Source organism: Furipterus horrens, unplaced genomic scaffold, assembly GCF_987537825.1.
Source record: "Furipterus horrens unplaced genomic scaffold, mFurHor1.1.pri manual_scaffold_10, whole genome shotgun sequence".
In the NCBI taxonomy this organism is placed as follows: domain Eukaryota; kingdom Metazoa; phylum Chordata; class Mammalia; order Chiroptera; family Furipteridae; genus Furipterus; species Furipterus horrens.
In genome coordinates, this window is record NW_028327180.1 from 81,736,674 (window position 1) to 81,880,852 (window position 144,179).

At 46.0% G+C, this 144,179-nt stretch overlaps 1 protein-coding gene, 1 long non-coding RNA gene, 1 other non-coding gene and 1 pseudogene across 3 annotated transcripts; 2 read left to right on the top strand and 2 right to left on the bottom strand.

Annotated features, from left to right (window-relative positions):
* Window positions 1-1,995: 1,995 nt before the first annotated feature.
* LOC150000838 (uncharacterized) lies at window positions 1,996-2,757 on the bottom strand. Its single transcript, XR_016513603.1, has 2 exons — window positions 2,661-2,757; window positions 1,996-2,284 (listed from the first exon to the last, which is right to left on the bottom strand). It is a non-coding gene; the product is annotated as an uncharacterized LOC150000838 (long non-coding RNA).
* A 54,929-nt stretch (window positions 2,758-57,686) lies between these two features.
* Window positions 57,687-60,296, top strand: LOC150000839 (ras-related protein Rab-2A-like; annotated as a pseudogene).
* A 13,235-nt stretch (window positions 60,297-73,531) lies between these two features.
* SH3TC2 (SH3 domain and tetratricopeptide repeats 2) lies at window positions 73,532-120,592 on the bottom strand. Its single transcript, XM_090288365.1, has 17 exons — window positions 120,385-120,592; window positions 111,519-111,617; window positions 105,868-105,995; window positions 102,726-102,831; window positions 101,004-101,147; window positions 99,745-99,952; window positions 98,882-98,955; window positions 96,697-96,892; window positions 91,729-91,862; window positions 89,375-89,416; window positions 87,553-89,250; window positions 87,266-87,446; window positions 81,372-81,522; window positions 80,647-80,769; window positions 78,432-78,582; window positions 76,497-76,693; window positions 73,532-74,376 (listed from the first exon to the last, which is right to left on the bottom strand). The coding sequence occupies exons 1-17, from the start codon at window positions 120,434-120,436 to the stop codon at window positions 74,185-74,187; spliced, it is 3,876 nt and encodes a 1,291-aa protein (XP_090144491.1). The 5' UTR covers window positions 120,437-120,592; the 3' UTR covers window positions 73,532-74,184.
* LOC150000841 (U6 spliceosomal RNA) lies at window positions 104,570-104,675 on the top strand. The gene has a single exon (XR_016513772.1). It is a non-coding gene; the product is annotated as a U6 spliceosomal RNA (small nuclear RNA).
* Window positions 120,593-144,179: the final 23,587 nt, after the last annotated feature.

Consider the following 144,179-nt stretch of genomic DNA (forward strand, 5'->3'; position numbering starts at 1 on the left):
CGGGCCCAGCACGGATGCCACCCCAGCAGAATAAATGACGCTCCTGTATGCTGCCCTCCACTCAAAGGGGTCACAGAGCACAAGCACCTCTCAGGACAGCGGCTCTATGCTGGTCTGCCCACCACACTGTAGCGTCGCCTTCGGGTCGTAGCTCATTTTGTTTTCACCACCCTTCGGCACTGAGCCTGACGGAGCCAGGCGTCACGTGACACATGCCCTCTGATACACGTGTGGTAACCATTATTCAAAACTTCCAGCTTCCTCAACCCCAAATACTGTAAGGGCTCCTCTCCAAATGAAAAAACAACTGGCCGCCCAGCCATGCCCAGAGCCCTCTCGCCTTGAAAGGCTGTGCGTTAGAAGCTGGAGTAAGCCTGATCTGACCCATGGACTGGGAAGTCACCACCTTTTGTGTGACAACAAGAATTGAAAGAGAAGCTGGGTCATTAATCCTTCAGATCTGCAGGTTCTGAAGTCACCAGCGCGACTATGGAGTGAGGAGGAATGATCACAGACCTGGAGACAGAAGCTCGGCTTCGGTGTAGGGTCGCCCACCCCTGGGGGCGGGGGCCATGGGCCGGGACAGCCTGCAGGTCCTGACCCGGCTAGTCTGCTGCCCGGTTGCCTTGCCATCGAGGACGTTAATGTGTTTTGAGTTTCATGTCTGCCCACGTGCTTTTAGGAGAAGGATTTACCCCAGTGATCTTCTAATCCAGAGAAGAGGTTTCCACAGCTCAGAGGGGAGTTACAAGAGTGATCAAGACGCAGACATTTTGGTTGGAAGCTGGGACTCCTGGACACGGAATGTTCAGTAGTACAGCCAGGACAGGTCTGTGCAAACTGGGATGGGTGGTCAGCCTAATTGGAAGGGACCTCAGAAATTATTTGCCTAAACTTTTTTCATAAAAGGGTCCCAGAGAGGGCTCTCTGGTCTCCCACTTGCTCTGCAGGCCTTTCCCTCCATGGCGATCTCTGTCAGCATCATCTGGCTGGTCGCCTTCTGCACTTCCATGACTTGGGCTACTTACCTGTGCCGCCCTCAGCAGGGGATCATCCAACAGCCGTGTAACTGCTCATGGTAGACCTCGGGGATGTTGCCGGCTCCACACTCCTGTTCCCAGGATGGGAGAGGAGTCAAAGCGGGGAGGCCTGCGAGAGCCCTACAGGAGGCAACAGTGTCTCCAGAACCCCTTTGACTTCCCCTGGGAGCCCCTGTGCTCTAAGTAAATTAATGTTCTTGTCCCAAGCCTGGACCGTGTACCTGCCTCTCTTTCCTCCTTGGATGCCCACCTATACACGAAATCTCAAAAGGAATAAAATCCTCCCTCAGGGCCACCCTGAGCACACAACTGGGTAAAAGGAGAAAGATTAATGCACAAACAGAAAAACTCAGTGACAAAGGGGCAGAGGTCCTCCGTCCACCTGCAGGTGGCACCTTCAGGTGTCATCTCCTTTCAGTCCTTGGAGGGCTGAGTGGTTAAGGGGGCAAGTGATTCCCCTGCCCAGCCTGCTGGAATCAGTGGTCTGGAGTGCGAGGTCCTGAGGTGCAGGGTCCTGCAACCAGATGACAGTGCATGCTCCCCCAGGGACCATAAGACCTGGTGATGGACAAGTAGCCACACCTCCACAGACTTCCCAAACAAGCGCACCTCTCCTAAGCCCCAGGCTGTCGGTTTACAAATGTTGTGTCTTCTCCTTTCTTCTCATGCCTGAATCTGTTCAGGAATGCCACATTCCAGCCTTTCTGGGTCGACCACATGTCACAGTGCCAGCCGTTGGAACACCACACATCCCAGAATGTGGCATTTCTGAATGAGTCAGGCAGGAAGGAGTGTGAGGCATTTGAGAGCAAAACCCGCCTTCTACGGCTTCATCGTGGGACCCTAAGCTTCATACCATTAGCTGGTGCATCTCAAGATTCTTGAAGGCAACGTGCAACTTATGGTCCAGTTTGGTGAGTGATGCAGAGAAGTAAAACCATGATAATGATGAGGCTACTTTCATCACCTTTTAATTTATAAAGCCCTGCTGTAGCCACACTCTCAACTGATTCTTGCAATATCCTTGCAAGGAATGCAAGGCTGGCAAGGTTCAGAGTGAATCAGGGGTGCTGATGAGGGGCAGAAAGTTCTAGAAGCTGAGTTTTTGGAGTCAGATACATTGCAGGGCTTTTCCCACCACACTGGCCAGTGTCAGTCAGCTCCATCCTCCTTCAGAAGTGGACATGCTTGTTAATCCACGGAGTAGCCCTGCCAGGGGCTTTTCTGAAGCACTGAAGTGAAAGCTTTGAAAAAAAGCAAACAAGGATTTAAATGAAGAATAAATAAAATAAGGCTGAAAAGACAGCAGAGTGTAGGGGCTGAGAGCCAGAGCTTTGCAGTCAGCAGACTGGGAGCCAAGCGCCAAGTTTGCCCCTTGCTGGCTGTGCGACCTTGGGTAAGTCCCATCAGTTTTCTCATCTGCAAAGGAGGGATAAAGTTAGTCCCTGTTTTATAGAGTCATGAGGATTAAAAGCAAAACTGTATGCAAAATAGCTTAGTTTAGCACAGTGCCTGGCACAATATAGGCACTTTTAAAAATTCACTGAATAATGAACAGAAACAGTTGTCACCATTGGGGTATGAAAGAAGACAGGTGAAGACTGAAGCCAGGGCTCTTACCTTTATGAAATGCTGGTGCTCAAACATGCCGCGCACCTCCCACCAGACAACTGGAGTAAGAGACATTCTAGCAACAGCTGGGGGTGCTCCTCGAAGTCACTACCACACCTGAAATACCTGTGTTGCTCGCTTGCTTTCCTGGATACCTTCAAAGAGGAGGAGCTTGGGGAGGGAATTAAACCTCCAACCAAAGAGACGTGTCCACATGAGGGAAAAAATGGGCTAGAAAGAAACTCGGGTGGACCTGGCCCCATTCTACACCCAAGACGGAACATTTCTGTCTTTGGGGCTGAGAGTCGTCATGTGCCACGGCAGGAAGAGACCGTGGAGAGATGCTTCACAAGAACACAGAGGCCCAGACAGATGGAGCAACTTGCTCAAGACTACACAGTGAGGTAGTGGCAAAGCCAGGGCTGGGACCCAGGCCTCCTGACCTCCCAGTCCCAGGCTCCAGCCACCGAGTCCCTAATTATGCAGCTGGCTTTCAAAGTCATTAGGGCCCAGAACTAACTCAGCACTAAGCTTTCAAAATTCCCATTGGCCCTCCCACACGGTTCTTCTGGAGGACAAAATCACTCAGGGAGAAAAATGTATTAAAAAGTCTTTTGAAATGGCGGAGGAGGATGTGCTCTCCGCCAGGAGCTCCTAAGAGAAAGGGCTGAAATATGATTCGATCACTCATCACCTGGGCTCCACCTCTTGTGCAATTTTCATCTTTTCTGGTGCTTGGGTGGTGTTGGATGGTGAAATGTCAGGTTTACGAGCCTGATGCTCTCTGATAAGCACTTTTCATATGTCCCTGCAGCAACACCAAAGGAGTGGCAGGCCTCATTCAGCCATGCCAGAGGTGTGGACAAACAGACTGTTCCAATCCTCAGTCAATTCATTTTCAGGAGGCGCCCAACCACCCCACCCATTAATTCCAAATGACGGCTCTATTCTCACTGCCCTTCACAACTAGGCCATGGGCCTGGCTGGGCAACGGACTCTGAAATGGCAGCTCAGCAGTGCTCAGAAGAAATTCTTTACGTCTCAGTTGGGGAGACTGAGGCCTAGAGAGAAGTGACTTGTCCAAGGTCACACTGTGGGCTCAAGGTGAGAGTTTTGGCTATTTTGTCCATAGCCTTCTTTGACCTGAACACAGTGGCCTGAGCAGTTCAGATGATAGAGCACTTGACAAAGGATCCAGGGCACCAAGGCAGCACGGAGCAAGGAGAAGCACCCAGCAGACCCCGAGTGAATAAGCTTCTAGGAGCACTGGCAGTGCGGAAGGCCTATCCTCTGGCAGCTGGGTGTCTGCAGGCACAATGCCAGGTGTTTGCATAACGTGAAGCCACACCTACTACAGACACTCACCGGAGAAGTGATTCTTTGCCCCTTCACGTCTGTCTCCCTGCATCCCTGAAGTTAGATTTCCTGAACAGGTGTGTCACCTGGAGAAGGGACCCCTTAGTTTGCAATAGGAAACATGTAAGATAGATGCAAGGAAAGACCATCCCAAGTTTCAGAGCCGAGTGGCATTCCAAAGGAATTTCCTCCTCTTTAGTTAACATAACGAAACAGTAGGCCTGGTTCTCTGAATACATATATTTCCGGAACTGAATAATCTACAGATTAAGTCTAGAAAGCGTATACTGAGTCACTTGCTGTTGCTGGGATTTGAGTTTGGGGTTGGGAAACTTTCCTCTTCATTTGTTTTGGTTTGGGTTGTCAGGGGTAAGGGTCCTTCCCAAACAGAGTACTTGGAAAGACAAAATAAAACATAAACAAAGCAATGAACCTCCTAAAAAATTAATGCAAATGGTGGTTCCTAAAGTCACCTTCAGGAGCTGCTGGTATAGGAAAACCTTCTTGTCTCAAAGAGCAAAGACAACACAGGCACCTCTGAATCAGAGTCTAGAAACTACCTTGACACATCAAGGTACAAAACTTTGAGATTTTCATGAGAAAATGGTTTGAAAAGAAAAACAGGTGTATTTTCCAGAGAATCGAGTAATGTTCTCAAGTGGAAAAAGCAGGCATGTTTGACCCTGCCCTGGGCTGCTAGCCTGGGCAATGCTTACCTACTCAGCACAGACTCCCTAACAGGGGAGGGATCCACCAGGAAGAAGTCTGGTAAACACAAGGTACTCAATAAATGTCTCTTTCACGAGTAAGGTCAAGAAAGAGAATTTTGGGGGAAATTCAAAGTTTAAAAAAAAAAAAAGCGTCATCCTATTCAAAGTTTTGGGGAACGGTCAGGGAAATGAATGCTTAATCTATTTCACTTTGGGGGACTAACACTGGTTCTAATGACCACAGTGCAACTGACATTTATTGAGTGCCTTCTGTAGCAGGCACTGTGCTAAGCATTTCATATTAACCTCCTCACTTAATCCTCATGGTAACCCAATTAGCAAGTAACTGTCATTTGCTCCATTTTACTGGTGGGTAACTGAGGATTATGGAAGTTGAAGAACTAGCCTAATATGTGGCAGAGATGGAATCAGAGCAGAGACCATCCTACTTCAGAGCCTATTACTTAAATCATTACATTCTACTGCCTGCCAATCCAAAGAGCTTTTTATAATTTAGCTAATTAGGGCCCTGGGAAGAGGGTATTTTCTTTTCATAAATTAGCAGGACATAAACTTCAAGCTCAGTATGTGTTATCAAGTGATGAAGTTTGGCTCCTGACCTGGTTCAGGGAGGGCTGGGATTCTTCATTTAGGAAACACAGGTTCATTCATTCAAATCCATGTCAGCACCTGTGACGTGACAGGTTCTGTACTCGACATGGGAAATGCAGAAAGCAGAGACCCAGGGTCTGCCCCGAGTGTAGCGGAAGGACACAGACCTATGACAAATGTCACAATTCAGGCTGGTAGGTGCCATAGCAGGTACACGAGTGAGGTGCTGTGAGCACCAGCGCCCAAGGTGCAGTAACGTGGTAGGTAGTTGTGTAAATCCAAGGATTATACCTAGGAGAGGCCTGAGACCGGATCCTGGCTACTCCTCCATTTAACGACTTGGGTGCCCTGGACAAGTTCCTTAACTTTCTAAAATTCCGTTTTTATCACTTTTAAATTGCTGACAGCAATAGCGTCCATACCTTCCCCCACTACTACATGCTGGAAAGACACATGTTTGCCCCAGCACACGGCCTCGCACATTGTGAGCTGCAGAGTAGAAGCCATTAGAAAAGACTGCTCTAGGGCATCAGGGATGGTCCTGCTTGAGTCTTGGGCAGGAAGGAAAGTAGGAAGTGTTTTTTTCAGGAGAGACTTTGGACAGAAGCAAGAAGAGGTGAACGTGCGTTGAGTACTCAGGGGAAGGAGAGGTCTCCTATGGCAAAGAGAACCAAGAAGCTAGAGGTGCGCACAGTGTCAAGAAAGAGTGCTGAGCCATGACCGGTAAGTACACTGAGCATAAGTTTGCAAAGACAGGCACACGAGGCCTTCATTGCAGCGTTGTTTGTAATGGGAATGAATGCTTGCGTGAATGAATACGCCAATAAATTAATGAACAAAGAGATAAGTAGAAACCACCTCAGTGTCCATAAAAAGAAAATGGGCTAAATAAATCCTGCTATAGCCATATATTTTTGAAATGATATATATCTATATAATACTTACATGGAAAGACATCTGTAACATAGTGTTAAATGAAAATGTTAATTGCAGAAGGGTGTGTTTAAATGATCCTAAATTTGTAAATTCATGAGCTACAGTACAGGGGAAGTTTTAACAAATTATTTACAGCGGTTGCCTCTGGGGAATGGCATGGGGGTGGAGTTGGTGATGTTTCACTTTCTACTTTAGAATATTATTTGGGGGTATCATTTTTACAATAACAGTTTTATTGAAGTTTAATGCCCCAAAGGAGCTGAACAGGATAAAAAAGGAAAGGAGGCTATCGGGAGGTTATCCATAAAAAACTAGGTTTGGTGGTAGAGTGGTGGCCTGAAGGAGACGAACAAAGGAGTGGGGTGAAAAGTGGGACCAGCAAGTGACTGCATTTTTTTGCCTGTGTGTCAGATGAAGGAGAAGGAGCCAGAGAAAAGAAGAAACTGGGGGTGTTGCAGAAGCCCTGAAAGAAGATTCACGGGGGGACAAAGGAGGGATAAGATCAGTCCAGTGAAAGGGATACATTTAGTGGGGAAGGAAAGTGGGGGAGGGGAGGGGAGGAGAAAGGAAGGAAGGAAGGAAGGAAGGGAGGAAGGAAGAAAAGAAGGGAAGGAGGCAGGGAGGGAGATGGCAATTGACACTCTTAAAAGTTCTGAGCAAATGTCAAAATGTCGGACCCAGTGAATGGCCTTGGACTTACCAGTGAAGTGGGAGAGGTGGGGTGGAGTAGGGCAGCATGAGCTCAGGTTGGAGGCTGGAGGAGATTAGAGGACCTGACTTCTGAGGATCCTCAGAGGGGAAGTCAAGGAGTTCCTTCTCCTCATTACCCCCTGCTAAGGCGCTCCCATTTGTGAACTCCCCATTCCAGGTTTCCCAGCCTGCTGGTGCCAGCCCACCCTAGGCTCTCTGGGCCCCCACTCTTTGTTTGCTCTAGCCTCCCTGGGGATGTGAAGGTGAGGAAGGGCAGAGGGTGGGTGGCCTGTGGCTACAGCTACTAACAATGCTGCTTCCGGGTATTTTGTCCCTGGTGGAATAGGGTGTTTTTTTTTTTTGCTAAGGGGGGGGGAGAATGGTGAAGGCTTTCTAGAGTATTCTAGTAGTGCCTGAAGACTCTCAGAGCCAAAGGTTTCCCTCACACCCAGGGTCAGCTGGGGATTAGCAGACCATGTGTTCTGATTTCTCTGTCAGACTGTAATCAGCAACTCATTAGTATTAATAATTGCACTATGTCCGACATCGTCCTCAGCAAATGGTCCTTGGACTGTGGAAGGGGAAGGAAAAGAGGAAGAGGAGAGAAATAAGACCAGGGAAGGAGACAGTGAATCCCTAAATCTCAGGAGGTAAAAAGGGGCTAGTGCCAAAGCAGAGTGTGTGGCCTCCCTGCAGCCAGCCTGAGGGCTTGGGAGACTGGGTGAGGAATTTCAGTCACTGCCTCTAGAATCCTGAGGTTTCCCTGCAGGGACCAGTCCTTGTTCTCTCATACTTGGAGGCTGAGTGACAGGCTTACAGTGTCTACTCCATGTCTAAGGTAGACTTGTGGTCAGGAGGGGTAGGATGGGAGAGCCCTGCTGGGCTGGGCTAAGGCAAAATCTGTATCAGATCACGTTTAGTCATAAAGAGAGCAGCCAACAGTCATTTGGAGAAACAGAAGTCTCTGGGCCAACTAGAACAAGAAGAAAAGACCCTGAAAGCACAAATATGTAAGAATACCAGTGCTGGAAGGAATCTTAAAGATCATCCAGACAGAATTCATTCCTTCCTCTTCCCTGTCTCTGGGGCACTTCTGGCAGATAGCACGCCGTATTATAATTTATTGACATACATCTATCAAAAAACAAAAAAACAAAAAAACCCCAAACCACCGTATGTTGCATTGCGAAAGCATGACATCTAGCTCAAGATAGATTTACTGACTGATTGTCAGTGTTTGTTTCACCTAGTCTTACCCCCTCATTTCCTGATGAGAAAAAATGAGTCCAAAAAGCTGGAGAGACATTCCAAGCTTGCTCAGGCTAATGACATGCTGGCCAAAGGTTTAGCTGCAAGCTGTAGTGTTCAGGCCAAAACATGAAGGCTCTGCACAGTGTACTGTGAGCTGGAGAGGAATTAGTTTCAACACACTGTGTGTCCTGTGCAGGGCAGGCTGGCGGCTACATTTTGGAAACGGCCTTATAAGCAAAAGAAATTTACAAGAGTATCTAGCTAAGGAGGCAAGTCCCCAAAAGATTCTCTAAACCTAAGGGAGAGTAGATGCGGTACCAGCTTTCCTTTTTGCATTAAGAAGTGGCTCCATCTCCTCTCCAAGGTGAGTGAGTGGCCCTTTGTATCTTCTCAAATATGTTCAGAAAGTACCTTAAGTAGAGTCAGGTGTCCAGGTGAGTGTCTGAGTTAGGTATCAGGAATGATGAAGGGTCAATCTTTGACTCAACCCTTTGTATAAACACCCTTTCAACTTTGCTCAGACAGGGAGAAGGCGAAGTCCTCCTGGAATATTACCCACCAAAGTGTTTCCTCGGAACACCAGCCCCCACATATGTTCTTGAGAAGATTTTTCTCCGTGACCAAGAAAGATGAAACCTGCTCTGGGGAAGTCACCATGTTCACTAGCATGTAAAAGGCACTGAGAAATCCTGAAGTGAGGAGACAGGTTGAACATTGTTCAGCTCAGTATTGTACATAATTATGTCACCAGGGAACACTTTGTTCCATGTCACCCTTAGGACAATGGCTCTCAGGCTTTTTTGTTCACAGTACAGTTTCAAATTCCGGAATTTGGGGCAGCCCGCTTGAAATCAGTAATATGGGCAATGTGCATGGGCGGGTCTAGTTTTAACAAGGTATCTCCATGGGACTGTCAGAACTGTATGGCTCACTCAGTGACCCTCAGACCTGAGCTGAAGGTCGATTTGAACTTGGCTCTGCCCTGGTCATGCTTTCTTATATATTCCCCAAACCAAGTCTCCACCTATTCCAGAAAAGTCTTCCTTGAAATGCCTTGGCTTGACCCCACACCTCTTTGCAGCCAGTTGACCCCAATCTACAAGACATCACCTAGCTCAAAGTTCTCCCCACCAGGCATCACTACAAAGTGTGCTACGCAGCTGAAGCAAAGAGAAATTTTACATGCCCTGAAATAAGTTTGGTAGCACATCCATAAATGTTTTCAACCGCACAGGCTGAGAGCACCGGCTCTGGAACTGCTGTTCCAAGAAGTAATCTAGGAGGACTGTTCAGAAAAGACACTCCCGTGAGATTATCTCAGGCTGGCCCGTGCTTCTCAGAGGCGTGGGGGTGCTGTGGGGGGCTGTGCAGGGCTGCTGGACCCCTGAAGCTGGTGTCTGACACCCTCTGAACACAGAAACGGAAAGTAGCTTAGAAATCCTATCAATGTAAGAAACATCCAAATCTGCAGAGAATTTTTATGAGTTTATTTGAGCCAAATTGGTGAGTTCCTGGGAAGCAAAATCTCAACAAATGGATAACATGCTCCAGAAAATGGCAGTTTTCACACTTATTTTATGCATTAGAATCAAAGGAGGAGACACAGGGAGGTTTACCTGAAATTCATTGGTGGTAGACTAAAGGGGCGGGCGAAAGCTAAGCAGGGACATTCTGGGATTGGATGAAAAGGCCAAATTGAGTCACATGGCTTCTCTTACATTAGTGGTACAGGACAGTAAACATTCACAGCGCAGACTGATGGTTCCGTGGGCAACAAAATACAACAAGGGGCTTTGTGGTCTGTGCTCTGGTGTCTGTGGCTGTGCCCAGGAGATCTGGAAAAGATGACTCCGACATTCCAAAGGTATGTTATCTTAGATGCAAAAAGACAAGAAGCCAGACTCACTTTAGGTGAAGATTGCTTTTGTCAAGGGAGCCACAAGCATAGGATGTGACTAACCTGCTATAAGCCACTTTTCATGAGGAATTTTTATGTTCAGACAGACTGTCCTACGTGGTTACTTTCAGCCTCTGAGTCTGTAGAACCTGCCAGGCTGGCCTCCTCTGAGCTTGTCAGGTTTAGCATGTGGCCCTTTTTTGGTACACAATCCCCCTTTCCTCTTTCCAATGATTTAAATAGCAAATTTTATGGAAAGGGTTTTGATGTTTGTATATATTTTATTGATTATGTTGTTACAGTAGTCCCAATTTTTTCCCCTTTGCTCCCTTCTGCCCAGTACCCCTCTTCCCTCCAGCAATCCCACCCCACCTTAATTCATGTCCTTGGGTTGTACATATAAGTTCTTTGGATCCACCCTTTTCTACATTACCCTTAACTTCCCCCCATCTATTTTGTACCAGCGAATTATGCTTCTTAATCCCTGCACCATTTCCCCATTTCTCTCCCTTCCCCCTCCCAGCTGATAACCTTCCAAATGATCCCCATACCTATGATTCTGTTCCTATTCTGGTTTGCCTAGTTGGATTTTGTTTTTATTTTTTAGATTCAGTTGTTGTCATTTTAATGTTCATGATTTTGATCTTCTTTTTCTTAAGTAAGTCCATTTGACATTTCATATAATAATGGCTTGGTGATGATGAACTCCTTTAGCGTTACCTTGTCTGGGAAGCACTTCATCTGCCCTTCCATTCTAAATGATAGCTTTGCTGGATAGAGTAATTTTGGTTGTAGGTTCTTGCTTTTCATCACATTGAATACTTCTTGCCAGTCCCTTCTTGCCTGCCAAGTTTCTCTTGAGAAATCAGCTGAGACTCTTATAGGCATCATTTTGTAGGTAACTCTCTGCTTTTCTCTTACTGCTTTTAAGATTCTCTCTTTATCTTGAACATCTGGCATTTTAATTATGCTGTGTCTTGGTGTGGTCCTCCTTGGGTCTAGCTTGTTTGGGGCTCTCTCTGCTTCCTGGACTTGTATGTCCATTTCCTTCGCCAAATTTGGGAAGTTTTCTTTCATTATTTTTTCACATAGGCTTTCAATTTCTTGCTCATCCTTTTCTCCTTCTGGCACCCCTATGATTCAGATGTTGGTATGTTTAAAGTTGTCCCAGAAGTTCTTATGCCTCTCCTCATTTTTTTCAATTCTTGTTTTCTCATTCTGTACTGGTTGACTGTTTTTTTCTTCCTTATGTTCCAAATCACTGATTTGAACCCCGGTTTCCTTCCCTTCACCATTGGTTTTGCATGGATTTTTCTTTGTTTCATTTGGGATAGCCTTCACTTCTTCCCTTATGCCTTTGCCATACTTAAGGATATCTGTCAAGCCTGTGAGCATCTTTATCACTAGTGTTTTGAACTCTGTGTCTGTTAGGTTGGCTATCTCCTTATCGCTTAGTTCTCCCACTGCAACCTTGATCCTTTCTCTTTTTTGGGCCAGACTTCTGTCTCGTCCTGTGTTTGTTTGCATCTGTGTCTTAGGTATAGCTGTCACACCTGTTATGTTGTAAGGGGTGGAGCCTTAGGTATTCGTCAGTAACGGGTGATGTGTTTCACCACGTTGTGGCACTGTATGTGGGGGAGTGGTCAGTGCTCGCCCCTTTTCCAGGCATTTCTCCCACTTCCATATGGGACTGCTGCCTCTCTAGCTATTGTCTTGGCTGTTGTTCCCAGGGTGGATGGGTCTGCGGATGATCCAGGACCGTGGGGACCCTTTAAACAAGCGGACTCTACTGAGAGACCAGCAGTTTCTTCCTGATTTATTATTTTTTAAAGCAACGTACCAGAAAATTATGGTAACCCTTAATTAATTCTCATTAGAAAAATTATGATGCATAAAAGGGCATCAGTCAAGAGCGAAGATGCCCTTGTATCCTCTTCCAGGCTCTGTTAGTAGATAAGCAAGTAGCTTTACCCCTCTGAGGCCCAATTTCCTTAGCAGCAAAAAGCTGCATTGGATTAGGGAATTTCTAGAACCTTGCAATGCCAATGTGATTCTGATTTCTAAAGTGTGCAAGAAATAGTTCTAAAATTAATGCATAAGAAGTAAATGAACAATTATGAACTGCTTTAAAAAGAAAAGAGAAGAAAAGAAAGAAACAACAGGCCAAAGTGGAGTCACTTTGGCTAAGCCAGGTCATCAAACCAAAACTTAATAATTAACCTAATTAACTACGTTAATCACAAATTCAGCCTTTCCTGGGAGTGGCATTTTAAATCTGTCAGTGTGGAATCTTCTGATCAATACTGGTGAGATAATGTACATAATAAAACCCCTGCCATCTGCTTCCCCCTAAAAGAAGATGAACTGGCCTAAAAACAATCCCCTCTTTTATTGTTTTGCTAATAGCTCCCCTCCCCCACCCTCCTGCCTATAAAAACTGTTCATTTTGGACAGCCCCTTGGAGTGCCCTTCTAGTTGCTAGATGAGATGCTCCCATATTCATCAATTGCTTAATAAAGCCATTAGACCTTTAAATTTACCTGGTTGATTTTGTTCTAAGTTCTTTGCACATTATTGTCTATTTAGTCTTACAGCATTCCTGTGAGCTAGATGTTATTATTACCTTGTTTTACAGATATTAAGATGTGAATCTCTGGCAGAGATTAAGGGGCTGACCAGGACAACTTTAGAGTAATTAGCAGCGCTGGGATTTGAATCCTGACTCTACAACTGGTGGGTTTTTCTAAACACTAAGCTTAAGAGTATAGTAACAGATGCTGATGATGTGAAATGCATGTGAAATAGGAATCTAAGAAAGAAAACACAAATACCTAACAAGGGAAGATTTCTAAAAGGAGCTGATGCAATAACAAAACTAAATTTCCCAGTGAGAGCAGAGACTGGAAACTGTATTGCGCATGGCCTGGTGGTCTGACATGTTGGGCCCAGGGATGGTAAGTTGCCAAGAACGTGGGGAGGTTTCGGAGCTGGGTTCAGGAAGGAATGAAGCAAGCTGCAGGGTGACTCCCCAGAGGGAGGAAGCTGGCAAGTGTTTAAAGGAAGATGCTCCAAGCCCGACCATGAAAACTTAGATGCCTTGCACCTCCCGGCTCCTCAGAAGCCTAGAGGTCATCCCATCAAACCTCCCACCCAAAGCAGGAATTCCCTTACAACCGCCGGTGGGTGTTTACATGGCCTTGGCTGAGCATTGCCAGAGCCAGACCTGGCTCTGCTCATCAGACAGCCTTGTCTATTGCTGGACACCAGGAGATCACAGAAAGCTCCATTCCTCTTAATGAGACCAAATATGCCTGACGGTAATTTCTACCATGGGCTCTGGTTCTGCCTCTTAGGGACCCCAAAATGACCTGTGACCCCTTTTCTTTAGTAGGCTTCAGAAATTAGGAGAATCACTGGGCCTTCTACCACCAAACTAGAGACTGGCTCCTGCAGACATTCCTCTTGGGGCAGGTCTTGTCCCTTCACCATCTCAGTCACCATCCTGTCAGCCTTATCAGACTGGCCGAGGCCCACAGCTTACCATGGTGTCTGGTGTAGAACCTGGCTCAGGTCCTGCCACGTGAAAGTAGGCATAATGTGATCGATTATTTGAATGGAACTGAACAAGGAAATGGAAAGAGGAAAGAAAATATGGCAAAAAAGAAAAATGAGCGCCTGCATCCTTCACCGTGTTGCTTAAACAGCATCTAAATCCATCTCTAGATCTGGGGCCATTTTCCAGACCCTTCCTGGGAGGAGCCATTTTTCCCACATGGTGCACTTGGGACACAGGGACATGGATCCCTGCTTGAGACTTGAAAGGGATGTTTTAGAGACCAACATTATGGCCCCAGTGCCAAGTCCAGGGCCTGGCCCACAGAAGCTACTAGATAAACACTGAACAAATGAATGAGCTTCTTGTGCACCTACTGTGTGCCAAGGACTTATGTGTATTTCACATATTGCCTGATCCAAACTTACAACTCCATGATTAACATACTAATGCACCCACTTTACAGACGAGAAAACTGAGAATCCAAGAGATGAGGAAACTTGCCCAAAGTAACTCAACTGGTAAGTGGAAAAGCCACAATTCAAACCTAGATTTTCTTATTTCTAAAGCCCATGCCCCTAACTTCATCATCCTGCCTTCAAAGGCAATAAAGGAAAGACAGACAGGGACGAGGATAGAAAGACAAAGAGGCTAGAAAAAGAAAGAGCATGTGAAACAGCCTCGTGAACTGTATAATTCTCTGTAAAAGGAAGCATTGGGACCAGTGTGAGAAATTAGGGCTGGAAAATTCCAGATTCTGTTGTTCCTGCTTGGCATGCAGAAACCGTCTGGGGCAGAGCTTTCGCTGGAGCTCCCTGCATTCAGACACTTGAAGACACTCACCTCTTTCTCTAGCTGCAGGTTGGCAAGCACAGTTTTGCCCCCGTCCAAGTCAAGAGACTTCGGCCAGGCCAGCCACCAAAGTCCACTACGTTGTACCTGACCCCTTGGCATCCCCTCCTCCATCCAGGCACTTCCTCCAGGCCTTGCCTGTTCTACTCTGTCCCTTGAACACCAGCAAGTTTTTTGTCCTAATTTAGGCCACCAGGGTTTTCCAGAGCGTGTGCCCTGTGCCCAGCTTTGTGCTTAACACCTGCCCTAAAAGAAATCACAGCTGGAATCCCCTATTCCAGCTGTGCATAGACTGATGGAGGATGCTGAGGTACGGAGGCCACTTTGCACAGGGTAAGGAGCCAGGCTCTGTATCAAGTGCTCCCCAGTTCATTCCCTCCAATGCAGCAGAGAGATCTGACTTCCAAAGCAATCCAAACCTCGCCCCTTCCCTGCTCCTCTGCTTGAAACTCATGGCCCTGTGCTGGGTTTAGAATACGCATGAAACTCCCATGGGGCCCGCCAGATCTCCCGCCCCACTCCCCAGCCACATCTCCTGCCCCACCAGCTCCCTCACTGGCCAGTGTCCAGAGCCTCAAACCTGTTCCCTCACCTGTCTCGAGTACATGCTGGTCCCTCTGCCCAGACAAGCTGTTTCCTGCTGCTCCATGGACCAACTCTCGTCCTCCCTCGGAACCTCAGGCCTTCGAGGCTGCCATCACTTAACCCTAGGCTAGGTTGCACCTGTTGTTATAAGCCCTGAAAGCACCTCTAATCCTTCACTGCACACTTTTAATTATTCATTTAAAATCGATCTCCCCTGATAAGCTCCATGAAGCCACAGACTGTATCTGCTGTGCTCACAATCTCTCCCGAGAGGTATAGAAATCATGGAAGAACCATTTGAGGGATGGAGGCATTCTAGCCCAGGGAATGGGCGTGGCTGATTGTATGCCTCAGACCATTGGGTCCCAGTCTCTGGGCCTCAGTTTCGCCACCTATAAAATGAGGCAGATGGGCTGGGTCACCTCTGAGGCCTCCCACCCTGCTCATGTTCTAGATTCAACAACTTCAGAGCTCTTACAGTGTCGTACCAGCAAGATAATTTTAGAGCAAGCCCACCCATGAAGGAAGACCCTGGGAATGGCACGCCCTCCCTGGTTTGGGCTGCGTCTACCAAACAAACCCAAATCATAATAAATCATTGCAAGTGGAGCTGCCTGGGTTGAAGCAACAAGACAAAAATACCTCTGGGCACGGCTCCTCCGGGCCCCCACCCAGCCCAGGAGAAGCAGGGCCAGCCAGCACTGTGCCCTCTGCAGAGCCGGCAGCCTGGTTTTCCTTTGCACTCTGGGCCCCTCTGTGGAGCTTCTCTCCTACCCTTCGGACTTCTAATCCTTTTTAGCATCTTCAGTGTTCAAGTACCTTGCAAAGAGGAAGTTAACGTAGAAGACAAGGGGTTGAATCCAAGGTCAGCCACTTCTGAGATATGTGTAACCTTCCACGAATGTTTTTTTTGTTCTGATCAGAGCTTTCATCTTCATCAGATAGGGGTTCTAACCTCTGCTCTAGTGACCTTGCAAACACACAGAGGGGAAGTACTTTGAAAACCTCAAAGGGCTATACAAATGCACGGATTACTTTTGACCATTGTTTCCTGCTTGGTCACGACTAAATCGTGGCCCAGCCCAGAGAGTCAGCATTTTATCTCTAACAGGGGAGCAGGAGGCTGGGTCCCCAGGTCAAAGAATCTCCAGCATTCGAGTAACAGGTGGTTGAGTCACCCTAGACCAGTTCAGCTGGCTGTAAAGGCCCATCTAATGCAAGCTTTCCCCAGTGTCCCTGCATTGGGGTCAGGAGCCCTAGTGGAAAGCCAAACCGAGTCCCAGGAGCTGCTGCTGGAAGGTTGTCTGTGTCCCCGTGATTCTGGGGCTTTGAAGTCCCAGCATAGCTGAAGGGTTCAGAGCGTGTACTTTGATGCCCCACAGGCCCTGGTGGCGTTTCTCTCAGCTGCTTACCAGCTCTGTGAGCTTCTCTTTCCTCTTCAAGGCAACGGAGAGAGTTGATTGGCCTCAATAATAAAGGGGATGAATACAAAGCATTTAGCTTTGTGAGCATGTCCCACATTAGGCATTCAAAAAAATAATGTTACTGTTATTGCCGTTGTCATTTTTACTCCAGGGCCAGTAGCCTGCCTGTGTTGGCAGACCCTCACCTCCGCCCGCCTCCACACACACGCCCTGGTCTTTGCCCCATTCCCTGAATTTTCTTTCCACTTCCTGCCTTGTCTCGCTTGGCCGTGTCCTTCCTGTTTTCCCCTCTAACAACCCTGCGAGACAAATATTTCTCAACTTACCTTATAATTTACCCTGGTTTACTCAGTATTGCTCAGGACATACCTCTGGAAACAAAAATTCTGGACAAAGAAGTCTTAGTCGATGAGTATGCCAAGTGTAAGTGTCATTATGGAGACGCTTGGGAGTTGGATGGCAGGGTAGGGAACGGATTCCGGGACTGTTTGAAGTTGAGATTTTTTGCCCTGGCTTGGCCACTAATGACGATTGCAATTTCATATCCCTGAAATCTTGGTCTTCTTATCCATGACGCTAAAACATGTATTTTTTAAAAAATTTATAAGCCTTTTTCTAGCTAGAAAAAACCCCATTCCTCTTAAGAAATCTTTTGCAGAAGCCCAATATATAAAATATTTAACAGAATAATTGCTCTTTCTTGCCTAAGAGTCTTCTGGACAAGACACAGTCTTACTTACCGCTTCCCCTCACCCCCAGGGCAGCTGAGAAGCCCTAGCACACACCCATAGGAACCATAAAGCCCTGTTTACTTGACTGTTTGTGCCTCAGTTTCCTTCTCATAGGGTTGGTGGTAGGAATTAAATGAATTAAGACAGTCTTTGGCACGGTGTCTGGACTAAAGTGCTCAATAATGGTCAGGCATCAGTATTATTACTACTGCCCCTTGACTGTTACAGTGTCTGTCAGCCAGAAGCCATAGGAATCTGTGGTCATGAGATATACCTACAGACGTGCCCATGTATAGGGAGTGTAAATGATTCCCCCACCCACCACCTCACCACCACGACCTTTGAAGACATGAAAAGAGATATGATGTTACTTCACAAGATGGAAAAATTCTGTGTCTATTGGAAGCTGCGTATTATAAGACAGTATTTCAATATTTCTTTCACTCCTTGATTCCTTTGACAAGATCTACAGAGCTCCCATTCTGTGTGCCGGGGTTGGTGCTAGGAGTATAAATAGAAGAGACAAGTAATGGGAAGAAAGAACTCACATTAATGATGCCAGCCAGTCTGGGTTTAGCGACTGGTGACTCAGGCAGACATTCATCCAACAAATATTTATTGTGCAACTACTATGAACCAGGCAGCCTGCTGAGGAGCAGCAGCAATGAAGAAAGACTAGCCTCTACCCCTGTGGAGCTTGCTTTCTAAGGGGTACCGATAGGAAGGGCTACAGGAATTTCATAGAAAGAAAGGAACTCAGGACCCGAGGGTGTGGGTGGTGGTGTGGGGGAAGGGGAGGCAACCAGAGAGGGGAGAACAAGATAAGACTTCAGCAAGTTCCATTCAAGAGAGGGACAAGGGTGCAGCCCCAGGTGAGGTGGAGCAAAAGGGAACAGCATGTACAAAAGTATTTGTCCAAGGGTTTTCCAAGAACATTCCTCTTTGCTTCTACCCACTTGCTCCTAGGAGGACAGGGACCTGTTCTACGTTTTGGGGAACCTTTCTTTGTTTGTTTGTTTTTTTGTTTGTTTGTTTTACATAAGCTCTTCTATAAACAATTATTGAGGGAACATAGGACAGAGGCAATATGATTTTAAACTGATCCTAGCATTCATCTCTTCATGAGTAATCAATAGGTCAGGTCTTATTCCATAGAACTTTCCATTCTGGGAAGTTCATTTGAAAAAAATTAATTGCATTTAAGGGAATCTGAGCATGACTTTGAATATGGTCCACAGGAAAGAGCTGAAGATCTAGAAAAGACCCGAGTTTGGATCCTACATTCTTACTAATTGAACTTCCTCCCTCTGAATGCTTTTTATCACAAAACGGGACTAGCACATAATATAGATGTGAAAGTGACCTGTAGATGTTGACCATAGAGAAGCCATTTGTATTTATGTCAATAACTTCCTTTCTTTGTTTTTATGTTTTCCTTGTCCCTGAGCACATATGCCATAAGATTATTTTTGTGGCTCCTATTTGGCATTGCATCTCTCTTGGGCTCACGCGTGGCCCAGGAATCTCTAGTACAACCCGGCAGGCAAGTCCATCCAGGCAGAGAGCCTCCGTGGGCTGATGCTAAGATCCCAGGTGAGCAGGCGGGGCCCTCGCTGCTGCTTACAGACAACCATTATGAGCCAGATTCCAGCTCCCAACTTCCAGGACCCTCCTGTCTGTCCCCTACACCCTGGAAGGACCTCATTTCTGTCCTTCCCACTATCCTCGCCTCCTTCCTCCCAACCACCCTACCAGTTTTTTCCCCTCTTGGCACATCTGAATCCACTACTTCTTACCTATTTGCTCTTAGATAGGTTAAGATCTCCATCTTGGTATTTTATTCTTTATCCATAAAAAGAAGCTAATAGAAGAACCTACCCCATAGGGCTGTTTTCAGGATTAAAGGTGATGGTACCTTTTAAGAACTTCATACAATTGCAGATTATTGCCAGTGCTTGGGAAGTATTTATTACTGCTGCCATTCCCCATGTTTTCCTCCTCCCTCTCCTTCTCTCTTGCTTTTTTCTTCCCTATTCTAACCCTTTTCCCTCTTCCCTTCCATCCAAACTTCCCTTCTGTTTGCCACCTTTCCCTTAGCCTGACTTCATGTGCCCCCGCCTCCCTTCCCCCTGACAGCTTCCCTAGCCATGAGTCACGGGAGTTCGCTCCCACACCGGCTCCCGAAAGGCTCAGGCTGGCAGAGGCGGACACAGGCCTGACGTGGGAGGCGGCAGTGGTCTGGCCAGAATTTACCAGAAGGAGTGGCCTGGTACTTGACTTTAGGGCACTTCTAGGACTTGCATATGCATTCGTGGGGCCCTCAGCCCTTATTTTGGGGGAACTGTAAGAGGCCTAAAGTCCCCAAGGATTGGGAGGGAGTAAACATAATATTGCCCATCTTTGCTAAAAGGGGAGAGAGATTGATTCTGGTCATTTTAAGCCATTCTTTTAATATCTGGGAAACTCCCTGAAGTCCTCTCCCAACCTGTGAGTGCCAGGACTCTTGGCTGAGCCCTGACCTTCTTCCTGTCTTTTTCTTCTGTCTCTCATTTCTTTCCCAGTTTGAAATCGGCATCGGTCCCTGACACTCACTGACTTTTTCTCTCTTTCCTGCTGGACTCAGACTCTGTCCCATTGTACGGAATTGTCTTAGCCCCATGTATGACCCCTTGGGGACAAGAACTGGCTCATAATCTTGTCTGTGTTACCAGCCCACAGCACAGACGCCAGGATGCCTTACTAACCTGGGGAACCTCTGTAGCATCTAAAGTCCAACACACAGAGACAGAACAGATTCATCAATGTCATGGCCATGAGTGTGGCTTTGATTTGACCACAGGTCATCCCAGTTCTCACTGATTATAACTAGGTTTTTTACTGAAGAACAAGGCCTGACTGTGAAAAGCTCACTCCCTCACAGGGAGTGGCTGATGAAAGCTAATATTGCCCTTGGTCTTCCTCTTCCCCCCAAACAATTGAAGGGGCCTTTCCCTTCCTCATATGGCTGATCCGAAGCCTCTGATTCCACTTGTGTGCATCAGATCTCACCTCCACACAGGCTTTGAGGCTTGGTCAGCAGACTGAGGGGCAGTTGCTTTCAGATTTCCATGCCAGTCTGGGGTGGGCAGGTTGGCATCTTGCTGAGTGTCTCATTCTTCTTAAAAGTGGAAAAGAGAGGTGAGGAGGTCAGAGTGATGCCACATGAGAAGGACTCAACCTGCGTTGCTGGCTTGGAAGATGGAAAAGGGGGCCAAGGGCCAAGGAATGCAGACCAGCCTCTGGAGGGCAATGCAGCCCTGCTGGCATCTTGATTTTAGTCCAACGAGGCCCTTGTTGGACTTCTAAGCTATGGAGCTGTAAGATGATAAATTTGTGTTGTTTAACAAGCCGCTAGGTTTGTGCTCCTGCGTTATAGCAGCAGCAAGAGTGGCAAATATGCCATGCACCTGTTTGCGGAGGGGTTGGGCTGCAAGTGATTTCTGAGGCTTTTCTGCCTCTGACACCCTCTGAGTTGGGGCTCTGTACTCATAAACAATTTTTAATGAAGCAGGGGAAGGAGCACAGGAATAAGTGGCAGAAGTTAACTTGTCACTGGAACATAACACGGAACAAGCCCAGGGCCAGAGTCTCAGCTCACACCTGTCTACCCCCATCCATTGTCCTCCTGGACCCCCCCAACCCCCAGCAAGAAGAGCTTCTCTTCCTCCAGCAGCCCCTCCTTGGGCTGATGACAGCTCAATGGGTCTGGAGACAACAGAGGAGTAGAACAGCCATACATTGATCCTCACACCTTCAGTTCCTGCAAAGCTGCTTTGTTTGGGCCGTTTGAGAGATATGGGTCCAAAGTGACCGTTTATTTTAACATAAGAGGAATGAGAAGCAATATGGAGTATTGTGAGGGAGAGGCAGGGATGGCCCTCCTCTCCTCTCCTCCTCTCTCTCCCCTCCCCCCACAGTTGCTCCAGATTCTGGCTGAATTTCCAAACTTCTTGAAACAGAGCCCTACCAAAACAACACATGAGAATGGTTTCATATCATGTCTTCAGGAGCCGTGGGAGACTTGGGGGGGAAGGAGTCAGCCAGGTATAGAGGCTGCTGGAGACTAGCAAGAGGCCATTACCTGGGGCCAACCAAGGTCTCCAGGCATTTTTTTTTCGGGGGTGGGGGGCGGTCTTAATGTGGACAACTGCCTGAGGGCAGGGGGTGGTTGGTGGGGGGGGGGCTTCAGGAACAGGGGTGGGTAGCTGAGGCTTCTGAGCAGAGAGGGAAGGGGACATGAGGCCAGCATCCCTCTAGGTGGGACCTCCTAGAAAACTTCTATGGAGCACGTGGTAGCAGTGGACCTGGAGATCTGCAGGAAGATGCTATCTAGCCTTTGTCACCAAATCTGACAGTTCCATTGGAGCACAGGGTGACAGAGCTTTCAGGCCGGAAGGTCCACTCTCATACCACCTTCTCTATTTTTGCCAAAAGCATATGTTGTCTACACCATTCTCTGCATCAACTTTTTCTTTAAATGATTCCACTTTTTCCTTCAAGAAATTTATTTTTTTAAGGACACTTTATATCACTCTCTGTGGTCGGAACCTGTAGGGCTCACCCTTTTTAGTCTTTGTCTCTTCCCAGGCACATGGGAAGATGATAGCCCAGCACCCCCATCCCTGCCACGCATACTCCCTTCAGTAGGGAAGAGCCTCATGAGGTTTCTGGCCAGTAGACAGTGGAGGAAGTGATGTGTGATCATTTTTATTTCTATTCAATGTTTTATATATTTTTATTATATGTTTAAGGTATATAGCATTATAATTTGGTATCTGCAGACACTACAGAGTGATCACCACCACAGTCTACTTGGCATCCTTTACCACACAGTTGACTCCCTTCACCCATTTGGCCCAGCCCCAACCCTCTTCTCCTCTGATAACCTAATATGTGGTTTCTCAAATAAATACAAAATGGTTCTATCTATTTCCTATAGTTTTATATATATTCTTCAGAGGTATCCATAAATCATAGGTTCTGGAGATGTATGGAAGGATTCATAGCAAACTGACTCTAGGATCACCTCCAGGGAAGCACCCAAGATTGATGGGGAAAGGGGTACAGTGATTAAAAAAAAAAAGACTTTAAATTTACCTGTATTAAATTTTCACAAGGGAAAAATATTTATATATTATGTACATAAATAAAAACTACTTTCGAGGGGAACAGCAAATTGAAAAAAGGAAATAAAACTGGAAACTTGTGTTGGAACTCTAATCTGGAAGCATCTCAAATGTCAAGCTAAAAGGTTGTGCTTCATGCGATGGCAGCAAGAAGATAAGGGAGGTATGTGAACAATCATGACCAGGCCAATCTGGGCAGGGATAGCACATCCGCCAAGAGGAGGCATGAGGCCTGGATGAGCAGATAGGCATCAAGTGCCCAGAAGAGCGTCTGACGTTAAATGAGTGCTTTGTAAAGGTTGTCTGTCTGCTACTACTCCCTTCTTTCCACCTGGCGCTTCTCATGGAAAGGCCAAGGTCTTTCTGCCTCAAGGTTTTCCTATGCACGCTTCCTTATTCTTTTCCTTCCTTCCTTTCTTCCTTCCTTCTTTCCTTCCTTCCTTCCCTCCCTTCCCTCCCTCCCTCCCTCCCTCCCTTCTTTCCTTCCCCTTCTCATCCTCCAGAGATCAGCCTAAATATTAGCAGATCGGTGACACCTTTTGTGTCCTGCACCCCAGTGTCCAGCAGTCATTGGAATAATGTAGAGGATGAAGTAGCAGTAGTAATGACCATAATAGTAATAGCTATTACTTTTTGAGCACTTACTAGGTACCAGGCATATTTTGACATGCTTTACATAGATTAACTCATTCAAAGGTCATAATAAGCCTTTTGAGTAGATTTTAATTTCATCCTCATTTTACAGATGAAGAAACAGAGGCACAGAGAGCTTATGAAACTTGGCCAAGGTCACACAGCTGGTATCAGAGCTAGGATTCCATCCTTTAGTACATGACAATATCTTATTAAAAAGTGAATTAACACTATGCTGGCTTGTGGTAATCCTGAAGTATAAATAGTGTGATTTGCTTTAGAATAAATGAGAATGATTAGTCTACGCCATGGAGTGCAGGGAGGGCCTAGCCCTCAGGAGGAGGAGGCAGCCATTGTCCATCATGAGGTAGTTAGCTGAGCTCTGTGTGACAGAAGTGACTGCAGGGCTACAAACGAGGATCAGCGTATGGCTGGCAGAGACATGGGGAACTCCCCCAGCTCCAGACCACGTTACCTGGTTCCTTAGAGAATGCTCCCTGCCAAGGCCCATCATGGCCAGAGCTTTGAGAAAGGAGTTCTGGGACCTGCAGAGGACTGGTTGCCCAAGGATGAGGCCCAGCAAGGTAGAGAAACCAGCCTCTGGGTCAGATAAGACATTTCTGTCTTGCATTACATCTTATCAGGTCTTGTTAGATGGATCCCAACAGCTGCCAGCCATGACTCTGTGTGTGCAGATGTCAAGAGAAAAAAATAATCACAGGATAAGGCAGTTAAATCCACCATGTTCTTGCCATGTGCCAGGGACTGTGTGAGGGGCCTCAGGTAAATTATCTCCTTTAATTTTCATAACAATCCCGGAGGTTCCTGCAACAATCATTTTGTCAGTAGTTATGAAGCTCCTGCTACGTTGATGAGGTAAGCACTGTTTTTAATTCTGTTTTACAGATGAGGAAAGAGGCTTGGAAAGATTAAGTAATTTGCCCAAGTTAGATACTGGCAGCATTAGAACTTGAACTCAGGTCTGCCTGATGCCAAAACTCTCCTTTATTACCTCTACTCTAAATTGTCTTCTAAACTTGAAACTATCGCATATTTCTATCTATGTGTCAGGTACTGCACTATAATCAGTGTTAGGATTAACTCAAAGAGATTATGTTGCCTGGCCCCTAATAAATGGTCAGTAAATATGAGTTGTGTTATTCGATATACTGTATGTTTATATATTGTGATAGTTAATTTTTTGTGCCAACTTGGCTAGGCCACAGTACCCAGATATCTGGTTAGATACATCTGGATGTGGCTGTGAGGCTATGTTTTAGATTAGGTTAACATGTGTTTCAGCAGACGAAGGAAAGCAGATTTCCCTCCAGAGTGGGTGGGCCTCATGCAGTCAGTCGCAGGCCTGCATAGAACAAGCCCGACCTCCCCTAAGGGAGAGGGAGTTCTGCCTCCAGATGGCCTTGGGACGCAAGCTGCAACATCAACTCTGACCTGGATCTTCATTCTGCTGGCCTGCCCTGCACTTTCTGGAATTGGCAACCAGCACAGTCACATGGGCCAATTTCTTAAAATAACTCTCTCTCTTTTTCTCTATACACACTCTCTCTATATATATATCACATCCTATTGGTTCTGTTTCTCTGGAGAAGTCTGACTACTACAAAGACAGAATAATGACAATACTTGGATAAGCAGATAAAAGCTGGCAAGGTCTATATTAGAGGAAAAGAAAGAAAACTGCTTGAATTCTTTTAGAAATTCAGCTCCTAGTGAAGAAGTCAGCCTGTAACTGCCACAAACATCTCTACTTGTATGAAATGAGCTGATTTTCCTAATTTGGTTAGAAATTAATTAGTGACTAACCCTAGTTCTGCTGGTTCTCTTCTCCTAGGCCTGTTTCCCATCCATAAAATGAGGGCCTTGAGACACCTTCATGCTAAATATAGGAATGAATGGAGAAAACCCCTGATGGTCAGGGTCCTCCCTTTGCCACTTCCGAAGCTCAGGGCAGGTGGTGACAGCAGAGGTGGCCCTGTCTAGGAGCCAGAAATCCTGGGGGCTGGTGCCAAGGCACTACTCACCCACCAGCCGGTGGGGGCAGATCTCTTTCATGGGTCCCAGCTTTAGCTCCCTCCTTACCAAAACAGTAACGATAATAATTACTGAGGATTGTTGCAAAAATCAACATAAAATCTGGTATGTGACATTACTTTATGGGTGGCAGTTTTTCATTCTCAGAGAGAGCCATCGTCTGTTGAGCAAACACACGTGAGCAGGGTCTGGGCTCTGTGTCAGAATGGGGTCAGCCCTGGGTACGTTCGCGTTGGCCAGCATGGTTCACAGTCACCACTCACGTGCCTCGTAGCTTCTGACAGGTCATAACAGCCCGTGCCGTGGCAAGTCATCTCAGCTCTGAATGCCTGGTCTCCTTTTCTCTACCTAACAGCCGCATGAGGTCAGAAGCCCAGGAGGAAGGGGTTAAACTCATGACCACACACCAAAGTAGAGGCAAGCTCCAACCCCACTGGACTTGAAACCCAGGGTCTGTTCCTCCCCATGACCAGGTAACCCCAGCTCACGGCCAGCACTTAACCTAAGGACTCAGGCACAAGGAGAGCCAAGTGGCTCAGTCACAAATCCTTGTTCTAAAGCCAAGGCCTTCTCACCACGGCAGAGGTTCTGCGAGACAGAGGAAGACTAGAAAGAGAAATTAATTGAAAAAAACCAGGGGAAACATCAGCAAGATTCTAATCAGAGAAGCTGGCTGCCAGCAGAACTGAGAATCATTTGTCAATGTCACCTAGAACTCAAACTTGATGTATCACTTTTCCTGTTATCTTAGGATTTATGGAAAATGCAATACATTTTCATATGACTAAACTTGGTTACCAACTCGTTCTGTGACACAGAGCAAGTCATTTAGCATTTCCGAGTCTCAGTTTTCTCTTTCTATTAAAAAAGAAAAGAAAAGAAAAATAGTACAAAATCAGTTTCCCACACTTCCGGCATTAGACTTCTGGTGTCCTGATGTTAGGCTGGTTCCCTCTGCACATCCCTGTGGAGGCATTTACGGTGCTTTTCTGTGGTCATCAGACATCCTGTGTTCCCCACTCAAGGTCGGTGGCTGAGACTACAGGCTGCTCGGCTGGGGTTTGAACAATGGTGCTGACACTGTGTCAGCGTTGTCACCTTACTAATGCCGTCACTTCACATCTCCAAGACTCAGTTTCTTCATCCTCAGAACGAGGTTAATTTTCCTTCACTGAATTGAATCTTGAAAAAAACAAAAAAGTGTTACAGGTAATTTGGGTGAGCAAGGTAAAATGGGAGCCCAGGGAGTTGAAATCAAGGAAAGAATCTGTCATTTGGGAGAGACAGGGCCATAGCCACTTTATTCAATACAATTCTCTCCATTCATGTTATTCAATATAATTATGATGGCCGTGACCAATATTTATTTAGTGGTTACTATTGTAAAAGCATGATTTCATTTCATCTTCACAATCATTATTATTCCCACTTTACAGATGAAGAAATAAAGGTTCAGTGAGATTACTTGTCTCGTCCAAGGACACACCTAGAAAGTAGTAGAGACCTGAACTTGAGTCTGTCTGACCCCAGGCTCCATGCTCCTATCCACAAGGGCAGGAGTTCCTGAACCAGACATCATGGTCACCACTCCTCCAGGCCCGAGCTGACCACCCACTCCCCACACAGGCTCTGTTGCTCGTTCCATGACCAACTGAGTTCGATTCCCGAGACGGTACTGCAGCACGTGACTTATCTCTGTAGCAACCGTCAACTTCCTTTTGAGATGTCCCCCTTCCTATTTTTTCCTTTCTGATCTTTCCTGCAAGCATCACCTGATTAAATTGCCTTGAGCACACCCTTCATCATTATGTGGCAGTGAGTTAGTGCCCCTCCCCTTCAAGGAGTGACAGTGGCTTTGGGTGACTTATGCCATAAGCACCAGAAAACCTGGTGGCTTCCAAGGTAGAGCGTCAGGAGGGAGCATCCAAAAGGGTGGGTCGGCTTCATCTTTACTCCACAATTGTTCCCTGGATAATAAAGTGGCATTTGAATGAGGCTCACCCCAGGAAACTAACTAAGAGAATGGCACTGGGCGCAGAGTTGGGAGACACAGGCTTTCTCCTGGCCATACCACTGAGGAGCCATTCTCTGGGCCTCTGTCTCCTCATTGGCAATACAGAAATGACCAGCCTGTCTTACTGCAGTGGTGGGGATCCAAAGAGAGTCTGTGGACAATACTTAGGGACACATATGAAGTATACATGAAGGGAACGTGTCAACAAACCTATGTGAGGAATTATGATTAAAATTAATGCCTCTGTCTAGAATTTGAACCCACCTTTTTTCCCTTCCTCCCATTAATAGGCCCTGGCTTTCTCTAATGCTGATATCCTGTTCGTGATATTTTCATTTCATCTTCCCAGTCCCTCCAGATGCCATCCCCTCTCTCTGCATCAATGCAGATTATAGGGAGAGGGAGGTCTTTGAGCCCCAGATTCAGTTCATTGTCTTTTCTGATCCAACAGCCTGGATGCTGATTAGCCAGCCACTGGTGTGAAGAGCTTTGGGGCTCATTTACATAGTGTTGTCCCTCATCATCTCCCTCTCTCTTCCCCAGAGAGCTCTGGCCAGCCTGTGATAGATGACAGCTCCACTGTCACAACTCTGAGGACTGCTGCCCTTGGAAGCCTGGCACCTGCTCCGATTTCCCCCATGAATGGGAAAATGATGGACAAGCCAAGAACTAGAGCAATAGGTCAAGGAGGTAAGGGTTCTGATTGAAATATTCCTCGTCAAGCGCCAAGACATGTGCATGACCCAAGACATCTCAGCCTGGGCCCCCTTTTCAGTCCAGAATGAAGGGATCAGAGTTCCCTAACCCCACGGATGGCGGTCCTGGGTAGGAGCCATGGGCTGCAGCCTCCTCGAGGGCATGGGCTTTTAGCTAGATCAGGGCTCACCTGTCCCAGGTGGGCGGTGATTATAAATCTGACAGTGAGTAAATGCTTTGAGCTGGGAGAGCTTAACTCTAGGCTTTGAAATTTAATTCTTTGTGCCTCCTGCCACAAATCTTCCCCATCTTTCCCCACCCCCACCGTCTAGAAATTAAGATTGCCAATCTTCCACAAAGTTGAATTCAGGTGTTTCTAATTAACTAATAAAAATTAGTCTGTGAAGCATAAATAGGGGTTACCCTCATTTAGGAAAGTAAACATGTATGAAAGAACTCCACTGGAGTGAAAATTCAGATCCTAAATGGTTGACTCTTTAGCCTTAAGTGCATTGAGGATACAATTTGAATTACAAAAATGGAGTTTAGCTACAACTATTCTGGAATACACATAATAGAATGTAAATCAAGGCCAATTGGAAGCCTTTCTACAGCAAGGTCAAGGGTAATAATTTCCAGACCTTAACGTACATCAGAATCACGTGTAGGGCTCCCGTTCCTGCAAATTCCGGGGCCTTCCTCCAATCCTACCCTGTCTCTGGGGGTGGGCCAGGTGTCCCTATCCTGCACCAGCTCTGGTGCTCCGAAGCAGACAGCGTGAGCCACACAGTGGGAGGCGGGCGCTAGGTCTGGTGGCAGCGACCCTCCTGTGCCTGAACACAGCTTCCCCAGAGTTGGTAGAGCCTGGAGGTTTGCTCCCTGACCACTGCCAAGTGCAAGGCCATCAGGGCCCATGTCCCTTTTCACCCAAGATTTGGACCCCCACTTCCTGTGACGGCGAAACCCGCACATGAGTACCCCAGAAATCTAACATACAAGCTCTTCCTACTCAACACTCCCGCTCGAAAAGTTTCTCCAATTGCATGGACGGGAGAACAGACAACCCCAAGCAGGGAAAACATGCCCCACAGCACCTGGCAGGCCACGTGGGCACGCGGCAGAGGCCTGGTCTTCAGATCCCTCTGCCAGGGGCTGCTCAGCCGCCCCATCTCTGCTAAGTGGCCCTTCCTCCGAGAGTGAGCTCGAGAAGGAATCAGGGCCCTCTAATATCCTGTCCTCAAACTCGGCCTTTTCCCTTCGCGCTAATCACGATTACTTCTTGATCTTTGTCTTCACAACGAGACAGTACACTCGGTGAGACAGGGACTCTTCTGGCCCCTAACCCAGTGCCCAGCACATAGTAGAAAGTCAGTAAATATTTATTGGATGGGTGGACAGGCAGAAGTGACGATGGCCTGTCCTACATAATAGAAAATGTGAACATGGAAATGGAGGGGCTGCCCACGGCAAGTCTGTGCCTAGGGCCAGCGCTGGCAGCGTGGACTCAGCTCCGAGTTCGGGATTGAACCAAATAGGTCCTGACAAGCCTTCCAACCCATAATGTCTGTATATTTTTACATTTTACTCGATGACTCTAAGGGATGGAGAGAATAAAAGTGACTCAACATGAAACTTCCACTTCTCAAAAAGGGGCCCAGGGGTCCCTGAGGCCACCCAGCTCTGTGGTTTCACATCGCCCTCTAGTGAACAGGATATGTCACAATGGTTCGTGATGTTTGGAAAGCTGAGCTTTAGTTTTTAAGGCCTGGCTTGAGTGTAATTAATAACACATACGAAATGCACTCAATCCATTGAGATATTTAGCCATTCAACAACTAATCACTCCGTGCCTCATACGTGCTCAGGACAGTGCCAGGTGAGAAGACAGAGCACTGAACATGTGGGGAACTCCCCCAGCCCCACCCCTGCAGCATGTCTCACAGGGGGACGGGGCACTCAGTGATCACACAACATCGTGTGAAATACAGAGTGTTAACAGAGAATAGGGAACCTCTTCAGGAAGGCCGTGCTCCATGCTTAAACTTGGATCTGAAAGGCAGGGAAGAATTAGCCAGGCAGAAGGAAGGAGGGCATGGGGGGTGGGGGTGGGGAGAGGCAAAGACTTCTAGAAAGAGCTCTGTGAGCTTGAGGGAAAGAGAAGGCCAAGCCCTGCTTGGACAAGGGCACAGCAGAGACGGAAGACGTACGTGGTCTTATCACCCCATCACTTTCCCATTAGTGTGGGAACCGAGGCCCAGAGATGGGATGTGAGCTGCTTGTGGTGATGGCTTCTGGGTAGTGACAGAGGAAAGGAGGTTGGGTGGCCAGGGGGACAGCACAGGATAGAAAGGGCTTTGGGGACAAACGAATATGAGGCAGAAGCACAGAGTGGCCTGTGGGGGAGGGGACAACACACAGTTCATCCCACTCTAGGAGAGCTCAGGAAGTGTGTGAGAGGTCACCGAGGCCTCCCTGTGCACTTGACAGGAAAAAGCACAGTCCCAGAGGATGGCGGGCCATGAAGCCGTGAGTGACACAGCTCCTTCTCCCCACTGCTCCCAGGATGCAGCACCCTGTGCACCCCTCCCCCACCCACCCGCAGACCAAGTTCCAGTTCATTGAGGGACTGGTCCTCTCTCAGCCTGAGTACTACAGTCCTAGGATCCATCTGCCATCACCCCGGGAGGTGGGAGCTTTGGGGGCCACATAGATGAGCCAAGCGTCCCACTGGGCCCTGCCCTCCACGTCACTCCATCCTGGACCCACAGCTGCTACCACAATGAATTCTTGCCACGGCTCTTGGAGGCCCCCTCTCCCCTTGGGGTCTGCCCACACAGGTCCCTCTGTCCCCTTCTCCTGGCCTGCCCAACTGCCACTCACTCTCCAGGGCTTAGCATAGATGTCTTCTCTGCAGAACCCATCCGCATCCCCTCCCCCAGAGCTTCTCTTCTGCATGTCCCCATGGAGCACTGACCACACTGCATTTTGCTGCTGTGTCCTTGCCCATCCTTCCAGCAGACCTGAGTGCTCAGAGGTCAAGGACTAAGTAGATCTCATTTCTCCTGTATCCCTGGCAACTAGGAGGTGCCCAGAACTGTTCCTTAAGTAAATAAATGAAGGAAAATAAATCACAGCTGTTCCTTGACTTACAATAGAGTTAAGTTTGCATAAACCATGGTAGGCCAAGCTTGCATTTACTACCCCTGACCTACCACACATCATAACTCAGCCCAGCCTACCTTACACATGCTCAGAACACATACGATTGGGACATGATCCTGTTGTAAATCAAGAACATCTGTAATCGCCATCTTCTGTTGGTTCTCACCAGAAGCGAGAGGCACAGATGAGTGTTTTGTAGACATGATGGGATGCAAAAACAAAACACAATATGCAAAAGGTCCTGGTAACACAGTACACTGTGGAGAATTGGTTGTTTACCCTTGTGATTACGTGGCGCCGCTGCCCAGCATCGTGGGAGAGAATCGTACTGCATAACACTAGCCCAGAAAGAGATCAGAGTTCAAAATTCAAAGTACCGTGTCTACTGAACGCATGTTGCTTTCACATTTTCGTAAAGTCAGAATATCGTTGAGTGAAGCCATCGTCAGGTAGGGACCGTCTGGCCTCTAACAGAATCACCTGCCTTTCACTGCCCTGCGCTGCGTTCTTCATTTCCATCAGCCCATCATCCTCTGTCCTCTTTATGTCTAAAGGAGCTTGCTTATTGCTATCATCTGGACTGAAAGAAAGAAAACAGTTCTGTCCCAGCCCTGGCAATGACTTGTCAGCCTTATTGCTTGTGGCAGCTGCTGGTGTCCTCTAGCCTCCCTGGGGAAAGCGGAGTGAGAAGCAATAAAGAGCTGTCTGCGTGTCAGACTTATTAGACATTCAATTCGCCACCGATGCTTGTTTTCCTGGTGATAGTTTCCTGCCAACTCCCACAGCATTCTGAGGCTTGGATCTCCCAGGGTGGGCCTACGAACCATCACAGACCCCACAGCCAAAAATCCTGTACCAGGTAGCCTCTCTGTGAATCAGCTAATTCCCCGGCACGCATGAAAAAGGAATCCTGCTGGTTCTAGTCAGTCAGAGGCACAAGTCTATCAAAGGCCCACTATGTGCTAGGCCATGTTAGGTGCTTTGGGTGCATAGAGAATAGTCAGGCTTTGTCCCTGCCCCTGGCAGAGCTAACATTCTAGCGGGAAATAGAGAACTAAGCAACTTAAAACACAGTTATTCAATGACAAATGAGATATAAGCAGAGGAGGAATAGGGCAAAGTGCCAAGACAGCACAGCCTGAGTGACCTGGAGTCGCCTGGGAGGTCAGGGCTGCTGCCCTGAGGCTATGACCATTGGGGTGAGAGCTGAAAAATGAGCAGGTGTTAGCTAGGCAAAGAAGGGGAGGAAGTGTGCATATTTCATGTGGGTGTGCAAGCACATACGTGTGGGTGCACACAAATATGCGAACATGTATAGCCACAGAAGTATTGTGTCGTGTGTGCAAGCACACATATGTTTTGCATATTGTATGCATGCACATGCGTGTGCATCTGTGTGCCACTAGTATGCCGTGGTCATGTGTGCAGGTGCATGTGTGTGTCCCAAGTGCACGTGTGTCTCTAGAAGAGTCTGACATTCTTCAGCCTCTGGGCATCCTTCCCACCATAAGTCATTACTGAGCAGCAGATTTCAGGACTTCTCTATATGGAGCAATGAGCAGTGGTTCTCAGACCTCTTTCAGCTGGAGGATCGTTTCAACAACAGTAACAGCTTCTCTGTGTTAACTGGGCTGCCATCACCATGCCAGACACTTAAAGTGTGTTTTCTCATTCGATTCTCCAGCAACCCCAAGAGGTGGCCATGCTTACTGTTCCATTTTGCAGAAAAGGAAACAGACTCAGGGAGAAGAAGGGTCTTTCCCAAGGTTGCCTGACAAGTTAGTTTTGGAGCTGTGATTTGGAGTCCGTGACTCCAAAGCACTTACTCTAAACCATGGAGCTCTTTCCTGTCATGAGGGCAAGGGACACGGCGGATCAGACCCATGGCAACCCCCTCCCAGCAGTGAATGGAAAAGGTCTTCAAGGAAGCCCTCAGTTCAGAGTCACCGTGTGACCTTGGTAAAGACCCCCACCTTTTGGGATTCCTTGAGAGTTTCCAGAGCTCTGCTATTCTGTGGGGACAGCTTGGCTCCACCACCCACACACTGCAGTCAGGTGACATCATCTCTCAGAAGCTGTTTCCTCATCTCCAAAAGGGAGCTCATAACGGCATGCTCCAGACAGTCCTGTTGCAGGGGTCAGCTGAGTTCACGCATGCAAAGCGTTCAGCCCAGAGACTGGCCGCCTCACAGGCAGGCTGCACACGCGGTAGCTGCCGTCAGTGCTGAGCAACCCAACAGCCCTGGGTTCAGATGACCATTCTGTCTCCTAATGGTCAAGTGACTTGGGCAAAAGTTACTTAGCTGTCGAACTTTCCTCACTCGTAAAATAGGAATAAACATAGTCCCAACTTCACAGGTTTAGCTGAGGAATAAACAAGACAATGACATAGCGCAAAGTGTCCTGCACGTGTCAGTAGATATTATTATTTGCATCTGTTGTGCAATATTATAAACAAGGCTTATGTGAGGTCTAATTTTGTTCCAGCTCAGGGTTTTAGAAGCAAATGCAAGGATACATCTGGTTTGACAGGTTTGCTAGAAATTGGAATGTTTGTAAAGTTCTTTTTACAAAACCAGACCTGGCTCACGGGTCAATGGAAAGTCAGCCTCCCTTCGGCGCTGAGCTGGCAGTTCAGTGCTGTTTATTCTGGTGCCGGCTCCCAGTCTGGTTAGGTCCAAGGTTGTGACCATGAGTAAGTGATTCCCCTCGCCAAAAACTATAATCAAAGTCCTATTCCAAATATTTGTACTACAAGAAACCAAACCTGCCCAGCCTCTGGGGGTCACTCCCTCCCTCAATGGAATTCATTCATTCATGCAGCTCAGAATTATTGACTGTGCCCCTTGTGCCAGGCAGGCTGGTGGCTGATGGGTTGGAAACCCATGAGCGGCCTTGGTTGATTTGGGAGAAAACTGCATCAGGGATGCTAACTGCTCCTGGGCTGTGCCGAGTCCCAGAGAGAATGGAGGCCTGTGTGCCAGGTGCCCCTTGTGGTGTGGCCTATACGAGCTGGGAAAGCTTAGGCGTCCCCTCGGCCAACACACACATTTGGCAGGTGGGGACAGAAGAGCCCAGAGAGAGAAAAGGAGCCACTGATATCACACAGTGGGGTTGGCATCCTGCTCTCCTGACTCCTAGGTCACCAGAGTCCCCACCCCCTTACCCCAGATTTCAGGTCCACCTCATACAGAATAGAGGGTTCCTGAGATATTTTAGCCCACAGACAGCCTCGCACAGAAGAATACACAGTAAGAATAAAAAATCATCACTAATAACAGTGTTTACCATTAACGAGGTGATTACTTGGTGACAGGCACTTTGTTAAGCATTTATATGCCTATCAATTTACTACTCAAAATCACCTCGGCGTGTCAGTCATATCACTCCCTTCTGCAGAAGAGGACCCTGAGGGGAAGCGATTTGCCCGTGATCACAGAGCTAGAAGTTGCACAGCCAAAATTTAACTCCGCCTAACTTCAAACCTCATACTTGCGGCTACTATGCCATGGTCCTCAGTCAGACGCAGGGTACAGGGTACGAGAGCTGCCTCGCCCTCCTCCTGAGCTCACCCAGGCCGGCAATGGTTTCATACGTGCAGCCAGGGGAGAGGAAGGAAGAACAGCAGGTGAGTGGCAAAGAGGCTTGAAATCAGATCCTAGAGCTGAGCACCCACTAAAATACAGGACTGTGACCGGCTCAAGGGGAGAAAGAGGAAAAGTGATGGTGAGCCTGTCCCAAGCTCAGGGAGGCACTAGCTGCTGTGAGATAACGTGTGTCGTGTGACCTGGAGCAAACCATTTCCTCTCCTAGAGAGGGAGCACAGTGCAGCCATCAAGCCCATGGCCCTCTGGAGCCAGACTGCCCGGGTTAAATCCTAGCTCTGCCTCTTCCCAGGTGTGTGACGTGAATTCATGCAGTTGTAGCATTTAGTGAAGGTCACTTTTCACTTCTGTTAAACTGGGACAATAATACCTATTTTCTAGTGTCATTATGAAGACTAAATGAGTGACTATTTGGAAAGCATTCAGAACAGTACCTAACACATAGTAAGAACTATATACATTTTTGTTACTTATTAAAAATTATATAATCTGAATTAAGATACTTTTGACTATAAAATAACAGAACACCTGACCCAAAGTGGCTTTAATGAGAAAGTTTTTTTGTTTTGTTTTATTTTTATTTTTCTTGTTTTTCTGTTACAATTGTCCCACTTTTTCCCTCATTGCTATCCCCCACCCAGCCCACCCCTTCTTCCACAGTCCATCCTGACCCCGTTGTCCATGTTCATGGGTTATTTTATTAGTTCCTGTAATGAGAAAGTTTTATCAGCAGCTCCCATATCAAGAACCATTTCGCAGGGCAGTGGTCCCAGGCTCATGGATGTCCCCAGGAGCTCAAGATTTTCCCAGACCTCCTCCCAATAACCTCTGTATATCACTGATGCCTTACCTCATGTCCCAGTGTGGCTGCAGCAGCTCCAACCATCACATTCTCACAAAGCCACACGCAGAAACAGAAGGAAAGGGACACAGGAGTCTCTTGTGGACATACTGCTTTCTTATGAGGGAGTAAAATATTTCTGAAACGCCTCCCAGAAGACTTCCCTTATCTGTCATGAGCCAGAATAGGACCATATGACCACCCCTGCCCAGAAAAGCAGAATTCTGGCATTTTCAGTCACTACCTAGAGCTGAGCCCCACAACAAGGCAGATGAGAAGGAGAAGCGCATAGTCTTGAAAAGAAAACATGAGAAAAGTCATAGGAGTACTGTGAGAGAGTTAGTCACTTCCACTACACACACGTGAGACATTGTTCTCATAAATGACAATAACAACAGCAATTCTCGTCCCTGTGGATTAAAGGTAGAGTCTACAGAAAAAGCAGGCTGCCAATAATTCTAGGTATTTCCCCACGGACAAGGCAGGCAAGGGAAAAATGAAAGGAAGCCAACTGCCTGGTGGCCTTAACCACTAGAACTGACATTGTACGGCCTCAAAATACCCCAGGCCCAGGGAACAGGTGGTTCTCTCCCAGTTTGGTATCTTAGAAATGAAGTCTCGAGAGGAAGAAAATGAAGTAGAAGTCCTCTGGGAGGAAAAAGCTTTTATTCATAACACACGGGGATGGGCCATTTTGTAGTGAAGAGTCAGCTCTCTGGCTGTGGTCCGCATCAGCGATCAACTAACCTTTTCTATAGCAGCCCAGATAGGAAGTGTTTCAGGATTGGGTCTCTCTGGCAACTACTGCACTCTGAGTAGTGTGGAAGCAGCCGTGGACCATATAACAACAAATGAGTGTGGCTGTGTTCCAATAAAACTTTATACCAACAGGAAAAGGACCAGGCTGTAGTTTGCCAGCCCCTACTCCACATGGCCAGTTACATTAGACAACAACCTATGCTAAGGGACTCAAACTCAAGTGCACATGGGACCGTGCAGATAATATAGGGACTTGAAGCAGGCTGGGTCGGGTCTGTGGCAATGTGGTGGACACATGACTCATAGAAATGGGCAGTTGCGAAAACCAATGATGTCATATCCTTCCATTTATTTCAAGAAAGCCGGAAACCCAGATAGTTTCCAATTTTTAAATGTTACAACCAATCTAAACCCGATGCAGAATCCAACAAAACCCATCCAAGGCTAGCACAGCTTGCGGGCAGCCAATTTGTGACCTTTGGCCTGCAAGATCATCCTTTCTGAGCAATGTGCTATGACAACCAAGTACACATGACACATCTGAGTGACACGATCCAGGAAACTTAACACAAAACCAGCCTGACCTATTGGGGATGGAATGCATAACTGCCACCGGCCTGCCTGGTGGCCAGGCACATGTGGGAGGCCAAACACAGAAAATATAGCGATTAGCCTGTCTCTACCATAGTTCTCTTCCTACCTCATGAGTGCCCTGCTTTCTCTGCACGGTGGTGGCATCAGCAGTGTTCTGTGACATTGGGCACCATGTAAGCTTCCTCATACACACCTTCCTGACAGACCTCAGAGGAACCCTGGAGTCAGGTGTACAAAAGCACTTTGCAAACCATGAAACCACATACACAGCAACCTGACCAGTTTCTGGCTTCCACAGCCCCAAACACTAACTCGGAGCCTCCTATCATAAGGATATTTTTTAGAGACAGGTAGAAACCCCTAGCCCCATGGCAAGCAGGATGGACACACAGCTAAAGGACTCAACCAGCTTTCCTGTTGGGCCAAAGGCCCTCCTGCTGTGCCCGGCACTGCTCAGAGGGAGCCCGGGCGCCACTTAAGTTCCCCAGGTTGCAGACAGCTCAGTGTGTGGCACCCTGTCCTTGGCTATCTTTGAGCTGCTCACCTATTCAGTGACTTCTTTGCTCTTCCGACCAGTCCCCGTAAATCTTAGGCAGCCCAGGTGCTTTGCCAGGAGGAACTCTGTTGCTCGGCCAAGCTCTCCATCGTTTTCCCGTCTTCTGCCTGCTCTTTGCCTGCACACTAACCTTTCAAGGATGCACTGACTTGCCTTTGCTCATCTCTCTGTAAACCACCCTCTCGATCCCCTTAGCCGTATCTCGGGAGGTTGCGGTGGGTGGGGGAAATGAGAGGACAAAAGGGGGAGAGAGGGAGAAACACAGCAAGCATTCTAGCTCAGGCATCGTTCAGCCCCATGGCCACTGAATCCAATTCAGTTCAAATTAGCTGCTGGGCCAGCAGTTTTCCTATCCTTCCTCAATGCCTGTGCTTCCTCAGAGCTGCCTCAGAGACCCAGGTAGGACAGTGGAAGGGGATGTCACAGGGCAGGGGTGACTTCAACAGAGCAGCCCTATCTTATCGGTTTTGTATATTATAGTCCCACATAAAACTGTAGTGGAAAAATGATTCCATTGCTAAACAAACAAAAAAGAAGTTTGAAAACCCCCATGCTAGCCACCGAGCCCAGATCAAAGTTCCTCCATGAAGAAGCTGACAGGTTGGCTTGAGGGACGTGATATTATTTGGCAAAGGGCAACTCAGGATCAACTGGAGTCAATTTTTGTTCAAAATAAAAATAGCTTTACTGGGTTTCATATGGAAAAAAAGCGTTCACATGATTCAAGTTACCTACTTTGTTGAATGAAGAATAATGTCAAGGAAATGAGGACAACTCCTTAGCCACTCAATATAAATGTCTGTCTCTACCTGCCTAGTGGCAATAAGGGGGAGATGTCTAATCTTTCAGGCTACGATTAATTGCGAAGCATTTCTCGAAGCAGCCGTGAGACCCTGCTCATTGCTGCTTCGTGGACATACCACCCCTTGGGCACCCCAGGGCATCATCTGCAGGGCAAAAACTCCTGTCGCTCCGTTTCGGCTTTCTCCTGTGGGGCCTGCACATCTCTCCTAGGGGACGGTGAGCCCCAGGTCTACAGACAAGGGAAGGGACCAGGCTGGCAGGCCTTCTGAGGCGGAGCCCGCAGGGAGAGGCTGCGTGAGTATAGGCATGCGTCTGTCAGCTGAGCTCACGTCGAAAAGCCGTCACCCACCCTGTGGCTGACTCAGCCCACAGCTCACGCCATCTGGATTTGCAGGTGTGAACCCTGACCGGCTCAGGAAGAACAGAGAAGGAATTAATCAGATCATTTTAGAATCCGGACATTCTCTGACTCTCAGAAGCAAAGCCTCTTAGAACTTCGTGCCTAGGAGGAAACGGAGTTAAGTTCATGGGCTCTAGAGGCAGACACCTAAATTCAGAATACCTCAAAGGCTCTGGCTAAAAGGAACCTTGCTGGAGGGTGTGGGGCAGCTCACCAAAGGGAAGAGAAGAGAAGGTTTAGGATGAACTTGGAGCAGACAGCAGAAGTCACCTGGCAATCTGGCTTGGAACTGGAGCTGTAATCAAGTCCTGAGGATTTCTGCTCTCCGATGATACTAACTAAGCTCAGGATCCCAAGGCCTGGAAGAGAGAAATTCCAGTTGAACTTTAGCTTGCCTCACCAGGGTGATTTGGAGAAAGTTTCAAGCACCGTAGCGAGAGAGGAAGACATCTGATTTACAGTTGCACAGAGACCATAAACGCTGACAGTGAGAGAGCTCCCAGAGGGAAATCAGGGGCTCTTGGGAAGTAGGAATGCGCCTGAGACCACCAACACTGGACATCTAGGACCACGCACCGCTGGGCTGCTCAGAGGATTGGCGGAGATGACCCACATAAAGAGCTGAGTGTATGGCCTGGCACACAGTAGGCCCTCCATAACCAACAGTGCCTTTCACTGTAACCCAGCCTCCTGCCGGATCCCCTCTACAGTGTGCCTGTCCAATAGTTACTCTAAGGGAGATCCTGTACCTCGGGAACCATGGCCCTAAGCTACTTCGAATGTAGAGACCATTTGGCTGGGGAACTTCAGGAGATTTACTGACCACAAGTACCTCCTGTGTCATTGGGAGTCTGACAATATCCAGACGGCTCAGACAGAGACTGTCACGTGGATCCTGTTCTCTTCATTATTCTGATAATGTCCTATCTGCCATCCTGTCTCCTCTAATCAGTCTGAGTACTTAGCTGCACCACACCCTTAGGTTAGGAGAGGAGAAACAGGAATTCTTAGCAGAAGACAAACTTAGAGGCCCTATCTCTTCCTTAATATTCTAACTCGGGAGCAGACTCCTTGGTTGTTCATGCCAGACTTCAAAAACTCTAAAAGCATTTGCCAGATAGGAAACGCCCACCTGCTTCTCTGCTCCCAACTGCCACCCTATTGAAGTGCTCTGTAACAGCGCCTGCAGCATGTTGGCTTCATTGGAGGCATATTCAAGCTGTAACATCAGTTATGCAGAAAGTGGAGGGTACATAGAAAGTTACTCTGTAGTTGGCTGGTCAAAAGCACCCTGCGGTGAAGGTCAGCTGCTGGGCTGATGGGTGCAGATCCAGAGCTCTGTCTCTGTGCTCAGTTTCATTTCTGTTTCACTGTGTGATGGGAATATCAGGACCATCCATCAGTAACACATAACTTCAGCTCGGACACCTCTCGCTTTCTCCCTTGAAGGTGGCCAGTTCCCTCATTTGCTCATTTAACAAACATATATTGAGAACCACTAGAGGTCACTTACAGCATGGGGAGCTCAATAATAATCCTGGCTATTATTTATGAAGTGCAGCCCTGCAGAGTCCATCACTTTTTTCTTTTTGTGATGACCATTGGCGCTGCTTGAGCAACCAGGAAGTTTGTCAGTATTGCCACAATTCTGCTTCTATTTTCCTTGCCCGTGATGCTCCTGCCCTCAGGAAAAGCTAATCAATGAAACTGGGGCTGGGACTGGGCTCAGGGCAGGGATGGTCCTATCTGAAAGGCGGTCTCCAGCCTCCTGTCCTTCCCGTGCAAGGATAGGACTTCACCGGGGATAGGAGGCAGACCAGGGAGAATGTCCAGTCTCTGCCTTTCTGTCCCACTAACTCTGGTCCAGAGGAAGCAGTTCCCGGTGACTGCGGGAAGTCAGAGCCAATGACAGCTACTGGGGGAGAAGAAAACAGAAGGCAGAAGTGGGTGAGGGTCAGCGATGGCTCCCCTGAATCCACTGGTCTCCCCTGGACGTGAGGACACCACCCGGCCCCTCCAATCCCCCCACAGGGCCCAGGACATTGTTTCTGTGGAATCCACCCACCAATGACTCTCCTGGCAGGACCAGCTGCTTGGCTGTGTTTAAACTGTCACCGAGCCAAAGCAGCTTGGTGGCACGCCCAAACCCAACCCCAGCAAACACACCAAGTCTGTAGCCCGCGCCAAAAGTTTTTGAAAATGGAATTTGAACCAAACAGCCAGTCAATTTAAAAATATTCCAAGCAGAGAGCCAATGAAATTTGGGAACAAGGGAAACTGAAAGTAGAAGGTGAATTTACTTATTTACTCACTCCTTCGGTCATTAAACTGTCTTTTTCCAGGGAGTATCTAAGATGGGAAGAGCCAAGTTATGTTTTAAAAACAATGTACATATGCTCTGCAAATTTCAATGTAATCACAAAAATTCAACTTGGGTTATCATTTAAAACACAGTGTGCTTGAGTGTGTGTGTGTGTGTGCGTGTGCGTCTGCCCATCTGTTCACTACTCCTCAGGGTCTGAAATGCAGGGGTTTCCTTCCTTCTGCTCCCAAACATAAACAAGTGTCACAGCCTCATATTTTTCCCCTAAGCCATACATTCATTTCTCAACCATGTGCCATCCGCTGAGTCAGACGTTTTAGATTCAGTGACCAAAAGCCGCATAGAGTCACTGCAAACGCAGAGCTCGCATTTGAGGCCATTGGAGACCAGTGGAGTGTGCTCTGGGGCCTTTCCAGCCATGGCCCTCAAAGCTGGGAAGCACTCAGGGGTCACCAGACCAGGGTTTCCCAAACTGCATGCAGCCACCCCGCAGTTTGGCCATGTGCCAATGCACATTCGTAGATTTCTTTTGATATTCTCATCCATAGAAACACATTTATTTTCAGAGAAAACACCACAACCCTGTTGTAAATGTAAAATCAGGAGGACTTGTCATAAAAAAAAGTAACCATAAAAATCAATAAAATGAAAGGAAAACCATAGGATTAAATTCTCATCTAGGTAGATACATGCAGTTTAAGGAGAACTGAGCCTGGTGTCTGCTCTCACTTGATAAAAAAGGAAGATCAGGGGGTGTGTAAAGGTGTTAAAGATGTATTGACACTACTCTGAGACACCTACCACCCTTGCTCAGGAGGATTAAACTGTGCACAATTTTCCACTGTGCGATTTAATTGTTTTTAATGTTGTGATCATTAGTCATGGGATTAAAGAAAAATCATGATCTAATATAGCCCTCTCATTTTTCCAGAGAACGCTGAGGCCCAGAGACAGGTAGCAACTTGCCCAAAGTCACACAGCACGTGAATGGCAGAGCCAACACTGAACCCCAAAATCTGTTCTGTGTCAGTGGGCTGCAGATCACCGCGCTAGCATTTCCATAAATTCTTAAATTTGCTCTTCATCATGACTGAAGATCAGTCCTGATCCACTTCATTTTGGATGGGAAGAAACCAAAATCCATTTCAGAGTGGCAGACGCAGACATCCCTCTCGTTAGCACAATTGAAATGTTTCATTATGTCTTCTGTTTTCTCCAGCCACTCATCTGCCATGTGTTATAGAAGTTCTTGTAATAGGAATATCTAGTAAGATCCCAAATAAAACCTAGAAAGTTTATAGAGATTTCTGAACACCTGAGAGTTTAAATAGGATCCTTAACCTGCTACAATATAGGATTCAGAGTGAAAATACCCAGCCCTGCCCAGTGAAGCCTCTTTGTCCCATAAAGCTCTAAGGTGTGGGCCTTTGGGGCTCAGTGGCCTTTGCCACATAGTGACTTTTGCAGAGAGAGGGGGGAAAAAATCCTCTCTGCACTGAGAAGGTCACCTGCAGTTTGCCTGCCCCCAATCCACCTCCAAGAGCTGTTTTCAGCAGTGGCGCCTGGGAAGCCCTTGATGTCAGAGCACACAGAAGCCGCCAGCCTGCTGGGGGATGCATTCCGGCCCCTCACCCCTGCTGCTGCTTCTCTGGGAAGGTGAGGCCGGGCTTTCCCAGCTCCCCTCCAGGACAGCAGGGAGGGAAAGGGGGATGCGACAGTCATGGGCTCCGGCCACGTTTCCCTCTTTCCTTCGAAGTTGGCACAAGAATGGTTTGAGGCTCCTCTGAGGAGCTGAAATCCATGTTGTAGGGTGATGAGTCTCCCTGCGGGACAGGGAGCAGCATAATAAGCCCCGAGCCCTCCTGGTGCTGTGTGAGCACCCCAAGCAGAGAGAAGTGACTCCTGCTCCTAATGTGGAAAGTGCAGGACTTCCTATGATGCAGCTGGCGTTTCCTGAAATAGAACAGGATTTGAGCACACGGTTTTTCTAGGTGAGCAGAAACGGCTGAGTGCGGCTAATGGTTCCTTCAGTGTGACTCAGACCCTCGCTCCTGGGTGCTTGCTTGTCCTGGCTGGGCCTGACTTCTCCCCAGTGATCATGCTCAGCCTTCAGGTCCCCTCTTTGCCAACGCTCATTGTCTGCCTGCCTGTTTGATTTCCTGGGAGGCCACGCCTCTGTCCTTCCTCTTAGGTCATGTGTACTTAGTTCCAGATTCTATTTTGAAATGTATTAGGTCCTGATCAAGCAAACAGGTTCCTTGCCAGAACATCTCCCGTTCAGCACTGCCTCCACCTGGGAGAGATGGTGATTTATTACATTTCTCTCAACCAGAGACAGGGCTTCTTCTGGAGCCGCTTTCAAATTGGGCCATAGGTCCTGTTGCTACCAGAATCCGTCGGGGAAATGTGTGCCGAGGGCGCTGGTTCGGCAAAGACTGCCTGAGATGTGCTGCCTCACCCAGTCTCGTTCCCACATTCTCCTTCCCTGTCCCAAGTTGGCCCTCAGGCGACCAACAGTTCGTGAGTCCTGACTACGAGCCAGGCACTGTTCTGGGACTACAGACATGAAAAAACTCAGTCGCCAGTGCCCCGATTACACCCCAACAATGGAAAGGACTTCACAGAGTCATTATGAAAGCTTGTGGGGCTTGCAGGCATCAGCCTGGTCTAGCCCTGCCGGCCTCACCAGCACGGCTCACAGCGCTGCGACCCTCCTCCCTCTCCTACCAACCTGGTGGAGAGAGCCCCCACTTCGGGGTCAGAAATGCTGGACTCGAGTTCCAGAAAATCTTTAAAAGCTGCCAGATATTGAGCCCCTGCTGTGTGCCAAGCATTATGCTAAGCACATGACATGGTTTGTTTCATTTGCTCTTCCAAGAAATTCTCTAATGCGGGCAGGAATATCAGCAGCCTTGTTTTGCAGATGAGAAAAACAAGTAGAGCTTCCACAGCTCCCTTTTCAGCTCAATAAATCATGCTCCCTGATCCAGGTAAAGCAAATAAACACCTCACGACATGAGTGATCGTGAAAACCAAGTGGGCTACCGTGGTGAGTGTCACACAAGGCTCTGCACTCCTGGGCCGGCAGCATCAGCGTCACCTTAACTCTTGTTAGAACTCAGATCTTGGAGTCCCATCCAAACTTACTGAATCGCAATCAGCATTTTAATAAGACTCGTAGATGATGAGTATGCACTTCAAAGTTCTGAGAAGCACAGGTGCCAGAGGTCAGTAGCCTCGGCTACTAATCACAGAGCTGGCATCTGACTCGTTACTGTCTTCTCTGCTAGCTTGGTAAGAGTCTGTTACTCCACAGCTTGAGTTCTTCCAGGCCAGTCCTTCTCCAACTTTCATGGGAATATAAATCCACTGGGGATGCAGACTCTGATTCCGTCAGTCTGGGGTGGGTCCCAGAACAGCAGGGGTTCATGCTGCTCCCTCTCCACGGCAGGGGTGAGGGGAACCTGACAGATCAGCTACCTGAATTGGCAAAGAGGAAAAGCAGACCTTCCACATGGAATGACTGACTGGTCAGGGGAGGCCCCTCCACTCCACACACACATCCAGAGGGTGGACAGTGTCTCTAGGTCCCCCGAGCCCTCAGCACCTAGTTCTGTGTGGGTCACAGGGAGGCCTGAGTCATCATTAAATGAATGAATGAATGAATGAATAGGCATCAGTTAGTCCTCATGTCTCCCCTGCTTCACACTGTCCAGCACCGTCCCACATCTAGGAAACCCCGCGAGGCTCAGCATGGCCCACAGGCCAGCTCTGATCTGGGTCCTGCCATGTCCCTAATTCCTTCTTATGCTCCCCTACCCATCCCCCACACCGCCCCTGCACACACACACACACACACACACACACACACACATGCACACTCATTTTCACAAGACCAGCCTTTTTCTTGTTTCATAAGCACACCAAGCTTTTTCTTGCCTCAAGGTCTTGGCGCCTGCCCGCCCCACGACCCGGCGTGGCCTTCTTCCAGCTCTTCCCATTGCTGGCTGCTTCTCGTCATTCATACCTCAGCTCAGATCTAACCTCCTCAGTGGCTGTCCCTGTCTAACCTGGTGGACACACATCGCACACCCAAACTCTCTCTTGTGCTTTTATTTTTATTAGCCCTTATCAACCTGAAAATATTGGACTTATTTTTTGGGTTTTTCTTTTTATTTTCTGATTCTTCTATCAGAAAGCAAACTTTATGAAAGCAGAGACCTTGCCTATAACCCCTGGCCCACAGTAGGTGCTCAGTAAATAGCTGTGGCATGAGTGGATGCATGATTGAACACATCCCAAGGAACCCATAATTTGCTTCTGTCCTTGCACAAGGGAGGGAGAGACTGAGCACTATATGAGGCCAGAAGAAAGAGCCCTCACTTCTTCCTGGATCAGGTGGTAATCAGGGCAGACTCCTTGAAGGGGGTAGCACTTAAACTTCACCTTGAAGGGTGGAAAGGACTTTGACAGGGAATGAAAGGCAGAAGTGGCCATCCCAGGCAGAAAGAACATCTTGGGCAGAGACTGACAGTGTTGGGGTGGAGGAGTGGGGGAGGGGCTCAGGGAACACAGCATACAGCTGGTGGATGGAGACTCACTACCTGGCCGCTCCCTGCCTGGCCCAGGACTCCAGGCAGAGACAGCTTCACTGTAGGTGTGACTGAGCCTGGCTGGCTCCTACCTCTGAGGAGCTGAGGTCACTGCCTTCCCTCAGGCATGCCTCAGGCACACCCTTAGCCAAGCTGACAGAGCCCAGCTCTCTGAAGCAAGACAGGACATTAGGAGGGACCAGGTGGGCCTAAGGGGTGACCCTCCTCCCTCCGGTGTGCAGCCTCTGAGGCTTGCCTAGCTCCTGTCCTCCTGTCTCCAAACAGCCATGGTTGTCGTTATTTCTTAACCTCCTGTGATCATTTGTTTCAGGTCCAAGTCCTTGTTTATACCTAAGCTCCATAAGGGAAGGAGCCGCGTGGGTCAGCCTTATTCTCAGACCTAGTCCCAGAGCTAAGGGCAGGGACACGGGCACCGAACAAGCTCCTCAGCAAGACTTGTTCATTCACTTATCTCTACTGACCAAGACCCTACAGTGTGGTAGGCCTGCTGAGGATGCAGGTCTGTACGTCTCAAGGGCAGAGTTCGCGTTCTATTGGCGGCAACACGTTCTAAAGACTGGATGCTACCAGTCTCACTGTGTGACCTTGGCAAGCCGCTTGATCTTCTGGGCTGCACAGAAAATAGAAGGGGAAAGACTAGATCAAAACTACATTTTGAGGAATTCTGAGATTCTTCAGTGCTTTCTGAATTCAGCAAACGATGATGTGTTGCCTCTTAAGGACGATTTAATGAACTTAAGTAAGCCTTGTTTTTCTTCTGTTTAGGGGTTCCATTTGAAAGTTCGTGTGTCATATAAGGTCCACTGCTGAAGAAAAAGTCAGTTGGAAGCCGCTTCTCTGGTCCAGCCTTTCTCTGCTAAGGCCAAAGTCATAGACACAGGGTAGGAAACAGAAACATAGCTCCCTTGACCTGGTCCTCTGAGCATCTAATCCATGTGATGTAACTGGGCTAGATCCCAAATCTAAAGGTTTTCTAACCCTACGGCAGGCCATCAGTTGTTTATCGAGTCAGGTGAAAAGGAGGAGAGGGTATTCCCTTAACTGAGTCCCGCTCGTGTCCTCGGGAACGAGACCGACATTTGGGTGTTTAGCTCAGAGGGCACCAGGAATGGCTTTTTCTGTCTCGAGCTCAAGCGCCTCTGGAGCAGTTTTAATGGTGATCTGAAAGTTCTGTCTACATAACACCAAAGCAACGGGTCAATTCAGGCCACAACTAACAAGTAAAAAATTGCTACTATTAATAGCAAGTATGTTAGAGTACTGTTTGCTCATAACAATCTTGGGGAGGTGGAGGAGGGGCAGGTCATTCTGTCCCCACTCAGACCCCTATACCACGTCACCCTGTATTATCCTTCAGAGCACTTAAATTCTCTTCAACGAGAATCTAGTTGTTCACCCAATTTTTAAATGTTTTCCCAACTGGAATATAAACTCCCCGAGACAGGGATTGTGTCTGGTTTAGGACTTTATCTCCAAATTCCACAATCTGATAAATACTCAGGAAATATCTGCTGTACAAATGAATGAGGCAGATCTGTACGTTTTAAATGTCAATGGTGTATTGGGAGTGAAGACAAGGTGTAAATATACCTAATGAATCACTATCATCAGATTGGTTATGGAAATTATCCTGGAAATGGGATTCAGGAGAAATGAAGAAGGCAGCTTCAGTTATTAATGTTCGTATTTCTATAGTCGAATTGAAACACACTGAGATACCATCTCATTACTATCAAATATGCAAAGATGAAACGTTTGCTAATAGGCTGTGTTGGTGAGGATCCAAAGAAAGAGGCACTCTCAAATTTGATAAGCGTCTATAGTGACTTTAGCAACAACTATTAAAATGACAAATATACACATACCCTCAAGATTCTGCTGTTTCACTTTTGAGGAATTTATCTCACATATATGATCATGAGCACATGAAATGACATAGTTATAAAGTGACTTGCTGTGGTGTTGTTTATAACAGCAAAACACTGGAAATCATCATGAATGAATGAGGATGCACGTTGCACACTCATTGGGAAGTTTTCCAAAGTCAGCACCCCAGTGGGGGGAAAAACAAAATGCAAAAGAGAGTATATTGTGCGCTATCACTTTTTTAAATGGGGAGTTGGTATGTCATTGAGTTGTTTGTATATGCACAAAATATTCCCGGGAGAATAAACAAGAAACCAATAGAAAGTTGTGCCTGTGGATAGAGGAAATGGGGGCAGGGGAGAGAGGCAGGCTTTTGTGTCATTCCTTATTTCACTTTTAATTTGGGAACAATGAGAACGCATTATCTGGTCATATAAATTGCTAAAAATATTTTTTTTAATTAAAAATGAGTTATTTGAACATGTGTGGCCACATGAAAGATCATTTTCAAAGGCTGGAGCAGAAAAAGCCTCAAATCTGAAACAGAACTAGTGTTGGGCTGAGCCAGCTCTGAAACTGACAGGCACGATGCTGATGTTAACTCTGGGGAAATGTCCCCTTCCCTCATCACCCTCATCTATGGGATAATGAGGCTGAACTAGAGGACTTCTCAAGGGTCTCCTGTTGCTCTGACATTTGGAATGTGATCTAGGATGAGGCTGTACTTCATCTGAATGAAACTACATGCTCTGTACACTATGTCCTGTTAAGAAATTTTGAGTTCTATATTTTGTTTTAATTTGCTTCATTTGTTTCCTTTTCTTAAAAAAAAATTGTCACTTACCTTTTCTGATAAGAGGTCATTTTAAGAAGCTCCCACCTTGTCTCTTCTAGAGAAGGTGACCTGGGCTGTGAAGTGTGAAGGTGACCATGACCTGGGATATAGCGGTAGAGGGAACCGGCCAGGTCCTGAGTGGAATATGACCTGCAAAAGGCAGAGAGCAAGGAGCTCCAAGAAACAAACTCAGGTGTAGACTGAACCCATGGACTCAGTTTACCCAGCTGGATGTTACAAGAAATTAAATGTAGCTTCCTTCCTCCTACTTAAACTGCTCTGAGTAACCAGACCTCAGATGAGGTAAGAAACACTGGTCTCATCTCGCTGATGCAAACGTTGCCCTTCCAGTAACAATAGTCTACTTTCTTATTTGGGGAGTTTCCTGCTCCTCCCCATTGTCCCAGTCCATGTGCTTCAGCACTGGGTCCAGGTATCCCAGACTGGCCCAGCAGTAGAACTCTACCCTGTCCCGAAGATCATCGGGCCACGGGCTTTGGTGCAAAGTATTGGGAAATAAGATGCTTCCTTTACTGTTGCCATCACACCCGGGGGAGGAGGAATGTCAGATAAAGAACTGCTGGGCCCCACACTGAAACCGCACAAGGCCTAGGAGCAGAGGGAGGCAGAGACAGGGGATGGCAACACCTTTGAAGACTGTCAACCTGTTCTTGGAACCGGCTTGGTTCTTAAGTCACATGAACCAGCACATTCTTTATTTCATTATTGTTACTTAAGCCAGTTTCGATTTTGCCTTCTCCTTTTCACAGTCCAAAGGCCCTGTGAGCGTGCGTCCACTGCAGTGGGCTGGGGGTGACTGCCCGAGAGCCACAATACATGGGGAAGAGTCCTGAGGCCCGGACCTGGGCTCATGACTCATGAGGAAGGGCTGCCAGGAAAGAGAAAAGAAGAAGGTGCATGAATCGGTGCATTCCTTTGACTAAGACTCAGTCCTCTGCCTCATCTAGACTGGGCCGTGTTTCATATTTTTCCAAAGGCTTGGTCTTTCAGGTAGGGATGTGGAAAGAAATTTGTCAGCATGAGTCCCCGAAAGGTAAATATTCACATTTCCTTACCAGTTTTGTGGGTACTCCTGTCCTCAAAGAACCATGTTTGGTCCGTTAAGTCAATTTATTGTTGGTACCTGCCCTCAAACAACTGCTATTCTGAAGGAAACGTCTACTTCCTGTCGGATCCTGCGTGCTTGCTGCTCCACCCACTTCCATCTGTGGACAGCATCTATATATGGTCAAAATGAGGGAGGATGCTAGAATTGTAATGGATTATAGAGGGAGTGTTTTAAACGTTTACAAAACAGAGAAGAGAGAGTGAGTCCTAGGGACTAAAGCCATGAAAGGTTTACTTGTTGATTATTTCTAAACTATTTTTCATGGTTCCCCAACTTGGGCAAGCTGATCTGGTTAATGGAAATTCTTCTTGATGGAACTATTTTTAGTTTTGACCCAATATGCCATCCGCAGAAAATAAACAGTACATAAGAATGGGGTGTTTTTCTGAAAGAAAGCTATTCACTCAAAACGTTTTAAAATCAAAACACATAAATAGATGTTATGACTTTTTTGAGGCAGTCTGGCTATGAAGGTATACTTTACATAGAGCAAAACAATTAAGATTTATTCTCTTAGCAAATTTCAGGTGTATAATATGGTATTGACTGTAGTCACCACACTGCACGTGGAAGCCCCAGAACCAATGCATCTTTCATAGCTAAAACTTCACACCCGGAACACTTTGCAACTACTATCCTCTCTGCTTTTAAGAGTTCGGCGTTTTTTGGGCTCCCCACATAAGTGACATCATGCAATATTTGTCTTCCTGGGTCTCGTTTATTTCATTTAGCACCATGTCCTCCCATGTTCTTGCAAACAGCAGAATTTTCTTTGGGTTCATTGAGGCGTTATTCAGAATAGCCAAGATATAGAAATAGAAACAACATAAGTGTCTACCGGTAACGACAATGTGAGGTTATATATGTATAAACACACAACAGGATGTTATTCAGCCTTAAAAAGAAAGGAACTCTTGTCATTGGAGCAGGGCGTTTTGACCCAAACTTAACCAATCTACCCAGGTGACACTGGGTATGTTGCTGAGCTTCTTTAATCCTCAGTGTCTTCGTCTCTGCAAGGTTTCATGAAGATGCAGAGAACAGTGTATGGGAAGGTGCTCTGGAATCATTAAGTATTAATAAGAATACAGATGTGACTAGTGAGATTAAATTTCTATGGGCAACCTTATCAATCCCAGGTGCTCTTTAAATCTAATAGCACGGATCATGTGATTATTAAATGTGAGAACTAAAAGAAACTTCCAGACTTTCCACCAGGTCCTAGTTCTTAATGACAGGAAGTGGAGGCCCTGAAAGGCCAAGGCCACACAAAGTGACTAGTGGCAAAGCTAACTGGAGAATTCAGAATCTCCGACCTTGTGGCCTGTGTGCTCATTACGCTGCACAACCTTCTTCCCCAGGCTGCTGTGAGCAGTGACCAGATACAGTCAACGTGTTTTAGGCCAGTCCCCACCATGATGGAATAATCACCCCATTGAAAGTGACCCCCAGTCACTCCCTGTCACATGTGCCTGGTTCCCACCTTCACTCATTTTGTGTGTGTGTCTCTGCCCCAATGGAAGCAAAGCTCTGCCAGGCTATGGGCCTCTATTAGCCATATTACTGCATATTGCCCAGCACATCCGGAGTCCTCAATAAATGTTTGATGAGTGATGATTAGAATAATGGACTTTCATCAAATTATTTATGCTTACCACAGGTTTGACTAAATAACAGGTGTCCTTTGACAAATTCTTAAGCCGTTTGTTTGGATGACTTGTAGGTGTCATGGGCCAAACTGGAGAGCAGGAATTGCTCAGGCAACTAGACACGAGGGGCCTGGGTCCCATTCCCACGCCCAGTCCTGCTCCGTCTTGCTCTTCTAAGGCGCACGTTGTCTAAACAGTACCAAGTGTTAACTTGTTAAATCAGTTACACCCAAAAGGGTTGAGATTATTTAACAATGCAATAAGATGAGGTCATATCAAGAATTCTGAGGAGAGGCAGAGTTTTCAAAGACTCCAGTTTTATGCCAAGGAGTTATTGTTTATGAAATGATTTTTGGAAAATTAATTTAGTAACTAATCTCTTTCATGGGAATTCATTATGCTTAATTCTCCAATTTAAACTTCTTTATTTTATAAGATCCATTCGATTATCACTTTATTAGTCTCACTTCTTAGAAAAACATGTGAAGCAAATGCCTCCAAATTAAATTTAATTTAAATTTGGATTATTGTAACTCATCTATGTGGAGGGGAAAAAAATACATAATTGCCAACTATCTTTGTTCTGAACAAAGATCGTTTCCACTTTCCCCCATTGAGAATGTTCAAGAATATTCTCACTGGATTGTAAATTCCCAGAGGTCAGGGACTTTGGGAGTTTTGCTCATTGAAGGAACCTAATAATTATTTGCTGAGTGCATAAATTAACATGGGATTATTTACCTAAATTGAAAGCTTCTCATGGCTTATTCAGAGAGAGATCAGACTGGGCCTCTGGCTCTCAGCCCTGTCCCAGCACAGACCTGTGTGGTCTTCACACCCATGGTCTCGGGCTCATTTATGGCTCTTTTCTCAGAGCCTTACTGTACAAGACTGAAACAACTAGATGCCAGGAACCACTACAGAAACAAAGGGAAAACTTACTGTGAAGGAGGCGGAGTGATTTAGTGAGAATCATGAGGTTAAGACAGATGAACAACATTCTGGTCACTCCCACACTACTCAACTAGTGTGTGAAGCTTGCCAAGTCACGTCCTCCGTCCAGCCCTCAACCAGAAATGGAGGGGGTTCATTAGCTCATGGGTTTTCTCACCTAAGATCTCCACTCTGTGGCCTAGAGTAAGCTTTTTTACTGAGTGCACCCAAAGGGGAGGCCCTGCCCACTTCTGCCTCTCCTGCAGATGCCCACAGAGAGGCCTGAGTCATGTATGCCCATTTGGGGACAGCGGTGACTTGCCTCATATCCTTTCTGCGTCTCTTAGAGGTCAGGCTGATTTCTTTTGGCCCTATTAGATAAGAAATCTCTGCATGCTAGGAGCTACGTGGTGGAAGGTTCAAGAAAACCAACTGGATTTTATGAAAATGGGTAATGAAGCATCGTTTTCCTTTTTCCATGGAAATGAAAATAATTTCCAAAAATCTGACCCTAGGTGGAAGTGCTATCTGGTCTTGTAAAGCCCATTTGGTTTCTAGACTTCAAAGATGACCCCCCCCAGTGAACCACATGGCCCAGTATTCACACTGCTGAGAAGTCCTCTCCCACACCAAATCTCGGCTAGACCCGTGTACACAACAGGGTGCAGTGGGGTGATACCGTGTGACTTCTGAAACGAGGTTGTAAGAAGTCTTTCAGCCTTCCGCTTTAATCTCCTAGAATCTAGTTCTTAGAATGCTCACCTTTGGATCCTAGCCATCGTGCTGCAAGAAGCCCAAGCCACATAGAGAAGAAGCCATGTCTTGGCGCTCTGGTTGACCGCAGCCCCAGCTGAGCTCCCAGCTAACAGCCAGCCTCAGCCACCAGCCCCAGGACGGCACCATCTTGGATGGCCCAGCCCAGCCCAGCCTCTGGATTACTCCAGCCCCAGCCACCACGGACTGTTCCCACACTAGAGACCCCAAGAGAGAACTGCCCGGACGCACCCAATCAACCCACCAGATGTAGAGAGATAATAAGGTGTTATCACAACGTTTGGGAGTGACTTAATTTATGCACCGTTAAGAACTGGAACTTTGCCTCAGATCCCTTGACAAGTTTCTATGGCCCTGAGCTGCTCTCACAAGTCATTTATACTCACAACTACTACAAGACCTTGCCCTGTGTTGGCAAAGGCTCACAGGTAGCTGGTTTTGTTTTAAATGCCTCAGAATTAAATTCTGAATTCAGAATACTTTGCCTATTGAATTTGCAAAGGTTTGCACTGGTTGTGAAACAATAAGGTTGAGTTTTTAAAAATATATTTTAAAATTAGTTTTATAAACATGACTGTAATTACAGGTCAATGACTATGGGTTTATAGCTCTAGTAATCATATTTTAAAAAATTATCCTGATTTCAAGTACAGTAGTGCCCACTTATCTGCAGTTTCACTTTCCCATAGTCAATAGAGGCCAGAAATTATACAATGGAAAATTCCAGAAATATTCATGAGTTTTAAATTGCATGTCGTTCTGAGTAACACGATGAAATCTTGCAATGTCCCATAACATCCCATTCCATCCCACCTGGGACGTGAATCACCCCTTTGTCCAGTGTATCCATGCCATACATACAGTACAAAACATGTTTTGAGAGAGAAATCACCTTCCAATTACTTTTATTACAGTATATTGTTATAATTGTTTTATTTCATTATGTTATTGTTGTTACTCTCTTATTGTGTCTAACTGATGAATTAAACTTTATCATAGGAAAGTATGTAGAGAGAAAAACATAGTATACAGTTAGCCTTCATGTGGTGGTTCCACATCCATGGATTGAAAATATTTGAAAAACAAAGTTAATTGTTGCGGACTTGTACTATGTAGTTAGATCTAAGAACACAGACAGATTTTTTTTCTTGTCATTTTTTCCTAAATAATACAGTTAACAACAACTATTTACATGGCATCTACATAGTATTAGGTATTATAAGTAATCTAGAAATGATTTAAAGTATATGAGAGGATTGCGTAGGTTATATGCAAATATTACACCATTCCACACACAGTACTTGGCATCTGAGGATTTTGGTATCTATCAGGGGTTCTGGAACCAATTCCCTGCCAATACCTAGGGCTGACGGTATGTAGGTTTTGTTAGTATCCACAGTTCCAGGCATCTACTGGGGCTTTTGGAATGTATCCTCCACAGATAAGGAGAGATCACTGTAATCTGTCCCATAAATCACAGAAATTTTTTAGAAATTACAATTCTGTATCAAAATGCATCTTGTAAGCTGCCTCTCATACCAAAGAAGAGCACAGAGATCCTAGGTCAGATCACATGTTCACTCTTATGGTTCAAAAAATAAAATCATCATTACTAATTTTCAGGGGTTCTCACTTTGCTTTTGTCTTTGGATTTGGGATGCTGGTTTATCTGGTCTATTGTGCCCCGCTGAGCCAAAACATAAGGGAATAAAAACAACCCTTAACCACACACACAGCACACACAAAACAATGTTTTGGGTCATGGAAGAATTTGCTATTGTTTTGTAAATTTTTCTTGAACTTCTCTAGGTTCTTTTTGGAGTCACTGAAGAAGTCTGTTTTTCTGGATGAAGTCATAGGCTTAAATACAGACATAATTTAGTTAGTATCTCCTATAGTCCAGGCACCGGGTTGAGTGCTTTAAACACATTAACTCATTAATTTTACAATAATATTGTTTTAGAGATATTTATTATCCCCACTTTACAGTTGAAAGAGCCATGACTCAAAACAGGGACGTGATTGTTCATGTGTTAATGCCTCACAGATGCTTGGTGCCCAGAGCTGAGAGCTGCACCTAGACAGGCTCTCAGGTGGCAGACTCGTAGCAGGGAAGGTCTCTGAATTCCCACACGTCCAGAAATCACGCACAGTCATTGAATTGTTAGGCAGGAGCCAGAGTTTGGCCATCAGAACTGTGTCCCCTTGTGGGTCACCCTGGGGGAGAGACTTACATCTGAGTTTGGGAGATTGCAAAGTGCTGACATTTTCAGATTGCATATTGATATAAGTGCAGCCATTGCCACAATAAACCCTGGCTGGTTTGGCTCAGTGGATTGAGCGTCAGCCTGCGAGCTAAGTGTCGCTGGTTCGATCTTCCAGTCAGGGCACATCAGAGAAGGAAAACTCTGACTCCAAAAAACCTCCACTGCCTTGCGGCATACCTCTTCAGGGGAAAGGCTAAGGGAGTAAACCCCGACAGAAAATCCGGAGCCGGAGTCCCTAAGGCAGTTTGACGTTGTAGTCAACACCGGCAACTCCTGCGGCACACCTGAAGCCAAGCTGTATTGACTCCGTCTTTCCCTTGGACCCTTCAGCTGCGAAGAGAGGGGGGGTCTGCTGCATGGGCAACAGCAGACCCTCCATATCGCCCTGCCCAGGCTCTGTAGCTTCAGCTTCACTGGAGAGGACACTCCAGCGTCATCGCAAGATGTCGATTCAACACGGGAGGAGACAGATACCGTGTCACTCCCGAGTCGGACTGCACAGCCATTCTCGGCGGTGCAGATAGACTCTCAAGAAGCTACACCATCATCTCTCGAGGCTCTGTAGCTTCAGCTTCACTGGAGAGGACACTCCAGCATCATCGCAAGATGTCGATTCAACACGGGAGGAGACAGATACCGTGTCACTCCCGAGTCGGACTGCACAACCATTCTTGGCGGTGCAGATAGACTCTTAAGAAGCTACACCATCGTCTCTCCAGATGGACGGCTGCCGACTACGACATTGCCACAATTCTGTATTGTCCAGCTTGCCCTGGTGGTTTCCCAGTCTGTTGAGATTTTGTGCCATCCTTCCAGTGTATAGACGCTGGGCATTACCCTATCAGAGGGTTTTGTACAGGGGCCCAAGAGGCAGTCTCAGAGAACCAAGAGGTTCAATGATCTGGGACTCAGAAGCAGCTGGAATGGGCTACAGTGGTAGAGCTATGGAGCAATCAGAATATTTAGGAACCTTCGCTATGGGTCAACCCATGCACACTACATGTAAGAGAAAGGAATGGGCCCTGGCTGGGTGGCTCAGTTGGTTGGAGCGTCATCCCATCACCGAAAGGTTGTGAATTCAGTTCCCAGTCAGGGCACAAACCTAGGTTGCAGGTTTGATCCCCAGTCCAGGCACTTATGGGAGGCCACCAATCGATGTTTCTCTCTCACATCGATATTTCTCTCTCTCCCTTCTTCTCTCTCTAAAAGCAATGAAAAAAAAAAAAAAAAAAAAGGCCCTCGGGTGAGGATAAAAAATAAAAGAAAGGAGTGGGCTCCTTGGGTGGGCATGTGGTACGTGTGCGTGTTGGACTGGGTACAGGCTGCTTCTCCTCCTGCGTCACTGCCAGACAGCCTTTCTCTCACTCAGCCTGCGCCTCCTTTAATTGGTTTTCTCTGCATCTCTCCTAGAAGAACCATCCAGGGGAAACAAAGACAGCGGTGAAGTGAGATTTTATGGCAGAATGAGCAGGAATGGGGTGGGCTGCTCTGTTTGCTCCTTTTCTCTGATTTATTCTTGTCTCTAGTCACACCTACAGTCCCGCTTTCCAGCTAGGACATTGGCCATTTCAAATACATCCACTGTTGGTGATCAGTAAAATATCGTCATTAAGATGACCAGCAGTTTCTCTCTAGAGATGCAAACAGGTGACCTCTGAGCCTTGGTTTCCCATCTGTAAATGTCCTTACTTCCCCTCACAAGTGGGTTGGCCCTTGTGCGCGCGCGCGCACACACACACACACACACAAACACAACAACAACAACAACATGTTGACTGGTTGGAAGGCAGAGATTTAAGTGTGACCAGGTTTACTTGGAGACAAGATTGCTTTAGAAGCCAGGTCAGTGGCAACAGGGATTAGGGCAGCCCGGGAATGAGGAGTATGGGCCCGGGAGTCAGACCTGTGAGTCCAAACCCTGCCCCTGTTACTCACAAGGTGTGAGATCTTAGTCCATTTATTGAACAGCTGCAGGCCCTGGTTTCCCCCTCTGAAAAATGGAGATGTTCATAGCACCTCCCACAAGGCCATTCTGAGCATGAAATCAAACAGCAGGCAGGGTGCTTCACGCAGTGCCTGACGCCCAGCAAGTGCTCAGCCAATAGTGGCGGTTGTTACTTATTGTAGCGTATGTGCACACAGGGTAACAGTGATAATAGCTGTTACTTAGCGCACATTTGGATGCTCCCCTCCTTTTCTCAGAGTGGTAGCACAAGCCATGCTACCAGTTCTAAAATCCACAGTACCTTCAGCAGCAAAGATAACCCTCGTCTTTACGGGACCACCCTGTATTGCCCAGTGCCTGGTAGAATTCAGGAGTCTCTCGAGCAGGCTTCTGTCCTAGACAGATAAAAAGGTGATTCAGTCTAAAGGGTTTCGCCCAGTGGCTCCCGTTCTTGCCATGGTGGTGACAGTAAGCAGCCATCTGACCCTGCAGTCGGGCAATTGAAATGCCTGCTCTGGGAGGGGCGGCCAGTCATGGAAGTTGGTGTGATAGAAGCCTTGTCATTAGAATTGAGGTGACTAATTTCCAGGTAGAATCAGAGGCTTTTGCGAATTGCTTTTGTAGAAATCATCCCCCCTGGGGTCCAGCCTGCGTGAATTCCCTCTATACTCACACACAGAAACAGCCAGTGCCAGAGAGCTCTGCAAACACAGTAAATAATCACGTGGGACTAGGTCCGAGGGGAAAGGCCTCCTCTCACATTGGAAAGTGGTATGCCAATGACATCATATTAATGGCAAAATCTTCCCAGTGTCTAAGGGACATGTCAGAGAGCAGCAGCCTTAACATGGGAGAGTGTAACAACCTCAGGTGAGGTCCTTCCCTTTTCTGCTTCTTCCTTTCTAAGATGAAAGGGTTTAACTAGAATCAAAGATAAAATTAACTTTTTAAAAAAGGAAAAAATGAAAGACTTGAACTAAATGGTCTCCAAAGCCCACCAGCTGTAAGAGTTACCACTAGCATAATAGAAAACTCTCTTGAGCATTTGCTCACTTGAGAGGTGAGAGGAGGTGACATAACTGAACACCTAACACTTTCATCCAACATCCTAGGACATGCGTTCCATGAATATTCCCATGTTGCAGATGCAGAAACTAAAGTCCAGAATGGTTAAGTGTCTTGCCCAAGATCATGCATGAAACCGTGATTAACCAGGCAGTGTAACTCCAAGGCCTAGGCTTTAACCAATAATAATATTAATGAAAATATTATGAACCAGCTACGTATATTAATGGTTCCAGATCCTTCATTTCTGGATTTCTCCATTTTTATAAATAAACAGTGTGTGTAGCAGCTCTCATCACCTAGCAGATGATGATATAGATAGATATAGATATAGATGTAGATATAGAGGTAGAGATAGAGAGATAAAGAGATAGATATCACCTATCCCGGTATGTCAGCCCTGACACATCACTTATGCTGGGTGTTCTCCACTCATCATTCTTGGGGAAGTTTAACATTAAAATGTCCACGAACTTTGAACTTTTGTGCAAAATGTGGGTGTGTACAAAAATCTCAGGGTAGATTTCATAGAGCTCTTCAGATCTTCAAAGGGGATCTATGAACTTTCAGAGACCAACCCATCTTTGGACAGCTGGAAAAACTGAACCCTAGGATGGAAATGGATTTGCATGAGCACACACAGCAAGGAGTAACAGAGGTGGGTTCAGACGAGCTGACCCGGAGCCCAGGGGTCTTTGGCTGCATCACACTGATCTAACAGAGTCCCTCCCTCATGCACCAAGGGCCTGCCAAGGTCGAGATGCCATAGGGGGATTACATGCACAGCTCACAGGCTGGGGGCGCAGTTTAGGAAATCTTTATATATCCTACGTATGTCTTTGAGTTTAACCTTGGGCCTCTGCATCCCTCCTTTTCTCTCAAGTTCTTATCATTGATAATTACCACTGATCTGCCATCTGCTCGTCTGCTATGGATGAAAACAGAGCTCATGGTGTTTCACTCAGATCTGGTCCCATCTGCCCCTTACCCAGCCCCACGCTTGGCCGCCACAGATGCTTAAGGTAGCCGGGCATTTGTATCTCATTGTCTGTGTTGAAATAACTAGACCAAATAAAAAGGACAACAGCTGTACTGCACAAAGCAAAGTATGTTAATGACTAAACATTGATAGAGAAATGAAACTGTCCTGACAAAGCTGAGATCAACCAAATGAGCATCAGGAAAACCAGACTTACTAGAAATGGAGCCACGGTAGAAAAGTTCACTCTGGCAGAACCAGCCTTCATTGTAAAAATTCACATGCAGAAGAATTACCTCTACAGAAGCAATTTCAATAAAATAAAAAGGGAAAGAGCAAAAAAGAAGAAATGGCCTCACTGCACTCTATTAAGGACGAGGTCATTTCCAGGCAATGCTCTGACAAGGCAGGTAAACATATAATCACTACTTTTGCAAAGCTCACTTGAACGGCCAAGCAATTCCTGGAGAAGGCCCTTGCTTCCTGAACAAGAGGGGTCTCTCACCGCTTGCCTTCCACTGACTCACCCACCAGCCCTCTGGGTCACACACCCCCTCGCTGTCACTCTCTTGACCTCGTCTCCTTTGACCGGCCTGGGGTCAGTGGTGGGGTAGAGCTGGCTCGAACCCACCACTGAGAGCCAACTGCTACATTTCAGGAATTTTGTGAGCTGGTTGTTAAACACAGTCATTATTAAAAATTAAATTATATAAAGAATATAAATTTATGATTAAATATGTCACATTGAAACAAGGTAATAGGCCCTGGCACAGAGCAGCCTTGGCCAAGGTGTGTGCCTATCTCTTCAAGTCCATCATCATCAGCGACACGGGTATTGGTAAATCATGCTCATTGCTACAGTTTACAGACAAGAGGTTTCAGCCAGTGCATGACCTTACTATTAGTGTAGAGTTCGGTGATTAGATGATAATATTGATGGGAAACAAATAAAACTTCAGATACAGGATATGGCAGGGCAAGAGTCCTTTCGTTCCATCACAAGGTCATATACTACAGAGGTGCAGTAGAGGCTTTACTAGGATATGACGTTGCAAGGAGAGATACATTCAACCACTTGACAACCTGGTTAGAAGATGCCTGCCGTCATTCTAATTCCAAAATGATCATTATGCTTATTGGAAATAAAAGTGGTTTGGCATCTAGAAGAGAAATAAAAAGCTTTTGCATGAGAACATGGACTTATCTTCACAGAAACATTTGCTAAGACTGCTTCAAATGTGGAAGAGGCGTTTATTAATATAGCAAAAGAACTTATGAAAAAAATCCAAGAAGGAGTCTTTGACATTAATAATGAGGCAAATGACATTAAAACTGGCCCCGCATGCAGACAATCAGGGAGGACAGCAGGCCGGGGGAGGCTGCTGTTGAGTCTATTTTCACTGTCTCGCTGTCCAAATGGGGCTTTCTCACTATTTCTTTCACCCTGTCCTGCTCAGCTGAGACTTGAAACTATTTTAAATTGCTTTATGTCACAGAAGACTTTAATCTTTCAAATTCTTGTGTAACTTTGAATAATGGTTAATGTTCACAGATTTTGGAGATTGTATTCATATCTACTTGCATTTGACTTCTAGGTCAATTGATGTGATTATTTTTGTCAAATGTCTTGTACCCTGACCTATGAACTGAATTATATTAAACACTAAAAAGTAAAAAGGCAAAAAAACAAAAAATGAGGTAATAAACACCCAAAACTCACCACTGGCTAATTAGTTAGTAGCTGTCGCTGTTATCAGCACTCTGTGGTGATTCACACCTGCGTGGTGGAATTGCTGCATAAAGGTGCGCACATCTTCCTCAGCCCCTTATTTGGTGGCCTCCCCTTAGAAGCTTGAAATCCACCAAGGTGACAGTATTTATAACACAGAAATTTGCAAATGTTATAAGTCAAGTCTTAATTTATGGCTTTGGTGATTGTATAGACTTAAAAAGCAATGCTAATAATGCCAATTCTACTTACAACATGTTGTCTGTAGCTGTCACATGTGATGAGCACACAAAACAGGAAATATTCTGTTGGGTTCAAAAAAAAGTCACTCACACCATTGACAAATAAGTGATTTTTAAATTTCTTTCTTGTTTCACTTTCATGTATTTGTTAATGAAAATATCAACCAATAATCATGCCAAAACTATACTTGTTACCCCCGGAGTTAACTCTACACAGGAGAGTCCCACATAAATCAATGAGTGCATTGTCTGAGACTCAATCAGCTGTATGAAATTTACAATAAAGGTATTTCTACTTTATTGTCATTTGTAAATTGTGCTGAAGACCCTTTATAAAAATAAAATTTATGATAAGCTTAAGTAAGCATATATTCAAGTCATCCTACAGGGAATATATACGTGCACACATTTTCTTTTTCAGAGAAAAAAGGCCAACACTTACCTCTGACTTCCCTCAGAAGCCCCTTCATCTCTTTCTACAAGGCCACCAGGCCCTGCTGCAGCCACCAGGACATTAGGCCAAGTAAGGTCATGGTGGGCCCAGGGAAGTGCCTGGAAGCTTCAGGCCAGAGGAGAGGAAGACCAGTGTTTACAGTGAGGGCTGGCTTCAGAATGGCCTTTGTCTGCTCAGGGCCTTTATTTATTTTCATACCAGCCTAAGGCCTTTGACCCCAGTTTGAAGTCAAAGAACAGGAAGACAGATCCCTTTTTTCCATAGGGATTGGCCATGTAGTTTGGAGAGAGGACTTTGGGATGCTGGGAAGGTCTGGGCTGGGTCCCCTAGAGCCCTGGAATGACAGCTCATGTTAGAACTGGGAAGAGAATGACCCCACTTCTTCCTGGAAGCCATGTGTCCTGCAGAGTCTCTGCAGGAAGCCCGCCCTCAGTCAGGCACCTGTCTATTTCAGATCATGCCATTGCCCTACCAGAAGCATATCTATTTATTTCATTATTTTACCCATGTATCATTTATACCCTACATCACACCTACAGACCATTCATTTATTAGTTTATTCTTTTACCCAATCAATCAACCTGTAGCACCTTCCCTGGGGCAGGCACTGTTCTCGTGCTGTGGGCGCAACAGTGACCCAGACAATCTCTGACCTCATGGCACCTAAGGTAGAGTGGGAAATATGGACATAAAAGTGGTTCTACACACAACTGGATGCAAACTCTGAGTGCTAGCTCCACACGTCGGAAGCCGAATTTATTATCTTCTTCACCCAAACAACTACTCTTCTGAAATGTCTGTCAAGAGAAGAACATCAGTCATATCCACTACTAGTATATCACATGCCAGGCACTAATCCAAGCACTTCACATATATTAACTCATTCAGTCCTCACAGCAGCCCCATGAGTAAGTATTCAATACTATTATCACCGTCAACTTAACAATAAAGACAATAAATCACCAAGAGCTTAAAACCTTATCTGAGATCATGCCCTGGCCAGGGGGCTTAGTTGGTTGGAGTGTTGTTCCATACACCAAAATGTTGTGGGTTTAATCCCCGGTCAGGGCGCATGCGTGCTTAGTTTGCTTGTTTGATCCCCAGTTGAGGCACATACCAGAAGCAACCAACTGATCTTTCTCTCTCCCTTCCTCTCTCTCTAAAATCAGTGAAAATACCCTTGGGTAAGGATAAAAAAAAAAACAAAAACTTGTCTGAAGCCACATATTTGATAAGTGGTGGTGCTGTTCAATCCTGTGTGGAATCAATCTAGCAGAAGTTCCAGGAAACTTAGCAAAAGTCTAGTTTCAGTTTCAGAATGTGCTTGGCAATATGAATGAGGCCTATATTGGTAGCCTGACTCTGCCCTTTCTACATGTGGGACTTTGGTTAAGGGTTAATCTCTTCCCCCTCTGAACTTGTTTCCTCATGTGCGCTATATGAACAATTATAATATACAATTACTTCCTGGGCAGGGAGAGATGGTTAAGAGGAGTCAATGGTATAATGGGAGCACACATGTAGCACAGGTCTGAAGTATAAGTGCTCAAGCCCAGCTGTGATGGTGAGTACGGTGGAAAAGTTCATCAGAGGACTCTGGTCCACACAGGAGCCCACAGGTTCCATGAGGTCATGGACTGTGACTACCTGGCCCACTGGAGTGTAAGCCTAGCACATAAGAGGTGTTGAATATTGTTTGGGTGGATGGATGGATGGATGGATGGATGGATGGATGGATGGATGGATGGGTGGATGGATAGATGGGTGGATAGGTGGATGGGTGGATGGATGGATGGATGGATAGATGGATAAATGGATGGATGGCTCTCTGCCTTCTCTGTTCACAGGATATTTCCCATGACTCAGACTCTTTCTCTCCTAGAGTTTTTCTTGCACGTATCTAGTGTCCTCCAAGCAACCAACAGATGCTCAAAGGCAGAGACTAAGTCTTTTGTCCTGCATCTCACCACATCCCCAATTTATAATTTCCCAAGGAAGGAGCATTGGTATTCTGAAGTAATACTCTGCCCACTTAGGCCCCAAAATGCCCTAAAGCTGTCACCTGTGCCCTGGTTCTCTTTATTCCATAGAACCTGCCACACTGAAGGGACTTCCTGTGATTTCTGGGGGAATAATGCTTGAGTAAACCAAGGTTTCTATCCCTAGGTTTCCTGGTCATCCCCTCCACCACCCTTAAGACAAAGGGGAACCATCAAATGTTCACAAGGAAAATATGTCTTCTTAAGGTGCTAAATTCTAAAAGAGAAAGTGTGAAACCAGAATTGCATAGTTATTAAAAGAATGGATTTTCAGGTCAGATAGAGCTGGTCTTAAATCTCTGCAAGTGTTTCAACTACTTTGAGCCTTGGTTCCTTCATCAAGAAAGTGGGGTTAATAACACCTTCTGTGTAGGGACATTGAAAGAATCATGTGGATTACTTAGCACAATGCCTAGTGCAGGGCAGATGCTCAGTGAAATACCACTTCATAACTGCTCACAACTGCTCTCAATTGCTACCTCTTTGAAAATTAGGAAGAGCCCAGCCCATCTATGGTAACTCAATCTAAGCAAATGAAAATCACGCTTATTCTTTTTTTAAAGTATATTTTATTGATTATGTTGTTACAGTAGTTCCAATTTTTCCCCCTTTGCTCCCCTCCACCCAGTACCCCCCTTCCCTCCAGCAATCCCACCCCCCTTAGTTTATGTCCACGGGTCTTGCATATAAGTTCTTTGACTTCACCCTTTCCTATATTATTCTTAACTTCCCCCTATTATGTACCAACTGATTGTGCTTCTTAAGCCCTGCACCATTTCCCCATTTCTCCCCCTCACCCCTCCCAGCTGATAACCCTCCAAATGATCCTCATATCTATGATTCTGTTCCTATTCTGGTTTGCTTAGTTGGACTATGTTTTTTTTAGATTCATTTGTTGATAGTTGAGTTTGTTGTCATTTTAGTATTCATAGTTTTGATCTTCTTTTTCTTAGGTAAGTTCCTTTGACATTTTATATAATAATGGTTTGGTGATGATGAACTCCTTTAGCTTTACCTTGTCTGGAAAGAACTTCATCTGCCCTTCCATTCCAAATGATAGCTTTGCTGGATAGAGTAATCCTGGTTGCAGGTTGCCTTTCATCGCATTGAATACTGCTTGCCAGTCTCTTCCTGCCTGCAAAGTGTCCTCTGAGAAATCAGCTGATAGTTCTTTCTATAGGCACCCCCCTGTAGGCAACTCTCCGCCTCTCTCTTGCTGCCCCCAGGACTCTCTCTTTATCTTTCACCTTTGGCATCTCAATCATGATGCGTCCTTGTGTGGTCCCCACTGGGTCCAGCTCACCCAGGACCCTCCGTGCTTTCTGACCTGTATGTCCATCTCCTTCGCAAAATTTGGTAAATTTTCCTCATTTTCTTCAATTTTTGTTTCCTCATTCTGCACTGGTTGACTGTTTTTCTCCTTCTTGTGTCCCAAATCATTGATTTGAACCCTAGTTTCTTTCCCTTCACCATTGGTTTTGGGTGGATTTTCCTTCGTTTCACTGAGCATAGCCTTCACTTCTCTTATATGTTTGCCATACTCAGGCATATCTGTCAAGCCTGTGAACATCTTTATCACCAGTGTTTTGAACTCTACATCTGTTAGGTTGGCTATCTCCTCGTCGCTTAGTTCTCCCACTGGAACCTTGATCCGTTTCCCCTTTTGGGCCATACTTCTTTGTCTCCTCATTCTGACAGGTTCCTGTGTTTGTTGCTTCTGTGTCCCAGGTAGAGCTGTTGCTCCTGTTACGTTCTAAGGGGCAGAGCCTTAGGGATTCATCAGTACAGGGCGACCTGTTTCACCACGTTTTGGCGCTGTATGTGGGGGAGGGGTCCTAGAGGGAACAATGTCACCTGCCAAACACTCGCCCCTTTTCTAGGCACCTCTCCCACTTCCGCACCGGATTGGTGCCCTTCTAGCTACTGCCCTGGCCATTGTTCCCAGAGTGGCTGGGTCTGAGGATGTTCTAGGACCGTGGGGGTCCTTTAAACAAGTGGACTCTGCTGAGAGACCAGCAGTTTCTGCCTCTGCCCTAACCCCCACTGGCCTGCAGAGTCAGAAGCAATGAGGCTTGATTTTCCCTGGTGATGGGACCATGAGCTATTAGGTCCGGTGAGAAGCTGGGAGAGCTCCCCAGGTGTCCCTCCTGACTTTTTAAAATGTGTGACTGCGCTTTTGCTGGCCCACTTCTGCTGCTGCCGCCATTGCCACCACCACACCATGTCATCTCCGCCCCGGCTCCACCCCTCCTACCTGTCTGGATAAGTATTTCTTCTTTATATCTTTGTTTGCTGGACTTCCATGCAGTGTGATTTTCTGGAACTTCTGGATATTTCTAGTTTTGAGGTAGTTGTTGTATTCCTTCTTAGTTGTGGAGGGAGATGCAGCCTGTCTGTCTATGCCTCCATCTTGGCCGGAAGTCCATGCTTATTCTTAATAGACTTTCACTGAGCAGCTGCTGTGAGTGTATGTAGCCTATCACCCAATTTTCTAGTCATTCATGAGCAAAAAGCAGGTAGAATATGATTTTAGTACTTTCCCCCTCTCCTAAGAGATAAAAGGGGTCACAAGCTGAATACAAAGTTTCATTCATTTATTTATTTTTTAAAGATTTTATTTATTTATTTTAGAGGGAGGGGACAAGAGGGAGATAGGAAGGGAGAGAAACATCACTGTGTGGTTGCCTCTTGCACGCCCCCGACTGGGGAACTGGCCTGCAACCCAGGCAAGTGCCCTGACTGGGAATCAAACCGGCAACCCTTTGGTTCACAGGCTGACACTTAATCCACTGAGCCACACCAACCAGGGCTCCTTTATTTTTTTAATTAGCACATTCACCAAATCTTTATTGATATTCTACCATGTGTCAGATACTGGGCTCGACTCTAGAAATACAGAGTTGAGTCACCCAGACAAGGTCCCTGCTCTCATGGAGCTTCCAATCTTGGTGGGGGACAGGGATTACCCTTAAAAAAAAAGAAACACAGATGGTACAATTATGAACTGTAATAAGTGCCCTAAAAGGGATCTATAAGCACCAGGAGAAAGAAAGACAGGCAGACTATATAACTGGAAGGAAAAATAAAAGAATGCCACAGGACTTGGAAGAGGGTCAGAATTTCAAACTCTATAATCCCCTAGGACTTTAAAACAACCAAAAATACAAATCCTCCAGGTCATCTCTCTGCTTAGCCGTCCTTCCGTCCACCCACTAGCGTCCCAAAGCTACATGTGCTGGGACAGACAAAAGTCTGTTTTGTTTTGTTTCATGAATAGGTAGCTGTTTGGTCACCAGGATTAGCATGCAGCTGTTATTTCAGCCTGGCCCACGGCCGCTCGCCCGGGGAGGAAAGCAGATGAAGCCAATGTCACTGCTGTCTGGAACAAGCACTGGGAAGTCAGGGACATTCCTCTGAGCATCTCTGTGAAGCAGATGTCCAATATATTCCCAGACGAAAAAACAGCAAAGGTTCTCAATTTACAAGAAAGTTCAAGAACAAAAATATTTCCTTCACACACAATATTTGGCCCTTGCCAGAAGGGTGAAGTAGTTGCGAGTTATTTACATCATGTTTAAATATCATACTCTAGATCTAAAAGATTAGAATCAAAAGCAGAAGAGAGTACCTACTTTAAAAGTCCTTTCCATAGGTAGTGGTAAAAATTTATAATCTCAAATGAAAATAAAATGGAAGATTAAGACAATAAGTAAGTATTCCTGAATACTATAGGTAAAAAACTGTTTCTGATACTAGTTACACATAAGAATTTTTTAAGGCATCTTGACATGAGTGCAGGCTTCTCCCAGGCTATTTGGTTCACACGACACATTTGGATGATGATGGTGTCCCTACCAGCTTTCCCGTGATATCAGAAGTTAGGTGATTTTCTCGTGTCTGTGACCTCCTTTCTGCTGCTGCCATTCAAGCCACATGACCGGGATGCGTGAGGCCCATGGGGCTCCACCTGGCTGCCTCGCTTGTTCAGGTGCCCCTACTCTTCTGTAATTGGCTCTGGGTCTCCTGCAAATTCCCTTCACTCACCTTCACCTGGAATCTTCAAAATCTAATTTATAATTTGTTTTGACCTATCATCACTATGCCATTACATAAACTTTCTGTTCCTCTTTTCATTTTCCATTTGTAAAAGATGATTATCAGTTTTTCTAGACTAAGATACCTGACTGTGGTCAATGGTAACCCCCAGGTTTTTCTTAAGACCTCCTAGAAAAATCAGGTCTCTCCAATCCCGTTCTGGGGTAATTCACTTTTTAAACCACCAGAATCACAGTGTTGATTTCAACCCAATATTCTAGGCTGCTGAAACAAGTTTTATTCTTGCTTCTATTATGATCACATTAGTAATAGCATCTGTCCTGGAGATGTATCACCTGACACAGGCCCACAGTACATGTAATATAATGGGTTAGAGCTCTAGTTCCAACATCAGGAAGACATAAACTCAAATCTCACCTTAACCACTTACTAACTGTGGACTTAAGCCACTTCCATTCTCTAAACTTCAGTGGAGATAAAAACAAGAGTATCTTCCTCAAAATGTCCTTGGGCTACATGAGAGAGTCCTCAGAAAGATTTTTCACAAGGTCTGGTGCAAAATGTTCATTCGACAACATCATCTGTTAGTTTTATTTTAGGAACAAAGGCTAGAGCTTTCCTATGCTCTCTGAGAGACCACTGTCCAGGCCAGTGCTTTTCAAACTGCAGCATAGAGACTCTAAAAGATCATTAGCTAGACACTTTTAAATTAGAGTAGAACGTAAAGTTAGAATAGAGTAGAATGTATCAAAGTACATTTTGCATTGTAGGGGCTACATGGCCATATGCATACCAAGATGCAACCGAAAAGCACATCTTGCTGTGTCACTGTGAGAAAAAATGAAAAAGAAGGTTAGAAAGCCAGACTGTAGACCCACCCAGAGCTATTGAATACTTTCTTTGGTATTGAAACACTGTTTAGGAGAGACATCACTGCCCCCTACTGGAGCTAGTCTTGATTTCTCACAGAGATGGGACACAATAGATGAGCAAAGGCCTTGCTTGTCATTGCCCGCGTGGCCTCAGCCATCCTCCCCTACCCCGTCTGGAAGCTCACTTGGAGGGGACTCACCCCTTGAACTACCTCGATGCCCCAACAATGAATCAAAGGCAGCCCTAGAGTGGGAGCTGGCGTTCTCACCTTTAAACTAATTTCAAAGCAGTTCCCTTCCCTCCCACCCGCTTCCCACAGTCTCTCCTGGGAAACCAAGCTGAGCAGCCAGTCCCATGACAGAGTCTCAGCCACACATGTTCTCCTAGGTTCCACCTCGGCCCCATCCCACACACCAGCTGGGCAGAGCCTCCCAGCCCCTACGCAGCCACCTGTCTCTGCTTCTCTGGGGAGACAACACCCCTGAGAGGAATGCGCACCAACTGCATGTTCCCAGGGCCAGGCCGGCGGGCAGCCTCCCTCCTCCCATCCCCCTGGGGCTGGGGAGAAGAGAGGGACACACTGACCGAGAGGCTATTCCATCCAGGAGGGCTCACCGAGAGGTGAAGGCCCAGAAAAAGCAGCACCCCGAACACACACACCCCCATCGTAAGACGTGGGGTCCAGAACCAGATGCGCTTGCTAAGAATCTGTTCATCCCACTTCATGATGACAGCTACCAGGAACTGAGTGCCCACAGCTAGTCATCCTCACGTGAGGCCTCAGGTGAAACTCTAAGCAGAGTTACAGCCGAGGCTTAGGAGGTATAGTCACCTGCCCAGTCACTCAGCAAAGCAGTGACGGAGGCCAGCTTCAGACCCAGAGTCCCTGAGGACGAGACCATCATTCCTGGCCGCCCCTCTAGGTTTGGCTGTCCCTAATGTCAGCGCTTACATATGAAAACAGCACAATGTGATTGAACTGCAAAGTGGCAAATAAAATCAAACTTGAAAAAGACTCTAAATCTTAACTTTAAAATAAATAAGCTGATGGGCGGGGTTATAGTGGGCATTTTTAGAACATAAACCATTATATTAACTCTTTAGAAATGGCCTCATTTGCTTTGTGTCTTGAATCAGGCTTCTTTCTTCCCTGGGGTAAGGCCTTACTTCAAAGACAGGTAGATGTGCTTCAGCATTTCCTCATCTATGGAGGAAAGAAGATAAACAAATCTACCAGGTCATTTGGCATTTAATGTACCAGGCACTGTGTGTGCTCGGTACTTTTCACATGTAACATCTGATATAACTGACAACAATAGGCTCAAAGAAGTTAATTAATTTGCTGAAGGTCACACAGATACTAAGACAGGTTCTAGTCCAGGCACGCCTACTGCCCACCCGGAACCGCTGTCTGAGCGCAGGGCCCAGCCCCTTGAATTGCTCCTTTCTCTCTTCCCCTCACCCACACATCTCAATGGGTGCGGTTATATAAAGGGAAGGAGGTCAACATGGTCAAGGTCATGAACAACAGGAGAGACTGAGAAACTATCACAGACCAGCTGAATGCAATGTGGTACCTTGGGACCCTGGATCACAGAGGACTGTAGTGGGGAAGCTGGTGTAGTTCAAATGAAGGCTGCAGCCTGTTGCTGCAATACGCTGTCCCAATAGACACCCCCACCTTCTCTCCTGCTGCTCTGTAACCCCTTCTCATGCTGCTTCCAGAATGATCTTTCCAAAGCACAAATCTGACCACTCTGTCTCCTGCTCATAACCCGTCTGTGCCTCCCCCTCAGGGTGAAGACCAAGCCCCTCAGGATCTGTCTTCAGCTCCCCTCTCCAGTCTCTCCGCTCTCTTCCCCTCCCTACCTCCTAGACTTGGGTCCAGCTTTGCTGAACTTACAGCTACCCCCAGAACACAGCAGGCCCTCTCCACTCTCTGGACCTCTGCTTGACACATGCCCTGTCAACCCCACACCCCATGGCCTCCAGTTAGAATTTTAGATCTCTTTCTCAGGACTCAGCTTAGATGTCACTTTTTCCAGGAAGCCCTCCCTGATGCCCTTACTCCCTTGCCTGAATTAAGATTTCCTCCCCTGAGCTCCTGTAACCCTCCATAATTAGTTCCCATCACTGTGCTTCTCATCTTGAGTTATATTCATAATACAATATTATACAATGTGCCCCTTCCCTCTCACACAAGTGAGTCCCCACTTCCCTGGAGTGGGACACGCATGCCCAGACATGGCATGGAACAGCATGACTGTCCTAGTGGGGAGGTCAGCCCTTTGCACTGCTTTCTCCATTTCTCTGGTTTCATAAGGAGGAGGATGTTAGTCTGTCTTCCACACTCCCTGCCACTCGTTAATCTTTTTTATTTTCAAATAATTCCAGATCAAGCCTCAGCTGCGCACTTGCCATAGGCAACAGCATCTAGCTTGAGGTGACTGACGTGTTTTGTTTCCACTGTACTTGTTTTTATTCATGAAATACTATTTATGGAAAGCAGTGTACGATCTGCTGCTACCTAGCCCAGTCATCTTTTATAAAATTAATTTATATGAGTAAAGGAAGTAAATCCATTTAGAAGAAGTTTGGTAAATGGCTGTTAAGTGGTGTGTATGGTGGTAAGTGCATGCATACATACACGCATGCAACTGTGAAGGTCGTGGTGCATGAGAGAACCCATCCTTAGTGCAGTTGAGGTCTGGTGTCATGAAATGCTAGCACTGCTGTGACTGGGCGAAAATTATGTTTCTATTTCTTTGTTTACTCACCTGTAGAAAGAAGAACACAAAACTGGGCCATAGAAGTAAATGATTTTATCTCCTAGATCCAAATCTCACTTCCTGCTCATAAGCTATGGAAATAACTTTGCCAAAAAAGACCCCAGAGGTGAACATAGTTTTTATATTAGAGATCAGAGACCTGTGGTGTATAGAGGTTAAGTGACTCACGTGAGGTCACACTGCAATTTAATGTCATATTCAAGACCCAAATCCAGATTTTCCTACCCCCTGGTGATCTGTTTCTCTCCCTCATTCTGAAGCTCCCCACCTGCTTACAAAACACATACACGTGCACACACATGATATAAAGACATCTTGAAATAATGGGAAAAGCAAAGAAGAAAAAGATGAGGCAATATTGGATTTCAGAGCATTACTCATGTTTAATAGGGACGTTATGTACCTGCAAGCTGAGAAAATACATTACAGGGTTTTCCACAATGTTGTGATTCCTTCCTCGTTCTTTATTTGGGTTCAGTACAAGGAGCCAGGAGCCAGGCAGGCCACACAGGCTTAACTGAATCATCTTTGGCTACTGTATCCGTGTAATAAAACCTGCTTAAATAGAAACCGGAGCCACTCACCACTTCACCCTCTGTGGATCGTGAAAAAAACAGTTTCAACAAGATTTCAAGAGGAATAAGTACCCATATTTTTAAAATGGAATTGTAAACACTTTTAAAACGATTTCAGCAGAGAAATTTGCATATAGGGTATAAACCTTACAATGATACAGTCCAGTGTTTTCCTCATAGGAAAAAAAAAAAAGCTCTACCCTTGTCTTTGCAAGTGTGCTTAACATCTTTATAACTGACCTGGTTAGTGGTAGATTTACCAGAATTAAGATTAACCAAACAAATTGCACAGAATCAGAAAAATGTTAGCCAAAATTCCCAATGAAATGTAAAATGGGTAGATATAATGCCCTCCACAGAAATGCATATGTGTGTATATTTATATAAATTATATGTAGCAATTGAGAAAGATCTGGTCAAACAAAAGCTCATGGGAGAAGATGTTTCAATTGATCGTAAGCTCAATGTGAGCCAATGGTCAGATGCCTGCTGGAGAAAAGAAAAATCTTAATGAGACATTAAAACATAATGTTAAATAACATTAAGTACAGTAACACTTCTTAGTTTACTCACCTGTAAAAAGAAGAGAACTCTCCACCCACCAGCCAATACGAAAATCCGGTGGGTGCAGTTAAGGGAACCACACCCATCAGAGTGACAGAAGTTGGCATCTGTCCGGGAGAGCAATAGGTCAGTGGCAAAGGGAGAGGGTCTGTAACTTGAGTCACATGGAGAATGGGGCACGGCACCTGCTCGCTCACAGGCCAAGCAAGCCTTCAAATGTAAGACGCATCATGGTCCTGGAACGCCTGTGCCCCTGATCAGCTCCCAGGAATGTTGTTGAAAGGACTCTGCCTGGGAGGGGAGACTCCTCCACAGTGCCCCTCCCTGCTCGGGATTTTCTGGTTTGTGGTGGGAGCAAAACCACATCCATCTGCATGGTAGTGATTAGCTCACTTCATTTCCTTCCTGGAGAAGAATGTTCTCTAGAGAGCGTTTTGACACCCAACCAGGCTCCTCAGAGAAAATAAGATGCACTGACGTGCAGACAGGCTTGGTGACTCAAAGATGCAGTGTGGACTCAGTTCACTGCCCGCCTCCCATCCCGACCACCACCAACCATCTGGTTGGCCTGAGAAGCTAGGAATCAAGGACAGAGGGTCTGACAGGAAAATCGAAGCTGCTGGCAGGAGGCAGCGAGCACTATGGCAGACCTTCTGCTGCACCTCCAAGCATGCAGAGCCAGGGGGTCACTGGAGTTGCTCCTCAAACATGCATGGGCCTGGGCATCTCCCAGACCCACTGAACCCCACTTACTGAGGTCAGCAGCTTCTGAAACCGCCCCCAGTGATTCCCCACCTCCCAGTATTCACATCTTCCCTTTTTGTGTGGTGTGGACTGAGTGGCTCACTTGTAACAAATAGAATAGGCAAAGCTAATGGATGTCACTTCTGAGATTAGGTCATGAGAAGCCTGTGACTTCTCACTCGCTCACTCTGATGAAGCGGGGAGCTTGGGCAGCCTCTGGCCAATGGCGAGCAAGTAGCTGACTCCTGCCAACATGACATGACTGAGTTTAAAAATGAAGTCCTCCCTAGCTGAGCCCAAGGAGGTTGCAGCCATGGCTGACTGTCACCTTGATCGTAGCCTTGTGAGCCACCCTGAGCCAGAGGACCCAGCTGAGTCTTACTGGATTCCCACCTTCCTACAGAAACTGTGAGATATGAGTGTTCTAAGCCACGGCATGTGCTGTGCTGGGATAGGTGACCAACAGAAGCACTTTGTCCAGGAGCTGCCCTGAACACATTACCACCCACCCTTCAAGTCTCCCATCTCATCTCTCTCTATTATAAAGGACACAAATGTCTGTAAATGTAAATAGGCAATATTTAATAATATACACGACTTACACATAATTTATGTCATAGCTTTCTTCGTGCTCAGTTTTTATGCCCTGGCCCTTGGGAAGCCTTTGAGGGGCTCCTGGGCCAGGATGGGACAGTGAATCCACATTAGATCCCGTGCCCTGTGCCTCCCTGGGTCGTTCTGAGGCTGTGTCTTCTGGGCAAAGAGCATGGTGAGTTCAAAGCCCCCCAACCCCCGCCCCTCGGCCCCATCCCCATGTTTCTCCCTGGCAGGGGGATGGGTCTTTCCCTGAGCAAAGTCAGTGAAGGAACGAAGTCCAATCTGCTTGCCTTCTCTCCGGGGCAGGAGCTAGGTTTCCCAGGGGCCGGTTTTTTGTTTTCTCTAGAAGAATTGTGCATTAAGAAAGTGTATTTCCGAGGCCAGCCATGTGGAAGGGTCACCGTCTAACGAGCAAGGTTCCTAATCCCAGCCCCGTCACCCGCTAATGCGTAGATGGCCCAGAGAGCCCCTCTCCCTCTGGACTGTGGTCTCCTCCTGGTAAAATGAGGGGGCTGGGCCAAGTGAGGGCTCAGACCCTCCAATTAGTGCCCAGGAGCCTAAGGCAGGGAGGCACCTTCTGGCCATGGCAACTGGTCAGAGATGGGACAGTGCCCCTCAGAGGGCCAGGCCCCCGCCGCTCAGCCACCGCGCCCTCTCTGAGGAGCGCCCGCAGGGGCTGCTGAGCCACAGGGAGCTCTGGCAGATGCTGTCCAGCCTGCTCCTAATGGTGTCCTGCAGCTCCTCGTCACCCAGCAGGACCGCTGCTGCCAGGGCCAGCCAGAAGTACTCGGTGGCATCGTGGGCATCCTAACCCCATGGCATGGGGGCAAAGAAGGGACAGCATTAGTGACGTTTCCAGTAGAGGCAGAAAGGCAGTGCTGGGAGCCCTAGCTGTTGTGTGCCCGACATACTTTCTTTCCTGTCCCTTCTCCTGGATGGGGGTGCAGGGGGAGCCCCTCCCCTACTCCACTGCAGCCTGGGACTTCGCTAACCCCAGGACCCTCCTGCCCAGACACAGGGGTGGCACCTCACCCAGGGCCAGCCAATCATGAAACAGCATCCCCCTGGGCACAGCACTTCAGGGATGCGTAAGTGACTCAAGCTGACCTACCCCAGTCCCTCCCTGGGGCCTTGCAGTACAACCTAGCAGAGAAGTGGTCCCTTACCCTCTTAGATGTGGGCTCAAGCCTGCCAATAGTGGGAGGGAAAGGGGACCAAGGAACACAGCAAAGTGGAGACAGACAGCCAGAGATACAGAGAGATGGGGAAACGCATGATGGTGTGTGAGTCGTCGTCGTCGGCAGCCGTCCGTCTCGAGAGACGATGGTGTAGCTTCTTAAGAGTCTATCTGCACCGCCGAGAATGGCTGTGCAGTCCGACTCGGGAGTGACATGGTATCTGTCTCCTCCCGTGTTGAATCGACATCTTGTGATGACGCTGAAGCTACAGAGCCTGGGCAGGGTAATATGGAGGGTCTGCTGTTGCCCATGCAGCAGACCCCCCCTCTCTTCGCAGCTGAAGGGTCCAAGGGAAAGACGGAGTCGATACAGCTTGGGTTCAGGTGCGCCGCAGGAGTTGCCGGTGTTGACTACAACGTCAAACCGCCTTAGGGACTCCGGCTCCGGATTTTCTGTCGGGGTTTACTCCCTTAGCCTTTCCCCTGAAGAGGTATGCCGCAAGGCAGCGGAGGTTTTTTGGAGTCAGAGTTTTCCTTCTCTGATGTACCCTGACTGGAAGATCGAACCAGCGACACTTAGCTCGCAGGCCGACGCTCAATCCACTGAGCTAAACCAGCCAGGGCAAGGTGTGTGAGTACTAGCATGTAGCACTGAACTTCCCCATCATTTAAGCCAACAGATGGCCTTTTTTTTTTTTTTTTTTTTGAGTTCTTCCCCTGGCAATCCCAAGAGCCTTTAGTTCATACAATCCGATCACACACTCTCTCCCTGAACCACTTCCTGGGAGATGTGGAGAGAGAGGCAAGATGGCAGGGGACTCCTTCACTACCCAGTCATCCCTCCCTACGTGCCAGAGATGAGAACAGAGGCTTCTTGGGGGGAGACTCAAAAAGGGATGTCTGGTTTCCATTAACCCTCATAACTCAATAGTTAATTCAGGCCAGAAGCAACATCTGGCAAATAAGAGAAACACAGCAGAGTTGCCCTGAGGCTCCCCTGAGGTCCAAACACAGGAGCAACTCAGAAGCCCCAGTACGAAGAGATTAAGGCTTATGTTGAAGCAGGCAGGGGCCTCTGGCAGAGGGGAGCCAATGTCTGGGCACAAGATTTGAGGGCCTGGATTATACCAGAGAGTTTCAAATCACCAACACAGTTCTAGAAGTGGCTGGGGAAATAAGTTCTGGATTCAACTCTAGCAGAGCAAACGGGATAATCGAGCCTAAGACCTTCTAAGAACCTAGGCATGCTGACACTCAAAGACCCCACATCTCATTATCTCAAACATATTAACATACACCCAGACTTCCCCTAAAATAGGGTTCTATATAGCTTGATAATTGAGTTGCAATTTTCTAGTTTATCTATAACATCTAAGCATTTACCTCTAACAGTTAAGCATTCATTTTTATTTAATTCTTGAGCTTATAGTTCTTTTGATGGGGGTCTCATAGTGTATATTTTCATAGGCCATTGAGATGCTTTCGGGCATAGGCAATGTGCCCATAGTCCCTGATGGATAAAGCAAGGAGCTGGCACCTGTCCTCAGAGATGGGAGACCTCTTTGAGTTCTCCAGTGGGGCTGAGTGGAAAGAGCCGTTGGCTCCCCAGTGGAGTTGCTCCCCACCCTGTTTACCCTGTCAGATGAGACTCCCCATCTGGGCATCCTCAGCTCTGCCCTGAAGGCTCAGGGTCAGGGAGAAATATAGTTGCGTGGCAGCTCTCACTTGATCTTAGAAGCTTGGCTCTTACCTTCAGCTGGTAGAAGGTGAGGCTGCCCAGGCGATAATACAGCTTTGCATAGTACAGGGCCTCCTTGGGACTCTGCAGCCAGGCTGGACAGAGGGACAGTGTCTTCAGGTAGCAGTCCTCAGCCATCTCATACATGTGCAGGGCATAGTACACCGTGGCCAGACGGTGAAAGGCCACCAGCTCCTGCTTCTGATCTCCTAGGAATTGGAAGACTGAGAGAAACAGCCGGCAGCCAGCACCTCAGCTCATTTGTTCCCTCGTTCATACTGTACAATTTTTTGAAGGTCTGTTAGGCATCAAGGATTGTGCTTGGGACAAAAGGAACAAAGCAGAAGAGGTCCCTGCCCTCCTGAGGGTTCTTGTCTTAAATGATTCCACCAACAAAAGTAAAAGTCTGCCCGGGAAAAGTGCAGCAAATGGAAACACAGAGCTCCCTGAGAGTGGGCTGGTCAAGATTTTATGGGAGGATTCCTGAAGGAGACTTTCTCCCTATTACAGGTGTCATTTTAACTCAAGGTTCCGGGAATAATTATTTCTGAATTCCTGTGATGAGACATGGTGACCAGACCAGCTCAATGGAATAGCTGAGAATTCTCGACAATGAAATAACTTCATATAACAAATGTCTGCTGCACATAGAGACTCCCTCGGCAGAGCTTGGGGCCCCCACCAGCAGTGGCCAGCACCGATCCTCCACCAACCTGGACGCAGATAAGCTACAGAGGCCCAGTCACTTTTAACCCAAGCCGCAGAACCTTCATTCTCTTGAGTCTAGGTCCTGTTGTTTTGGTTTTTGGTGGCTGTGTTGTAACTCCTTTAATACCAAGTGACCTTTTAAAGAGGACAAGTCTTCCAATGATTTTTTAAAAAGCATTTGCAAGGTGGCTGTTTGATGCAATCTAAAAACATCACTTTTGAGCTTCAAAGGGCCAAAAGTCCAAATTAAAATAGAAAATCCAAGGGAGAAAAAAAGTCTCTGATATGGACAAACCCAGCCACAAGGAAGTGCATGAAAGGGTGGAGAGACCCCCGTTCAGCGGTCAGCTCGTCCAGGAAAGGATAAAGACTGTTCCTGGGGGGGTTGGGGGGGGTACTGCGGGAGGCAGGCTGGGGATCACTCAGAGGTTTGTGCAGTAAAGAAAAAGACAGGAAGAGGAGAGAGAGAGAGCGGGGCGCGCTCTGAAGTGCCTTGGGACACAACGAAGTCCAGCAGCATCCACATCTCATGCCCTTGAGTAAGCCCAGAAGCCCCTTCCAGAAACATCGCAGAAGACACCAGTTGTCTCTACCTCTGACCGAGGCTCCTCTAATCAAGTCTGCTTTCCCTCAAGCACCAGCATTCAGGAGGGCTTCTTTTTTTAATCTTTTTTATTCTGCCTTCTTTCTGTTTTAATGATTTGCATTGTTTCCCACTAACTTTCCTGGTAAACGCAAACTATTTCCGATAGGTAGTGAGTTAATTAATAAGAATCTGACCTTCATTTGCATTTCAATTCCATGGGGAAAATATGCATTTGACTAACTAACAATCAACCAATTAAAATTGTAGGGCATAGTCCTTTTGTGAGGGACATTGCCCGAGCTAGAATAAAATACCACTTGCCCTGTCCTCATGGAATAACCAAGGGTAATAGAATCATTACAGCAGCACAGGTAACAGTTATCAAGGACATATTATGTGCCAAACACTGTGCAGGAGATTTTAGATGGATACTCATTGGCCTCCATAACAACTGCACGAAATGGGTACTAGTTTTAATCCTCATTTGCCAGGCAAAAACTCAAGACTTACGCAGCTTGCTTAGTTAAGGTCTTCCTGTAGTTGGACCTAGAATTCGAACCCATGCAGTCTGAGTCCAGAGCCTGTGCTATCACTGCTTTGTTGTGTCTCCTTGGGGACTGTTTGCCCCTCCCATTCAGTACGGGACCACCTACCTGTGACTGTGCTGAGTCTGGCCGCCAGGGTGGCAGATTCCAAAGCCTTATCGTAGCCTTCCAGGCTGATCTGCAGCTCCGTCAGCTTGTTGAAAATCCGGAGCTCGGTTCTCACTGCCTTCATCCTCCTCGCTAAAGGAACAGCCCCAGCCTGAGAAGAGAGGCACGAGGAATCTTAGTCTCCCAAGAATCACCAGGATATACCATGCTCTAGGGCAGCGATGTTCAACCGGTGTGCCACAGGAACTTTTAAAGCATGCAACACCTGACTATTGCATCAGGGGCACCGACCTCTTTTCCCTTAGGCTGCCAGATTTTTAAAAATGACAACAGTGAACACAACCATAGCTGTCCAATGTCAGATCAGCAAAAAGTATAGAATATTTAATATAAATATTGCCGCAGAATTTTAGTCCTTAGTTTATGTGTGCCCTGCGATGACGAGGGTTGGAAATCACTGCTCTAGGAGGCTCACATTCTGCTGATGGGTTGGGGGATGGCAGAGACTAAAATCAGGGGAATCCGCCATGTTTCCACACATGGGTTTGCTCAGCTCACTCCTGTCATCCTTGCTCCTGGTCGCTCTCCCCAGACCTTCAAGGTGGAAGAACTGGAGGTCATTGGGCCTCCTAAGTTTGGGAAAACTGAGAGCAGGAAAGTTATTCGCCTCCGAGCCATGTGCTCCCTCAGCATGCACAGAGCACGTACGCAGGCCAGAGCGTGACAGTGCCCAATAAGTGGCCGTTTCTGTCATCTTCATTGGGATAGAATGGTAGGCAGGTCACGTCCATCTCTGAGCCTTAGTGTCCTCACCTATAGAACTGTGTATGACAATGAGCACCTCAATAGTCAGGGATGTGTTTCCTGTCCCATGCCTGCACATCGTGGGTGACTGATAAATATTTGATGACCGAATAATCAATTGAACAAGCAAATGAATGAATATCTGCATAAGTGAGATTTTAGGATCAGATAAGATAATGATATTTCCATCCTCAGTCACTGGTAAAAATTATGATTTTTGACACATCTGTTTAACATCTAGACATTTATTTAATTAGTATTATTTATTAAATCAACTCCCTTGTATTGTCTTGCCTCTTTCTTTGCAGTAATATCTGTGAAATCATGAGTCTGATGAGCTGGCGTTATACTTAATAAAAATATAGTAAAACAAAGTGTTCCTCCATGGACCAATCATCTCCCACCATGCCACCAGTGGCATAGGGAACATTCTGGTAAACACAGAGGTGTGCTATAAACTGTAGAGTACCATGCACCCAAGAGATGTAATTATTACAGTTTGTTCTCCCAGGAAGGATAAGTTATCAAGCCTGACAGGACAGAGTAAGTATATCAGCTCCTTCCCTGGGAGCCTGACAGATGGAGAGAGAGAAGGCATGTGGGCCCTGAGAGAGGAAGGTGTGGATGAAAAAGGAGCCACGTGCTAAACCCACAAGCTCAGGGGAGGCCAGCATGGCAGGTCCTACAAACTTAGAGACTGAACGTGACCACGTAGGACAGTCGGAACGTAAAAATTCTTCACTAAAATTGGGTCATGGCAGGTAGTGATGTCCTTGGCCTGTGGCTTCCTTGGTAAAGGTCAATCTTCATCCTAAGTGAGTCTATTGTCTTTTTGCATCTGAAGTAACATACCTTTGAAAGGTCAGTGTAACCCCCCTTTTCTGACCCCTCAGGGCACACTCCCAACCCAGGAGGCCACAGAACCCCTCACTGGTGTCTTGCTCCCCTCATACCATCTCCATGTGCTGTAAATGTTCACTGTTAACTACCCTGTGCCCACCAATGTAGAAGAAATGTGCATCTGTTTTGCTTTTCATCCAATCCCAGAGGTTTCCCTGCTTTGCCTTCTCCCACCCCCACCCCCCGCCCCTTAATCCACCACCAAAGGATTTCAGGTAACCCTCCTTACATCTCCCCCTTTGATTCTGATGTATAAAATAAGCTGCAAAACTGTCATTCTCTGGAACATTTCCTCAACCTGTTGAGATTTTGCTTCTCAGGAATTGTCATCAGTTTGGCTCAATAAACTCATAAAAATTGTCTCCAGGCTTGGACGTTTCTTACACTGACAAATGGAAGAAACAGAATTATCAGCAGAAGAGGGGAAGGAGGGTCCAGGCTGGAGTCGATGTGGCCCCAGCCACGTTCGTGCCAGGGCCTGGCTGGGCACGCTGCGCAGCCTAGGACTCACCCGGTAATACTCCATCGCAAGCTGCCTGTGGCGGGTTCCGTTGAAGAACACATCACCTGCTTCTTCATAGAGCTTCAGTGCCAGGGCGGGCTCCTCCGACTTCAGGGCTTTCTGGATGGCTGCCTGCATTGTAGAGATGACTGTCAACGCGAGAAGGACTTCAGAGGTCCATAAGACGAGCAGAAGTGAGATCCTGACCATCTAGTTTAACCCTCTGCTGAAGTCCCAGAATCCCGAATTGTCCTCCACCCTCACAGAGCTGGTAGGAACCCTCTGAGATTCCCTAGTCCAGCATTTCCTCATCATTGAAGGAGAGATTGCATTGGATGGCCCCAGAATAATTTTCAGCAGTACAAACCTTTTATGTTTTAATAGCTAAGTAATTATTTTAATGTGTTTTAAGAAAAAAAAATAATACATCAAAACCTGTGATTTCAGATAGTATTATTTAGTGTCAAAAGCTAAGTTGTTTTAAAGTTAAGTCAAAGAAAAATAAGTAGATAGTGATGTAAACAGTCCATGGATACAGCCACCTGTGTTCAGCCCGCCGGACTGCCCTGGCTTCCATCTTGTGCCCTGGGGGGGGTGGGGGGGTGGCAGCCCGGTGCTGACTTTCCCTCCAAGGGAGGACATCGCCTCTCTCTAGCTCCAGGTGGCCACTTCAGATGGTACCGCTGCCTCCCTGAACGGCCCAGGTCAGCAGATGAGCCCCGCAGGAGGCCTACCTGCAAGTACGGCTCCACCAGCTCGTCTTCCTGCAGGAGGTAGTGGAGCCGCCCAGCCCCGAGCCAGGCCTTGGCAGCCCTGTCTTCCTCCCCCAGGTCGATGAAGATACGCAGGCTCTCCTTGATGCAGGAGAGGGACCTCCTGAGGGACCTGAGGGACAGACAGGGACTCATAAGGTGTGAGGGCTCAAAAGGGCCTCCAAGTCCCTGAGCACAGGAAGAAACCGAGGCTCTGGGAGGGGACAACATTGTTGCAGGTCAAACAGGGAGGTCTGAGCATGATCTGAACCCCAGCTCTGCCTCAGCCAGCTGCATGACCTTGAGAAAATACAGGACTTCTCTGTGCCTTGGTTTCCCCATCTGTAGTATGAGGATATAATTGTACCCCCTCGGAGGACTGTTGTAAGAATTAAATGTAATAACAAAACTACAGTGCTTAGAACCATGCCTACCAAAGAGCAAGCAGCTGCTAATTATATAAATATTAGTAATCATTATCATTACTGACCCATGGTCCATCCATCCTTCTACTGCATTATAACATTTTTTTCATACACACCTAACACACAGTAGATGCTGAATGCCTGTTTACTGAATAAATGCACAAATGAAAGACCACAGTGGTGGCTAGGAATTATCAAAAACATTTTGATGTTTTAAAAAGAAGGATCAAAAAAGAGTAAAAGTTTTAAAAGGTTGGTGCTTAACCGAATACTCTTTAATTATCTGGAAAAGATGTCTTACATAGGCTACTCTTTGCCCATGACTGGGATTAAAAAAGAAATGAGGCATAAGTGATGGAGTGTTGCGCGGATTCGGAATTCTAGAACAAGAGGGAGCACTGGGCAGCATCTAGGTGGTAGTTCTCGACTCCAGCAGAACTGGAACAACCTGGAAGCCTTTTAAACATAACATCTGTCACAGGCAAACTCACCTCGATGTGCAGACATGCCGTGCTGAACTGGGACACTCAGGGAGTTGGCCCGGCACCAGCATTCTGTCAGAGTTCTCCATCAGTGAGTCCATTGTACAGCTTGGGCTGAGGCCTGTGGGCCTTGTCCAAGCCCCTGATTTTATAGAGGAAACAGGCCCAGAGGTGGGAAGTGACTGTACAAAGGTGCACAGCACATTAGGGGAAGACTCAAGGCCAGAACCCCCTTCTTCTGAGTCCCAGCCCAGAACTTGTCCCATAGCACCCACATTCCTCAAAGCCTGATGCACAGCCCACCTGATTCGGCATTACCTGGGGAGCTTATTAAAAACACAGATTCCCAGAACCACCTCAGATTGACTCAGTCAGAATCATCATGGTTGTGAGCCGGGCTTCTTAACTCTCAGTTGCTACAACTCTTTCTACCTTGGAGTGGTACCCTGAGATCACACATCGCTTGGTAAACAGTGCATCACACGGAATGCCTTCTGTTACTGCTGTGACCACAACTTTCACAGTGAATCCTCACGGGGAAGATCCAGAGCACCGCTGCAAATGCCGCCCCCCCCCCCAAACTCCACACCCCCTCCTAGGGGACAGGCTAGAGTCCTCTCTCCCTTAGTACCCATGTCCAGATGAACAGCAAACTCTGCCTATTAAGCCCACATGTCTTTCAGATGAGATTAGGCGCGTTCAGGGTGGTATGGCCATAGACCCCACATGTCTTTCAAATGTAACCCCACCTTCCCCACGTTTTGTTGCTACTGCCCTTCCTTCTACTCCAAATTTTATTCTTTTAACCTTCTTCACTTTCCAAATCTTACTTATCCCTCAAGGGCATCCTCGAATGCTCTGCTTCATGAAGTCTTCCCTGACCCTTAGTTGCTGGTGTTCCTCCCTTTCCCTCCAAAGCTAGGCTTGCAGAAGCCTGCCATCTCACCCATGACCACTTCCTACCTTTGCCTGCTGTGGCTCTGAGCTTTGGGAGAACGGAAATCCCTTGGGGGAAGTTCAGTTGAAGAAATGCATCCATTACATGAAAACCCACTTAATAAATTCCTCCTAGAAATCTGTGCCAAGAAAAAATCTGCTCCAACAGATATATTTGCTTATGTTCTTGTATCAGACAGTGAGACCGTGCAAGGCTTTCTCCTTTTACCTTGGCCACCAGGAAGCTTAGCGCTAACTTACGGTAATCACGCAGGTGCATGGGAACACCTGTCTTTCTATGTCTGTTAACTGGTCTTCTCTTTTTTCCTTGAGTGCTCTATAGAAGTGGATGGTTTATGCATGCTAAATAAATATGACCTCCTAACATGCTCTTCTTGATAAACTGAGCATTCCATAAAGAGGGAATGACCATACATTGCGGAGGTTTCCTCTGTCACCTAAGGTACTTCATGATCTTCCTCTAAGTGTCACTCATATTGATGGTAAAGAAGAAGAAATGAATGTTTATTTCCTCCCAATTATACATATGAGAATCTCAGATCTTAGAATTATAGAATGTTAGGATTAAACTGGATCAACTTCCAGAACAACAGAGTAAAGGCCTCCAAAAATCCACTCCCCCATAAAACCAATGAGAACAAACCCTGGCAAAAATTGTCACAATCAATTTTCTCAGAACTTTGGAAGTGAACCAAAGGCCTGCAACAATTTGAGGAGAGTTTATTCAAGAAAAACAGCTGAATCTTGTTAAAAACAGTGAGTTTTGTTACTTTTTAACTTGCTCTGGAGGCACCTCCTCTCTGCAGCTCTGCGGCAGCCTTAAGAACCAAACACTTCACAACAAGAAAACCAGCAGCCTAGCAGGCACTGGAAGGGACGCCGTGAGTTTGGAATTCCCCAACAACCACCCCCAGGTAACTATCACTATTTGACATGGTTGGAAGTTCCCTGAAAGCCTCCCCTCACAGGGCTTGTTTTCATTTAACCTGACTCAGAACTCACTCTGTGTAGAGTACCCTTTCCCTGGGGTGTCTGTCCAAAAGATCAGTAGCAATTGTGTAACATTGCTGCTGCCTGAGGTGATGAAAACATTTGGAGCAATGAACATTTAGTCAATTGATTTTAAACAAGAGTGTCAAAAAACAGTCAATGTGGAAAAATAACTTTTCAACATGTGGTGCTTGGATAACTTGTATTCATGCAAAAGAATGAAACTGGATCCCTACCTCACACCATATACAAAAATTCACTCAAAATGGCTGATTGACTTAAATGTAAGAGCTGAAACGAGTAGATTACTGCATTAAATAACTACAGTAGTCCCCCTTATCCACAAAGGATATGTTCCAGGACGCCCAAAGAATCCCTGAAACTGTGGATAGTACCGAACCCTATATATATGTACTGTTTCTTGCTATACATACATGACTTCTCACTTAAAGGGAGCATGTATGGCTTCTCTTTAGCATATTCAGATTGCCAGCATCACTACTTTTGTCTTTTGGGCCATTATTAAGTAAAATAAGGATTACTTGGATGTAAGCACTGTGATACCTCTACAGTCCATCTGATAAACAAGAGGACTACTAAATGACTCTAGGCAGGTAATATATATAGCATGGGTACACTGGTCAAAGAATGATTCAAGTCCCAGGAAGGTTGGAGGGAGACAAAGTGAGATGTCATGCAATTTAAAACTTAAGAATTGTTCATTTCTGGAATTTTTTCATTTAATATTTTTGAACCACAGTTGATTACAGGTAATTGAAACTGCAGAAAGCAAAACCACAGATAATGGGAGACTCTGTAATTAAGTACTTGGCCGACCCACACAAATATGTATTGTATGTTTTTGTTGCACCACGTTCCATGCTAGACATGATGTCTGTCCTCATGCAGCTTATGTCACTACATCCTGACCTTCTGAACCTACTGCAGAGTCTTTCAAAACCCCAAAAACTTAGGTTTATGATCTAAAAGGTCCCCTAAGAAAGCCCCAGAATCTGTCCCCAGAATTCAAGATGCTTTGAATGCTGCAGGAATTCTGGTACTAAGGGGGCTATTGCCAGTGTCACAATGGCATAGCTGGCTGGTCCTCGACCCAACATTTTAGAACTGGAAGGCACCTCATTCAATTTCACTTTATAAATAGGGTAACCACGAGGAGAAATGACTTGTTTAAGGGCATGGCATTAGCTCATGGCAGGATCAGACTTCCTGAGTCCTACTCCAGTGTTGGCTGCTCTCTCCCAGCTCTGGCTTCCGTCTTCCTCCACTCACTTCTTGGACCAACTTCTGCCCCACTTACCTCCCCTCTATCACTCCCATCACCTCAGAAGCACGGGGATCCTCCCCCCTGGTTTAAATAAGGCCTCCACAGTCTGTGCTGACAGCATCCAGGGCTTTCTCACTGGCTTCCTCCTAAGGATTTCAATGGTTCCTGACAACTGGAGGTGAACAGAGGGTGGCAGTGGGGTAGGTGAAGCCTGGGAGAGGCGACTAATCTGAGACTGAGCTTGTACACAGTAAGAGGTGGCAATAAACCTGACACGGGCTTGCCACCCTTGCTCCAGTCCCTTAAAATCCACCTTTCCCAAAGCTCATTCCTAGGATGTCGCACCATGAACATGACTGTTTTGTCTCTAAGGTCAACCCAAGCCTGACTTCTGGATCTGCTCCACTCATGCTAGCTCCTAGGGTGTCCTGGAATGGAAGCAAGGACAGCATTGGGGCCAGGCCTCCTGTCCTCTCACATGCTGCAAGGATCAAAAGCTCTCTTCCTGGAACTGAGAGCATAGACACTTGGAGATTTTCAGGATACCCGATTCTTGTAAGAGAGGGAAAGGGTGAGGGGAGGACAGACAGAGAGATAGATCATGATCTGATTATTCCTAATCCAATTGTCCGGGTGTCTAGGGTTACCAGATTACCATGTTGCCTAGAAAAGCAAAATTATAATTTAATTAGCTTCTCCTCAACCACCTCTTTCTGCTCAACACTAGTAATTATCTGTGCTCTATTTCAGAAGTCATTCATAATTATGAATTCAATGCTACGTGCTAATCTGTTGCAAAATGAAATTGAACATCTTGGAAACCATGTAGAATTTAATAGAATGAATTAAGGCTTGTTAGACGGCAGAGCTGCAGGCCACAGGCCACCAACAAATGAGATCAAGCTGATTAGACTGGTGAGGAGGCAGCAGGGAGAGGAAAACCAGCAGCAGGTGGTCAGATGCTTTGAGAATAATTTAAATACCAAAGGGTTAAAAGAAACCTTTGGTTAGAACAGGTTTTGGTATATTTTTGTAAAAATGAGCCTTTTTAAAGAGATTGCTGAAAAGCCAATCATAAAACAAAGGATGTTTGATTGTACTCAACACAATTAAGCTAAACAGTCAGCATTTCTTTTGTTGTTTATTCCAAGATTTAGTGCATAAGTGAAATAAACTTAATTTTGTAATTTCCAGTTTCATGTTAAAGGAAAAGGCCCAAACAAACTTTCTTTACCGTGAATTTTTTTTTCCCTAATACCAATTGTCTTAAGGTAAGGAAGACCTAGAGGTCCCACCATCCTGGGTATAACTGCCGCCTCTCTGAATTATACATCCTCAGCCATGGTCGCATGATGGGTTGTTATGGAAACACACAAGTAACAGTAACATAGGCACTATTACTGGGCCCTTTCTATGTATCAGGCACTGTTCCAAGTGTTCCATGTTCATTAACTCATTCTTCACAAAAATACTGTAGGGTAGAGGCCATCATTATCCTCCCTTGACTGATGAGGACACCGAGGCATGGAGAAATTAAATAACTTGTCCAAAGCCACACAGCTAAGAATAATGGATGGCAGTGGCCTTGCCCTGTGCAGTAGCTGCAAAGCCTGTGGTCTCACCCTTGACGCCATAAACACAAAAAGGCATTTGGACTTGACTTCCTGAGAGAAAGACCAGTGTTTCTACTTAGGGAAGGTAAGATGTTTCTAGCACTGTCCCTAAGCCCAGGCTTACCTGGCCGTGTTCAGGTTCCGATAGAGCTGCCCGAGGGACTCTAGCAGCTGCCCCTCCATCTCCCGGTCCCTGAGTTGCTGAGCCAGCATCAGCCAGTGCTCGTGGTAGGTGATGCATGCCCCGGCGTGTGGGGACACAGAGCTGTAGAAATGGCAGAGGGATTTGGTGACCTGAAGCTGACCTGAACATAAAGCAGGGACATGAATGAGATGACCTGAGATAGGACAGGGCAAAAACATGCTCTAACACTTTTCTCCAGAGCTCCCCAGCAGCAGAGACATACTCACTCTTTAGGTGACGATGCCTTAAGCCAAACAGCAATGCCATTTCATAACAAAGGCGGCCACTGGCCAGCTGGCGTCCATACACCAGGACTTGGGCAAACCAGAGAAGCACCTGTACTAATTCCATGTCTGTCTCCACACTGGCCTGGAGTTTACAATAGAGTTGGATGGCCTGAAGCATATAGTCTCTGGCTGGCTGTTGAGCCCAGGACTTAAGGGACAGGTGGCCAAGATTGGCCAAAGTCACTGCCTGGTTACGCACATTGCCCACCTCCCGGGCTCTGTTTAAGGCCCGGAGATAGCTCTTGGCTGCCCTTTTCATCAGGCCTTCACCTTGCAGTGCAAGTCCCAGAAAGTTATGGACCACCCCCTTTTGGGTAATATTCTCTGTCTCCTTCAGGGAGTGTAAGAGTGGATAGAGGATGTCCAAAGCCTTCTTTGCCTGGCTGGCTAAGAGATAGGCCCATGCCAGGCAGAGGGAAGACTCAAAGGCTTCCTGCTCTCCCAGAAGCTGCCCCAGCATCAAGGCTTGGCTCAGGTAGTAGATGGCCCCGTCAGGAGACCTGTGCTGGAGGTACACTTTGGACAGGATAAGACACAGGGCCCTCTGGGTGCACCGATTGGCCTGCTCCTCACAGGTGGCCAATGCCTGCCTGAGGGCCGGACAGGCCAGGGTGGGAACTTCATTCCAGCTTGGGGAGGGAACACCACGGAGCTTGGTGGCATTCTGGAGGACCAGGTGGACCTGCCAAATAGGAAGAGACATCCCTTGGGCACTCTGGGGAAAATGTTGCTGGACAGAGGCCACTGCAAGGTGTGGAAGATATTTCTTATCATACAGAAAACTCAGGAGGGTAGCCACAGCCCCCGAGGCAGGGGGCTGTCCAGAGAGAAGCTGCAGCCTCTCAGCGAAGGGCAGCACCTCCTCATGGCGGCCAAGGCTCAGGAGCAATCGGATGGCCAGGAAGCAGGCCCTGGCCTCCAGGGGGCAGCTCTCCGATGCAATGGCCCGGCGCAGCACGTAGGCCACCACATCGAGCTCGTTCTTGGCACTGGTCTCATGGTCAGGTAGGCAGGCCAACAGGGCACCTGCCTTTTCCAGCAGGGCCGAGCCTTTATGCCTCAGCCGCTGCCTCAGGTAGATGGCCGCCAAATTGATGTACAGAGCAGCCACCAAGGACAGGTCCTCAAACGCCCCATTGAGAATGCGGATGGCCTCCTCAAAGTACACCCTGGCCTGAGAGAGCTTGACCTTCCTGATGCTCAGCCGGCCCAGGAGGAAGCAGAGCCGGGCATGGGCCCAGGTCATGTGGCTCCGCTTGGCCCACTTCCTCGAGGCCTCCAGGTAGACCACCAGCTCGTCCTCCTCGGAGAAGCTATAGAAGGAGGACGTGAGGAAAGAGAAGGAGAAGTCATACAGGCTCTTGAAGTGGTCGGTGTAACCTTCGTGATCCAGGAAAGCCAATATGGGGGCGAAGTTCTCAGCTTCCTCCTCCTCCTGACCCGTGTTTAGGTCCATTAGCAGTTCTGGGTCATCAAGGTCATCTGGCTCCGGCAGGTGATAACTGTCTGAGGCGGCTGAGAGGAGCTCCTCCTCCAGGCTGGAGTCCTCGGAGCTGCTGGACTGTCTGGAGCCCATGGCCCGATGCTCCTCCCGGGCTCCACCAGGCCGGGCCTCCTTGAAGCCTTCGGGCTGGGATGCTGTAAGGGACAGGCAGAGTTGAGGGACCCTAAGCACCTGCGACTATAGTGGCTGGCCCTTGGCAAGAGGACAGGATGCTGTCCTGAAGGCCTGGAGGTCAGGTTCAGCATGATCGCTACTCACCGCTCCGATCATTTGGAAGATTCTGGATGGATTCAAAGCCACCTGAATAGAGATGAAGGACAGACCTGTGTTAGGTCATCACGGACCACCACGCCTATGCCCATGCCCTCAGGCATATCCCAGACCAGTGGCCACTTAGGAGACTTTGTGTTTACATTTCAGACCATCAGTCGTCTTTAAGGAACTGGGAAGAATTCTCCCCTTTATCATCCATTTAGAGTCGCTGGAACCTGAAGATTATCTTACTTAATCCACTCACTTTACAGTTGGGAACTGAGGTAGAAATGAGACCCAGAGTTGGAAGAGAAAAGCTGAAAACATGAGCTCTGTGCCAAGAGGTGTGGGGATGGGGAGATGATAAACTCTGAAGCTCCAAACCTCGCAGCAGTTTTACGACAGAGCCACACACGGAACTCCAAGTGCAGTGCACTCCGTGGCACCTGGCGCTGCCTCCCGTTCCCTGTGTCCAAGATCCCTCCTTCTTCCTTCCTCTTCCATTCATCCCATCCACTCAACAGACCCGATCTACTGTGTACAACGTGCCCGAGGTGATCAGATGTGAGTAACCGGTAAAGAAAGCAAAGGTGCAAGGGGGTCGGCGCTTAGTTCTCTGAAGTAACTCAGTGGGATGAGGTAGGTGAAGGGACAACCTTGAGCCCAGTTTTAGTGACTTCGAGTTGGCAGCACTTGCAGGAGCTCTAGGCGGAGAACGAAACAGAACTGGCAGGAGAAATGTCAGCGGTGGGGGTCAGTGAAGGAGACTGAGAAGACGCGGACCACCGAGAGCATGAACAGTTCATGAGCTACAAAAAGGCACTCCCTCTAGAGGAGGAATTACAGAGGGGTGCTTCTTCCCTGGGGCGCAGGCCTTGAGGGCACTGGGTTCCCCCAAGAGGATGCTCCCTCTGCCAGTAGCCCTGGTGCCAGGGCAGCCGGCTCAGCCACGAGGCGCAGCTCTGGGACCGGCTGGGCTGCTCTCCTGGTCTTGAGATAAGAGGCAATGGGCTGCCTGGAACCTGCTCCTGGATCTCTCCCAACCACGGCATCAAACCGGTTAGACAGATATTTTAGATCCAAGTCTGTGGCCCACCCCTGCCCCATGACACGCCCCAAGAAGCCCTTGATTTTCAGGTCCCAGATCCCACCTGCCAGACAGCACCCATAGTTTCAGATCCGAACTCAGTGTGACCCGCCAGGGCTGGTGCTGTTATCTGGGCCAGGGGCTCCTCACAAATGCTCCTTGTGCTGGAGAAAGACTCCAGCTCCCACCTCTGCTCCCAGGGGCTGACCAGAGGGTCCCTCCTGCAGAATTTCTGGCTGTACGCATGAAACATGCCCCAACTAACCTTGCCACATGAAAGTGGACACATTACCACCATTGCTGAAGAGATGAGAGAAACAAGAACCCTTCCTCAAACTGCTGTGTCAAAAGGAGAACGTCCTTTCTGACACAGAGAGATGTAAAAGAAGGGAGTGTCATTCTCTCGCTCAGTCAATCATCCTGACGCTGCTGAAAACTGTGCCAGGCACTGAGGCCCCTCACGCACCCGAGTCTAATGTACCCAATCATCCATTGTCATTTGTGTCTGGGCTGGTGTGTGAAAGCAGGGATCGTGCTGACTAGAAAATGGGGGAGGGCAGTTCTTATCCAGGCTCAGGAGGCACTAATTCACTGGGGCCTCAGTTTCCCAATCTGTGAAATGGGAGAAGTCATCTTTTCAGGTTCTTCCAGCTGGAACATTCTATGCCCCCACCTTACTACTTCAGTCCTAGAAGGAGGGACCACAGGCACAACTCAGGAAGTTTTTCTTATCCAGGACTAGAATGGAAGGCTCAACAGGGCTTACCTCCAAAGCAATAGTTGAGCTGATCCCAACATATCTCACAGTTCCTAGGCAACAAGTCCCACCCAAACCCAGAACTGTCTGAAATCTAAAGTAAAAGTGCTGCTAATCAAATACAACCAAGGTCATCACTAAATAGCAGCCACAGCCCCAAACTCATGGATGGGTTAGAATTTAAAGATATTCTATTCCTGCCCTGGCTGGTGTGGCTCAGTGGCTTGAGCCACTGTGAACTGAGATGTCACTGGTTCAATTCCCAGTCAGGGCACATGTCCGGGTTGCAGGCCAGCTCCCCTGCTGGGGGTGCACAAGAGGCAACCAATCAATGTTTTCTCTCTCACATGGATGTTTCTCTTTCTGTCTTTCTCCCTCCCTTCCCCTCTCTAAAAAAAAAAAGTACAATCTTTAAAAATTAAAAAAAAACAAAAGATATTCTATTCCTGGTTAAACACACTCTCTTAATCTTGAGGAGCCTGGGCTTTCCAGGGGGGTTGCGGAACAAGCACTCACTAAGCCGGTAGACAGACGTGATGTCGGTGTGAGCCAGCGTGTGGAGGAAGCTGGCACTCTCAGCTGTGCTGTCACTCCCTGAGAGCCCCAGAGAGCGTCTTTCCTCATCACTGAAGAAGGCACAGTTCTTGCTTCTGCATTGAGGCAAAAGAAGGGGACACAGATCAGTGCAAGTTTCCAGATACAACCCCTTCTCCCTCTAATTGAGGAGGTGGTGAAGGATATAGAGAAGCCATCCACCCATATGCCCATTATAATGTGTTTATTTACAGTGTCAAGGAGGAGAGCCATTAGCATGTCTTCCATGGAGAACTGAGCTATGTGTTACTGAATAGTACAAAGTAGGGGTGAACACACCCCTCCAGTTAAAACTCTATCCCCCAAGAAAAGCAAATCCCCTTCTCTGAACTTCTACATATTCTCTGAGACCACGTGGTGCCTCTTCTTACTGGGAGAAATAGGAACTGGCTGCCCTAAATGTAAGGGTTGGAAATGGATCATTAAAAGAAGTTTCTTTGTTAGGCTATTGCCAGAAGACACTAGGGATAGGTGACACAGTCCAGAGGAACGGTGAAGGAAGTGTGACTGTGCTCACAAGGGACCTTTCACAACTGCTGACATCGGATTCCATGGCATGAACAACAGAGTTATGTAGCACCAGGAGAGAAATAAAATGCTAAGGATCAGAAGTGGGTAAGGAGACGACCACGGGGCTGGAAGAAATAATTATAAATAATAAGGATCTTTATATTCACTCTGTTTTATAAACTGTTAAAACGAACTTGCTCACTAGAGATTTGCCTTACACTCAAAGAATTTGAAAACTAGAGGTGCCTTAGAAAGTGTTCAATCCAGTATCTATCAGAACAATTTTTAAGATCTCTTTTGCTTAAAAGTTGTTTTTAAACAAAAATAACTTGGAATCCCAAGAGTTAACAACAGCTACTACTTTGGGGGGGAATTATTACCAATTGGACACTGTTATGTCATTTAATACACACAATTGCCCTATGATGCACCTACCCTTTCTCCCCATATCTCAGATAAATAGTTTAAGAGCCAATGATAAGAGAACTAGCAGCTCATATGAATTGCTCAAGGTCACACCACGAATTAGTGGCAGAATTGGTACTAAAGCTGTGTCCTGACATCTGGCCCAGGGTTTTTCCCACAACACTTACTGAACCCCCGTGTCCTTGGCCTGACCTCCCAGTCTCCACAAGACCTTCCCTCCTTCACAGAGCACGTAACTGAAACCTACAACTCAACTCATTTGAGATAAAAAGAGTCACACAAGCCCAAATTTCTGTACGACGCTTAGACTTTACAAAGCATTCCTGAATTTACCACTTCATTTACTCTTTGTAACAACCCCATGATGTAGATGCTTTTATCCATATTTGGAAAAAAAGCTATCTACCTGCCAAGAAATGGCTATGAGACCAGCAGCAAATTTCCCATCAGCAGAAACAGATGCCTCAGGAAAAGGAATTATAAAGAAGACACAGCTAAACAATAAAAAGAATAAAAGATGGGATGCAAGGAAGTTTTTTTTTTAATATTTAATACTATGAAATAGCAGCTTTTCACCGATATTCCTTTTTCTGATTTTGAGTGCTCTAATTTTTCAATCTTGCTTATTTTTAAATTTAGGCATCTAAGTACATAAGTTTCCTTTAAGTAACACTATTAAAATGAACTGTATCTACTACAGTGGGAATAAATGCTAAATTTACAAAGTCAATTGAGAAAAGGCCAGCTGCAGAAAAAAAATTATGTCAACTTTTAAATATACAGAACCATCTTATTTTTTGGTTATGAACAAATACCTATTTTTAAAATGCATCATAATAATGACCGGAAACATACATAATACCTTCCCATTGGGTTTGCCTCTGGGGTGGGGATCAGGATCTGCATGCGAGTGGGAGGGGGAGAGCGGCACCTTCAGTTACATCTAAAGACATTTTGCCTTTGACACACACACAGATCAATCATTGGTAAAAGGAAGAGTGTGAAGTGCTGTCTTTCTCAAAAGCCTTGAGACCCCTGAAGTCACTCTCGCTGAATGCAAGGACAGAATGCCTGTCACAAGTCATAAGAGCTTGTCTTCGAGCTGCTGCGGCTGTAGAACTAGGGAGCTGATGTTGAATCTGCGCTCTAAAAAAGGAAACCCACAAATTTGCTCCTGGGAACAAGCAGGACCTTTCCCCATGGGTCAGAGACTCAGAGTAAACGAGTCGGGAAACAGCTTCTGAAAAATTTCACTCTCAATATACCACAAATTTAGTTGTGAATTAATTAATCAATTAATCCGCACATACAGACATGCATGCATACACTCTAAGGAATAGTAATATCCCAGACCTGGGGCAGGGGTGGAGGGTGGGGGTGGGGCTGTGGGAAGAGGATGGAGACTTCAGCAAATGCGGGACCATCTTCAGAAACCTGTGACCAAACATGGACTAAAGTGACACCCAGTGGCCAACCAGCAGCATAGCGCACAGGAATGATCCCCAGGACCTCACATCCTGGCTGCCGCTTGTGTCCAGGATGTTCGTGGGGTTTTCGTGACCGCTGGGCCTCAGGGTGTCTGTAACCTAGAAAGTGCTTTGTGGGGAAGCAATGAGGCAGTTCCCCTCTCCACCCCTTCCACCACCTCTCCCTGTCTCCTTGCTCCCTTTTGCCTTCCCTGCCGAGTGTGCAATCTCTCGGGTCACACAGGTGACCAGGTGTAGGACAGAGATGATGCTGTGGAAATAAAAAGGTTCTCTTGTCACCACTGTGATACAGGGGCTGATGTTCTTCAAGGAGAGGGTGTATCCCCTACAACTCAGCAACTAAAATGAGATAAATTTAGTGGTACTGAGTTCTTGTCATTTGGGGTAAGGTATGAGGTGAAATCCAAATATAATTTATGAAATCTGACATCTGCCCACAATATCCTATTAAAACTGTCTCTCAAAGGTTACCACCCACATCAGTAACAGCAGTAATAAGCGCTAATACATATTTATCACACACACACACACACACACACACTGTGTCAGGCACTATCCTAAGTGCTTCACATGTATTAGCTCCTTTCAGCTCATGACAGCCTTATGGGAATATATAAATGCTGTAAGCATGTTACAGATGACAACACGGAGGCATGGAGAGACAAATGAACGTACCCAAAGTCACAGCTGGTAAGCTGATGGGGACACAGGAGGTATTCACAAGACCATCAATATCTTTCTGGAAGTTTGGCTTTGAAACTCTTAATCCTTAAGCTACGCTGCCTCCCATGGCCAGTGGCCTCCAGGTGACGAGCCCCAAAGGCTTTCGACAGTGTAAAGCATACCCCACCCCTCTGTGGCTTGTCCTTCCCTCTCGGTGGGCTCCTCAGTCTCCTTTGCTACTTCCCTCTGCTCTGTGAAGCGTTCTTCCCCACTACAGCTCTGTTCTCTTGATTCTTTCTCCCTTTCTCCAGGATTCATTGCAGCCCCCATTGGATTTAATGCCAGGATTCTGGGGCTTCAGACCCTGAGTCTAACCCTCTCCCTCTTGGCTCCTCACTGCCCCCCATGGTCTCACCTTGGCTGCCCCCTCCCTGAGCTTTCATAACCATCTTGGCCCAGGCCCCGCCCAGACCATTGCGACAGAACCTCTGAGATCGAACACAGTTGGTCCTTAGCCGTGGCCTCTCCTCCCCCAGTGCCGTTGGCCTCAGCCTTCTCACTGGTCTCCTGCTACAGGTCCTCCCTTGCCCACGCATGCCTCACCCAAAGCCAAGGTCAGCTTCCTAGAGAGAAGTTCCAGTCCCGTTGTTATGTCACCTTGCTCGGACACTTGGCAGCTCCCCGTTCTGCCAGGTGAAGGACAGCCCTCGGCACACGCATTTTTGTTTTGCAGGTTTGTAACCTGCCTCCCAAAGGACGTGAGTTGTCCTCAACACCCGCTCCGTTCCCCATGGAATGTCTTACATCATGCAGACTTGAACGCAAATGTCACCTTGTTCACGAAAGATGTCTTGATACCCTTTTCCTCCTTACAAACTCCATCACACTGTGTACCCCTCCAGGAGCGCAGGGAGTGATCATTCTTGTTTAGAGTTCCTTGGGCTCCCACATTTCTGTGAAGGAAGAATGACCTTCCATCTCCTCTCCCTGCAAAAGGCAGGGCTTCGAGAGAGCTCTGCCCTGGTCCTGTCTCCTCACTGGCTCTTCCCCACAGGAGAAGGGATTCCCATCAGGGTGTTCAGAGTCTGAGACACTATATGGGTCACATTTTCCTGGTGTGGAGGTCTCAAATGTCTCAGTGTTGGCAGCCAACTCTGCGTCCCCACTCGTTCTCCCCAGGCCCAGGCTTCCTACTGTTCCCTAGCCCCGTGCAGAAAGCCCAGCCCAGAGAGAGCGGGGCAGTGCTCGTGAGTTCTGTCCCCCTGTGACACAGTGATGGAGCAGGCTGGCCATCTGCGCCTCAGAAGCAGCGCTGCTGGACTCAGGGCAGAAAAGAAAGAAAGATGCACTCTACCATCCTGGCCAACTCTGCCAGGATGAACAACAACACATGAAGTTTTCAGCCAACAGACCTGCATGGGTGGGACTCTCCGTTGACTAAGCTGAAATCTATCGGCCTTCATGTGTGCACCTCTCTTGATGGAGCCTCTTGATCAGACTGGATGAGTGGCAGAGTACAAGGGCTCACCCCCTTCCTGGGTGCCCAACAGTGGCCTTTGTCCTGGCATTGCACAGAGGAAGCCTCAGTGGCCATCTGTTGAAAGGACCCGAACTGACTTTCCCTGATCACTCAGCCTGTCCTTCCTGTCATTCCTGTGTTGGCCTTGCTGGTCAGAATGTGTCCTCTGGCTCCATGTTCCCAGGGAACCTGAAGTTCATCTGCAAACCCACTCAGAATGGGGTGGGACTCCTGAGGGAGGTGGCCCAGCCCCAGGACAAATGCGAGGGTCTCTGTCATACTCACATTGGGGAATAAGAATCAGGATCTATGTTCCTGGTGGGGACAAAGCCCACTTCTCCTGAGCACGTCGACTTCCCAATGAACCACTGAAGCCCGGGTATAATGAAGCCGATGATCTCGATGATCTCTCCCTGGCGGAAGTTCAGTTCATCCGGTTCTTCCCTCTCATAGTCCTTCCAGGCCTTGCATTTTCCTCTGCCTGTGGGGAGCACAGAGGTCCACTGAGTCAGGCAGAAGCAGCAGAGCTTCCCACTAGCTTTCACCGTAGTGTGAAGTGACAGGCCCTACCCTTTAGAATTTCAAGGACCAGTCATTTCTGCCCTCCCCAAAAAGAAAATTACAAGAATGATATAGGGTGGTTGGCTTTTCATTTTGCCAAACTAGGACATTCAATACAAAGAACTACCAACCATTTTCACCATCATTTCATAAAAGGAAGGGTGTTTGAACACATGTGGGAAAGATGATCTCAGAATACTGGAGCAACCCTAAATCTGAATAAAGTTAGCACACGTAACACTGGAAAGCTCACTGCATTATCCCACTCGGGCTGATTGGCCATTATCATGTAAACACTTCATCGTTACTGGCACAAATCCACAGACCAGGGTGAGGACCACTGCAGGATTTCTTTATTTCCTTCCAGTCCCTTCGGCTACTACGACCCTCAGTCTCCCCCACTGTGAAATGGGAATAACTGTCTCTTATAATCTTAGGAAGAGTCACGTGACTGCTACCTAGTCAATCCTCAATAAATGTTAGCCTCATAGCGCCGATGAACAGAAAACTGCTGTGACCCAAAGGGATCTTGAAGTCTCCCCTTCACACTGTGGCCACTACCTAGCCTGATAAATTGCCTAGCTGGGATCTAGCAATGGCATATTTATGAGCATTGTACTGCAATTTACAAGGCACATTTATGTCCGTTTTCTCGCATTTCCCCAGAAGCCCCAAAGGGTTGGTAGAGGAACTCTCAGTATCCTCTTTGTATAGATTAGAAAGTGGGAGGCACAGAGAGGGTATGTGATTTGTCCCAGGAACTATGTGTGACAAAGCTGGGCCTCTCTGCTGCTGGTGAATCTTCTATCTACTAGTTCTCCTCTGATTGAGATAATGATTTTCTATGTGCCTTGGTTTCCATATTTGCTTTCGCTCCTCTGCTAAAGCTACCGGCTTTTTTTTTCTGACACTTTTGGTCAAGTTTCCATTGACCGTGTCTTCAGGATCAGAAATTCCCACCCCTTTGAGGGCTAATAAAATCTACAGTGTGAGAAAGATGTACTAAGTGATTTACAGAGGTCATTTAGTTCTCAGGACAACATTGGAAGTCAGTTTTATGGTACAACTTACTAACGAGGAAGCTGAGGCACAGCGAGGCCACTAGTTGGCTGAGCTCACACTGCTTTTAAGTTGTGGAGTCAGAATTTGAACCAGAACAGACTTCATAGCCCCATGTTCCCAACTACCAGGCTCAGATAGCTGAAAATCCCATTTATAGCCAATCATTGATTAGATTTAATATCTGGTTCCCATAATCCCCGCTATTTCTTTTTTTTCTTAAGTATTATTAGGGCTTAGAACTTACAAAATTTCATCTAAGGATGAAAGTGAAAAGAATGTATATTCTAGATAACTAGAAGACATTCAAGTTTATTATCCACTAGATACATCTACACTTATAATTATATGTGTATATGTGTACACACACAGAGACACATGCATACATACAGATACAGACTGCTTAACATATATGTGCATGTATATGTGTGTGTTTCATTCATTTATCCAAAGAAATATTTTCTAGGTACTCACTACATGCCAGGCATTCTTACTCTTCCCAAATTCAAGATGAATTTCACAAAACTCTAAGAGAAATTAAAATCTTTTTGACCAGAAATTGAAAATAGGCAGCCTGCTCTTCCCCCATAGGTCTTTAAACTCCTGCAGTCCCTCCCCTTCCCTAACATCCTGCATCCGGGCACTCCTGCATGTGTGTGCCCTGCCTGCACCTGCAGCATCTCTCTCCACAGCCCTGGAAACCCACATGGTCAGTGACTAGCTTCCCCAAAGCCAGTCAGTAGCTGGGGTGAGACAGGAATTCACAGCAACTGACTCCAAACCTGCAGACAAAATTAGGAGGCAGGACAATATTATCTCCCTAACAACACTATCTTCAATTTAGCCATACCAATCTGATAGGAGCCTGTCCAATCCCTCTTTCTGGAAAGGCCACAGCTTCCTGGATAATTCTTTAGGAACCATCTGTCAATGGAAACAGAGGGTTTGCGAACACAGATTTCAAAAACTTAGAACAGTGAGCAAAACAGTCCATTAAAATCACAATGATGGTGACGATGGTAAGTGCTATTGCCAGGCCTTAGGACAATGCCGCAGGCATTTACCGAGAGCTGGCTCCTTATCGGACACTGGGAAAGGAGCGGAGGTCAGCCCGCCTGGCCTGTTGGCTGGCTCTGCAATTAATCTGTCAGTTAAATCACTAACAAAGGATCCCTTTCCATTCTCACTGTCAGATTGTCTGCTGCGGCCACACACAGTCCATGACTGGGTAACGTTTATTGTCACGATGTATGTTGTGAGTTTACAGTATCTCCCAGTAAGGATTCTCACATTTTAGTGTAAAAAATATCCCATTATGTTTAAGGGGAGCTTATGTAAAATGCAGGTTCCCGGATCCAACCCCAGAAGAGTCTGAGGGCCAGAGGGTCTGAATTTGTCGTACAATCCCTAGGTGGTTACGATACAAATGGTCCCTGGTCCCTGCATTGAGAAACTCTACACTGGAGACCAGGCAGTTATTACCTCTTAGGTACAAAGCCCATCTGAAATTTAGAGTTGCCTCCATTTTCACCACATTGTGCAAACCTGGGCTGTTAAACAAACAAACAAAAAATAACAAAAGAGGAAAAGCCACCCCGGTTTTGTTCCCTCCCTGGCACCAAGCATGCCCCTGTGGGCCAGCATGCCCACTCTGTTCAGCACAGACCTCGGTCAGCTCTGGGGCCCTCTCCTGGGAGGCAGGTGGCTACTCACTGGTGAAAAGGGAGCGGAAGAGGTTCCAGGGCTGACACCGGCACCAGGCCCCGCTGACCTGTCGCCAAGGACAGGCCTTCCCACTCGGACCCGCCTTCGCCTTCGGCTATTTTCACTGAGATTAACTCGTTCTGGCAAAGGGTCAGACACTCCCCTTCCTTCTCAGCTGGCTGAGCCACAGCACACAGGGCTCTGCAGAAGAAGTGGCCTGTGGATAATGAGAAAAGCCCTTCCAAGGAGTAGCAGGAAGTGAAAGGGGATTGACTACCCCACGATGCAGTGCTCCTCTCCCTGGCCCAGACACTTCTCTTCCTGGGAGAAAAGTACACAGCTGGTCAAGGTGAGGGGCAGGGAGGCATGACAGGAGGTCCTTGTGAACCCCAGAAAACTGGTACCAGGAAAAAAGCCACTAAGAGGGAATTCACTTAAAACAGACACCAAAACTTCTGAGTAATTCATGAGTCTAAGGTTTAATTGGGAATTCACCTTGAAAAAGAATGAAACAAAAACTTATGAAAATATACTTAACAGAACTTCAGTTATAATTGCAACCTCACGCTTAATCTTAGGACCAACAAAGAATTAATACCATTGATATGGATGAATATAATTTCTCCAAGTAAATTTTATAGTAACGTATTATGAAATTATTTCCTTCTTATACGGTTTGTGCAATGCAGTCACAAAGGGAATCATTTGGCAAGAGATTCTGTGCAAATCTGGCTCTAAGTGTCTCTGACGTCATCATTTGTTGACTGGTCAGATCCTTCCTTGTCAACAGATTGGTGGGAGCATTAAGTGGTTCCCCCACAACCCTCTCCTCAATTTCATGAAATTTTTTTAGGTGTTGTAAGATTTGCCATTTTACCTTACAATCAAATTATATCACATGTTTAGAAAAGTGATTCTCAATCTTAGGTGCACATGGGAATTACCTGGGCAACTTTCAGTATATACCAGTGCCTGGGCCCCCACCTCTGGAGATGTCACTGGCCTGGGTGGCGCCCTGGCAAAGGCAGCTGCTGAAACCTCCCCAGGTGGTTCCAACCTCAATCAGTGGGACTGGCCAGCAGAGCTGTTCATGTGATGTCAATGTTAAACTGAGAGTATATTTGGAGTAAAACTATAACAGGTGGGTTCCTTTGTGAATATCATCACATTTGAATGTCTTTTGCCTCTTTTGTAATCTGATTATTTCAGGGACTCTGATAATAACTATCCGGATAAGACCCTCACCCCCACCCCTACTCCATGCTCACCTTCCTGTGTCAGGAGTGCCAGGTGTATTGCTTCCAGGTGCTTATCATCTACCGACACTTGGATTTCCGTATCCTCCACCAATCTGCAGTTGAGCCAGTACTTGTGGTCAAAGAGAAGATGCTCCAGGCAGGCAGAGACGTAGCCTGAGAGGTCAAGCCAACAAAGTTCCTGAGCAACCTCATTGTTGCCATTAGCTGAGCGTGGGGGAGGGGGAGCAAGCTCCTGCCTGAGGTCCCCTCCCCAACTTCAACCCCCAACTCGTCCCCATTTAACTGGAATTAGAAGAGTGTAAGAGGGGTAGCTTAGAAATTTCCAGAATGAACTGATTCTTGTCAGCCTCTGTGGGGAAATGCAAGTCATTTTAAATGATTTCTACCATTTTCAATGTATTTATGGGTCTCCCTAAATACATAAGGAGATGACCAAACCTCATTGCCTTTTTCTAATATATCCATGGAGGAATTTCCAAGATGATAATATTGATTCTAGGGGTTCCTGACTCCCCCTTAAAGTGACATGAGGCTCAAATCCCTGGACCCCTGGTGATGCAGTGGCTGGGGCGGGGGTTCTCCGTGGCCCACAGAGGAGTCAGGATTTACTGCAATGTCCCCACTCTGACCCATGCCCAGTAAGCTCTCCTTAGTTAAAATCAGACTAGAAACTATGCAAGTTGAAGAATTCTAACAATTATGGATAGTATTTTAAATATGTCAATAAATGTGAAGTATTTGTATTAAAATTCTGCTTCTTTTGAAACTTCTTCTTTTCTTAAGTGACAAAACACGTCTCTTTCCATTCTGACTAGGCGTTGTACTGACTTAGGCCTCGTTTACCTTCTTTAATCATGCTCCTCGTATTTAATGTGTGCACAAATCACCTGAAGGACCTTATTGAAATATAGATGCCAGTTCAGTAGGTCTGGGGTGGGGCCTGGGATTCCATCTTTCTAGCATGTCCCACGTGATGCTGGTACTGCATGTCCATGGAGCGTACTTGGAATAGTGAGAGTCTCTAATGGCCACAGAAGGAGGTGTGTGGTTAAAGAGAAGGAAATCACTGTGACTGTAAGAGAACTTATACCCTCTGGCTGTGAGCCCCTGCACAAGGTGCTTCCTGTGTATGTGTGCATGGAGTCCAGCATTTTCTGGGAAGTGTACAATGTGTGTCAATTCAAGTGGCCTCCTCTCATCCTGTAACTTCCCTGTCATGAGTTATTCTCCATGGAGAAAGTGGGCGAACCATGTGCCACCACAGGAGTACAATGCCGCGTCCCAATATCCTCCTCTACCTTCTAGAAAACCCTGCGATGGTGGCCCTATTAGCAGATGACTCCTTCATCTCACTCTTCTGCTCTTTTCCAGAACTTTACTATTTTAAGCAGCTACTTTGATCTTACTCAAGACTGGTTCCCTTTTTTAAACCATCAAGTTCACATCTATCTCGGTGCTTTGAATTTAGTCTTGACCAAATCACTATTTGCCAATTGATTGATTCTCTAATAAAGAAGTCTCCCCAGAATACAAAGAAGTGTTGCACATGGCATCTTAGAGTAATAGTTAACACTTGCTTTAAATTTCATTCCAGGCATTTTGTGATTAACTACCCATGTTAGCACTCTACCTCTTAATTATCTGAGCCAAACCAAGTCCTTAATGTCAAGCCCTCCAAATTGGCTGAACTGTGATGGAGGTGCTTGTCCACCCGCCTGCTCGGTGTTGTACCTAAGTTCAGGTAGGTGGAGAACTTCCAGATTTCCTCCATGGTCTTGAAGGTGATGAGGAACTGGGCCTTCTGGGACTGGATGCCCACCAGCCTGGCTGAGAGGTCCTGAGTAAAGAGAACGATGAGTCAGCCTAGGACAACAGTGTCCTGTTAACTAGCTCACGTAAGTACAAAATGCTTTGCATGAATTTCTTGATAGTGGTATTGAGTTTCACATCAAAGACACACAGAAAGGAAATAACCTAAATGTCCATCACAGGCGACTGGTTGAAGTGAATTTGGTTCATTCAGACAATGGAATATTATGATATCATGCAGCCATGAAAAAAAAAAAAATGAAGAAACTCTTCACAGCCTGCTATAGGCTCCAAATATACAGAGCTAAATGGAACAATGGCAGAGACACACACACACAAAAAAATTCCAGGGTGTAGAACTATGTACAGTGAATGCTACCTGTTGTATAAAAAAAAAAATAGGTTGTGTGAGGGAAGGTGGAAGATAAATCATAGAAGCCACCTTTGATTGTGAATCTATGTGCACTGATTCTTTTTATAAGGCGGGCAAACAGAAAAAGCACACAAAAATAAAAATGATTAACTGAGTCCTTTCTCCTACACAAGTTTCTACGTAACTATGTTAATTTAAATAGCATCACATTACTTAAATTGCTTTGTAATCTTTTGTTGCTGAACAGTATATTTTTAGCCATTTTCCATGTCATTAAATAATCCACATTATTTTTAATGGTTCCATACGCCATTGTTGCATTAACACAATTAATTCTTGACATTTCCGTACGGTTAGACCTTTGAGTTGTTTTCATTTTTTTCAACATCCTAAACAGCACTGAGATCAACACCCCACACCCAGACCTTTGCACACACCCTGGGCTGAACCTTGGGGCCCTGCCCCTGGGAATGCAAGGGGGTGCACACTGTAGCGCAGGAGCCCAGCTGCCCTCCCAGCAGCTGTGCCAGTTTCCACGCTCAAAAGCAGAGCCAGAGGAGGCCGGCAAGCTGTGCGCCCCCCCCCCCCCGCCCCTTTTTAATGCCTGAAAAAACAGGCCTGAGTCACTGCCCAAACTTGGTTTTCCCCTAGAATCTTCCTCTGTTGCTTGCACAGGCCTCTGGGGCTGACTGTCATGAGGGATGATCAGAATGTCCCTGTCCCCACAGGCCAGGCTCGGCCTTCAAAGATCAACCCCTGGAACCTGAGCTGGGAGAACCCTGGGGAAAGAAGAGTGGATGGAAGGATCTGAAGGAAGAGTCCCTAGTTCAGCAAAGTCAGAATTCTGGTGTTCTGCCATACCAGGCCCCAGAGGGCCCCAGGTCCTGGGACTGCGAAGATACTAGGAATCAGGGAAGCAGTTCTAGGTGCAAAGTGATTTACAGAGAATTTCCTACTTGTCAAGCACTTCACCAAGAGCTTTATGAGCAATGGCTCATTTAACTCTCATAGTCACCCTTTGAGAAGAGTACAGTTACAGTCCTTAATCCACTCCAAAATGCACTTTTACCACTTTTAACAGTTTCTGAAACAAAAGATAAGGAAGCATGACATCATACTTAATTGGCACATTTATTTTCTTTCTTGCAGGTAAACAAAATAATGGTGTGTTTTTATAACCAAATGACATTTTAGGGTAGATAGCAAATGGGGTTGTCTCTGGGTTATAGTCAAGCTGAGACAGGTTAGGCAACTTGCCCGAGGTCACCGGTGAGGACACTGTGGCACCCTGGCTGCACCCAGCTGACCCCAGGCCTCAGCCCAGCAGACCAGCTCCCTCAACCAAACCCAGCCCTTACTCAGGCAAAAAGTGACTCAAATGAAAAGGAATGCGGTGCTCGCTTCGGCGGCACATGTACCAAAATTGGAACGATACTGAGAAGATCAGCATAACCGCCTGCAAGAATGGCACACAAATCTGTGAAGCATTTCACATTTTAACACGTTGCTTACTGGGGTATTTAAATGCCTTTTAGAAATTATGAGAATTCTCCACACCTGTACGCAATGTGTTAAAAAAAAAAAAAGAGAAGAAAAAGAAACTGTGGTGCCAGTTAGCAGCTAATGTCTCCAAGTTCCTGAATTCTGGAAATTTCAAAACCAGACCAAAAACACTCTATTGTTTATAACCGATCTACTATGTCCAGGGCGTGTGCCACCACCCCAGCACATGCCAGGCTCGCTACAGACACCCACTCGCTTACGCCTTCCAACAAAGCAGGCCATCTTTTTTGTTACATGACAGATTAACAGAGCGCTTTTCTCTTTTTAATTTGTATTAAATGAATGTGGAGATTTTAAAAATAACTAGAATATAATAGTTTATTATGCAAAGTAATATTCTGCTTCCTCCCCCTTTATTGCAACAATCTTTAACCAACTTTGACTTCAGTTCTCCTCGGAAATACCTCCTGACCTGTGAACAGTTTGGTCATACTCTTCGTCCTTGGTTTAACCATTGAAGATAAGATATTCCTACTATGAAAGACCAGAAACTGGTTTACTTACCTTATTGCCTTTTCCTTCTCTCATTCTAATATTTATAGTTATTAATTTTTGATTAGAAAGCTAGGTACTTAAAAAATGTATACTTAGTGGTTACCAGTGGCTGGGGGAAGGGGATAGATGGGCGTTATTGTTTAGCGGGTACAGAGTTTCAGTTCAAGGTGATGAAAAAGTTCTGGATAAGGACAGTGGTGATGGTTGCACAACACTGTGAGTGCACTTAGTGCTGCTGAATTGTACACTTCGAATGATTAAATATGAAATTGTATGTTTTACATATATTTTAACACAATAAAAAACAATAAAATTCAAATTCGCCAAATTTAAAATATATATATATAAAATAAGGTGGGTATTATGATGACTCCCATTTTACAGAGGTTCACTTGCGGAACTAAAAGTAGCCAATTTGGAACGAAGTTTTCTCTGACTCTACAACTCCAGGGGCTCCTCCATCCCGAGCTCCTGCCCTCCTGTTGAGCAGAGGAGCACACTTTCCTTCACTCATTTGCTCAGCCAGGTGTTTTCCTGGGGCCTCCTTTGTTCCCAGCGCTGTCCGAGGTGCTGGGAGCCTGCAGCAGATGGGAAAAGCAGGCTGGGAGTTTGCGCTGCCGGACCAGAGCTCACCTTGAACAGTGCACGCACCTCCTGGTCCTCATTCTCCAGCGCCCAGAGCCGCCTCCTGGCTGCTTCCTGCAAGGGGCCATTTACACACCTCCTGGAGCGGCTCTTCACACTGAAGGAGAGCGTCAGGTCTGCAAGGGAACAGGGGGGGAAGGATGAGGCTGGAAATGCAATGAAGGGGAGGAAAGAATTAGATAAGCACTGGTGTTTCTCACACCTAAACCCCAAGTGGGTGCGCTCATTCCTCAGAGGTTACAGATGATCTTAATGATCCTTGGGGCACCTCCTTTAAATTGTCCCCTCGGAGGAAAAAAAAAAATTGCTGAAGTCTGGGAAAGTTCTGTAAGCCCAGGACTTAGTGCACTTGGGTTGGCTCTTCCTGCTGTGAGCGAGGGGATTCCCATGCTGCCTGGCACTGAGGTGACGGTGCCAACACTCTCACTAAATGTTCACTAAACACATTAAGCATTAGCTGTAGAACCAGCTAGGACAGGCATTTCCTCCTGTGGATAACTGGTGAAAGTTTCAAACTATATGTTTATGAAAATGTTTTTATATATTGAACTATAATGTGTAATAGATATTATATATTTTATGCATTCATTATAGATACACACATACAGGTTATCTCTAACCTCTTTCTGATAATACATTTATTAATATTTACGAGGATAATTGGTTAGTATATTAAAGTCTGTCTTTAGTATCTTCAAAATGCACATTCATTCATCCAATAGGGCGAGCTGACGCTATTTTAAGTGCTGTGATGCAGCAAGAAACAAAATAGACATGGTTGCTATTCTCACAGAGCTTGTATTCTTGGAAAGTCACCAGCTCCATGAACACAGTAGTTTCAGATGAAGGAAAGTGCTACGAAAAAATGTAACAGGGTAAAGAGACAGAGTGATGGAATAGCTGGAGGGTGGGGTATGCCTTTGGATTGCATTGTCAGAAAAGGCCACACTTAGAAGGTTCATCGTATAATTACACTTTGCCATGTGTCTTCTTAAGACAATAAGTAGAATGCCATTAAAAATTGTCAAACACAATAAACCAAGGAGGTGTTAGATTAGATAATCACAGAAGCCTCTCCTCTAGCCTAAACTTGCCAGGGCCTTTGCAGATTCCTGAGCACATTAGAGATGGCCACTATCACACTGGCCTGGGTCTATAAGGGCAACTCTGGACCCTACCTTTGAAGGGCCTGTCTTTAACCGAGAAGTCCTGAAAATGCCATGGCCATAGACCAGCTTCAATATGACATGCCCAACTGACCTGACATTGGTGTGAACAGTTGATAGGTTGCTCCCTTCCATTCTTCCCTGGCCTGTGTTTTAATCTCATCCCAGCCCTCCATCTTCAGCAGTCCAGCTCCAACCCTCTGTCTGGTAGCCTCTCTGCACACTGATCTCCAGGAGGAGGGGAAATCCAGGGGAGGCGTCACACAAACATGGGCTCAAAGCTTACCTCTGTTCTTGCTAACTGCACCATGCTGAGCAGTTAATTACCTCTCTATGCTTGACTTTTCTCATTAACAAATGGCTAGAGTGTCTGTCCCACAGAGGTTTTCAGAGGCTTACTAAATGAGACTATACACATAAAATTTTGTTCAGACTTGTGGTCAAGACGGAGGCTACAGGTAGGTAGGTAGGTAGACATGCTTTGCCTCCTCGCAGAACCAGAGAGAATTACAACTAAACCTCAAAACAAATAACAACAAGAACTGTCAGAAATCAAACAGTCAGAAATCGAACTGTATGGAAATCCAACAACCAAGGATTTAAAGAAGTCACATTCATCCAGACAGGTAGGAGGGGCAGAGAGGCGAGGAGATGCAATGTGGCACAGAGAGATGGGACGGGCACCAGCAGTCCCACATTCATGTGTGGTGGATAAAAATCAGGACAGATACCTTGGGAGTGAGTGATCCTAGCCCTAGGTCAGACCACACAGCCCAGGGTTCCAGCACTGGAAGATAAATCCCCATAACTTCTGGCTGTAAAAACCAGTGGGGTTTGGGGTGGTGGAAGAAACTGCTAGATTTTCAGGAGGCTTTACTTAAAGGGCTTGCACCATCTTAGAACATATGCAAACCCACTCACCCTGGGATTTGGCACCAGGTAAAGAGCTGGAAAAGTGCCATTCACATACACGGAGTGGTTGAAGTGACTGGAAATGGGGCGAGTGCTGGGCAAAACTCCAGAAGCCAGGAAGTGGCACTGTTCTCTCTCTGAGCTTTCCCCCAACACAGAGCCACAAAGCAGTGAATCAGGTTGCCCTATCCTGGCAATTACCTAAGGCTCCACCCCACATAATTTACAAGCGCCTTTTCTATAATTTGCCATGCTACTAAAACAGGGAGTCAAAGCAGCTCTACCTAACACATGGAAATAAACACAGGGAGGCGGCCAAATTGAGGAAACAAAGAAATATGGCCCAAATGAAAGATCAGAACAAAATTCCAGAAAAAGAACTAAACAAAATGGAGATAACCAACCTACCAGATGCAGAGTTCAAAACACTGGTGATCAGGATGCTCAAAGAACTCATTGAGTATGGGCACAACATAAAGAGAAAGGAAGGCAGGATTCAAATCAACGATTTGGAACATAGGGAAGAAATAAACAGTTAACCAGAACAAAGAGAAGAAACAAGAATGAAAAAAAAGAAATGAGGATACTATAAGAAGCCTCTGCGACATCTCCAATGTACCAGCATCCAGATCACAGGGGTGCATGCCAGAAGGAGAAGAGGAAGAGCAAGAAATTGAAAAGTTATTTGAAAAGTTAAAGAAGACTTCCCTAATTTGGTAAAGGAAATAAACAAGCAAGTCCAGGAAGCACAGAGAGTCCCAAACAAGTTGAACCCAAAGAGGAATACAACCAAGACACATCATAATTAAAACGCCAAAGGTTAAAGATAAAGAGATAATCTTAAAAGCAGCAAGAGAATAGCAGAGAGTTACCTGCAAAAGAGTTCCTGCAAGGCTATCAGCTGATTTCTCTTAAGAAACATTGCAGGCAAAAAAGGATTGGCAAGAAGTATTCAAAGTGATGAAAAGCAAGGGCCTACAACCTAGATTACATTATCCAGCAAAGCTATCATTTAGATAGTGCTTCCCAAACAAGGTAAAACTAAAGGAGTTCATCATCACAAAGCCCTTATTATATGAAATGTTAAAGGTACTTATTTAAGAAAAAGAGGAAGATAAAAACTATGAACATTAAAATGACAACACATTCACAACTATCAACAACTGAATCCAAAAAAATTAAAACAAACTAAGCAAACAACCAGAACAGAACAGAATCATAGACATGGAGATCATTTCGAGAATTATCAGCTGGGAGGTGTAAGGGAGAAAATGGGGGAAAAGATTCAGGGGTTAAGGAGCATGATTGGTAGGTACAAAATAGATGGGGCAGATGGGGTATGTTAAGAATAGTATAGAAAATAGAGAAGCCAAAGAACTTATATGCACAACCCATGGACATGAACTAAGGTAGGGGGGGGATTGCTGGAGGGAAGGGGGTACTGGGTGGAGGGGGGAAAGGGGAGAAAAATTGGGACAACTGTAATAGCATAATCAATAAAATATATTTTAAAAAATAAAAATAAAATAAAATATCAAAAAAATTTTGTTCAGTTCCTGGTACATGCTAAATGTTCACTTAACAACATTAAGCATTAGCTGTTGCCCCTCACAAATCCCCCACCCCCACCCCAGTACTCCAACAATTACTGCTCTCGTTGCCCACATCTTGTCACACCTGTAGTTAACCTTGACTCCATGATTTCTTTCCACCAAACTTGTCTCTTCTGTGCTTGCACAACCTGATCCAAACTCCCCCTTAGAAGCTCTCTCTAATAGCCCCAATGAATGACAGCCCCTTCGATGTAAATCTCCTTGCCACATATGCACATGAATTCCTGGATATGGAACTCAAAAGACGTGGATTTAAATAAGCCATGTGCTTTTGAGACCTCAGCCAGTGAGAACTAATGGAGCCTCTGGGCCTGCTGCAGGATCCGACAGTGCCCTCTGCACCACCAGATGGGGGAATGAGTCAAGTTCACTCTAGTTCAGTGTGAGAGCATTTTGTCATTTTCTTAGTCTTTCTGAAAACTGGTCTTTTAATAATGGTAATATATCTGATTGATTCCGTCTGTAACTCTTCCTTATAAAGAAGAGGTTGGCAGCAGGAGCCAAGTCTCCCCTTCTCTCTCCGTGACCTTCCTGGAAACAGCATCATGGCAGCAAACACTGAAAGATGAACAGATTCAGCCTCGGTTGATTAAGTTTCACCTACACATACCCCTTGTTCCCTTGCTCATTGGCCTTCATGCACAGATAAGGCAAAATGCTGACTCCACTGTGTTCACGAAAGAACAGATGGTGATTCAGCTTTTGGTGGGATGGTCCACGCTGACAGGCAGATAAGCAGATTGACACAATAGAAAGAAATGAAGGGCAAGGTTTTGCTTATTGTCAACCAAGCAGTTTGGCAGAATTTGAAATTAGGAAAAGAAGGAACCTAGTATGACACACAATAGCAATTTACATGATTTATGTCCTTAGAAACATTCATAATGTAAACCTTTCTCACAAATCTGTATTTTGTCTGCTGGAGAAGAGTACATGTTTGGAGGGGCCAGGAGTACAGTGGTTATAAACAAGGACCGGGGCTTGAATCCCTTTCTCATAACAGATGGACTGTGTCAGTGGGGAAGTCGCCTCCCTCTCTGGGACTCTCTCTGGCACCTTCAAAATGCGGAGTTTGGTGCCACCTCCTACAGGCAAGCATGTGAGGATGGGAAGAACATATGAGGATCACTTAGCACATGCTTGGCACAAGGTTTGTCCTCAACAGTGATCCCAGTTACTATACGACAGGAACAGTCTTCTACAGGTTTATCATCAGAGTTTCTGGTACAAGGTTCAGCCCGCTGTAGATCTCTCTGAGGGTAACTTCCTTTGCCAGCTTCACTGAAGGCTCTTAAAGGGAACCTGCTATTGCGAATAAGATTTTTTTCACATTAATTTCAAAATCTTTCCTGCTTCTGAAAGATTCATACAGATAGATGCCCCTCTGATCAGCCAATCTCACTTCCCATACTCAACCCTTTATTCACTTACTCATTACTTTCACGAGTATTTATTGAGAAACTACTATGTACAATACAAGGTACTGTATAGAATACAAATGTAACCTCTGCATAATTATTAAACTATTCCTGCATTTATTTACCAGACATTTTCTGAGCACCAGCTATGTACAAGTAATTCATGCAGAGTACATAATTATTCAAAAATATTACCCCTGACCTCCAGTACCTTAATATCTAACCAATGATGTACTTTTGTTAATAAAACAAACAGGTATGGAGATCCCAATATGTGCCAGATTGTGATGAGCTTTGAGTGTTAGCCTGAGAAGGTTTAACTTAACCTCATAGACAATGGAGAGCATTGGAAGATTTGTGAGCAAGAGAATGCCATTGTCAAGGTCATGCCTACAAAGATGCAGTTGGTGGTGGTCCTAAAAAGGACCAGAGGGAGGGAACCTGCAGATGGGAGAGACGAGGAGATTACTGCAGTATTCTACATGCAACATATTTTTTAAAAATAGGGTTTCTCTTTGGGATTTAGATACCTGCAGTCATGTTCTGTAGCAGGAAACATTTTTCCTTGTCTTCAGAGGCGGATCTAAACTCACTTGATATAGCTGGATCCTGGGGAAGAGTTTCTTTACCTGGTGGAGATCAAATGAAAGGTCATTTGTGAGAGAGTAAGCAAGTTATAAACAAAGACTGCAAGTTTTTGTCAAGTGACGATTTTTCTCCAGGGCTGGTGGCATGGAATAATTCTATCACCACTGCCTTATAATTATTTATTACTAAACTATTATTAAAAAATACACCAAAACTTTCATGCATGCCATCTCAATCATGCAATGGACAGGGTGTCCTGTTTTATTAAAATAAAAACAGATTTCCACCCACCGGTCAGGCTGAGTCCCATAGCACAGTATACTGAAGGTGCTGAATGTATGTTGAGCCAACAAGGTCATTATAGATCTGACTACAGCATAGTTTAAGGTCAACGGGGGGATAACAGAGGTGCTGAAGCAGAACAAGAGAGAATGGCATCATTGGGAAGATGGCTGGGGCATGGTTGTAATGGCCCTGAAATGTATGATTGTCCCCAGATTGTCCTTCTGTCTGCCTGCTAAATAACATTCTGTATGAGATGTCTCTCTCATCCGCAGCTCTCCAAAACATTGCTGTCCTTGCAGCTGTAGAATTGGAGTGAGAAGGAGAAAAAAATAAGCTTGTGGTATCAACCAGGGTTAGGGAGGAGGCTATTTTGATGGCAGAGAGTTGAAAAGAGAAGAGAGTGCAGCCAGAAGGCATGAGGCAGTAGATATTTTTTTTTTTAATTGAAGGGCATTACACGAGTATAGCCGTGGAATGTGAGCTTCCTTCACAGTAGCCCCAAAATACAACAAGAGGACTCAAGTCCTTAACATATTATTTTTGGTTAGTCTGTTCTTTTGACCATGACACTGCTCAAGGACTTCAGCATGGGGTCTGAATACTATATTACCTGGTCCTGAAACGAGAGGCTTGCAATCCTGACAACCACTGTGTGAGTCGCTCTGTTAACCCTCCCAGTTTCTTCCCTTGAACAATGGTGGTGGGTCAAAGTTAAGCAGGCCCACCAGGTTCGCACTCTAGACCTTCGCTGCTGTTGATGCAGCCTGAGTCTGATATTGTGAGAAGTGACAGAATGACCATGCTCCACCCAGTCACTGCTGGTTAGTGCGGGACCCAAGTCCTCATCCTGATGCATGGAAGCAATGCTTTCCTCTGGGCCCATGCAGCAGAATTTTGAGATCCACATGAAGGACCTTCCATTTCCTAATGGCAAAAACAGCATTGTGTGTGTGTGTGTGTGTGTGTGTGTGTGTAAACAGGGAGAATGAAATAGTTTTTGGCTTGAATAGCCAAGAGGAGGGGCCCATCAGCTCACAGCTCTTCATTCGGTAAGTCTCAGTAAGGTTCAGTGCTGAAAGCTAAGCAGCTTAGCTGGAAAGCTGGCGATAATGATCACTCACTGAACAGGATCATTTCATAGCTCCTACTCCAGGAACCAAAAGTAACTGTAGCAAAAAGACACTGGCTTGGGAACCATGAGATACAAGGTTCAGCACCATCAGATTCTCCCATACACCAGTTCAGTGACCTTAGTCAAGCCATTTCATGTGCCTATTTTTTGAGATTTCACTTTACCAACCATAAATGAGGAACTGAACTAAATGAGTGCCTCTCAACACTGGTTGCCTATTTGAAACTCCCAGTTTTCTTTTCAAAAATACCAGCACTGACCCTTATCTCTATAAATGCTGATTTATGTGGTTCATAGTGCAGCCCAGCCACAGGTGTTTTCTTAAATTCCTCAAATGCTTCTAATCCGAGTTAGCGTTAAGAACCATGTGTCTACATCATGGGTCTCAAACCTTAACGTGCATGTGCATCACCTGGGGATATTGGCAAAATGCAGATTCTGCCTCCATAGTTGAAAGCCTGGGGTTCTGCATTTCTAATGTGGTCCCTGGTGATGCTCCTGCTGGCCCCAGCATCACACTTGGAGTGGCAGCCTGCTTTCCTGATCTAGGACAAAGTTTGGAAACTGGTAGACCAGAAATAGGCCATAGAAAACCCACAAACATTTTTTTCTTTTTCTTTCTTTTTTCCCCCACACAGTAAATTTTTAAAGTTTGAGTTGCTGACGTCATTTAGAAATCAGGATATTTTACATAACTTGGATACTTGGCTTTGCTTTGAGCTCTGGAAGATCTGCAGCCCGACGCGCCCGAGGCCTTCATTCTATGTGGCAAGTCAGCTGAGGCTGAGCGGTCGCTGCCAGCTAAGGGGCATCTGTCCTCTGGCTGCCACAACCCCCACAATGACAGGTCACTCATATGCACTCAGCCTCAGGGAGCTCAGACAGTGTGGCCACATGAGAAGGGGCCACAGCCTGAGGATGATGAGGACCCAGGAGGTGAGTCCACCTTGAAGAGAAAGTCCAGGCAGTGGCCCTGGTTTGGGGGGTGGAGTGCACAGTTCTTAAAGATGGGTGACATTTAGAGCAGAAAATTAGAGCTTCCATAAAACATGACTGTTTTGTAAAATATACCTGTACAAAAAAAAAAAAAAAACTTGTATAAAAATATAGGATATCTGTATGACTTGGAGTAGCCAGTGATTTCCTAAATAGGATGGAAAAAGTATTACTCACAAAATAGATAATGAATACATTGGAATACATTAATATTGGAAACTTTTGTTACTCAAAAGATGCAATTAAAAGAGTGAAAATGACAGAGTAGAAGAAAACATGGTCAGTATGTATATTCATCAAAGAGCTTGAGTCCAGAATACACAAAGAATGCTAGCCAGTCTTTAATAGGTAGAGAACCTTCTAGAAAAATGGGCAATGGGCTAGAATAGGCATTTTATCAAAGTGTCCAAATGGCCAATAAATGTATAAAAACTTCTTCAAGCTCATCAGGGAAATAAAAATTACCATCACAGTGAAACACCATTACATAGACTGGCTTAAATGAAAAGGACAAAGCCAAGTGTTTGTAAGGACAACTCCACATACAGCAAGTGTGAGAATAAGTTTTGAAAATTTTGACTTTGAAAAACTGTTCAGCAGTATCAGTTCAAGCTAACCATACCCATAAATACAGATAAATAAGATTCAGCAATTCCACTTCTAGGTATATACCCAAAATAGTACATACCTATGTTTACCAAAATAGATCTACTAAAATATCCCGAGCAGCAGTATCAATACCAGACAAGAACCGGCAATGATGCAAATGTCCATCTCCACTAGAATGGATAAGTGAATGGCAGCGTGCACAATTAAGTACAATGCAGCAATGAAGGGATTACTGCCACAGGAAGCAGTGTAGGTGGATACATTCACTTGTGAAAAATGAACAGGTTGCATACATCTCATGTCATACACAATTCGGTATGAATGGTCAATTTTAATAAAAGAACGAGTTTAAAAGTATTCCTGGCGCCTTCGTCTACTTACTCTACCTCAGACTATCTCGGTGTGGACTGGAGATGTGTTTTTAACTAGCACTTTGGGGACTTCTGCGGTCCTCTAGAACACATAGAGAGAGCCAGTCCACCAGACGCCCGGACGCCTGAGCCAGAGGCAGGCTGCCTGAGAAACAGTAAAGGGTCTGGAACATGAGAGCGAGTTTTATAATGGGAAGAGCAGTTAACAGTGGCACAGGATGGGCAGTTTACCAAGCTTTGTCATACATGGAATTATAGTTCGACATGAAAGAATTTCAAGACTTGAGCTGGGTCTTGAGAAAGAACCAGGCACTTTTGAAGGCAACAAACAACTATCATATAGAATAAAGTACTTTAGGAAAAATACATGATTTTTTTAATGACTGAAAGGAAATAACTCAAAAGGCCCATGGTAGCTGTTGCTGAGTCATTTTAAATTATCTTTCCTATACTTTTGTCTACTTTCCAAGTATTCTGTAATGGGCATCCCTTTGTTTCCTAACACCAGATGCAGGGAAAGGAGTATCAACAAAAGAGTCTGCAACCAGACAGTCCCAGACTCCGGCCCTGGCTTCTTCATTAGCCATGTGACCTATGTGAACCCAGTCTATGTGGTTCAGTTGAGTCTGGCTCCATTCATTCTTAGCTGCACAAGTGGTCACATGGCCCAAGCATAAGTGAACCGAGTCATGCTGTGCCATAGCCTTACAACCAAAGTTAAGCCGATGAAAATGGTCATAGGACCCTCATCAGCACTCTAAGGGAAGAGATTTCTTCCCACTGAACTTGGAGCTGTGGCTATGACAGCCTGGAGCTGTGGGGCCCAGCTACAAGGAGAAGCCTGCCTGAGGTTGAGGCCAACCCAATACACACAAAGCTCAGGAAAGAAAGATACCTTCCTGATAACATCATTTGGACATCTTGATCAAGCCATACCTGAAGCAAATAACCTCTAGACTTTTCATTTATGAAAGTAAATTACTTTCTAGAAGCTAGTTTCTTTATTATTAGATTTGGTTAGAAAAAGTTACTCATTTAATTCAGAAAACATTGAGATTTATTCAAAAACTGTCCAACTACTTTCCAAAGCAGCTGTGCCATTTTGCATTTCCGTTAGCTGCGTGGGAGAGTTCCCATTGCTCCACATCCTCACCAATGCTTGACAGTATTGGTCTTTTTCTTTTCAGTTATTCTATAGATTCTATATTTTATTTCATTGTTTCAACTTGCATTTCCCTAATAACTACTGATGCTGAGTGTTTTTTTATGTGCTCACTTGCCAGTCCATATTTTCTGAATGAAAGTGTCTATACAAACATTTTGCTCCATTTTAATTGGGTGATAATTACAGAAGATGAATGTTAGAAGAGATCACTTAGTTTCACCCCTAATTTTACTGTTTCTGAACCTAAGGCCCAGAGAGTAGTAGCGCTTTGTTCAAGGTCACAGAGAAAGTCAGCCACAGAGAGTGGCTGCTGCAGGCCTTGCTGTTTCCGCTACATTAACCTGACCTCAGAAATCTGGCTGCCAAAGTTTCTAATCCAGGGAACATCTAACTCATAGAAAGTTTCTGCAAATGAAAATCCACTCCCATTTGTCCTCTCTCAGTTTCTCCTCTCTCACCCTCAACTTTAAGGAAAAAACTAAATAGTAAGCATTTCCCTGCATGATTTTTTTCTCCATTCACCTATTTTTTTTTTCCTCCTTTGACCCTACAAGCATACAACCAGCAGTTTTACAATGTAAGCCCCCATTGTCCTTATAGGGGCAAAGATCAAATTAGAACTACAGCTACTTCAGATACAGCTTAAACAATAACGCTGGGGCGGGTGAGCAAGTTGCATAATGATATAATTTTGTTTAAATTTTTAAATCTTCAAAATAATTTTCTGCAATGAATATGTAAAAATGTAAAAAAAAAAAGCACAAAACCACTGAATTCATGAAAGTGATTAGCTTTGGGGAATGAAAAAGGGCAATGTGGTTGGGAAGAACTACTAGAGGACACTAATTGTATCTGCAATGTTTTATTTTTTCAAAAAGTAAGAGAAAAAGAAGGAAGTTCTGAAGCTAATATGGCATACAGTAGGAATTCACTAAAGCTAGATGGTAGGCTTATTGTTCTAATATTCTCTGTTATCAACACGCTCAAAATACCTCACAAGTTTTCTAAAGTTCAAATGTAAAGCATCATTACTACTGTCGGCATTCACCTTCAGTCTCCTGCTGTTATTCTGATGATTACTATTTACTAAAAAGGTTGAAAGGGAAGTTACAAACACTAACCATCAATATAGGCAAATGTATCTTTTCCACATCCACTTTAGTTTAAGGGTATAAGTCTGCCAAATTTCTTCAAGAATGTGTTAAAGATACAGAGAAGGTGCTAGAAACTTTAAGATCGACAAACTTGGACATGGCTTGCTCTGTAATCCTAAGTGAGCAACTGTAGTTTATTAGACAATGGCAAGAACATTTAAGGGTCCAGGAAGTCAGAGTTGGTGGCAGCTGACCAGAAACTCACCCTCAGAAGATTCATATGAGCAAAGGAGAGACGTCACAGGAAACAGAGGCTGCAGGCAGTGTCCGTGCGTGAGAATGTAGCATGCCTGTGGTCATCAGAACCAACATTGGTCAACCTGTCGCACAGCAGCAAAACAGCTGGGCAGCTGTCCAGGGCTCGGCTCTATCAAGAACCTTCTCCTTTGCTGCCTCCCTTACCCCTGAGGACTGTTGGTCCTCGCTGTTTACTCCCACTTAAACAGACACAGTGGCAGAAGCAGTCGAAGAAACGCGAGCACAGATCCTACTCCAAAGGAGTCAGGAATTAGGAAGAAGGAATGTTGGGGTGCTCCTTATTAGCTAACAATAAACAGCCCACAATAACTGAGGGGCTCTCAGAAGCCAGACCCTGTGCTAAATCCATGCGATGAATTATCTAATTTAATCCTCACCAATGCTCCATGTCATGGATACTACCGTTAGCTGCAGTTTACAGACAGGAAAACTGAGGTCTGAGGAATAGAGTGAACAAATGAAATGAAGTCACTGGAGTCAGGATGCTAAACTACTAAAATCCAGTAGGCTAAGGTCTGAGGAAACAACTTAGGAGCCTGGGCACCTAAACCTTTGAACTTTACCATCTTGTGACGATACATAAATATCCATCAACCCCCCAGATAACCCTGACTACCCCCTTGAAAGACTAAGGAGAGAATGTTCACACAGCCAGGCCACCTGACAGCCATCACCCAGACCGCGGGACATCTAGAGGATTACCATCTCGGATCAAGCTGGAGGCTAAGAATGCAGGACTGACTCTTCTCAAGAATGTATTCCTTACTGTAGGAACTCCCGGCTTCTCTTTCTTCTTCAGACCCCTCTGGATATCGTCTAGTTCTGTTTTCAGTTTGCAAACCCTAAGATGCTTGAATAAATCTTTATCTTTTATTTCTAGCCACAGCCTGCTGTAGCATTTATGCTCACTCAACAGATTCAAAGAATATAAAGGACTTGCCCAAAGTGACACAATTATTAAGTCATTCCAGAATATGTCTCATATTTTGTTCCATTTTTCCAGGACAAATAAAGGCACTGAGAAGGGAATGTTTATATCAACAGGCCTCAGACCTGCAACACTTCTATCAGCCACCCTAGGACAAGGCCCTGACAAGCATGGGGAACAATATGAAGACATCGGTTAAAAAGCCTCAACAGAAATAAACAGCAAGCCAACTCTTAGTGAAAAAGTGAACCTAGGATGCCAATCCATTATTAATAGCAAAGCCAGGAAAACCAATAAAATAATTGAATGGTAGTGGTGAAGAACTTTGAGGATATTTTCTTTAATGTTGGTTTGTTTGTTCGTTTGTTTGAGCTGCAGAACGCTTGTACCTGAAACCTCGGACGAAGGACAAGACGTCAGACAGAAGCAGGGTTGCTCCATCTGAAGCTGGAGGTCAGGGAGCAGGGGCAGAGGTCCCGAGAAACCTCCACAGGCCAAGTTTACAACCCTCTCATGTTACAGATGAGCAAACAGAGGCCTGGAGAGAGAGCATGATATGCTAGGGCCATAGACATGTAATTAATGTGGCTAACATTTATTGTGCTTAATTAACTGTGTCCCAGGTTGTTTTAAGTGTTTCACATTTAGTCTTAATCCCCACCACTGCCCTAGGAGGGACACACAATTTATATAATAAAACTTACAGATGAGAAAACTGAAACACAGAGAGGTTAAGTAAATTGCTGAACACAAGTCAAAGAACCAAGATCATGTCCAGGCATTCTGACTTCAAAGGCCAGGTGATCAACTGTGATGATCCTGCCTCAGTGGCACTTTTTGCAGGTTTGCTCATAATTTTTCAGTCTTGGGTGTCCTTAGTCTGGAGCCTTTTCCTGCAGGAGTTGCCAAGATGCCTAGGCTAGAACTTCAAGCAAAGGAAGCAGAACATAGCTACTTCCTGTTAACTTTGACATTGTCAAGCCCAAGTAACAAGACTCCCGGGGGGGAAATCATCTGTCAGAGACTAGAAAGCCTTGTCTAGGGGTTCTCCCGGGCTCCTCCTCCAATAAACCATGATGGTGCTCCAGGAAGACACAGCACACTAACCAGGGTTAGGAACGGTCCCTTGGTGTGATGCTCTTCTATCTCCCCGCTAGTCCTCCCCCAATTCAACCACCCCTGCCCCCAAAGCCGCTACTCATCCTGATAAATGCCATTTGTGAGAGCACCTTGGCCCTGCTTGGAAGAGAAGCAAGGAGCTTACATTCCGGTGACCCACTACCCTGCTTTTCCTGAGACCATCCCAGTTGTAGCATGGCCTGCATCCTGGGAAAGCCGTCCATCCCAGGCAACCTGGGTGGTTGGTCACCTGATGTCAAGCCTCAATGACTTGACAATTTCTTAGAGAAAGAACTCTCCCTGGCCTCAACTTGACGTACTGAAACAATACATCACACCGTAACAGGTAGGAGACAGGAAACTGCCTGTTTTCTTCAGTAACAGCAACCCCGATGAACACAGGGTTTGAGGGATGGAGGCCAAGTTTATGACCATCCACGGGCCCCAGAGGAACTCACAGCCTGAGCTCTTTTCCTGACCTAGAGAATCTTGGGAAGAAAGGAAGGAAGGGCTTAGTCACACCCTGTGAGTGGCAGCCAAGAACAGCACCGGCTCCCAGCAGGGCCAGCTCACAGCCTCTCTCTTCAGGAAAAGTAGATACTTCCCAGGCTTTGCTCCCTTTCACAAAGCCAGAATGGCAAATACTGACAGCGGGAGGGAGTAGGGAGCCAGAAAGCACAACCGTCTCCCCGTCTCTGGAAGAGCAGTTTCCCCAACCCACAGACCCCTGAGCCTTCCCTGCACCCACCACCTCAGCCAAGACACAGACCAAGGCCCCCCAGGAGACTCACCTGGGCCCCAGGACAGAGTCGGCTCCCTGGGGATGCAGAAGCAGCCACCCATGTGTTCACCATCCTCCCCGGGCCAAGGACCCTGGGAACACCAGCCAGGAGAACACTGGGAGGCGACAGCCTCCCCACGATGTTCCTCCTCTGGCCTCCACCCCGGTGCGCACGAGGGACCAAGGCCCCAGCTCAATGCACAATGCAGCCTTTGATATCCTGGCTGCAGCAGGAGGCCCGGGGAGGATGGGAGGGGCTGCCCGGCCCTCAGGCCCGTAGCCCTTGTACCGCCAGGCCTCTGCCTGGGAGCGGAGCTCCTCCCTGCCTCTCTGCAGATTGCTTCATGCCTAGCAGGCTGTGGCACATTCCTGGCATTCTCAGATTGAGATACACAGCTCGGTTCCCGTGGGGGCGGCCAGGGCAGAGGAGGAGGGCAGAGACCACCCCAGGAACCAGGCTGCTGTTCTTCTTGCTCCCTCCCTGACTGACTTGGCCAGCACCGACTTGCCGGCCACAGAAGAGGCATTCCCCACCCAGCCTCTCTCTGCAAACACCATCATTGGCTATCTGCGTGAAATTAAAGTGGGAGCTATGGGTGCAGCATCTCACTTCAACCCCAGCAGCATCAGTGAGCCAACCGGCTGATGGTGAAGGTGCCATGCCCCAGCCCTGGCTCCCAGGGGTGGCCAGAAGGAATCCGGGAAATTGCCTGACGTAGTCCAGCATCTCACAGGTGAGAGGATGGAGGACCAGGTATGTGAAGGCTACAAGAATGCACAAAAAATACTGGTCTCACAGACCAACCTCTTTTCCATTTGGATAGTCAGCAGAGCAGGGGAACGCAGTTGAGTCAGTGTGGCTGAATCTCAGAAAACCTCCTAAGACGTCACCCAAAGGAAATGGAGAAAATACGGCTGAATGCCAACAAGGTTAGACAGGGCACAGTGATCTAACAACCGCACTCAAGGGTCACTAATTACTTACTGTTTGTTTAATGCCAAGAGCAAAGGTCAGTAGTCAGTGGTCCAGAGTGAGGAGGTGTGGGCCGGGAGAAAGCAGGGTCCTGAATGCCAGGAGGACAGATCTGAGGTCATGCTCACAAGTATTTGAAGGAGGGAGGTGGCCAGGTCAAGGTAAACTCTGGAAGGAGCACTGGGGTGACAATGTGGAGGATGACCCAGGGGTCAGTCTCACTGGAGTGGTCAGGAGTGCCTGCCACACACACCAGCTCAACCCCAGGAGACAGCATCTCGACCATGTGTCCGAAGTCTGGCTCCAGTTTCAGACCTGACTCATCCTACCAGTTTACAATGGAGCAGGCACTCACTACCCACTACTTCATTTAAATCCTGTAGTACAGGCATTATCACCTCTACTCATAAGTGAGGAAGCTAACAGACAGGGTTGTGTAACTTGCCTCGGGCCCTACCGCTTACGACTGTGTCAGATTCAGGACCTGAGCCAGGCCCGGTTGACTCCACAGCCCAGGCCAGCAGCTTCATGTTTCCGATTATGGGCTCTTCCCATGACTAGAGGGAGTAAGGGTTGGGGTGGGGGTGGGGGGAGGGGGCAGGGGGCACAGGATCTCTCTGCTCACAGTGCCACCAGGCAGGATGTTTAAAGCATCCACTTCCCATAATATGTCCCTTGCCTTTTCCCTCAATGAAGCACAGCATTTTAAGTATGAATTAGGAAGTTTTCTTGGGCCCAAGATAAAAGGGGAAGGGTTTCTTTAGAAAGCAGACACTTGAACTTGTGGAGGTATGTGAGAATCAGACAGAGAAGAGAAACCATGGTCTAACTTGCACACGACAACAAATCTCAGACTTACCATTTCTCTTTTACTTGCCTGCACACCATTCTTATACAGGCATCGTAACAGAGATCAGAAATTGTAAATGTTGGAGACCTACCCATGGAAGGTCATCTGTCATAGATGACACCCTGAGGTAGTTGACTGAGACACACACTTTTGCAAGTCTGAAATGAATGGTCCATTCTGGATAAAGTCATTGCTTCTCTTGAAATACAAGAAACCAGTGCTATCTGCTTGGGGTAGCTCAGATGAATTAACCAGATCAAAGATTGTTTTAGACAGAGACAGCAGTATGACCAAAGGCCCCGAGGCTGGAACATGCATGGCATGTTAAAAGAAGAGCATGTGTGATTGGAATCTAGTTTGGCAGGATATAGTATAGAGATGGGATCGGAGAAAGCAGCAGGAGGTCGACTGTGCAGGACTTTAGCTTTTACTGAGACAGAAGCCACTGGAGGACACTAAATGGAGAAGTCACATGATTGACTTGGAGTTTTAAAGAGTCACCCTGGCTGTTTCTTAGAACATAAGCTGCAGCTGAGATTCCAGATATGCAGCAATGGTAACATCCAGGAGAGAGAAAATGATTGCTTGAACAAGAGAGATGTCAGTGGGAATGGTGAGAGCGCCTTGGGTATTTGACATATTTTTCAATGAAGAGTATATCAGTCAAGGTTCTCCAGGGAAACAGAACCAATAGAATATACTCGTATCTCTGTGGTGCAAAGAGGGCATTGCCCAGTCTAAAGAGAAGCCCCTGCTAGGCTTCAGGCAATGAGGAACATGCTGGGATGTTCCCTGCTCCCTGTTCCCTGGTATGTCACTAGACAGTCTGATTGGTCATGGAAATCAGACATCCATATTTTCAAACTAATTCTGAATATCTTCCTAAGCACTGTGTTGGGCCAATACTTCAGGCCAGACCAAAATGCCTGCTGGCCAAATCCAGCCCCAGAGCAGCCTGTTTGCCCCTTCGGGTGTAAAACTATTGTTTTCCTTGGAAAAATGTACAATCCAGTTGGGATAGTAAGATAGTTGGGAGTCAGAGAAGGAAAACTCTGACTCCAAAAAACCTCCGCTGCCTTGCGGCATACCTCTTCAGGGGAAAGGCTAAGGGAGTAAACCCCGACAGAAAATCCGGAGCCGGAGTCCCTAAGGCAGTTTGACGTTGTAGTCAACACCGGCAACTCCTGCGGCGCACCTGAAGCCAAGCTGTATTGACTCCGTCTTTCCCTTGGGCCCTTCAGCTGCGAAGAGAGGGGGGGTCTGCTGCATGGGCAACAGCAGACCCTCCATATCACCCTGCCCAGGCTCTGTAGCTTCAGCTTCACTGGAGAGGACACTCCAGCGTCATCGCAAGATGTCGATTCAACACGGGAGGAGACAGATACCGTGTCACTCCCGAGTCGGACTGCACAGCCATTCTCGGCGGTGCAGATAGACTCTTAAGAAGCTACACCATCGTCTCTCGAGACGGACGGCTGCCGACGACGACGACGAGTAAGATATGCTCTTGGGTACTATAATTCAAAAGAAAAATTGAGAGGCCATGTTATGGGTGGAATTGTGCCCCTACAAAATAATATATTGAAGACTTAATACCCAGTGCTTCTGAATATGACTTTATTTGAAAATAGAGTTGTTGTATATAATTATTTAATTTAAAATGAGTTCATACTGGAGTAGGGTGGGCTCCTAAACCAGTATGACTTGGGTCCTTACTTAAAAAAAAAAAACTCTGAAGAGATAGAAACACACAAGAGAAGCCCATTTGACAATGAAAGGACAGAGATTAGAGTGATATGGCTGCAAGCCAAAGACTGCCAGCAAACCACTAGGCAAGGAAGGCTTCTCCCTAGGTGTCAGAGGGAATACAGCCATGCAACACACCTTGATTCTGGACTTTGAGCCTCCGGAATTATGACACCATAAGTTTCTGTTGTCTTAAGCCACCCAGTTTGTGGCATGTTGTAGGGGCCTCCATAGCAAACAAATGCAGACCCCATGAGAGATAAGCTCAGGTCACCTATTCATCCTCTATTGGAAACATAAACTTGGGAAGCACCAGTATACGGAGATAATATTGGCAATATGAGGAGAAAGTTAGCACATCCCAAAGGGAAAGCAAAGATATCTTCATGAAGGAGGGGACATGTGACTGGGGATAATGAAGCATGGAAGTCTGACAGGCAGGTGGAGGAGAAGCCACTGGCGAAGATGCTGTGATGGCATTGGAGACAAGTTTAGGGCAACGTCATTCCATCTGAATGAGCTGTACAGTGATGTCGGATGGAACCAGTGGCAGAAGTGTAAGCCTTATAACTTCTGGTTCATTCATTATGTGTGCATTTTTCATCAAGCATTAATAATAAAATAATAATAATAAATGCTTACTGAGTTTTTATTACATGCTCATGTGAAAAGTCCTCATTTAATCTCCACCCACTTACTTAAAGATAAGAAAACAGTCTGGTGACTTGCCCAGCTCACTCAGCTGACACAGCAGAGACGGGGTTCAAGGCTGGCAGTGTGACCCCATGGCCACGGTCCTTACCACTGGTTAGTGCCTGACACTCTGTCAGGAAGACCCATCCAGTGTCTGGGGCAGAAGGCCCGGCAGCCACCAGAAGGTGCAGGTGACCAGGCTACAGGCAAGGTGCTCTCCAGACTTCCCTCTGCAGGGGGTGGGACACGTGCCCTCACCAAGGGTCAGCAGAGGAGCTGGCCCAGCATCTCCAGGGCAGGAGGTGGGGCTGCTGACCTGATGAACCAGGAAGAGGTCACCAAGCTGCTGGCTCTGACCTCACCCAGAAGAGCTGACTGCTCTTTTCAAAACATCAGTTTCCCGTTCTTGGCTCCCACAGCAAAGCAGGGTCAAGAGCAGGCAACCAAAGCCTCAACCTGCAAGGTTAGCAGGGAATAAACAGTGACATGTCTGCTCCTCTCAGCATTGTTCTCATTCCCAACCCATTTTTGTCATCAGAGTGTGTAATACCAGGAAATAGATTACTGTTCCTGTCATCCCAACCCATTTTAAAGATAAAGAACTGAGGCTCATGAAGACTAAAACATTTGTTCAACACTTTCGAGCAATTCTGTGGCAAAACCTATATTAGAAATCAAACCTCAGGACTCTCAGGTCAGCATGTTTTCACAAAACATGCTAACATTAATCAGTTCATGTTCTAAAAGTAAATTCCCTGGGGAAAGGCGGGTACAGAGTGTGTGTGTGTGTGTGTGTGTGTGTGTGTGTGTGTGTGTCCACATGCCAAGAGCAGGATATGAGCCCAGGACTGATTCTCCCACCACTCCCAAGGAAAGGAATTTCTCTCAGCCCAGTTTATCTTTCTGGGAAATTCATGTTTTCAGGCATCTGACCCAGAGAATGGGACAGGAGGGAGGGGCCCTCCTACCCACCCAAGGAGGCCACCTCAGCTGTCTTTCCTCTCACCCGGGCAACAAGGGGCCTGGCCAGGCAGCATGGCTGCAAATAGTGAGAAAGGGAAGGAACTCAATGCCCATCAACCTGGGAGTAGTCAAGTAATGATAATGTATTTAGTCAACAGTGAAAAAGAATGAAGCAGATCTAGATATACAGTCAAGAAAGGATCTCTATGACATATTATGAAACAAAATCTAAACAAGCTTGCATACAGTCTGGTCACATTTTTGTACAAAATTAAACCATGTATATGATTCTGAATGTGTAAGGAAAGGATCTCATCAGCCTGTTGATGGATCCATTTCTTCACCCCGCACATGGAGTGCCCTCTCAGGGCCACCAGCACTGGGCCGGGAGAGGAGATCTGCAGGAAGCAGAACAGGCAGCACCCTGAGCTCCGGTAGGTGAAGGGGGAAATGGGGTGGGGCGGGACAGGGACATGCTGTCCTTTTATGTCATGTACTTCTGTGTTATGGCAAGTTGTCCAGCTAGAACGTTTCACGGTGATGTCATAACAAATACAAAAATATATGAACAAAGAGAAGAGGTGGAAGAAGATCAGAAGGAGGGGAAATGCATCTGTAAGCACAGGGCCTCAGGGGTGCTCGCAGGAGGGCACCAGAGATATTCTCTTGTACTGAGCATCACAGAAGGACAATACCAATCAGAGGATGTCAGACACCGTGTTCACAGCATCTTAGAAGGAAGAAGGCAAATTCCAGCAACAGAAGGTCCCACAACTCCCCAGTTTCCGGATGGCCCTCGAGAGCACTGCCTGTAGCATGTTACAGTTCCTAGAGGAGGCAACATCTTAACAGCAGGATCATCTTCTGGAGCTGACGTTATGGATATAGCTGCGCATGTGGCCTTCTCAATGACCTTCATACCTTCATCCTCTGATCAAGTGCCTCTGTCTGCACAGCAAGCTGTGTAGAGGACCCCCAATCTTGCTGGGAACCCTGGGTGATAGCAGAGGAAGCCTCATCTCTTCTTGAAGGTGCCACATCTCTGCACAGACAGTCTAACCCCAAGTATATTGCACAATTAGCTACATGGATTACACGGAAGGACACACCCTTTCCCACCCTTGCGCCTCCCAGTCCTTGGGTTCATCTTTTTCTCTGGGCAAGAGAATCAGCAAAACTAGCTATTGGCCAATAGGGTAACAGAAATCTTACCACCAATCTGATGTACCTCTGCCTCTCAGTGGTCTGTTTGGGCATAGATTTGTGATCAGAAGACCAGAGTTCAAATCCTGGTTCTGCCATTTTCAAGTTGTACACTGTTACATATATTTCTTCCTTTGTAAATAACAATAATAATAATTAAATGAAGATAATTTTGAAAGTTCTACTTCACAAAATGGTTATGAGGATTTTAAGGTTTTTAAAATATTTATAATTGAATTTATTGGGATGGTATTGGTTAATAAAATTACATAGGTTTCTATTTAAAAGTTTTTAGAGGTGTCTGTTTTTCTCTTGTGCAAATCATGTAAGTGTGCATGCGTGTGTGCATGCGTGTGCAATCATGGTTCTACTAATCTAGATGTACCTGGAGCTTGCAGGGTTCTGAGGAGGAAGGGCCATCCTAGGGCAAGTAGAATGTACCTGTCAGCTGTGACAGAAACCAAATCTCAGTTCCAAGCAGAAAGCCTACAAGGAAGCGCATCCCAGTAAAACCAGACCCATGTGTCCTCAGAGATAATTAGAAAGACTCCTTTAGGTGACCTTGGGCAAAGGCATCCCGCCTAAACCACCCGCATTGCATTTCTGTCCTCACTCTTCCACTGGCCAACAATTGGAAGACAAGGGTTTTGCAAACTATTTACTTAAGAAAAAAAGATGAAATCTCATGCTCAATCATTTTCATTGTTAAGAGTACTTGGCTTTGTGATCAAATAAATCAGTTTAAAGCAAAAAGAAATGTTGTGTCTCTTTCTTCTTTTCTAGGTGTCTTCATTGATAAATTCCATGGGGTGACCTAGGGCAAGCCTGCCATTTCCCCTTCAGCCCTTTCCACTCTGCCTTCTGTAATGTAGCTTGGAGTTCCCACACCAACCGGCTCTTGTTCCTGTGAAGTTTTGTTCAAGTCCCTCTGGGTGTGGGGTGCCCAGAGCTCCATCCAATCATCCAATACAGCTCTGTAATTTATTCACAGCTCTAAAGCACTGTCCCTTCCTTTGTCCCGCTTACTGTACTTCTAGTAAGAGATCCCAAGCTTACAAACAGCCTGATGAACACGAGATAGCTCACATTCTAGTCACTTGGAGAGATTTATCAACATTCAGATGCCTAGATCTCACTCAACCCCAATGAATCAGCATCTCTGGAGGCAGAATCTTTAAAGGTTTTCTTTTAGATCCATTCCAGGTGATTCTAACATACATACAGATTTCTGAAAATCATGTCCTAATGGTTTCCTTCACAGGGAGGAGGGAAAGGCCCAGGTGTAGGTTTCAGGGGTCTAAATGCCCAGCACACCATCTTCTGACCCATGCCAAAGGTAATCAACCACCTTAACCACAGAGGAGCAGCACATGCAGGTACAGCCCATCTCAGGGAGAAGAATCTGAGCGGTCCCCTTCCATTCCTCAAAGTTCAGCGTCCACAAATAATCATACAGGAGTTCCCTACACGTGAAACCCTTCATCTCACTGTATCTTCACACCTTATCTGTGACATAGGGGGTGCACCTGCCATTTAGTAAGTGATGAAAGGGTTGTCTGAGAGAAGTCAGGTGAGTTCCCTGAGGTCCTATTTACTAGTAATTGGCAGGTGGATTTTCTTGGACATTCAAGCCTGAATCAGTACATACTATAGTTTTCACTACTTAAAACATCCAAGAGGACATGAACCAGATGCACACACAGAGCACCCCAACCCCCACCTCCTTCCCTGAGCAACATTTGTCTAGTAATAAAAATCAGGATTGTTTTAAACTACATGGAACCACCTATGTGCAGGGATCAAGCAGATAAGCAAAACAAGATTATCATACAGGTACTTAAGAGGCACCTGAAGCCAAGCTGTATTGACTCCGTCTTTCCCTTGGACCCTTCAGCTGCGAAGAGAGGGGGGGTCTGCTGCATGGGCAACAGCAGACCCTCCATATCACCCTGCCCAGGCTCTGTAGCTTCATAACACGGGAGGAGACAGATACCATGTCACTCCCGAGTCGGACTGCACAGCCATTCTCAGCGGTGCAGATAGACTCTTAAGAAGCTACACCATCGTCTCTCGAGACGGACGGCTGCCGACGACGACTTAAGAGGTATCAACAATACATGGGCATCTGGGGAAAGTAGGAAAGAAAAACCATTTAAACCGTGGGCCAGGGCTTTTCAAACTACAATGTGGATGTGAACAATATGATGTGGTGAGCAGAATATGGCCCCCTAAGTATGTCCTCATCCCCAGAACCTGTGACTGTGTTACCTTATGTGGCTAGAGGGACTTTGCTTATGTAATTAAGAAATTTGAGAAGGGGAGATTTGGGGGATTGTCCAGTTATAATCACAAGAGTCCTGTAAACAGGAGGTAGGAGGGTCCGAGTCCGAAGATTTGAGGACTAAGCCAGAAGCAGATGTCAGGATCAGAGAAAGGTTTGAAGCTGCTACTACAATATTGGCTTTAGATGGAAGAGGGGACTCATGAGCCAAGGAGTGTGGGAAGCCTCTAAAAGTCAGAGGAAGGAGGAACAGATCCTGCCCTAGGACTCCCCAAAGGCACACAGCCCTACCTATGCCTTGCCCTTAGCCAAGTAAGGACCACTTCAGACTTCTGACATCCAGAACTATAAAATAATACATTTGTGTTGTTTAAAGCCCGTAAGTTTGTCATTTGTTATAACAGCCATAGGAAATAAATATCCCTGGGAACCAGTAAGACGCAGATCCCAGTCAGGTTCTAGGATCATGGGAGCTGGCAGGGGGTTCCTGGAGACTGGTCCATGGACCATACTTTGAGCATTGCAGCCATCAGCAACTCCCCCATCAGTCGTTCCTTCAACATCTGGAAGCCTCCATAAGCATGGATGGGCACATGAGCTCTGAGCTCCTTACCTCTGACTGTACCCAAGTGTCTGTCCTGCTAAAAATGGTGCAGATCTCTCATCAGTCTTACATTCAATGTCCCCTCCTCTGACAGGTACACTTTTATTCCCTAATTCTGCCTCCTCGTTATTTACTTTACAGATTGCCATCATAAGTGTTTGTTTATCGTCTTTCTCCTTATGTTTCTGCTGCCACACCCCCACTGCCACGCAGCACAGTGCCTGGCACAGAGTGGGCACTCTTATGTGAGTGAATGAATGAACTAGAAAATTAAGAGATCCCTTAATTCTTTTTCAAATAAATGTCTGCCAAAATCTCTTACATCTTCTATTTCTACAATTGATTTTTTTAAAACTACATAACTCAAAAGTTTATATTGATCCAGGGAGCTTTATCCTTTCAGACTGGGCTTTATGTTCCAAGTAGATGAAATAAATCTGAATATTGATTTATCTTTCCCATTCATGTTCAAGATTTCTCCCCAAATTTGAAAAGACTGCTGAAGCAGGTCAATTTCCAAGAAGCAGACTAAGACAAAGATTTGCCAGCAGAAAACTTACAGGACGTGCTTCCATTCAGGTGGGGCGTGAGGGAAACAGGAGTGGGCAGCGGGAGGAGTGGGCTGCAATGCAGACCCTATAGAGGTCTCAGCTGGTTCCCGCAGGGAGTTCAGGAGTAGGCGTGGCCCTTCAGAGCTGTCCTGGCGCAAGGACGTCAGGTAACAACCAGTCACTGGACTGGTTACATCTCTGTAATGGCCAGTCATGGAGGGCAGGCTGGCCCAGAAGGCAGCATGACTTGGGAACACGTGAGCCCCAGAGGAGGACTCAGCTGAACTGTCAACCTTGAAAGCTTCCAGCCACTGAAGGCAGGTGGGAGTCTAGGTAGACTCCAAGCATGCCTTCAGGTTCCTCAGCCATTGGGGGAAAAGAAACTATTAAATCGGGCTAAGCCCAGGGTAGAGCTCTGCGTCACACCAATATGAACTAGGGCAGAATAGACTAAAGATGAGAGACAGAACAATGCTGACACTGAGGAGTCCAGAAAGAGGAAAACTGAGATGGAATTGGGGGTGTACACAGAGAGCCTTCTTGGAAATGGTGTTCTTCTGAGATGGGGCATCGGGAGAACGTGATGCCTAAAAGCACAGAGAATGTGGAGGCAGGAAGTGTGCATTTGGGGCAGTTCACAGGCGAAGGCTACAATACAAACAGGGAGAAGAGGGAAGGGGTACACAAGGGCGGCGTAATGAGAAGCCATTAGAGAAGAACAAGAACATCGCTGGACACAGTGCAGGCCAGCCTGGGCTGGCTGTTGGGAGTTTAGGTCTTTCTTCCAGAGCCTGGAATAGGGCAGGACAGCAGATAGCTCAGAGCCCATAAAGCAAGCGTGCACAATAGGGGGACCCCAGAATGAGAGAACCCAGGGAACTCGTGTGAGAATTACCGAAACGGGCGACCTCAGAGTCAAGCTGGGTGAGGAGGCCAAGGGCAGGGATGGAAAAGACTACGAGAGGAGGGACAGGCCACCACACGAGATCATAGGAAGAATGTCCAGCAAGTTCAGGAGGGTTCAGGGAACGGAAGAGCTGCAGGGTGGACAATGCAGAGGGGAATTTCAGGGACCATGTTTATAATGCAGGAGGGCGAAGAGGAGGGTGGAGGGGGAGGTACTGTCCTTCAGGAAAGCCAGGTATCCTGCTTAAAATTATGTCATTATAGTCGTAATATATTCACGAAATTCTAACCATATATTGAATAAAAATGCAAGCTGTCCAACCACTTCACCCCTCTCCAAAGCTCAGCCCCCTCTGAAGGCAACCACAGGCAATGTGACTGCATTCCAGACACATGTATATGTGACCCCATTTCTGTAAGAAAAATGTTACATATACACATGTGTGTATTTGTGTGTATGTGTGTTATATACATGAATTATATATACATATATGCAGGGTGGGCCAAAAGTAGGTTTCCAGTTGTGAGTACATGAAACACAGAGTTGATTCTTATATTATTATTTATTAATAATTGTATTATTTTCCATAAGAACAACAGTAAACTTACTTTTGCCCACCCCTGCATATTCTCCTAAAAAGGATCATATTACATATATTACTGTGCTCACTGCTTCACTCTTGGTACCAGCATTGCTCCACAATGTGGGAATGACAACTCTGACTTGGCCCGTTGCACTTGACTTGTGGCTCGATCGTCAAGCAAAGACAAGTGGGGCTCCTGTGAAGAGTGGGGACCCCAGCGAGGGAGTGGCCTGCGGAGGGTGAGCCAGTGCCGCGGGGGAGGCTGCCCACAGGTGCCTCCTCTTGCCCCTTGACAAAGGCAGAACAAGCTTTGCTGCGTGGTTTTCCAACATCTCAAAATGTTTTCCTGTTTCTGGGTGAGAGTTGTTCATCTTCCTTCCTGGAATCTAAACAGAATTCAAAACAAACTTCTAAACAAAGGGATCCTTGGCTCCCCAGGTCTCGATGCCATTCCCTGGAGAGGAATGAGCCCAGATCCTAGCATGTGACAACTTTTCCAGCCCAATCCCACCCAGGCTTCCTCCTGCATCTTCCCGGTGGCCACCAATTGTTGTGGACATCCTCAGGGGTGCGGCATTTTATTTCTATTGGCCCCTTTCTTCATGGCCCCATAATTGTGAAGAGGAAAGAAGATTGTTTTCCCAACAGAAGTTATTTGGAGCTTTTAAATGTCCCAAGTTTCTCTGTCTCTTCTAAGAACCTAATTCATCAGCATCTAGCTGGACACGGTGACAAGGACCCTAGACAAGAAAGCTGAGGGGCCCCGCATCCACGTCTGCCACTGCCTCTGCCTCAGTGTGAGGCTGAGAGCCTGGTCCCAGGGCCGGGCGCATCAGCTATCAAGTGGGCATGCAGCCCCTGCCTTGCCAGTTTTCCAGGGTGGTAGTGAGGGGAAAAACGAGAAATATCCCCAGAAGAATTTTGTTCATTGTGAGGTGCCTGGTGGCACTGGCTGTGTCCTGTTAAACCAAGTGCACACAAATGGGGACAACGTTTGGCCATACAAAGGAAAGTTGACCTCAACCTGAAATCGAGGCAAAGCACTTTCATTTAGACCCTCACAAGCCTTCAGAAGGTACTAGGAGCATACAGCGTCAGTGAGTGACCGCAGACCTGCCACTCTCTGCATGTCAGCCGGGTGTGGTAGGAGACCATCGAGCCTCGTTGCCCGTGGCTGAATCCTGACTCTTATCTCGCTGGTTCATCATGCAGCCATGCTCCCAAGGAAGAAGAGCTGTTCTGGGCTCATCAGTGCAGAAGTAGGCTGTGCAACGTGGTGCTGCAAGTGCCCCTCCCCATAGCATCTCCTCTCATGAAACCGAGCAAAGCCCTTCCCTTAACCTCACCCTTTCCTTGAGACTACATGATCCCCATTTTCATGGGAAATGCAGAAGACATTGCCATAGGTGTAAACGTGAGAGAGCGACCATTAAATAAAAATTTTTTATAGTTAGGAAATTTCAGCAAAACATCTAGGGACAGGGGACATGATGTTGAGAAATCATGAAGCAAGGCTGACTCTAGTCAGAAGGAAGCCTGTACAACTGTGACAACAAGTCCATTGTGAGTCATTTAGAAAAGAATAGAATTGCTAAGGGATGGGAAGTGGGGTTGAAGGAATGTCAGGGGCTGGAAGGAAAGGATCATAAACAATAGAGATCTTTATGGCCACCCCGCTAGGGATAAGCCAAGCTTGGCTGAAACTGACTTTCCTACTGTGGAGTTGACACGGAAGCAAAGAATTTTGTCTAACTATAAGTAACTATAAGTTCTTTTAGAAAGTATACAGTATCTAGAGAGTTATTAAAGCCCCCATTCTGAACCATTTTTAAAAATAAATAGAACGTGGAGTTCAGTAATTAACAACCAAGATCACTTGCTGAGTGTATATTTGGAACCAGGTACTCGTCTAGGCGCTTTATGTCCATTATCTCACCTACTCCTCAGACAGTCCTATGAGGCAGCACTATCATTGCTCTCTCTTTACACAGGCACAGAAAGACGAAGTTCTGGCTGCACAGCCAGGCGGCTGCAGAGCCGAGGGCCGGGTTTACCGTGCGGAGGAAGCCAGGAGCCCTGTCACCTAGCCTTCTCCCCTACATCTCAGATGACCCTGTTTGAAAACCTCTGATAAGAAAACCAGATGATAAACTGCATCACTCAAGGCCAAGGTAGAATAAAATGTGGCAAAGATAAATATTTTAATGCATATTTAGATTTAAAGAAAGAACGGGAAATCCCCAGTTCCAGAAACGAGTGCAGAAATCAAAGTTCTGGGGGTAAGTGGGGGTAAATGCCAGAGGGACCCTGGAGGTTCAAGCTAGGACCTTTGTCCACAGAGCTGGGGCTGACTCTCCAATACTCACCCCCTTGCCAGAGATGACCTTGGGCCTCTGTGAAGCAGGGGAGCAGGAAATTTGCTTCCTGCATAAAGCCTAAAGCCTGGAAGTGCTGCTTATTCTATCAAAAAAGAATTAGAAAACTTCCTTCCACCTTCCAAGGACACCCTGAAGAAGCTGTGCATCTGTCTGAGGCCTTGTATGCAAAATTTAAACACCCAGTCCTGCTCCTTGAGAAGGTCTAGGATCTGAATTTACTGTTCACTCTGCAGGAGTCCCAGTCAAGAGAGTCTATGATGTTAATTCTCTAGGAAAACAACAGAAACAATCACAAAACTACTCTATAACATTACTTTCACAGTGTAGGGCTCATGAGAAGCCCATTATTTAATGTTAAAGAGTAGTTAAGAGTGGATTATAGTTAAAAAGATACAAATCACAACGAAGTTCATTGCTGAGTGAGAAAACTGGCGGGTGCAACCAGCCAGTGAATTAGCTCAGTGAGAATGGGAAATAAGTAAAAAAACAAAAAACTGGAAAGGAAATAGAACTAGGACAAGCAAGGTAAAGGGGTTTAAGAGAATTTTAAAATTAAGAACCATAATGAAGGAATACAGTCTTATGGGCAAATTTGATAAGTAACCAAATAAAACTCCTAAAAACAAACAAAAAGAAAACAAAGGCATTGTAGTTAAGGACTCTCTGGGTAAGTTAAACTAAAGATTCAACACAGCAGAGGAAAAAACAGTGACCGTGAACACAGACCTGTAGAAATCACACAATATGTGGCGTAAACAAGGCAGAGACTGTGAGAGAGTTAGCAACGATGGAAGACAGAATGAGATACCCCCACATCATCTAAGTGCGAAACTGAGAGTCAGTGTTCACAGGGAAACGACTGAGAATATTCCATAATCGAAGGCATTGCTATTCAGATTTAAGAAGCACATCAAGTTAAGAAGAAGCTAAAATAAAATACTAGACTTTTTAAAAAATGATTTGTATTCCTTTAAAGGTCTTGTCTGTTCAGGTTTTCCTCCTAATCCTTTCTGAGTTTAATTTCTATTTCACCTAAATGTTCAATTTTATAGAGTAAAAGAAATAATTAAAAATTAAGAACATAAATTTAAAAAAATAGAATCCATAAAAAAATGAAATAATGCTGAGTGGTAAAGCTAATGAAATATCTCAATGTTTTAAGAATGTGTTTTCAAGTTGCTGCTGTAGAATTAGTTACTAGGGCTGGCCTCTGCTTGCTTCCATGACAGAGAGGCGACTTTTCCAAGTACAGATCAGAAGTCTGCTTCTGCCGTGACCGCATTCTCAGTATGCTTCCTATGTATGTATGTGGTCAGTAAAGCATTCCAAGGGAGGTATCCCAGACAGGGAGGGAGCCTGTGGGAAGAGGATGGAGACTTCAGCAAACCTGTGACCAAACATGGACTAAAGTGACACCCAGTGGCCAACCAGCAGCATAGCGCACAGGAATGATCCCCAGGACCTCACATCCTGGCTGCCACTTGTGTCCAGGATGTTCGTGGGGTTTTTGTGACCGCTGGGTCTCAGGGTGTCTGTAACCTAGAAAGTGCTTTGTGGGCAAGCAATGAGCCAGTTCCCCTCTCCACCCCTTCCGCCACCTCTCCCTGTCTCCTTGCTCCCTTTTGCCTTCCCTGCCGAGTGTGCAATCTCTCGGGTCCCACAGATGACCAGGTGTAGGACAGAGATGATGCTGTGGAAATAAAAAGGTTCTCATGTCACCACTGCGATACAGGGGCTGATGTTCTTCAAGGTGAGGGTGTATCCCCTACAACTCAGCAGCTAATACGGGATAAGTTAACTTAGTTAATTTAAGTAATTGATTGAGTTGTTCTCCCTGGAGAAGGGAGACAATCCATTTCCCACCGCAGCAGTATTAGGCTATGTACGGCATGTGCCCCAACATCTCTACAGATAAACCCTGCAGCCAGAGCCTGCTGGACAGCTACTCCCCCCACCTCCTTCCCAATGCTATGGCATAGGGTATCTGGAGCATTCATACTTTGAACTGCTTTGCTCTTATTCAGGACTAGTTCTTTACTTTTAAAAATCCATCAGTTGTACACCTGTCTCAGTACCTTGCATTAGTAGGTGACCAATAACTGTTTGCCAGTTTTGTTTGATTTTCTAATATAAATGGGTCCCCCTGGAGACAAAGAAGCCAAACTTTTCACATGGCATTTCAGAGGAATGGTTAACATTTGCTTTAGATATATTTGAGTAATCTGAGGTATTTCAAAAGCCAATCATCCTCATCCTCTTCAGGGATTTACTCTTTGCAGTTTTAGATCCAGATTAATTCCTTAATGTCAAGTGCTACAGGTTGGCTGAGCTGGGAAGTGTCTGCCCCTTTGCCTGTCCGCTCCATGCTTTCCCAAACTGCTGTTTTTGACTGTAACTAGCCATGTTCCAAACGTCCTTCCTCCTCAAGGCCAGAGCACTTCATCAAGAATCAGCTCGTAAAACCAGCATGTGATAGATGACATGGTGATGCAGTTCAGGTGAGCTCAGGGGAGAGAGAGAGAAAGAGAGAGAGGCTTTCAGTCTCAGTGATCAGAAGAGATACAATAAAGGGAAAGATGACTGAGCTGAACTAAGGAGGACGCAGAAGACCCCTGAGGGAAGGTTTGACGGAGGGCATGAAAAGTGGTGGGAAAGAACTGAATGAAGGTTTGGCAGTCAAACATGCAATGTATGTTTGGCAGATAATACAAAATCCATATCTACTATGCTCCCGACCCCCTGTGCCAAATTATATGGAATGGAGTGTTTGAGTCATGATGATGGGGGGTGGGGTAAAAATGGCAGCCAGATTATGAAGCATTTTTATGTCACCCTGAAGAAATTTAAATTAACCTTGTAGACAACGAGAGTGATGGAAGATTTGTAAGCAAGTTAAATGTCAATGTCATAGTCAAAGTTAATGTCCTTTGAAGATGTATTTGGTTTGTGGTGCCTAGATGTATTGGTTGTGGTGTCTAGATGTATTTGGTGTGGTATGAGTTCAAGTATAGATCATATTCTTCTGTAAATTGGGACTATCTTGGTAAATGTACCACATGCATAGATAAAAACCTCTATAGTTATAAGATACAGTGGTCTATAAATATTAACTATGTCAAGATGGTTGAGTGTTTCCAGATCATCTTTATTTTTACTGACTGTGTATTCTTTCAATTACATGCGATTTTTGTTGTTGTTGTTGTTCTTTTAATTGTCGAGAGAGGGTGTTAAATTCTCCAGCTGTGATTGTAGAATTTCTGCTTTGCCCTTTAATTCTCTCAGGTGATTCTTTGTATACTTTAAAGACCTATTATTCAGTATGCATGTAAATGACTGTACATCTTTTGGTACTACTGATGCCACCCCAGCCTTCTTGTGCTTAGTTTTCATGATACACTTTTCATTCCATTTGCTTTCAATCTATCTTTAAATATATATATCTGATGAATAAGCAAAGAATTGGGCCTCATTATTTTTAAAAATCAATTCTGACAATTTCTCCCTTTTAATTAAAGTGTAGTTGTGTAGCCCTCTGGCCCCCAAGGTTTGTGATGAGAAGTCAAATTGATGTTTTTTAAAAAAAAACGACAATGACACTTGCTGAAGATGATGAGGAAGACTTTATTCAAGCATAGACCACTGCTATGCAGGTTTTCAATAGGGAAGATGGATCAGGCTCAACTCCAAACACAAGGACAAGTGAAGATTGTGGCCAAGGAGCAGGGTGGGGGTCAGTAAACGGAGGAAACTTCAGGGGTAGTAGGATTCTTGTTAGACCTGTTTAAGAGGATTCTTACTGAAGGCAAGCAAAGTGATCAGATGTTAAGCGTAGGGGATGAAGACTTTGATCAGATATTGAGATGATCAGATACTGAACGGAGAATTTTTGCTAAGCTGACTCATCAGTATTATTGCTAGAACTGGACTGAGTGCTCCATGGTCAGGGCCTAGTTGGGAAGAAGACACAGAGGAGCTTGATTCAAGGTTAGTCTTACAGGTGACAGGATGGAGGACCAGGTATGTTAAGGCTACACATATCCACACAAAGCCGGCCACAAAGGCCAACCTCTTTTCCATTTTGGATAATCAGCAGAGCAGGGGAACAGAGTTGACACCAGGAGCTGACCTTTAGAAAGCCTCCCCTGAGACTTCCCAAAGGAGATGGAGAAAATTTGGGCTGAATGCAAATAAGGTGAGACACATTGATGACTGAACTTGACTGTGAATATGTTAATTAGTGCTTCCTTGGATGCTATTTTCTGAGCAGGTTCTTATTTTCCGAGCAGTCTCAGTTCTCATTCCAGTTCAAGCCAAAATTTATTCAAATCTTAAGGGAAGTCGCAAATTCACTCCTTTAAATAATACTGAATGAGCATCTAGTCTGCAGTGAGCACTAGTAACACTACGAATGAAAACAGAGCCCCTGCCCTCACAGAACCCACAACCCACTGGGGAGCTAGGTGTCAATCAAAGTGTCACTCACATGATTGTGCAGTGAGGATGATGATAGGGAGGAGGTAAATACTGGAAGAGCATATAAAATAGGTGGGGAAGTCAGAAAAGGCTTCTCTACAGAAGTGACTCTTAAGCTCATCTCTGAAAGATAAGTAAGAGCTACATAGACAAAGACAGGAGGGAAAAGAATTCCAGAGAAAGAGGCCAGCATGTCCCTCGGAGGCCCAGTGCCAAGGGGACTATGCCTAGTGAGAGGGAATGAAAGGCCAGGGAGCAGGAAGCTATGGGGAGCTGCATTCATCTGCTAGAATGTAAGCTCCATGAGGGTAGAGCATTTCTCTGATTTCGCTGCATCTGTATCCCCAGTGCCTAGAACTGTGCCTGGCACACAGTAGGTATTCAGAAATATTGAGTGAATGAACACTGATGTATGAAGCTAAGAGAGTACATAGGGGGGTATGAACAACAGAAATTTTTAAGGGTTTTAGGCAATGGGATGTTGCAAAAAGATTTCTCTTTTGTAGAGATTAGCTTGGCTTCAGTGTAGTGCGAACCCTAGAGGGGGCAGGAATAGATATGGGGACCAGTAAGATAAGCATTCCTTTTTTGGTACTGAAGAGAGAACAAAGTGAATAGTATTGAGAAGTGTTTAGGGGACATGGTGAGGGGCTCCTGGGCACAAACTGATCCAAGTCATTGGTGAGGGAGCACAGAGGGTACATAGGAAAATAGAACCTAAACTCACATAATCTAAAAAGCTTGAAGGAAATGCCACAGTAAGTTAACAAGTGAATTAAATTAACATAAAAATCTAAACTCAAAATACACTAAAAAATACGACACAAGTGAAAGTGAGGGAAATGGCTAAAAATAACACATGTGAGAAACACATCAGAGTTTTAGGCACCTTCAAGCTCTAAGCACGGATGATCCATACACGAGGCTACCACACGCCGATGCAATGTAGGCCTCACAAGGGGAATTATTGCTTAAGATAACAAGAAGGCAAACCCCGCTGTCCTCTGGACTGGCTGATGGGGCCATGCATTCAGCTCTAGGTGACAGATATTAAAATAGACATTTATTGACCAGAACTCGCTGAGAAAAGGACAACTAATAACACAGTAAAGAGAGTTAACACATGAAGGAATACCTGAGTTATCAGAGGACATTTAGTCAGCACGTGAAAAAACTCAGAGGGAACAGTCACATTTGAGTGTTCCAAGGCTCTCCGGAGAGTGAGAGACTGTACTTCTATGGTCAATGGGACCCTAATCCACAGTGGGTGTTACAGGAACAAAAATTTCCACTCAGTGACAGAAAGTGTTTTCTAAATCAATCTCTCCCAAAATAGAAGTCTCAGCAAGCCTGGAGCCTCCCTTGGGGACAGTAAGCCGATGAAGGCCAAGAGGAGTCAGGGCCAGGTCATGAAACACGGGGCCTGTGTTTCCAGCTGCTTGGAGACTGAACTTGATCCTCAAAGCTATGTGGAAGCCGGCGAGCATTTTAAGGAGGACAGCAGCCTGATTTGGTGTATATCCTGGGAGGACCTCTTCAGTGTTGAGGATGGCCTGCATGTTGGCCTCACCAGAGTGGTCCGGAGTGTCGCCAGCAGTCCCCAGCTCATACCCAAGTGCTGATACTTAGATTGGAATTGCATTGAATCTGTAGATTAATTTGGAGAAAACTAATATCTTGACAACATTGAGTCTTCCAATTTATGAGCACAGCATGTCTCTCCACATATTTAGGTCTAGTTTAATTACTCCTGTCAATGTTTTGTAAATGTGAGCATACAATTCTTGCATGTATTTTGTTAGACTTATCTCTGTTTTTGGTGCTGTGGTAATGTATTGTTTGTAGATTCTTTAGGATTTTCTACATATGTAATCATGTCATCTGCAAATAAAGGCAATTTTTATTCTTTCTCTTCCAGTCTGTACACACTTTATTTCCTCTTCCTTTCTTCAGTACAATTTTGAACAATAGTGGGTATGGCTATCCTTGCCTTGCTTCTGATCTTAGAGATAGAGCAGTCTTTCAACATTAAGTATTTTCATATTTGACCTTCATTAGGTTGAAGAAGCTCCCTACTGTTTCTAGTTTCTTGAGAGATTTTATTATTAATAGACATTGAATTATGCTAAAATGTTTTTTCTACGTATATTGAGATAATCATGAGGTTTTTTTCTTTTCTGTTGATATGATGAATTACATTAACTGATCTTTAAATATTGCACTAACCTTGCATTCCCAAGATAAACCCACTTGTTCATTATGTGTTATCCTTTTAATATATTTTGTATTTGATTTGTTAATATTTTGCTAAAGACTTTTTCATCTATGTCCATGAAAGATACTTGGACACAGATTTCTTTTCATATAATATCTTTGTCTGTTTTTGATATAAGGTTAATACTGGCCTTAATAAATGAATTAGAAAGTGTTCACTTGCTACCATTTTTGGAAAATATTCTGTAGAATTGGTATTCTTTTTATTAGAAGTGAACTTATATGAACTAAGAGTTTCCTTTGTTGGAAAGTTATTAGCTACAACTTTAATTTGTCAATAGATATAGCATTGCTTGGACTATCTATATCTTCTAGAGTGACCTTTGGAGTTTGGGTTTTTTAAGCAATTTATTTCATGTAAGTTCTCAAATTTATTGACATAAAGTTGCTCATAACATTCCCTTATTAATCTTTTAATTTCTGTAGAATCTATAGTAAAGTCTTTTCTTTCATTTCTTATATTGGTAATTGACTTCATCTCCTTTTTCTTGATCAGAATAGCTAGAAATTTATAAATCATAATTTCATTAATTTTTCTCTACTGTTTTTATCTGTTTTATTGATTTCTGCTCTTACTTCCTTCTTTCTGCTTGCTTTATGTTTAAACTGCTTTCTTTTTCATAATTTTAAAGAGGTAGCTAAGATCATTATTATGAGATTTTTCATCCTTTATAAGTAATCAATGCTATATATTTTCATCTAAGCATCTCTTTAGCTACCTAAGGCATATTGTTATATGCTGTGTTTTCATTCAGAAAACTTTAGAATTTCCTTTATGATTTCTTCTTTGATCCAATGTATTTTTTAATTTTCTAGTTATTTAGAATTTTTGCTCTATTTTTATCTTATTCATTTCTAGTCTAATGCTATTGTGGTCAGAGAACATATTTTGTATCATTTCAGTCCTTATAAATTTGCAGAGATTAGTTTTGTGGCCCAGAATGTGACTTATTTCGGCGCATGTTTCTTGTCTATTTGAAAAGAATGTTTATTTTGCTACCATTAAGTAGAGTGCTCTGTGCGTGTTAATTAAGTCCTTCAGGTCTTCAGCCACAGGTTGGTTGTTAGTGTCCTCGGTGTCATTCAGTTCCTTCAGTATCCTTCAGGTCTTCTTCAGGGGTCATACCATCATAAATATGTATGCACTTAGTAATAGAATTTAAGAATGCATAACACAAAGCCAACATAACTTTTAAAAAGAAAAATATGATCCATAATTACATTTGGAGATATCAAGACTAATTGATAGCACAAGTAGATAAAGAAGAGAAGTTACAAGAGCAAGGAATAGAAGTACAAAAGAAATTCAATCTATATTTCTTCATCTTGAGTACCATATCATCATCATCAAATATTTATTGCTTTCCTGATATACTCTTGACCATTACAGATTGCAAATTCCTAAGTCTGCAAGGGCCAGGCTGGTGAATAAACAAGTGGAGTTGGCTGGGTAACATCCAGCTTTAGCAGGGGTCAGCGGGACAACAGGAAGCGGTGAGCTCTGGTGCACAGGAGGGAATAAGCCCAGTCTAAGAAAGAAGGCCCTGCTCAGCTGTCAGAGAGTGAGAAGCATGATGTAAAATATGACCAGACCTTCTGTTTTGGCATCTCCAAGTGAAATATCCCCTCTTTTTTATGTTGGAAAAGTAATTCAAATAATAAAGTAGTGTAGGCCACTATATTAGTGCAAACAAACCATCTGCAGGCCAAGTGTGCCCCAAGGGCCTCTGCTTTGTGACTTCAGGCATAAACACTAATTTTTCCTCTTGGAGATCTCACAGTTTGGTTGGAGTAATAATACATGTGCTTCAGTTATACATTTCAAGGGAAAACATGATGGGATCCATTGAGAAATAAGAGCAAAGTGAGATATACTCAAACTTTTACTCATTTAACAAATGTGCATTGATCAGCTACCACATGCCAGGCATTATTCTAGGTAGTAGAGATTCATCAATGAGAAAAACAGATGAAATCCTTACTCTCGAGAATCTTACGGTCTAGTGAAGAGATAAAGATAGTGAAAATCACAAATAAATGATATAGTGAGTTATAAGATGATAAGTACTATTTTAAAAAAATATATTGAAATTGTCAGGGAGGGTAGAGGAGCTGCGATTGTTATTAAGGCAGAGAGCGATGTGGTCACGAAGAACATGACAACTGAGAAAATATTTAAGGGAGGGAGCCACGACCATCCAGGAGATGAGCATGTTAGGAAACAGGGAGAGCCAGGGCAGGGCCCCGAGGCAGGAGTGTGCCCAGCTCGTCAGAGGAAAATGAGAGCGGAAAGGGTTGCTTGAGCCGAGTGAGCCAGGGTGAGGAAGCCGTCAGGGCTTGGCAAGAAGCGGAGAGTACCTTAAAAAGGAGTAACTGAAGAGTGTAAAAGAGACACCAAAGCTGTGGACAGAGTTAGACAAACCTGCAAGGTCAGGCTCCGGAGAGGGTGCAATGGCTAGCTGTGTTTAGCACCCCTGAGCCTGCAGGGGTCAGCAGAGGGCAGGATTAGTGAAACCTGGAGACATGGGCTGAAGGAGAGGAAGGGCTGCCAGCAGGAGACGTGGTCCCCGCGAAAGGAGCACTTTATGGGCCACAGCCAGGTGAGCAGGGGAGAAAACAGAGGACTAAGTGCCCCAACGTCTCTCGGCTCCCAGCTCCCCATCCCACACCAGAGCCTGCCATGGACTAAACCAACTACAAGACAAAGGCAGAGAGCATGCTTGAAGGGCCCTGTGGCCAGGCTCCTGGGGAAAAGAGCAGGATGGAAAAGACAGCAGCCTGCATCTGGAGGGACAAAAAGGGAAATGTCGGGACAGAGAGAGTAGTGGGAGGCGAGGGCAGAGGGGCACGTGGTTTTTAAAGCCCACCTGACCATTCTGAGAGCACTGACTTATCACTCTAAGTGAGATATGGAGCAACTGTAGGATTTCCAGCAGAAGACTGTATGCTTTGACTTCTGTCTTACAAAGAATCACTCTGGCTCCTCTGCAGAAATGGACTGTGGATGAGACAAGGACAGGGACCACAATGGCAGCAATGGAGGTGGCAAGACCTGTTCTGGTTCTGGATACATCCAACTAGATGCTACAGGATTTCTGGACGGATTAAGTACAGGACATTAAAGAAGGAGAAGCATCAAGGAGGACTAATGTTTCGGGGGTTAGCACATGGGCAAATGAAGTTGCCTCCAGCTGAGATGAGAGAGCCTACAAGTGGAGCTAACTTTGGGGTGGGTGGGTGGTGGATACATTAAATTTGAACCTATTAAATGTCCAAGTAGAGAGATCAAGTAGATAGTTGGTTATACTAATTTGGATATCATAAGA

Excerpts from the sequence above, each read along its gene's own strand:
- SH3TC2 (XM_090288365.1), bottom strand. The coding sequence starts at position 120,436 with ATGGGTGGCTGCTTCTGCATCCCCAGGGAGCCGACTCTGTCCTGGGGC. Across the intron at positions 111,618-120,384 it reads GACTCTGTCCTGGGGCCCAG|GTAAAGAAACTCTTCCCCAG; the intron begins GTGAGTCTCCTG and ends GATCTCCACCAG. Across the intron at positions 101,148-102,725 it reads CTCCACCTACCTGAACTTAG|GCTACGTCTCTGCCTGCCTG; the intron begins GTACAACACCGA and ends TTGACCTCTCAG.